This window comes from Elgaria multicarinata, chromosome 1 (assembly GCF_023053635.1).
Source record: "Elgaria multicarinata webbii isolate HBS135686 ecotype San Diego chromosome 1, rElgMul1.1.pri, whole genome shotgun sequence".
NCBI lineage: Eukaryota > Metazoa > Chordata > Lepidosauria > Squamata > Anguidae > Elgaria > Elgaria multicarinata.
In genome coordinates this window covers 216,004,639-216,147,611 of record NC_086171.1, presented here as the reverse complement: position 1 = coordinate 216,147,611, position 142,973 = coordinate 216,004,639, and the positions used below count along the sequence as shown (strand labels likewise).

General features: G+C 47.9%; 3 protein-coding genes across 3 annotated transcripts; 2 read left to right on the top strand and 1 right to left on the bottom strand.

The window, feature by feature from the left end:
* The first annotated feature begins 22,389 nt into the window (after positions 1-22,389).
* On the top strand, positions 22,390-35,933 carry PDRG1 (p53 and DNA damage regulated 1). The gene is made up of 5 exons (XM_063147465.1): positions 22,390-22,646; positions 27,428-27,503; positions 31,247-31,321; positions 32,920-33,000; positions 35,413-35,933. The coding sequence occupies exons 1-5, from the start codon at positions 22,560-22,562 to the stop codon at positions 35,493-35,495; spliced, it is 402 nt and encodes a 133-aa protein (XP_063003535.1). The 5' UTR covers positions 22,390-22,559; the 3' UTR covers positions 35,496-35,933.
* A 2,769-nt stretch (positions 35,934-38,702) lies between these two features.
* Positions 38,703-92,114, bottom strand: TTLL9 (tubulin tyrosine ligase like 9). Its single transcript, XM_063121303.1, has 14 exons — positions 92,030-92,114; positions 87,283-87,329; positions 80,661-80,753; positions 76,545-76,656; positions 73,948-74,133; positions 60,919-60,987; positions 59,257-59,347; positions 56,691-56,731; positions 56,507-56,594; positions 55,865-55,923; positions 51,246-51,442; positions 42,262-42,375; positions 39,970-40,091; positions 38,703-38,812 (listed from the first exon to the last, which is right to left on the bottom strand). The coding sequence occupies exons 1-14, from the start codon at positions 92,042-92,044 to the stop codon at positions 38,742-38,744; spliced, it is 1,305 nt and encodes a 434-aa protein (XP_062977373.1). The 5' UTR covers positions 92,045-92,114; the 3' UTR covers positions 38,703-38,741.
* Positions 92,115-97,173: 5,059 nt separating this feature from the next.
* On the top strand, positions 97,174-133,098 carry DUSP15 (dual specificity phosphatase 15). The gene is made up of 7 exons (XM_063144085.1): positions 97,174-97,194; positions 101,128-101,161; positions 110,449-110,531; positions 111,452-111,501; positions 121,110-121,184; positions 125,440-125,614; positions 132,816-133,098. Exons 1-7 carry the CDS (start codon positions 97,174-97,176, stop codon positions 133,029-133,031), a joined length of 654 nt encoding a protein of 217 aa, XP_063000155.1. The 3' UTR covers positions 133,032-133,098.
* Positions 133,099-142,973: the final 9,875 nt, after the last annotated feature.

Sequence of the window (142,973 nt, the reverse complement as noted above, 5' to 3'; positions counted from 1 at the left end):
TGCACTTTAAACAGCTCTCTGCACACACCGCTATTATTTAATGTCCAAATTAGCACTACTTGTGTCCAAGGTTCTGTACGGGACCCTTTGGACTGTACGAGCCCCACAGACCTTTGGGGTTTATGAGGGAGAAGTGAGCTCTGGAGCCTTCACGTCATCCCCTTGTGTGATGAAACACAACTCCGAAGTGAGAAATGGGCCCCTTTTTCACTCGTTTGGATTTGATCTTACTTATTATTTATTTATTTATTTATTTATTTATTTATTTATTTATTTATATAGCACCATCAATGTACATGGTGCTGTACAGAGTAAAACAATACAATAGCAAAACCCTGCCGCATAGGCTTACATTTTAATAGAATCATAATAAAACAATAAGGAGGGGAAGAGAATGCACCAAACAGGCACAGGGGAGAGTAAAACTAACAGTATAAAAGTCAGATCAAAATCCAGTTTTAAAAGCTTTAGAAAAAAAGAAAAGTTTTTAGCTGAGCTTTAAAAGCTGCGATTGAACTTGTAGTTCGCAAATGTTCTGGAAGAGCGTTCCAGGCGTAAGGGGCAGCAGAAGAAAATGGACGAAGCCGAGCAAGGGAAGTAGAGACCTACAAGCAGAGACCTACAAGACGACCTGTTTTGCTTCTATTTCCAGAGGGTCGCCCTGTTGCAGCAAAAAACATCTTGTGGCACCTTAAAGACTAACAACATATTCTGGCATTAGCTTTTGTGGATTATAGTACCACAAGACTCGCTGCTAGTTTTGCTATAGTACCACAAGACTCGCTGCTAGTGAGGTACTGGTTCCTCTCCCTTTTTCTACGCTAATCCTACCCCCAACATTGTCTACTCACAGGAGAGATGTTGTAGCCCTTTGACAATTTTGTTTGCCCTGTTGCTCTACAATATTCTTTTTCAGGCACAAAGCAGAACTGTTCAGTTTTCAAAGTGTGGTTGCACCATAGCTTTGCATAAAGGCAGTACAATACAGGTGGTTTTATATAGGCTGGAGTGCTGGGCTGAAAACAACAGAATGAAATTTAATAGGGATAAATGCCAAGTTCTACATTTAGGAAATAGAAACCAAATGCACAGTTACAAGATGGGGGATACTTGGCTCAGCAATGCTACAAGCGAGAAGGATCTTGGAATTGTTGTAGATCGCAAGCTGAATATGAGCCAACAGTGCGATATGGCTGCAAGAAAGGCAAATGCTATTTTGGGCTGCATTAATAGAAGTATAGCTTCCAAATCGCGTGAGGTACTGGTTCCTCTCTATTCAGCCCTGGTTAGGCCTCATCTAGAGTACTGCGTCCAGTTCTGGGCTCCACAATTCAAGAAGGACGCAGACAAGCTGGAGCGTGTTCAGAGGAGGGCAACCAGGATGATCAGGGTTCTGGAAACAAAGCCCTATGAAGAGAGACTGAAAGAACTGGGCAGGTTTAGCCTGGAGAAGAGAAGATTGAGGGGAGCACTCTTCAAATACTTGAAAGGTTGTCACACAGAGGAGGGCCAGGATCTCTTCTCGATCCTCCCAGAGTGCAGGACACAGAATAACGGGCTGAAGTTAAAGGAAGCCAGATTCCAACTGGACATCAGGAAAAACTTCCTGACTGTTAGAGCAGTACGACAGTGGAACCAGTGACCTAGGGAGGTTGTGGGCTCTCCCACACTAGAGGCCTTCAAGAGGCAGCTGGACAAGCATCTGTCAGGGATGCTTTAGGGTGGATTCCTGCATTGAGCAGGGGGTTGGACTCGATGGCCTTGTAGGCCCCTTCCGGCTCTGCTATTCTATGATTCTATGATTTCCGTTCCTTTCCTAATGACCCTATACTTGGGATTTGCAGCCGAACTGGGTTACCATTTCCACTGAGGATCCCTTTTCCTGGTCAGTCACCCCCAGCTCAAACCCCTGTAGTTTAGAGGTGGTTAGGATTTTTTTGGCCCCCGGCTACATCACTTAAATTTATTTGTTTTATTTTATTTATTGCATTTACAGTATATACCTCCCCATAGCCGAAGCTCTCTGGGCGGTTTACAAAAGTTACTTACATTACTTGCTTACATTGAACCACATTTGCCATTTTAATGTCCATTCGCCCTAGTTTAGAAAAATCCTTCTGCAGCTCTTCACTGTCCATTTTCATTTCAACCACCCTATAAATCTGGGGTTGTCAGCAGATGTGGCCGTCTCACCCCTAACTCCACATCGTTTATGAACCAGTGGGAGGGGAAAAGGAACAGGCTGTGCTCCAATGAAGACGTCTTGGGTCAGAGTATGAAATCTGATCTCATCAGCTATGCTGATCTCTCCAAGGCTCTCTCGATGACGTCTTGCTAAACCAAAACCCAAGGAAGCAGCCCTGTAATGATCCCATCTGTCTGACATTGGTGGGTTGCTAGAAAGAGCAAACATCGTGTGCGTTGCCCATGAGGTGCTGGTGAAGCAGTGGGAATTGCCTGGGACGATGCATACATTATTTACAGATGCGAAGATGCGTGGACCGGGAACCGGCTCTGTTCTATGGACCTGCAAAGGGGCAAGTCTCCAGTGGCAATTCCACGGACACTGAACTGGGAGTAAGCCCAAATGAACTGAGTGGGACTTACTTCTAAGTAGATGTGCACAGGATTGCATTGTCAAAGCATGTCATCCAAAGACCGTTTTATCGCATGCTCGTTACTGGCCATGCATGGTTTTTCGTGGGTCCTTTTGGCAACGCCGTCTGCCTCCCGTGCATCTCCCGCTCCTTCTGGTCTTTTTTCCAGGACAAAGTAAGCCCCGGGAAATCCATTTTTAAAAAAATTGAAGCGAAACTTACTGCCATTTCCTCCAGTGTGCAGGAGAAGCAGCGCAATAAAATTATTTATTTATTTATTTATTGCACTTATATACCACCCCCATAGCCAGAGCTCTCTGGGCGGTTTACAGAAATTCTAAAATTGAGATAAAAACAAGTACACAAAACTTAAAATTTTAAAACACAGAACATACACACATAAAGCATTAAAAACCATTTAAAAAATAAACATGTGGGTGATTAAGATGTGCTGCCATATGCTTGGGCAAAGAGGAAAGTCTTAACCTGGCGCCGGAAAGATAGCAGCATTGGCGCCAGGCGAGCCTCGTCCGGGAGATCGTTCCATAGTTTGGGGGCCATCACCGAAAAGGCCCTGTCCCTCGTTGCCACACTCCGACCCTCTCTCGGAGTAGGCACCAGGAGGAGGACCTTAGATGTTGAACGTAGTGACCGGGTATATTCACGTCAGGAGAGACGTTCCATCAGGTATTGTGGTCCCAAGCTGTCCCAATAAAAACCACCCACTGAACGGGCCACGTGGTCCTTGCTTCCTTCCTCTTTCTTCCCTGTGTGAAGAAAGAGGAAGCTGTTCGTTCCTATTGTGGGTCAGCAGCAGGAGGCAAAGTAATGGTAGAGAAATGCGGTCCCACCCACCCCTGTCTGATGATAATCCATGTTTGCCCTGGAATAATATTTCTCACGCAGCATGAATGATCTTGGGGGATCTGCTGCTGGAAGACGTGGTGATGGCCATTGGCTAAAATAGCTTAAAAGGGGATTAGATTAGATAAATCATGGAGGACAGATTCAACAGTAAGCAATGATAGATGGTCTCGATCATCTCTAGCTAGATCTTTAATCAATTCAACAGGGAACTTAGAATCCTAGAATCCTGGAGCTGGAAGGGTCATTTTGGCCATAGAGTCCAAGACACTGCTCAGGGCAGAAATCCAGTTTAAAGCATCACTGACAGAAGGCTGCCCAGTCCCTTCTTGAATGCCTCCAGAAACAGAGAGACCACTACCTCCCTAGGCAGTAGGTTCCATTGTCTGACAGTTAAGACAGTTCTTGACGTTCAGCCAAAATCTTTCTTCCTGTAACTTCAGCCCATTACTCTGTGTCCTACAGTCTTGGATGGTAGAGAGCAGACTGCAGCCCTCTTCTGTGTGACAACCCTTTAGGTACTTGTAAAATGCTATCATATCCCCCTCCCCATCTTCTCTTCCCAAGGCTAAGCTTACCCAGTTCCTCCAACTTTTCCTCCGAGGACTTAGTTTCTAGTCCCTTGATCATCTTTGTTGCCCTTCTCTGAATTTGTTCCAACGTATCTGAATCCTTCTTAAAAGCACGGTGTCCAGAACTGGACAGAGTATTCAAGGGTGGAACTATCGCATCCCATGATTTTGAAACTATGAGTTTCAGTTATTGAGGCCCTAGGATGTGGACAAGGTGCTTGGCCAAGTCCGGTTGACCACCTGTGTGCTTGTCCCTTGCCCCTCATGGCTCATTACATCAAATAAGGAGGGGATCGCCGGCTGGGTCCAGAGGCGGTAATTAGACCACTCCTGAAGAAGCCTAATCTGGACCCGGAGGATGTTAACAACTACAGACCGGTGGCTAACATCCCCTTCCTGGGCAAGGTGCTTGAGCGGGTGGTTGCAGGACAACTCCAGGCACTCTTGAATGAAATGGATTATCTAGATCCATTTCAATCGGGTTTCAGGCCTGGTTTTGGAACAGAAACTGCCTTGACCTCTGTCAGGAGAGAGACAGGGGGAGTGTGACCTTGTTGGTTCTCCTGGACCTCTCAGCGGCCTTTGATACCATCAACCATGGTATCCTTCTGGATAGGTTGTCTGAGCTGGGAGTTGGAGGTACTGCGTTGCAGTGGTTCCGCTCCTACTTGGATGGCCGATTCCAGAAGGTGGTGCTGGGGGATTATTGCTCTGTGCCGTGGCTCCTAAGCCATGAGGTTCCACAGGGCTCTATTTTATCCCCTATGCTGTTTAACATATACATGCAGCCGCTGGGGGAGGTTATCCGGAGATGTGGACTGAGGTGTCATCAATATGCGGATGATACCCAGCTCTACCTTTCCTTTTCATCAAACCCAGGCGAGGCAGTGGCTGTTCTGAACCAGTGCCTGGGCACGGTAATGGACTGGATGAGGGCTAACAAACTGAGACCCAATCCAGACAATATGGAGGTACTGTTAGCGGGTGGTTCATCTGTCCGGCGAGGTGATATTTGCCCTGTCCTGGATGGGGTTGCACTCCCCCTAAAGGATCGGGTCCGTAGTTTGGGGGATGCTCTTGGATCCAGAACTGTCACTTGAGGCACAGGTGAACTCAGTGGCAAAGAGCACCTTTTATCAGCTTATGTTGATATACCAACTACGCCCTTACCTGGACAGAGATAGCCTAGCTACAGTGATCCATGCTCTGATAACCTCTCGTTTGGATTACTGCAATGCGTTATACGTGGGGCTGCCTTTGAAAACGGTCCGGAAGTTTCAGCTGGTACAAAACAGGGCAGCCCGTTTACTAACAGGGACTGGCTGGCAAGATCACATTACGCCAGTCCTTTTACAACTTCATTGGCTGCCAGTCCAGGTCCGGGCCTGATTCAAAGTGCTGGTATTGACATTTAAAGCCCTAAACAGTTTGGGGCCAGGTTATTTGAAGGAACGCCTCCTCCCATATGTACCTGCCCGAACCTTAAGATCATCCACAGGGGCCCTTCTCCATGAGCCCCTGCCAAAGGAAGTGAGGCAGGTGGCTACTAGGAGGAGGGCTTTCTCCGCTGTGGCACCCCGGTTGTGGAATGAGCTCCCCAGAGAGGTCCGCCTGGTGCCTACACTGTACTCCTTTGGTCGCCAGCTGAAGACCTTTTTATTCTCTTAGTATTTTAACACTTAATTTTAACTTAAATTTAAATTTTACTGTTTTAACTCTGTATTTTAATCTTATATCAATTTTGCTGCGTGGTTTTATCCTGGCTGTGCTCTTGATACTGTATTTTGTATTTGTGCTTTTAACCTGTTGGTCGTTTTATGATGGTTTTAATTTTTGTGAACCGCCCAGAGAGCTTCAGCTATTGGGCGGTATAAAAATGTAATAAATAAATAAATAAATAAATAAATAAATAAATAAATAAATATACTTCTATTGATGCAACCTAAAACTGCATTAGCCTTTTTTGCTGCCACATCACACAGCTGACTCATATTCAGCTTGACTAGAACCCGAAGATCCTTAGGCAACCGGAAGATAAAGCTTGATTCAACAGCCTGGAATAACCGTAGGGTTATGGAAGGCGCAACTCAGAGCATAGCAGGTTAGCGCTTGGGCCGATCAGTTCATCTTACCTATTTTCTTTCTTCTGTTTGGGGTCCTCTTCAGTAAATGGAAATCAACAAGTTAGATGGAACTACCCATAAGGCAAGCCTGCAGTTGGTCGGAGAGCTGTACCCAAAGAATAGAGGTGAATGGATCTTTGTCAGATGAGAGGCAGTCTTTACATCTTATATCTGACAAGTAGAGTTCCGTGACAGTAAATTCTGAGTTCAGTACCATCCATCATCCTCGATGGAAGTATAAAGAGTATGCTCACTGAACCTGCAGATGATGCTATAAAAATGGGAAGAATTGCATCACCCACAGAGGGACAGCAGTAAGATTCAATATTAAGAATATAAGAACATCAGAAGATCCCTGCTGGATCAGACCGAGGGTCCATCTAGTCCAGCACTCTGTTCACACAGGGGCCAACCAGTCATCGGCCAGGGATGAACAAGCAGGACATGGTGCAACAGCACCATCCCACCCATGTTCCCCAGCAGCTAGTGCACACAGGCTTCCTGCCTCGGATACTGGAGGTAGCACATAACCATCGGGGCTAGTAGCCACTGATGGCCTCCACCTCCAGGAATTGATCCAACCCCCTTTTAAAGCCATCCAGATTGGTGGCCATCACTTCATCTTGTGGTAGTGAGTTCCATAATTTAACTCTGCGCTGTGTGAAGGACTTCCTTTTTTCTGTCCTGAATCTCCCACCAATCAGCTTCATGGGATGACCCTTTTGGGTTCTAGTATTTTGAGAGAGGGAGAAAAATGTCTCCCTGTCCTATCCACATTCTCCACCCCATGCATCATTTTGTGCCCTTCTATCCTGTCTCCCCTCAGCCTCCTTTTTTCCAAGCTGAACAATCCCGGCTGTTTATTTATTTATTTATTTATTTATTTATTTATTACATTTTTATACCGCCCAATAGCCGAAGCTCTCTGGGCGGTTCACAAAAATTAAAACCACAAAAAACATCCAACAGGTTAAAAACACAATTACGAAATACAGTATAAAAAGCGCAACCAGGATAAAACCACGCAGCAAAGTTGATTATAAGATTAAAATACAGAGTTAAAACAGTAAAATTTAAATTTAAGTTAAAATTAAGTGTTAAAATACTGAGTGAATAAAAAGGTCTTGAGCTGGCGACGAAAGCAGTACAGTGTAGGCGCCAGGCGGACCTCTCTGGGGAGCTCGTTCCACAGCCGGGGTGCCACAGCGGAGAAAGCCCTCCTCCTAGTAGCCACCTGCCTCACTTCCTTTGGCAGGGGCTCACAGAGAAGGGCCCCTGAGGATGACCTTAGGGTCCAGGCAGGTACATATGGGGAGGAGGCGTTCCTTCAGATAGCCTGGCCCCAAACAGTTTAGGGCTTTAAATGTCAATACCAGCACTTTGAATCGGGCCGGACCTGGACTGGCAGCCAATGAAGCTGGAAAAGGACTGGCGTGATGTGGTTTCGTCGGCCAGTCCCTGTTAATAAACGGGCTGCCCTGTTTTGTACCAGCTGAAGCTTCCGGACCGTTTTCAAAGGCAGCCCCACGTATAACGCATACCAGCACTTTGAATCGGGCCCAGACTTGGACTGGCAGCCAATGAAGCTGGAAAAGGACTGGCGTGATGTGATCTCTGTTGTAACCTTCCCTCCTAGGGGAGATGCTCCAGCCCCTGGATCATTTCAGTTGCCTCTTTCTGCACTTTTCCAGCTCTATAATATCCTTTTTTAGGGGTGGTGACAGGGGACAGTTGCTGTTGCTCAGAGGCGTTTAAATATCTTGAGCACTGTCCCTAAGCCCCATCTCCAATAATTTGCTTCTTCTCAGACTTTCCTTCTGCATTTCCCCCCCTTTAAAATGCCAGTAGAGATCAGCTCCTGCTAGAAGCCCCTGTGTCTGTAGCACCCGTTCCCCTTTAATGGGAGAAACCCCCTGACGCCCGACGATGCCCCCTTTCCAGACTCGGCAGCGGCTCTGCTGTTCTCCATCCTGATTACTCTCCAGGCTTCTGTGTTCATCTTCCCAGGCCCTTTCCTTCTCCTGATGTATTTATTGAGCTGGATGGTGCATGTGGAAACCCGAGGGGATACAGCCGTCTATTTTCAGTCTCTTTCCATTTCCTCACAGCGCTCTTTCCCTCTGTCATTTTTCTTCTCAATTTCACTCAAGCCATCTTGCCATTACAGCTCTCAAAAATCCAGTTCCTTTATTTTGGGTCTGCATCACTCAAGGGCAGGCGTTTCTCAATCCAGAGTAACACATTGGGGGGGGGGGGGCGCACCAGGTTCAGGGTGGCTGGTCTAGGGGGTGGCAGCCTATTAAGTCCCAGTACTGGGGGAAAGATGGGATGATGATGATGATAATAATAATAATAATAATAATAATAATAATAATAAAAATAATAATAATAGTAATAATAATAATAATTGTCTGTCTCTTCTGCCAAGACTCTTGTTCAGGCATTGGTTATTTCTCGGTTGGACTACTGCAACCTTCTTCTCACTGGCCTTCCTTCTTCTCACATCAGTTCCTTGGTTTCTGTTCACCACTCTGCTGCTAAGATCATCTTCTTGGCTCGCCGCTCTGACCATGTTACTCCACTTCTGAAATCTCTTCATTGGCTTCCAATTCACTTCAGAATCCAATATAAACTTCTCCTGTTGACCTACAAAGCTTTTCACAGCCTAGCTCCTTCCTCTTTCCTCTCTCATCTCACACTATTGCCCCGCTCGTGCTCTTCGCTCCTCAGATGCCATGTTTCTCACCTGCCTAAGGGTCTCCCCTTCCCTTGCTCGGCTTCATCCATTTTCTTCCGCTGCCCCTTACGCCTGGAACGCTCTTCCAGGACATTTGCGAACTACAAGTTCAATCGCAATTTTTAAAGCTAAGCTAAAAACTTTTCTGTTTTCTAAAGCTTTTAGAACTTGATTTTGATCTGACTTTTATACTGTTAGTTTTACTCTCCCCTGTACCTGTTTGGTGCATTCTCTTCCCCTTCTTATTGTTTTATTATGATTCTATTAGAATGTAAGCCTAGGCGGCAGGGTTTTGCTATTTTATTGTTTTACTCTGTACACTGAGGGTGCTATATAAATAAATAAATAAATAATAATAACAATAATAATAATTCATTGCAAGGCTACTGCACCAGCATCCAGATATAGTTGTCCACGGTGCTCTGCCATGTGGTGAAGTGAATCTTACCATTCCATCACAAAATAGATTTGAAATGAGACTTTTTAAGCAAGGGTGCAATTTCTGATTTCAGCAATGGGGTGGGGGTGGGGAGAGATTTAAATGGGAATGGATAAATTGTTCAGCAAGGGTTAAATTGTTCAGCAAGGGTAACTTCCAAATTAGATTACTGCAATGCCCTCTACATGGGGCAGCCTTTGAACACGGTCCGGAAGCTGCAGCTTGTGCAAAATGGGGCGGCCAGATTGATAGCTGGAACAGGGAGGTTTGAGCATATAACACCGATTCTGCCCCGCTTGCATTGGCTGCCTATATGTTTCTGAGCCCAATTCAAGATGCTGGTTTTGACCTATAAAGCCCTACATGGCTTGGGACCGCAATACCTGATGGAACGCCTCTCCCGACATGAACCTACCCGTACACTGAGCTCAACATCTAAGGCTCTCCTCCAAGTGCCTACTCTGAGGGAAGCTTGGAGGATGGCAACAAGGGAGAGGGCCTTTTCAGTGGTGGCTCCCCAATTTTGGAATGATCTCCCCGATGAGGCTCGCCTGGCGCCAACATTGTTATCTTTTCAGCGCCAGGTCAAGACTTTTCTCTTCTCCCAGGCATTTTAACAGCATTTAACAACGTTAAGTTTGTTTTTAATGGACCCCAGAATTGTGTTTTTTTTAAATGGATACTGTTGTTTTTATACTGCTGTTTTTATGTTTTTGGTGGTTTTTAAATTTTGTATGCTTCTTAATATTTACCATTTTTAACTGTTGTAAACTGCCCAGAGAGCTTCGGCTGTGGGGCGGTATATAAATGTAATAAATAAATAAATAAATGAATAAAAATGAATAAATAATTAAATAGAGGCCTGCTCTTGGTTATACTCGGGCTTTTTCTCATTGTTCAAGAGTTTTAGGGATTTATATCCCACCCTTCAATATAATTCTCAGAGCAGCTTACAAAATTTGAAACACAATAGCGGTGCAACCCTGTGCACATCTGCTCAGAAGTAAGCCCCCACTGCGGTTTTGGTATTGTAGCCTAAAGCAAATTAATTAGGGTGACCATATGAAAAGGAGGACAGGGCTCTTGTACCTTTAACCGTCGTACTGAAAAGGGAATTTCAGCAGGTGTCATTTGTATATATGGAGAACCTGGGGAAATTTCCTGTTCATCACCACAGTAAAAGCTGCAGGTGCCCTGCCCTCTTTTAAATCTGGTCACTCTAGTATAGCTCCTGAAGCTTTAACTGTTGGGATGAAGAGGGAATTTCACCAGGTTCTCCATATATACAAATGACACCTGGTGAAATTCCCTTTTCTATGCAACTGTTAAAGATACAGGAGCCCTGTCCTCCTTTTCATATGATCATCCTAAAATTAATACCATACAAAATATATTTAAAGCAGTAACTTTGTTATGTCAAAGTGGTCAAAGAAACGGGTTTCTGCTATTGGCATGGATGGCTAATAAATAAGCTCATTTAATTGTTTCTTACAATTATCGCTATCGTCAATTGTCATTTGAGAGCTAATGTGGTCGACCATGCATTAGATGCAGATCAGAGAGACCTGTGTTCAAGGTCTAGTTCATTAAGCTCATAGGGTGGCCTTGGACCAATCACAATCCCATGGATGTTGAGTTTTACTTTGTTTTTACATTTCTATCTCATCTTTCCTCCAAAGAGCCCAAGGCAACTTACTGTGAATTCCTTCATTCATGGGGGGAGGGTCGGACTCTATGGCCTTATAGGCCCCTTCCAACTCCTCAATTCTATGATTCTAAGACATGATCCTCTTTCTTTCCATTTTATTCTCACAGCAAACCTGCGAAATAGGCTAATTTGAGAGTCAGGCCACAGCTAGACCTAAGGTTTATCCTGGGATCATCCAGGGTTCACTCCTGCCTGAGCACTGGATCCCTGTGTGTCACCTAGATGAACAGGTTTGACCCCTGGACGATCCAGGGATAAACTTTAGGTCTAGCTATGGCCTCAGTGACTGGCCTATAGTCACCCTGTGGGCTTCATAGCAAAGTGGGGACTAGAACCCGGATCTCCTGAGTCCCAGTCCAACACACTAACCACTACACTACACTGGCTCCCTGGATTTTGCCCCTTGGAGAAAGGGTGTGTCACCAAGGCTGGACTAAATAGGCCTTTGTTCTGATATAGCACAGTTCTTTTTTGTTGGTATTAGTTCAGAGGAGGGCAACCAGGATGATCAGGGGTCTGGAAACAAAGCCCAATGAAGAGAGACTGAAAGAACTGGGCCTGTTTAGCCTGAAGAAGAGAAGATGGAGGGGAGACATGAGAGCACTCTTCAAATACTTGAAAGGTTGTCACACAGGGGAGGGCCAGGATCTCTTCTCGATCCTCCCAGATTGCAGGACACGGAATAACGGGCTCAAGTTAAAGGAAGCCAGATTCCAGCTGGACATCAGGAAAAACTTCCTGACTGTTAGAGCAGTACGACAATGGAACCAGTTACCTAGGGAGGTTGTGGGCTCTCCCACACTAGAGGCCTTCAAGAGGCAGCTGGACCACCATCTGTCAGGGATGCTTTAGGGTGGATTCCTGCATTGAGCAGGGGGTTGGACTCGATGGCCTTGTAGGCCCCTTCCAACTCTGCTATTCTATGATTCTTTGATTCTCATTCGGAATTAGTTTAGCCACCAGTCGTATCCCCGGATGTAGCTCCAGCTTCTGCTTTGAGAATCATCATCAGCATTCTCTTAATAGCGACTGAGACCCCACCCCCTTCCACTTCTCTGAGGCAGCTTCATCTGTTGCTCCACAGAAAAAGTATTTCTAGTCTCCCATCTGGGTCCAAGCTACCAAGTGTGCAGAATGCTTTTTCACCTGGAGAACTCAGGCCGCAGCTAAAGTCTCCTTTTCAAGCCAAGAAGAGCCTGCAATTTGCTAATGAAAATTGGCTGGCTCTTTGGCAGGGACAAGTCTCTGAGAAGCCACAATTTCTCACTTTTATTGCTTTTGTGCATTTAGCAGATGCCGCTCATGAACCAAGGGCCCCTGTTTAATTACATTAACGTAATTTAGGACTTCATGCAGCAGAGTTGCCAGTTCATCAAAAGTTCTGCTGACTCGTTTCCACGGAAAGATCCATCCTCCCCCACCCACCACCCACTGGGGGCTGCCAAATATTCAGAGGCCGCTTCTGCGGCAAATAATCCATCACAGGGTGTTCTGGCACGAGAAGGCTGTCAGCGCAAGGCAATGGAGCAAACGCTGTGGATATGTGTCTGGTGCTGAAGAACCCAGATCCAGGAATGTTTTGTCTTTTTACATATCGATCTTAGTGGGGGGAAATATATAGGGTGGGGGAAATGAAGATGAAAATTATGAGCACTCACGCAAATACAAGAAAGTAAATAAGTTCTCCAGTGCATTCTTTGAGTACCTTCACCATGCAGTGAAGAAAAGCCTGGGGTTGGATGTCAGAAGTCCAGATTTTCATCCCTGCTCAACCATATTGGATAAATGAGAGAATATTTGCAAAGTACTTTTTACACCGAAGACTGCTATGGAGAGTAAAATTCACTGACTGTGGTTAGTGTGGGTGGTTGCTGAACTGTGGGTTAGTGCGTTGTCTGAACCCAGGATACTTTCAGCAGTGTGGCTTATTTATTTATTTTCAAATAAGCCACCTTGAGAACCCATGGTTTGTAGTTGGGTTGTCCAGGGCAGTGAACAAGCCAAGAGACACCTGTCAACAGGACTCTGGGAAATCATAGAATAGCAGAGTTGGAGGGGACCTACAAGGCCATCGCGTCCAACCCCCTGCTCAATGCAGGAATCCACCCTAAAGCATACCCAACAGATGGTTGTCCAGCTGCCTCTTGAAGGCCTCTAGGGTGGGAGAGCCCACAACCTCCCTAGGTAACTGGTTCCATTGTCGTACTGCTCTAACAGTCAGGAAGTTTTTCCTGATGTCCAGCCGGAATCTGTCTTCCTGTAACTTGAGCACATTAGCCCGTGTCCTGCACTCTGGGATGATAAGAGATCCTGGCCCTCCTCTGTGTTCTGCCACCTTCAAATGCTTGAGGATCTCCTACACAACTCTGGACATGCTTCCTTGCTGCCCTTTGCGCCTGGAATGGCGTCCGAGGTGCCAGTGGAAACTCCTTCCCACCCATTTCCCCATTTCCCTTCAGATCCCTGATCAAAAGCCACCCTTTTGGGCTTCATTGGCAATTGAAATTAAGCCTACATACAGATATTTGCTCCCACTCATATCTTATAATTGTTTGTGGTCTCCTGTATTGTCAGCATTTAAATTGTAAACCCATTGGGGGCAGAGACCTGCTATGATGATGATGATGATGCTCCGCAAAGTGTCATGTACATTAATGAGGCTGTATAAACCATGAAAATCCTTTTGGAGTGAGCTGGGGGCTGATGGACCAGCAACATTGCCTTCATCCATATACTGACTCCAACCAGCTGCTTTAAGCACTGGCCTTTTGGGCCCACTTCTCCCGAGCTGAGCAGCTGCAGCAGCAAAGCTGGCTTCGCACAAAACGTTAACCCACCACAGGTTATCATGTTGTCTGAACGCAGCACGTTTTCCGCAGGGTGGATTAACGTCTTGTCTGGATGCAGTGCGTTTTCTGCAGTGCGGCTTAGTTTTCTTGAACAAGCCACCATGTGAATTCATGGCTTGTTGTCGGGTTGCTCAGGATGGTTAACAAGCCACCCTGCTGAAAAAGTACTGCGTTCAGACCACACGACAACCCACAGTTCACCCACAACCCACGGTGGGTGGGTTAGCGTGTTGCGTGAACTCAGCTTTTACACATCTCAGCTCTGCGACATGGACAGCCCCCTCTCTCCGCCTATAAATGGCATCAGAGGCTCTGTTGGAGTTATGAAACTCTTCATCAGTATTGGCTCTTGTTTGAGAGTGAACATTTGTCGTGCAGAAGGGGAGAACTTATGTCCAAGTTTCCCATCCTCCAACATTTCACAGATGAAAATAACGACATGCTTCTGAGACTGGTCTTCTCATCTCGAGGATCACTACCCAAGCTCCGCTGTTACAACACTGTGCAGTTACATAGTGTTCTGTCTGTTGCATTGACAATGCCTTGGCTTCCAGGAACGATAAGAAGGTGTTTGTTCTTTTAGGTTAGATATGCTGGGGAAACAGAGTTGTTTTACAATCTGTTATCAATAGTTCAAAATGAATCTCCCGAAGCATATGGAATGGCAGACTGCCTACTGCATGACACTTCCAATGTTTGTGCATGTGTGTTTACAACGGCACAAGATGCACCCACCTCCATCCCAGCCTGGTATTTAGCTTCTAGTGACCCCAGGATGAGAGCTGAAACCTGAGGAATGAATGACTACACTAACGGCACATGCTAACGCAACATGGTTGGCTAGCAAATGCTGGGAGTTGTAGAACTTTCCTCTCTCTAAACGTGCATAGGATTGCACCCAAACGTTCCCGAAAGGCAAAAAACGGGGCTGGGATTTATCCTGAAGAGGGAGAGGAACAGTTAGAGTGCATAATCTTGAGCTCGCCCTCTAATAACAAGCGTTTGGTGGTGCGCAGGGGGCTAACAGAAAGGAAGCCAAAACTCACCCACTGAGAAACAAGGTGGCGATTTCAGCATGTTGCAGGCGGGATGGGGTGTGTGAGAGGTTTTCGGTAGGGTGACCATATTTTGGAAACCAAAAAAGGAGGACAACATGGTCGGCCCCCGAGGGGGCGTGCCCACCAGCCTTCAAGCTTGAAGGATATGGCTCCAGCGGTTTTTTAAAAATAATTTTAAAACCTCACCTATTGCAAGTCAGAATCTCCTCCAGGGAACATGAGCAGCTTTATACATTTGGTTTTGTTCTAACAAAGAAGTATATAGCAGACATTTAATGTGCGGACTTTATACTGTTAGTTTTACCCTACCCTGTGCCTGTTTGCATTCTCTTCCCCTCCTTATTGTTTTACTATGATTTTATTAGATTGTAAGCCTATGCGGCAGGGTCTTGCTATTTACTGTTTTACTCTGTACAGCACCATGTACATTGATGGTGCTATATAAATTAATAATAATAATAATAATAATAATAATAAAAAAAAAAATTCCTAAAAAAATCAACAGATGAATGGACGTGCTTTAAACTTGGCTTGGCTAAAGCCTTCCTTAAGAGCTATCATGGTGCCAAGTTTCATCTCTTTACCTTTAAATATGACAGTTTTTTTAAAAAAATAATTATTTTAAGACCTCAAACTTAACAAAAACCCCATAAAAATCAACAGATGAACTAATCTGATTCAAACTTGGCATGGCTAAAGCACTAGCTAAGAGCTATCATGGTGCCAAGTTTCATCTCTTTATCTTTAAAAATGGTGGAGCTGTAAGCATTTTCATTAATTCCCATTAAAGTAGAGCTGCCCTTTGGGTGGGGAGGATGGCAAAATCCGGATTTTTCTTCAAATTTCATGATTCCTCCACCTTCCCAGATTTGTTACCCAAAATCCTGAGAGGTCATATGGTCACCTCAGAAGTACAAGAGATCTTTTAAAAACACAACTAAGGGAGCAAGTCCTCCCCACACAGCTCACAGAGGAAGGCTAAAGTATGTGGGATGCTTTAGGGTGGATTCCTGCATTGAGCAGGGGGTTGGACTCGATGGCCTTGTAGGCCCCTTCCGGCTCTGCTATTCTATGATTCTATGATTCTATGAAATGTCCTGCTTGAGCTCCTTTCAGCTTATATAATGTCTTGGAGAGGTGCACAGCTGACTGGTACCCTGAATAGAAATACGCTGTCCTCCCACACCTTTGCCACCGTTCTGCCATGTTCACTGCCCACTCATACAATTGCTGCTATTTAGCAATGGCAGCAGCACCTGCATGCATCTTACGAGCAGAGTGGTGGGTGGGCAATGCCTGCTGTGGTGCGTGGCCTGGCCACCTCTCTGCCTGATCGGGTGGGGTGGGCGAGCCTCAGGGGAAACATTTATTTATTTATTCATTTATTACATTTTTATACCGCCCAATAGCCGAAGCTCTCTGGGCGGTTCACAAAAATTAAAACTATGAAAAGCATAACAAAACAACCCACAGTCTAAAAACACAAATACAAAATACAATATAAAAAGCACAACCAGGATGAAACCACACAGCGGGAATTGATATAGGTTAAAATACGGAATAAAAACAGCAACATTTAAATTTAAGTTAAATTAGGTGTTAAAATACTGTTAAAATGGTCATCAGCTGGCGACGAAAGGAGTACAGTGTAGGTGCCAGGTGAACCTCTCTGGGGAGCTCATTCCACAGCCGGGGTGCCACAGCGGAGAAGGCCCTCCTCCTAGTAGCCACCTGCCTCACTTCCTTTGGCAGGGGCTCACGGAAAAGGACCCCTGTGGATGATCTTGAGGTCTGGGCAGGTACATATGGGAGGAGGTGTTCCTTCAAATAAGTATCACGAGTATTTAGGCCTCACTGTCCTATCTGTTATAGAAGTATCTATTTTGACACCACCACCCCGTCCCTCTCAGTCAATACGTGAACAATGGCGCTCAGCCCCCTTTTACAGACGTTAATGCAAATTGGCGAGATGATGTACAATTGCCAACATTTTTCCTACTCCTGCTCCTGCGCCTTTAACAGCATCTTGACATACAGAAATGTGACAAAAAGGTGTTTTCTGTTTTTTGTTCTGGCATGGAGATAATTGGCAGGAAAGGCTTTCAGCTGCTGGATTTCTGGCAGCTGTTCAAGGCACAAAAGCAGGGAACGTTTAAAGAGGGGGGAAATGCAGCCATCATCATAGGAAGGAAAACAGAACTGGAGTAGTCCTTCCTGCAATGTGCAGGTGGAGAAAACAGCTGCCTTCATGCTCCTCCCTTCCCATTGAGGGCTAAGGGGGAGTGATATCCTACCTAATACCTTCCAAGGCTTGCTAGGTGAAAACAGGCATACTTTTGTGAACTTGCAACCTAGCTTCAGTTGTCCATGCTCTGGTAACCTCCAAATTAGATTATTGCAATGTGCTCTACGCGGGGCTGCCTTTGAAGACGGTTCGGAAGCTGCAGCTTGTGCAAAATGCAGCGGCCAATTGATAACTGGAACCAGAAGATTCGAACATACAAGACCGATTCTGGCCCACTTGCATTGGCTGCCTATACGTTTCTGAGCCCAATTCAAGGTGGGAAGCTCGAAGGATGGCAACAAGGCAGAGGGCCTTTTCAGTGGTGGCCCCTCGACCGTGGAATGATCTCCCGGATGAGGCTTGCCTGGCGCCGATATTGTCATCTTTTCGGCGCCAGGTTAAGACTTTTCCCTTCTCTCAGGCAGTTAACAACATATGCTGAATTTTTAATTGACCCCAGATTAGTTGTTTTTAAATAGATATTGTTTTTATGCTTTTAAATTTTTGTATATGTTTTTAACGTTCATTGTTTTTAACTTTTGTAAACTGCCCAGAGAGCTTCAGCTATGGGGCGGTATATAAATGTAATAAAATAAATAAATAAACAAGGGTGACCATGTGACCAGATTTGCCCGGATTTGTCCGGGTTTTTGATGGCAAATCCGGGAGGGGAAATCCGGGTATTTTTCAAAGAGCAGCTCTAATGGGAATTAACAAAAATGCTTATAACTCCATCATTTTTAAAGATAAAGGCATGAAACTTGGCACAATGGTAGCTCTTAGGAAGGGCTTTAGTAATACAAAATTTGAAACAGATCCACTCATCCATTGATTTTTTAGGAATTTTTTTAAAATTGAGGTTTTAAAATTATTATTTTTTAAATCGTCATTTTTAAAGATAAAGAGATGAAACTTTGCACCATGAAAGGATTTAGGTAGAGCTTTAGGCACACCAAATTTGAAACAGATCCGTTCATCCATTGATGTTTTAGGAATTTTTTAAAAATTGAGGTTTTAAAATTATTATTTTTAAATCGTCATTTTTAAAGATAAAGAGATGAAACTTTGTACTATGATAGGATTTAGGTAGAGCTTTAGGCACACCAAATTTGAAACAGATCCGTTCATCCATTGATGTTTTAGGAATTTTTTAAAAATTGAGGTTTTAAAATTATTATTTTTTAAATCGTCATTTTTAAAGTTAAAGAGATGAAACTTTGTACTATGATAGGATTTAGGTAGAGCTTTAGCCACACCAAATTTGAAACAGATCCATTCATCCATTGATGTTTTAGGAATTTTTTAAAAAATGAGGTTTTAAATTATTATTTTTAAAATCGTCATTTTTAAAGTTAAAGAGATGAAACTTTGTACTATGATAGGATTTAGGTAGAGCTTTAACCACACCAAATTTGAAACAGATCCATTCATCCATTGATTTTTTAGGAATTTTTTAAAAAATGAGGTTTTAAAATTATTATTTTTAAACTGCCATTTTTAAAGATAAAGAGCTGAAAGTTGGCACCATGATAGCTTTCAGGTAGAGCTCTAGCCATACCAAATTTGAAACAGATCTGGGGCCAGTAGCGAACCTTGTTAACAACAACAGCAGCTTGCAATGAGTGAAGATACAGTCAGAAAAGATATTTGAGGGAAGGGGAGAATGTAATACACAGAGTACAGCAAAAGCTTCAAAGTACAGCAAAACCTACAAAAGTAGGAGTGAGTGAAGTTAATTTCAGATACATTGAATCTCTCACTTGTTCTTTATTTCAATGATTTTAACATTAAGATGTTATGTGGAACAGATTTGTCTTAAATGCGTGCTGTAAAATCAGACATGTGACCATGGCTATGTTCGGGTGGGCACGCCCCCTTGGTACTGGACACGCCCCCTTGGGAGTCGACCATGTTGTCCTCCTTTTTGGTTTCCAAAATATGGTCACCCTAAACAAACACCCCCCCCCCCCCAATCCCCATTCAAGCCCCACTACCTGCGTGACACCTCCCCATCCAGGCTCTTATATTGCTGACATACTGTTCTGTGTCTTGCACTGATTTCTGGATCAGCCACGTATTTGCAAATTGGGCATTTCTCTTAAAAACAAACAAAACAGCCCAATCCTATACATGTTTGGACAGAATAAAAGCCCTACATTCCCCAGGCTGCCCCTCCTGTCTAAACATGCATTGGATTACACATTTAAAAACATTTACTGCAGCTTCTTATACAGGTACTAGGGTAGGGTGACCATATGAAAAGGAGGACAGGGCTCCTGTATCTTTAACAGTAATGTAGAAAAGGGAATTTCAGCAGGTGTCAATTGAAGAGGGTGAAATTCTCTCTTCATCAACACAGTTAAAGCTGCAGAAGCCCTGCCCAATTTTGTATCTGGCCACTCTACTATAGCTAGTGTAGCTTTAAGTGTTGTGATGAAGAGGGAAGTTCACCCTCTTCAATTGACACCTGCTGAAATTCCCTTTTCTACATTACTGTTAAAGATACAGGAGCCCTGTCCTCCTTTTCATAGGGACACCCTATACTAGGGCGCCACAATTATATGCATATTTAGACAGAAAAAAAGGCGCTACAACTCCCAGCATGGCTGGCCGGGAGTTGTACGCTTTCCTTTTCTTTCTTTCTTTCTTTCTTTCTTTTTGTCTCAACATGCGATTGCACTCTTAGGCTGAGTTCTGACAACACACTAATCAACGGTTTATTTATTTAAGCATTTTTATCCCGCCATTCAGCAAAAAAAAGGCTCTCATGGCGGCTTACAAAAATATTTCTTGACAGTCCCTGTGCACAGGCTTACAATCTAAAAGACATGGCACAAAAGGAAAGGGGATTGGGAGAGAGGTGGAGGAGGAGGAAAAGCAAAGCAAATTCAGGCACTTAAATTCAGCTTCTGACGAGATGCCAGCCGGTCCAACTTTGGCTGAGTTCAGAAGACACGCTAATCAATGGTTGTTTCCCATTTTGTTCCAATTAACCCCTCCTCCCTGGTTGATTAGCGTGTGGTCCGAACTCAGCCTTAGTCAGTCCTACTGTGTCCAAGGGGGTTACTCCCATGTAAAGACCTGCCCAAGGGTCTCTCCTTCCCTTGCTTGGCTTCGTCCATTTTCTTCCGTTGCCCCTTATGCCTGGAACGCTTTTGCAGAACATTTGCGAACTACAAGTTGAATGACAGCTTTTTAAAGCACAGCTAAAAAATTTTCTTTTTTCCTAAAGCTTTTAGAACTTGATTTTGATCTTACTTTTATACTGTTAGTTTTACTCTACCCTAGGGTGACCCTGTGAAGAGGAGGACAGGGCTCCTGTATCTTTAATAGTTGTATTGAAAAGGGAATTTCAGCAGGTGAAATTCACGCAGCACCTGGTGAAATCCCCTCTTCATCACAACCGTTAAAGCTGCAGGTGCCCTGCCCTCTTTTAAATCTGGTCACTCTAGTATAGCTCCTGCACTTTAATTGTTGTGATGAAGAGGGCATTTCACCAGGTGCGGCATGCATAACAATACCTGCTGAAATTCCCTTTTCTATGCAACTGTTAAAGATACAGGCACCCTGTCCTCCTTTTCATAGGGTCACCCTACTCTACCCTGTGCCTGTTTTGGTGCATTCTCTTCCCCTTCTTATTGTTTTATTATGATTCTATTAGAATCATAGAATAGCAGAGTTGGAAGGGGGCTACAAGGCCATCGAGTCCAACCCACTGCTCAATGCAGGAATCCACCCTAAAGCATCCCTGACAGAGGGTTGTCCAGCTGCCTCTTGAATGACTCTAGTGTGGGAGAGCCCACAACCTCCCTAGGTAACTGGTTCCATTGTCGCACTGCTCTAACAGTCAAGAAGTTTTTCCTGATGTCCAGCTGGAATCTGGCTTCCTTTAACTTGAGACCATTATTCTGTGTCCTGTACTCTGGGAGGATCGAGAAGAGATCCTGGCCCTCCTCTGTGTGACAAATACTCTTTAAGTATTTGAAGAATGCTATCATGTCTCCCCTCAGCCTTCTCTTCTCCAGGCTAAACATGCCCAGTTCTTTCAGTCTCTCTTCATAGGGCTTTGTTTCCAGACCCCTGATCATCCTGGTTGCCCTCCTCTGAAAACGCTCCAGCTTGTCTGCATCCTTCTTGAATTGTGGAGCCCAGAACTGGACACAATACTCAAGATGAGGCCTAACCAGAGCCAAATAGAGAGGAACCAGTACCTCACATGATTTTTATACTTCTATTAATGCAGCCCAAAATAGCATTTGCCTTTCTTGCAGCCGTATCGCACTGTTGGCTCCTATTCAGCTTGCGATCTACAACAATTCCAAGATGCTTCTCGTTTGTAGTATCGCTGAGCCAAGTATCCCCCATCTTGTAACTGTGCCTTTGGTTTCTATTTCCTAAACTTAGAACTTGGCATTTATCCCTATTAAATTTCATTCTGTGGTTTTCAGCCCAGCACTCCAGCCTATCAAGACCACTTTGGAGTTTGTTTCTGTCTTCCAGGGTATTCGCTTTCCCACCCAATTTTGTGTCTTCTGCAAATTTGATCAGCGTTCCCTGCACCTCCTCGATGCGGCAGGTTTTTGCTATTTTATTGTTTTACTCTGTACAGCACCATGTACACTGATGGTGCAAAATAAATAAATAATAATAATAATTTATTTATTATTATTTATTTTATTACATTTATATACCGCCCCACAGCCGAAGCTCTCTGGGCGGTTTACAACAACTTAATAATAATAATAATAATAATAATAATAATAATAATAATAATAATAATAATAATAATAATAATAATGCTGTTTAGGATTGCAGCCTGTGTCTAACAGGCTCTATGCGGCAGGGTCTTGCTATTTACTGTTTTACTCTGTACAGCACCATGTACATTGATGGTGCTATATAAATAAATAATAATAATAATAATAATAATAATAATAATAATAATAATAATAACAGTGGAGCTGGGCAGCTCCTCCCAGCCAGAGCAGCAGCAGCAGCCCATAGGAACTAATTTAGCACCGTGCTGCGTCTGGACAGGCAGTTATGGGAGGTGCACGAGAAGGCCCGCAAAAGAGGCCGAGTGCGTTGAGTGGGGCCCGGCCCAGGACTGGCTGGGGCGGAGAGAGACCGAAGCAGCCTCCTCTTTTTCCTCCACCCGATCCCGGGCGGCGAAGGCCTGAGGCCTAGCCGGTTGCCTTGGTTACCGCCCCCCTAAGGGAAGTGAGGCGCCTGCGTCGACTAGGCCTCGCCGCCTTCCATTTCTCTTTCTCTCTCTCTCGGCTCCCGCTTCGCTTCTGTTCGCGGCGGCGGCTCTTTTTCGCTGCCGCGATGGGTGAGCAGGACCCGGACTTTGTACTCCGGTACTTGGCCGAGGTGGAGGCGCTGGCTGAGGAAGTCATGGCCGGGAGGCAGCAGGTAGGCCGCGCCGCGCGGGAGTGGTGGTAGTGGGGTGGCGGTGGGGGTGGGGAGGTGGGGGGACGGCGGCGAGCGGCAAACCTCGATATCGTTCTTCACCCCACTTCCTGCACTCGGCCCCCTTCTTCATCCCTCTCCTTCGGTATCGAGTTGTTGATTCGCCTCCCCTCCCCTCCCCGCCATGCATAAACTCATGCGGGCCCCGCGCCCCAAATAATCGTAGTTTAGCATTTAGGCTGCTCAAGGAGCTTTCTATAAAGTCCTTGCAGCAGGTATGCAGGTGCGCAAGATGGATGGATGGTGCTGTGAGAAGAATCATAGAATCATAGAATCGCAGAGTTGGAAGGGGTCTGCAAGGCCATCGAGTCCAACCCCCCCTTTTCTATGCAACTGTTAAAAGATGCAGAGAAAGGGATCGGCCTGGTTCATGGCATTGGTGGGATTTGAACTGGGGGCTTCTTGATGGCTGGGCTCGGTCTCTTGCAGCAGCAAGATGAGGTGGGGAGGGGAAACAGCCCGAGTTGCATCCCTTCAGACTGCAGGAGGGGGCTTACTTGATGGGATACTGGGATATCCCGTCAAGTAAGGGAGGGGATATCCCATCAGGTAAGGGAAGGGATATTCCATCAGGTAAGGGAGGGGATACTCCATCAGGTAAGGGAGGGGATATCCCGTCAGGTAAGGGAAGGGATATCCCATCAGGTAAGGGAGGGGATACTCCATCAGGTAAGGGAGGGGATACCCTATCAGTTAAGGGAGGGGATATCCCGTCAGGTAAGGAAGGGGATATCCGATCAGGTAAGGGAAGGGATATCCCGTCAGGTAAGGGAGGGGATACTCCATCAGGTAAAGGAGGGGATATCCTATCAGGTAAGGGAGGGGATATCCCGTCAGGTAAGGGAGGGGATATCCCGTCAGGTAAGGGAGGGGATATCCCGTCAGGTAAGGGAGGGGATACTCCATCAGGTAAGGGAGGGGATATCCCGTCAGGTAAGGGAGGGGATACTCCATCAGGTAAGGGAGGGGATACTCCATCAGGTAAGGGAGGGGATATCCCGTCAGGTAAGGGAGGGGATATCCCGTCAGGTAAGGGAGGGGATACTCCATCAGGTAAGGGAGGGGATACTCCATCAGGTAAGGGAGGGGATACTCCATCAGGTAAGGGAGGGGATATCCCATCAAGTAAGGGAGGGGATACTCCATCAGGTAAGGGAGGGGATATCCCGTCAGGTAAGGGAGGGGATATCCCGTCAGGTAAGGGAGGGGATACTCCATCAGGTAAGGGAGGGGATATCCCGTCAGGTAAGGGAGGGGATACTCCATCAGGTAAGGGAGGGGATACTCCATCAGGTAAGGGAGGGGATATCCCGTCAGGTAAGGGAGGGGATATCCCATCAGGTAAGGGAGGGGATACTCCATCAGGTAAGGGAGGGGATATCCCATCAGGTAAGGGAGGGGATATCCCATCAAGTAAGGGAGGGGATACCCCATCAAGTAAGGCAGAGCTTTCCAAACTTTTCATGTCGGTGACACACTTGTTAGACATGCATCATTTTTGCGACACAGTAATTCAGTTTTACTAGCAAACTAGAGGTTAAACTAACCCCTTATAAGAGATACGGATACGTACATAAATTGTAATACGTTCACGCGACACACCTGCACACTGCAGCCGACGCACTAATGTGTCGCGACACACAGTTTGGAAAGCTCTGAAGTAAGGGCCCGCTTAGCGAATTTGCAGATGACACAAAATTGGGTGGGATAGCGAATACCCTGGGAGACAGAAACAAACTTCAAAGAGATATTGATAGGCTTGAGCGCTGGGCTGAAAACCACAGAATGAAATTTAATAGGGATAAATTTAATAGGAATAAATTTAATAGGGATAAAGTTCTACATCTAGGAAAAACCAAATGCAGAGTTACAAGATGGGGGATACTTGGCTCAGCAATACTACAAATGAGAAGGATCTTGGAATTGTTGTAGATCACAAACTGAATATGAGCCAACAGTGCGATATGGCTGCAAGAAAGGCAAATGCTATTTTGGGCTGCATTAATAGAAGTATAGCTTCCAAATCACGTGAGGTACTGGTTCCTCTCTATTCGGCCCTGGTTAGGCCTCATCTAGAGTATTGCGTCCAGTTCTGGGCTCCACAATTCAAGAAGGACGCAGACAAGCTGGAGCGTTTTCAGAGGAGGGCAACCAGGATCATCAGGGGTCTGGAAACAAAGAAGAGACTGAAAGAACTGGGCATGTTTAGCCTGGAGAAGAGAAGACGGAGGGGAGACATGAGAGCACTCTTCAAATACTTCAAAGGTTGTCACACAGAGGAGGGCCAGGATCTCTTCTCGATCCTCCCAGAGTGCAGGATGTGGAATCATGGTCTCAAGTTAAAGGAAGCCAGATTCCAGCTGAACATCAGGAAAAACTTCCTGACTGTTAGATCAGTGCGACAATGGAATCAGTTCCCTAGGGAGGTTGTGGGCTCTCCCACACTAGAGCCCTTCAAGAGGCAGCTGGACAACCATCTGTCAGGGATGCTTTAGGGTGGATTCCTGCATTGAGCAGAAGTTGGACTCGATGGCCTTGTAGGCCCCTTCTAACTCTGCTATTCGAGGATTCTATGATTCTATGTTAAGAATGAAATGAAATAGAACTCCGCACCTAGAAAACTAGTCCTACAGGGAGAAACCTAGGATAGACCCCTGATATGCTAGCTTTCTATGTGTAGGGATGGAGGGAGAGGGGGAGGAAGGGAGGCAGTTTCAATCTTGCAAGAGCTGTTACATTTACACTTGCTCTCTGCCATGCTACAGTCTTTCGGCTTCCTCTGACTCCCCCTTCCCCAGGCAGGATTCCCAGTTTCCAGCCTCACCTTCGTTTTTTTCTGTCTTTGCTACTTCCATGCAAGGAACCTAAAACTGCCTGTCAGCTCCCCCACTCAGAAGGGAAGAGCACTGGTCCAGTGGATTCCCAAGCTCCCTTTTTAAGTAGTACCTTTCCACAAATTGTGCATCATTTAGCACCACCTGTTATTAAGTACACCTCTTAATCCTCCTGTTCTATTATTACGTTCCTACCAAAACAGCACCTTCTGTCATGTCCGTGAGCTCCTGATAGTAAGTTTGCAGGGTCTTGCTACTCCTTCATTTCCTCTCCCCCAGTTCAAGATGGTAGAAGTACTGTTGGGCTCTAGATGCACCGTGTTTGGGAGATAGAAAAGTTGAATTGTTCACTATGAGCAGGCATGTGCAGAATTGTATTTGTTGCAAATGATTCAGATGACCTGTTCTCCACAAGAATAACGTATGCATAATCTGGAAAAAAATATTTATTTTTTTATCACACCAACCACATGATTTTTATTTTTTATTATTTATTGGGGCACCCTCAGAAGTGTTCTCACTGGTGATCACAGAGATTGGGCAGAGACATGATACTATTGTGTATGGTGCTTTTATAAAGTGCTTTGGGAATTATTGTTTAATAATAATGAACACAAAGGGAAAGAATACTCTCAGGATTCTGTGAACAATTTTATTGATGAAAAGGCTTCTCATCAATAGTTTCCGGGTGAAGTATAAAGTGTTGGTTATCGCCTTTAAAGCCCTACAGGGTCCAGGTTACCTGCGGGATCCCGTACACTCAGGTCCTCTGGGAAGAGTTTACTCCAGTCAGCCCAAACTAGGCTGGCAACCATTACCCAGAGGACCTTCTCTTCTGCTGCTCCCAGGCTGTGGAATGGCTTGCTGGGCAAGATGAGCAGGGGGTTGGACTCGATGGCCTTTCCAACTCTGCTATTCTGTGATTCTATGATCCACCAACTTAACAGTCTTTCTGAATGTAAAAAAGCTATAAAGGCTGATCTCTTTCAGCAGGCCTACCCCATCGAATTTTAAAATGTCTGGCTGTTATTTTAATAATGTATTAGTTTTTATATGTTTTTAATCAGTTTTATATATTTTATAGTATTTTTTATATTTGATGTTGTTTCCCGCCTCGATCCAGAAGGATGATACAGCATCCTGGTGTAGTGATAGCACTCTTCAAATACTTAAAAGGTTGTCACACAGAGGAGGGCCAGGATCTCTTCTCGATCCTCCCAGAGTGCAGGACACGGAATAACGGGCTCAAGTTAAAGGAAGCCAGATTCCAGCTGGACATCAGGAAAAACTTCCTGACTGTTAGAGCAGTATGACAATGGAACCAGTGACCTAGGGAGGTTGTGGGCTCTCCCACACGAGAGGCCTTCAAGAGGCAGCTGGACAATCATCTGTCAGGGATGCTTTAGGGTGGATTCCTGCATTGAGCAAGGGGTTGGACTGGATGGCCTTGTAGGCCCCTTCCAACTCTGCTATTCTATGATTCTCTCAATTTGTGTTCACCTTGGATGCTCAGCTGTTTTGCATCATAATAACAACAATAGCAACAACTTACTGTATTTATAATCTACCCAATAATAATAATAATAATAATAATAATAATAATAATAATAATAATAATAATAAAAATTTATTTCTTACCCGCCTCTCCATCCTGATCGAGGCAGGGAACATCAATAAGTATAAAATACATAAAATATTGATTAAAAACATAGTATGCATTGTTTAAACTTCCTAAAAAAAACATACTAAAAGCATCCTAAAATTCCACTGGATAGGCCTGCCGGAAGAGATCAGTCTTTATAGCTTTCTTAAACATTCAAAATGCTTGTGAACTGGCCTTCGATGTCATCTTGTTAGCACAAGCTGAAGGTTTAACCATTTCTCCTTTAGATTGTGGATCTGGATCAGAAACGGAATCAGAACCGCGAAGCGCTGAGGGCTCTGAATAAGGAAACAGACGCTTCAGGTGAGGGTCCTTTTGAAGTTGTGAAGTTGTTGTTGTTTTTAATAATATTCTTGTTCACGGCTTCCTACGCAGCAGGTGGAAGAAGGCCCTGGACTTAATCCGGACTGTCAGGGAAGAAATGGTAGGTGAAGTGAAAGTGACAGGAACCTTGTAGGAAAGTGATCATGACGGCCTTGGAATTTAACATAAAGAGGAAGTTGGCTAGGGAATGCTGGGAGTCGTAGTCCATCACATCTGGAGGGCAATAGATTAGGAAAGACCGCTCTAGTCAATGCAACGTAGAGACCTGTGCACTTAGGTTTGAAATTCACGGCCCTCTTATTTTCTGTGTGCTATGCTTATTATGCCTCTGAAAGGAGTCTTCTAATGTGGCTGCTGTTATCTCTACCTTCTACTCTTACCTTATTGTTTACTGCTGGAACTACAGTTATAGATTTCTACTGTAGCCCCAGTCCAGAGTTAAATCTAGGTTAGCTGCTACCGGCTAGCCCAGCAGTGATTTGAAGCATATGAGAGAAATAAGTCTTCAGCTGATGGCAAAGACAAGTTTATAATAGGGAATAACTTCCTCCTTGGATAGATGACTAGAGCAAGCTAATTAAACCCAGTCGCCTCTGTATCCCCTCATACACAGCAGGAGAGTCTAAGATAGCCAATCCTAGCCTGAAATGAGAAACAAGCTCAAAATTATAAAAACAACAACAACTAATTGTTGCAGATGTTAACTGCAGAAGTTGAATGCAACATGATTATGCCAGGAAAGACAGATCTGTAAATCGTCAAGGCTGCTTGTATTCCTTGTAAAAAGTATCCCCATGTCTGCATTTAGAAAACCTAAAGGTTCCATACTCTGAATAAATCGTGCCAATTAACGTGCACATTTTTATTCCTCTTTGAACGTTCTAGACGTCATGATTGCAGGGTTGAATTTGCAATTTTTTTAATCAATCAAGTGGAAGCAAAACACAACATACTGCTTCACCAAGTTCTAGTTCTATGTGGTAGCCTACATGCCTGGAGCCACAGAATTATTTATTTATTTATTTTATTTTATTTTATTGTTGCATTTATAACCTGCTTTTTTTCCTCCAAGGTACCCAAGGCGGCATACACAATCCTCCGCCGCTCTGTTTTATCCTCACAACAACAACCCTGTGAGGTAGGTTGGGCTGAGAGTCTGTGACTGGCCCAAAGTCACCCAGTGGATTTCCATGGCCAAGTGGGGGACTAGAACCCTGATCTCCCGACTCCCAGTCCAACACTCTGACCACTACACAGCACTGGCTCTCAGACTGGCCCTGCCAGTAGCCTAGCTATGCTTTGGCACCCATCAGGTTCAAACATAGGAAACATCCTGGTTGGTCACGCAATCCGCTGTCTCCTTCCCTCTGACTTGTGTCTCCCATTTGTGGCTGTGAGTGCTCTTTGGAGTTTACCATCTGCCTCTCCCTCCTTAAGTAGGAAGGGTATGAAGTAGGGGTGTGCACGGACCCCCTGATCCGCCCCGCGGGCCGATCCGAAAATTTCGGATCAGGCCCGCTCCGCCCTGCACCGCTCTGCCCATAGTCCGCTCCTCTTCGCCGCGGAGCTCCGGCTCCGAATCGGAGCTCCGCAGTGGAGGGGAGTGGCGTCAGGTAAGGCCCCTCTCCCTCCTCTTCCTTACCTGCAGAGCCCGGTAAGGGACCAAGGGGGAGGGGGGCCTTACCTGCGTCCGTCCGCGGTCCCTCGGCTTCTTCAATTGAGCCCGTGGCTCAACCAGGAAGTCTGGGCCGCAAGTGCGGCCTAGACTTCCTGATTGAGCTGCGGGCTCAATTGAAGAAGCCGAGGGACCGCGGATGGACGCAGGTAAGGGAGAGGAGGGAGGGGGGTTTACCAGGCCCCGCCGCTGTCGCCTCATGGGAGACAGCGACAGCGGCAGGGCCCGGCAAACCCCACTTACCTTTCTTGTGGAGCTCCGGATCGAGGCGAAGGATCCGCCTTCACCTTGATCCTCTTCGCAACGCTCCGCCTGCCCCCCAATCCTCTTCGCCTCCGCTTTAAAGGAAGGCGAAGCACCCCGCTCCGCATCTAATTCGCAAGTCCGATTAGAAGTGGAGCACATCCCTAGTATGAAGGTCTCAGTAGCTGCTCCTCAGCTTGCTTCTCACAGAGATGTATCACAACTTCTGGAAATCTTACTGAGTTGAAAGGGTAGGTTTTCCCATATTCATTAGGTTTTGTTTAATGGACTGTGTTTTTGTTTGTGCTATTGTTACTTTAAAATGGGGTGAACTGAGGGAGGAAAAGTCACCTGAACACCTAGAAATTTGAGGCTGAGTCCCAGGAAATTTTGAAAAAATTGTTTACCTCCGTGCTGGGCTATTTCCTAATAATATGAAATATTCCCCCCCCCCCCAGACCTGTTTAAATAAATCACTTATATAGGGTAACCATATGAAGAGGAGGACAGGGCTCCTGTATCTTTAACAGTTGTATTGAAAAGGACATTTCAGCAGCTGTCATTTGTATATATGGGGAACCTGGTGAAATTCCCTCTTCATCACAACAGTTAAAGCTGCCCTCTTTTAAATCTGGTCACTCTAGTATAGCTCCTGCACCTTTAACTGTTGTGATGAAGAGGGCATTTCACCAGGTCCCCCATATATACAAAGGACACCTGCTGAAATTCCCTTTTCTATGCAACTGTTAAAGATACAGGAGCCCTGTCCTCCTTTTCATATGGTCACCCTAACTTATAAAGACAGAAAATTGGAAATGATCGTCTGTTTTCAGTATCAACTGGAGAGCAGGCAACAGAGATCTTCTTGAACAACCCTGGCTGATTGCAATAATGGGAACTAGCCTGGGAACCAAGATTCCTGTGTTGAATCTTGAGTCATGAGTTCTTGCAGTGCTGCTGGTAACTATGCTCAGCACTTCCTGAAAGCTGTAAACGGAGAGGATTAGTACAGGAAATGATGCGGGGATTGTAGCATTCTGTGATAACTTACAGTTATTGTTACTCTTTAAAAAATGCTGGTCCCCCCCCCCTCTCTTTTGCATGCCCGTCATATCTGAATGCTTTCTGATAGCACGTTAAGTCGGGTGACTAATGTCTGCCGCAAATGGCAGCAATGACTCCTCTCTGGGGGAAGATGGTGCACGGCAAAAATTGTCTGGCTTCCCTTGCACATTCAGGCTTTTGCATTAACGAGGGGGAAATGCGGAATACATGTGCTCAGCCTGCGATGGTGCTTCATTTTTTGTAAGTCTTGGGCCAAGCCTTTGTGAAGGGTCTTTATCGAACAGGAGAGTTACACTGTCATAGAATCATAGAATAGCAGAGTTGGAAGGGGCCTACAAGGCCATCGAGTCCAACCCCCTGCTCAATGCAGGAATCTACCCTACAGCATCCCTGACAGATGCTTGTCCAGCTGCCTCTTGAAGGCCTCTAGTGTGGGAGAGCCCACAACCTCCCTAGGGAACTGATTCCATTGTCGTACTGCTCTAACAGTCAGGAAGTTTTTCCTGATGTGCAGCCGGAATCTGTCTCCTTTACCGCTTTTGCACCAGTGACAGGGAGTTCTGGATTGCTTCTCATTCCAAGGCAGCTGTTGATTCCTCTCCACCCCTACAATGTGTAACCGAGTTCCATTTTGTGACGTAGCGGTGGGACAAGTATGTGAATATGCCATTATAATGTAGGGGCTTGGACTTAATTGTCTTGTTGATGCTTTAAATTAGCTTTGTTTCCTTGCTTTCAGATAAAGTCATGGTTTGCTTTGGGAATATGTTTGTGCAGCTTCCAAAAACAAAGACCCAGGACATGTTGCAGAGAGGTGAGATTCCAGTGACGCTGCTGTAAAGTGTTTGCTGATTCTTAACAATTCAAGGGCTGAGTCTCGCAACCGGACTGGACTACTGAGGGTTTTGGCTGAATATGATTTGCTTGGTGTTTAAGCCGCGTGAGTCCAACTGACAGTTCAACACTGTCTTTTCCTTGCTAATTTTTGGCAGTTTTGTGGTGGGTGAGGTGGTAAACGTTGGACGAGTTGCAGGTTTTGAATGTGCTGAAATCCCATTGGCTTCTGTGATTTTGTCAGATGCTGCCCCTGCATTTCCAATTCCACCCCACCCCCCTTTGTAATTATAAGAACTATCAACCAGCTTAGCCTCATATAAAATGAAAGCTGAGATTTTCAGAAAGCCTGCTTAGTGGATAATTGTCCCTGGGGGCTGAGAGAGGAAGAACGGGGACAATTGGCTGCCAAAGAGAAGCGAAACGAAACAGAAGATAGACCAAATGAGCCAACAACTCTTCATTCACCTCCAGCATTCTCTGCCTGTCTCTGGGGGAGTGTCAGAATTCTCAACAGCCAGAGCGTGGCTTAGATGTGGCTCCTTCTTCTGTGATACATATAACATCTAGCCAGTCTATTAGAAAGCAGCACCTGTCCAAAAAGAGCCAGTACCTGCATATGTGTTCGCTCTGCAGTTTTCATAGAATCATAGAATAGCAGAGTTGGCAGAGGCCTACAAGGCCATCGAGTCCAACCCCCTGCTCAATGCAGGAATCCACCCTAAAGCATCCCTGACACATGGTTGTCCAGCTGCCTCTTGAAGGCCTCGAGTGTGGGAGAGCCCACAACCTCCCTAGGTCACTGGATCCATTGTCGTACTGGTCTAACAGTCAGGAAGTTTTTCCTGATGTCCAGCTGGAATCTGGCTTCCTTTAACTTGATCCCGTTATTCCGTGTCCTGCACTCTGGGAGGATCGAGAAGAGATCCTGGCCCTCCTCTGTGTGACAACCTTTTAAGTATTTGAAGAGTGCTCTCATGTCTCCCCTCAGCCTTCTCTTCTCCAGGCTAAACATGCCCAGTTCTTTCAGTCTCTCTTCATAGGGCTTTGTTTCCAGACCCCTGATCATCCTGGTTGCCCTCCTCTGAACATGCTCCAGCTTGTCTGCGTCCTTCTTGAATTGTGGAGAGGGAATGCCTGGTTTTAAAAAAAAATGCATTCCTGAGCATCTTTGCTTTCAGAGACCTGTTTTTCCTGGCCATGATATGCAAAGTGTGCGCAATGAAGTGTTTGCTGAGCAGATAATGTCTGAGGCCTGAAATGGCTGAAGCAAATCAGCCAAGCTGTACATTGCCCAGAGCCTCCGGGCTGTTACCCAGCTTGCCCGGCGGGAAAACTCCATCCTACCCTGAAATATGTTCATGTGTGAATGGAGTAGAGGAGTTGAATGGGAGATGGTATGTTAATACAACACAACTAACGAATTCTGGGGAAATGGGAAAGAGCCCTTTTACAGCCATGGTTGCCACTGAAAGACAAAGCGAGAAAGAATATGAACGAATTCAGGTAAGCAAGTCTGAGTTGGGCAGTTTTTAAAATCTTCCGGGTGACTTGTCCCGCTTTCCACTTTTTCTCCAGATCGAGATCTCCTAGATGAGGAGATAGCCAAATTGCGGAAAGAGCTAAAAGTCAAGGTTAATCGTCTCCTAGAAGCTCAAGGTATTTGCTAAACAGGTTGAAATAATCTGGTTCTGTTCTGGAGTTGATGTGGAACCTGAGCTCCTTGCAGTGGGCTGGGTCCAGATCATGTGCTTAAAGGCCTTCCTCTTGTCGCTCCCGCTCTTCATGCCGTCTCAATTCGTGAGGCAAGATCTGAGAATTGAGGCATAGTGCTTTGGGTCGAGCGGAATTGTAAGTATTGTTTCCCAGTGTGGAATCTTTGGGAATCAGCTGGCTTCACGGCCCAGATACTCTCTACCTTCTGGGGTGTGCTCCTCCGCAGGCAGAAGAAGGGGAGCACAAAGTAAGTAGAAGGCTGAGGTGGGGAAGGGTTGGACAGACCATGCAAGGTACTCATCAGATCTTGCAGCTTCCATGTTATTGGGGAGAGTTGCAGAGGAACTGACTTTGTCAGGTGCCAAACGATGGAAATGACCCTTTATTTATTTAAGCATTTTTATGCCGCCATTCAGCCCAAAAAGGCTCTCACGGTGGCTTACAAAAGTATTCCTTGACAGTCCCTGCCCACAGGCTTACAATCTAAAAGACATGGCACAAAAGGAAAGGGGATTGGGAGGGAGGAGGAGGGGGAGAAGGAAAGCCAATTCAGGCACTACAATCTTAGTCACAAAGTTCAGCAGTGACAGTTGGCAGCAGGAGGGAGGGGGCTCTCAGCTGGAGCTGGACCCAGGCACGATGGAGAGGTGCCTGGCTGCTGCTTCCTCCCTCGTTGGTGGCCTCTGCAGTGACAGTTGGTAGCAAGAGGGAGGGGGCTGGCAGCTGGAGCTGGACCCAGGCACGATGGAGAGGTGCCTGGCTGCTGCTTCCTCCCTCGTTGGTGGCCTCTGCAGTGACAGTTGGTAGCAGGAGGGAGGGGGCTCTCAGCTGGAGCTGAACCCAGGCACGATGTAGAGGTAATTGTAGAATGCTTCTTCTGAACACAATTACAGAATTAGTAAAAAGGGCCAAACTAAATTAGATGCATGAATGGCTTCTAAAACGGAGATAGGTGTGGGGAGGGGGGCTCTATCAGGACCCTGGTGTGAGGTCTAGGGGACTTTAACCCTTTGCCCCGTTCAGGGGTCCAGATGAGATGCCATTTAGAATTAGCTATCAGGAGCCTGAGACCTGTTGCTCTTTGCTGCAGCCCCAATCCAGATCTGGGCCCAGGTGCTATTTGCATCAAAAGAAAAAGGAAGCTTCCGCTGGTGCAAATGGGCGCTTTTCTGCCAATGCAAATAGCAAGCTCAGTGGGCCCAATCTGGATTCAGACTGCAGCAAGGGACAACCGGTCTCAGTGTCCTGATAGCAAACTCTTAAATGGCATCTCATCTATTTTGGCTCTCGGTGTGATTCCCATTTGAACATTTAGTGACACAACCCTGGCAGATGACCTCCTATTACTAGTGTCTAAGCAAGGTTTCTTTACTAAGCAAGGCTTTAGTTGTGATGCTACCCCAAGTAGCCTTTAGCTTAAACTTCTGGTCCTCGTGCCCAAACGAAACCATCCGAGTGTGTGTCGCTGCGTTGGTTCATGTTCTTCTCGTGTTTCCCTTGCCTCTCCCTCCCAAGTGTCAGCTCCTTGGGCGAAGAGCCTGTGCTTTGCTTCTGCCAGTTTCTGAAGTGCCCTGCACGCCGATGGAACGTCTAGTTCAGAGCTTTCCAAACTGCGTGTCACGACACGTTAGTGTGTCCGCTGCAGTGTGTAGGTGCGTCACGCAAACGTAACGAGAAACCTCCATGCGAAATAAGCAAGACCAACTTGCATGCATTTTTACGCAGCCAAGGTGCCGATTAGGATGGTGCACTGGTATATTCCCCTTCCGTCGTATCCGTGTAGGCACACCACGGTCGAGGGATCATACAGGTACTGCGCATGCGCAGTATGCATAATCGGGTCAAAACAGTTGATTCCGCCTCACTTCCAGTGATGCGGCTGCACCCGAAGTGACGCATTTGAGAAATTCCATGGGTCCAGTTTTTTGATAGAACACCGTCTCAACCGCCGCTCGACAAAATTGGTTCAATGTGAAAAGTCTTGGAAATGTATGTGATTATCTTGCAAATCATATATTTTTAAAAATATAAATGAAAGGTTTTCATGAGATATGTTGTGTCCCCCATACATTTCGTTATTATGATTTATGTATGTGTCCGTATCTCTTATAAAGGGTTAGTTTAACGTCCGGTTTGCTAGTAAAACTGAATTACTGTGTCGCGAAATGATGCATGTCTAAAAAGTGTGTCACCAACATGAAAAGTTTGGAAAGCTCTGGTCTAGTTCCCGATGATCCATGCAAGGGAGCCAAGCCACATGCTGCAAAGGAAAAGCACAATTTCTCTAGCGGTCTGGCTAGTCCTTCCACAAGAGATTCTTCAGGACAATTTAATATCTCCTTACTCTTTCCTAAGGTAAGCCGGAGCTGAAAGGCTACAACCTGAAACCCTTGAACGCTGAAGAGATGTGGTTCATGAGAAAGGTGGTGGATGGCTGAAGCAGTCTTTTGAAGTGAGCTTAGCAGCGGCCTCTTGCACAGAAAACGTGGGAGAGGGTTGTTACCTGAGCAAACATCAAGTTCACTTGCAGACACGTGCTCCTGAAGGAGAGTGTTTCCTGAGCTGTTGAGCACCTGATGACTGGCATCTTCTGTGGAAGAGGCTCAGGCAGCTGGAAAGGTTACTGCAAATTTGGACGGAGAAACACGCTCAAGCTTTTTCTGCATGTTTGACAACCTGTCTGGAGTGCAAGTATTAAAACCCGAGGAGCAGGGCAGCTGAAATGGGTGATGGTTTTGTCAATGTAAGATTGGCTGTTGAATTCAGACCGCTGGAAATGAAGTGGTAGGAACAGAATTGTAATTTCCACTCTTCCAGGACACGCAGCTAAAATGTGTGTGGCTTTGTGATAATAAATAGTACACTCCAATCCAAAATGTGCGTTGGTGATGGAACGCGTTCTCTCGTTCAGCTTGCTTGCGTTACAATTCTTTTCCTGAAGTCAGCAATTCTCATCTGTTAAAACTCGGCACCGAGCCCGGATTGCCTTAACTGCCCTTTTGCCCAGCGAGTCTGTCTTCCAGCGCTGCGTGAAGAGAGTTGCAGGCCAGGTGGGTAAAAACACCAAACAGCACAGCTGGGAATGTTTGCCTCATCCCTCGGCTGCAGCCAAACATCTGCTGGGGCTTCTTTGGGCTTCAGAGTGGGCGCGCCCTCTGGGGCTGTGGATGCTGGTAATTGATTTACGTTGAGATAATCAACGTTCCTGTTTGCATTAATTACTGGGAGCGGGGAGAAAGGGAGAAACCCCACAATAGCACCTTACCAATTAGAAGGTGTGAGCTCTGCTTATCCCAGTTGACCTGAACTTTTTTGTTCCCCACATGGCCCTTAATTCCACCAGTAGATGGCGCTCTTCCCCACTCCCAGCTTCTCCCTGTAACCGCATAAACCAGTTGCACCCAATCTTTACAGGGGTGTGGGGGTCCCTATGGGGACTTAGGCTTAACGAGGGATTCCAGAAGAGGTCACTTGAAACCAGACACGTTCTCAACAACACGCTTCCTTAAACCCTGCCTTCGTCCTGCCTCTCCGCTCGGTCCATTCCGACCCACGTCTCTTATTTCATGTACTGGCGCACTCTCTAGGCATGGTCTCTGCTTTTCTGATGACGAAATCGTACGAGTTGTTTAGAACAGATGCTGTTACACATGCCCTTGCCCCCCCCCCAACATCTGGGTCAACAGGAGCCAAATCTCTCAACCTCCTCAGAAACGCACCAGCTCCTTGGGGCAAAGCAGAAATGGCTGTAGTAACTTGTGCTGACATTGGGGGGCGGGGGGCACTGCTATAGGTGTGGTTGGCTGAGATCACAGGGAACTAGTGCAGCCCTATGACCTGTATGGGCAGACTCCGGTAGCCCCTTTGGCCTGGAGAAGCCCAATGATATCTTGCGTAGTGGCGGCTCTGTGCTGAACCTTACAAAATGCCCATTGAGCCAGAGCGTGGAGCTACTCCGACCCGAAAGTGGCAGTCTATGATGTGAAAACCCTGTTACCAGGGTAAGCTGGTTTTAACCTATAAAGTCTTACACACCTTGGGACCACAATACCTGACAGAACGCCTTTCCCGACATGAACCTACCTGAACACTAAGTTCAACATCTAAGGTCCTCCTCCGGGTGCCTACTCCAAGGGAAGCTCGGAGGGTGGCAACCAGAGAGAGGGCCTTCTCAGTGGTGGCCCCCCGACTGTGGAACAATCTCCCTGACGAGGCCCGCCTGGTGCCAGGTCAAGACCTTTCTCTTCTCCCAGGCATTTAGCAATATGTAATGAGCCTGGGTCTGTTTTTGGCTCATTGTTCGTCAAATTGTTATAGTGGTTTTAAATGTATGTGCATTTTGCACGTTTTTGTGGTTATTAATTGTTTTTAAGTGTTTTTATCTTATGTGAGCTGCCCAGAGAGCTTCAGCTATGGAGCAGTATACAAATGAAATAAATAAGGCATGGAGAGGGGTGGGGGATGCAGACAGCCCATCCTACTAGAAGGGCCTCCACCCAGTTCCACCTGCCAGCTCCCAGTAGTATTATTGGTTCCAGTATCCTTGTACTGAGCCTGCCACAAAGCATAAAACTACTTACTGGTTCAGCTTCTTTGTTCAGAATGGTGGGAAATTCACCTGACATGTTCAAGCTTATCTGTTCAACCTTTAAATTGGTATCTTGAATAGAGCCATCCACTGAAGCCTTGTGCTTTCTTAAAAGATAGTTAGCCCCAAGTAGTGAAATCCATTAAGCTTTAGCTTACTATAAAATAGAGGTCTTGCCCTGGATGTGTACATTTAACACACTTTGTTTCAACATCATTCCTAACATTACAGCCATGAGCGTGCACATTTCTTTAAGACCGGCAGGCACTCTGTCTCTCCCCACCCTGATCCCCTGACATCATTCTCTAATCATAGAATCACAGAATAGCAGAGTTGGAAGGGGCCTACAAGGCCATCGAGTCCAACCCCCTGCTCAATGCAGGAATCCACCTTAAAGCACCCCTGTCAGATGGCTGTCCAGCTGCCTCTTGAAGGCCTCTAGTGTGGGAGAGCCCACAACCTCCCTAGGTAACTGGTTCCATTGTCGTACTGCTCTAACAGTCAGGAAGTTTTTCCTGATGTCCAGCTGGAATCTGAACCAAAATCATGAACCAAAGGAGCAGTTTTCTGGATTCATAGCAGTACTAAAGCATTCACTTTTATTCATGCTTCTTGCAATGCATATGAGTAAGGTGGCCGGCAGGGATGTCTTCAGGCAGGCTGCATCACTGTCCAGTCTTCAGTGTGGATGATGGCAGCTGCTTTGCTGTCTTCAGTCGATGGAGCAAAAATTGCATTCCCGTCGCCTCACCCGCCCACCAAGCCTCTCTTCCAGTGCAGTCAGCGTTAAGTACTGCTTGAACCAGTCCTGGTGAGCCGCAGATCAGCTCTTGCCAGAGCACGGGCTTTGTGCAACAGACGCAACCTTGCAACACGTCCAGGTTAAAAACTGTTCTGGGCCTACCTTTGGCTTGCCTGTTGGAACAGGGATACTTTCCCCAAGGATGATTCCAAAGTATGGGAAATCCCAGCAGCCACCTGCTGAGACAGCCAAGCTAGCAAGAGGCTCAGAGTTCAGCTGTGCAAGGGAAAGGAGGAGGCTGCAATGCCCCCCTGACATTTGACCGCTTCTCTCCTGCGACGCTGTGGCTGCATGTTAAACTTTCTGCAGTGTCTGAAAAGGCTTGAAAAGCTGCTTCAGCTGTTTCCTCCTGTCATTGTTGTAGCCTGGAATGAAAGCGATAACAAGGCGTTACGTGTGACTGGCCCCTTCCGCGGAGTAAGAAGATAATCAGCTGCTCTGACTGAGCTGTGCTTCAGTCGGTTTGAAAGTGCGTCTGGAGGAAATGCTGCAGGCGCCTCTCGCCCCTTAGTGCAACCTGACAGTCTGCGATTGGCACGGGGCTTGATGGACGCAAAGGTGGGAAGAGAGAGCCAGGTCTCCTCCATTCAGCATCAAGCTGACAACGGACCACAAAACTCTGATCTCTTTATTACATGCCTTTTAGGTGTGTTCCAAGTGAATGAATGGAGAGGTTGAGGGGTGTGTGGCGGTTTAAAAGAGCTATACAAAAGCAGTGTAGAGCATCTTGTGTTCATTAGATCACTCTCCTCTTTCAGCAATACTGACTGAATCAAGAGCACTCAGGACAGCGAAGGTGGATTCAAAAACAAGTCCCCTGAATGGCTTGTCAACATCTCTGCCCGCCCACTATCTGGTAGGGAGTTTGCATGCCTCATTTGGGATCATAGAATCAGAGAATAGCAGAGTTGGAAGAGGCCTACAAGGCCACTGAATCCACACTAACGCATCCCTGACAGATGGTTGTCCAGCTGCCTCTTGAAGGCCTCTAGTGTGGGAGAGCCCACAACCTCCCTAGATAACTGATTCCACTATCATACTGCTCTAACAGGCAGGAAGTTTTTCCTGATGTCCAGCCGGAATCTGGCTTCATAGAATCATAGAATAGCAGAGTTGGAAGGGGCCTACAAGGCCATCGAGTCCAACCCCCTGCTCAATGCAGGAATCCACCCTACAGCATCCCTGACAGAGGGTTGTCCAGCTGCCTCTTGAAGGCCTCTAGTGTGGGAGAGCCCACCACCTCCCTAGGGAACTGATTCCACTATCATACTGCTCTAACAGTCAGGAATTTTTTCCTGATGTCCAGCTGGAATCTGGCTTCATTTAACTTGAGCCCGTTATTCCGTGTCCTGCACTCTGGGAGGATCGAGAAGAGATCCTGGCCCTCCTCTGTGTGGCAACCTTTTAAGTCTATGTCTAGGGGTGGGAGCGGGGAGAGCAAACCTGAACCTCTAGCATGTTACGGCACCCCATCCCGACGAGCGTCCTGTTGATCCCTCCCAACGGCCACCCATCTGAATACCTAGATGTGTGTTTGCCACAAAGCCGTTCATTGGCGTATCCAGATTCCCGTCTCCTCTGCTGACAGGACCATCGTTCCATATGAGGTCAAAGCCCCCAACGCGCTTCTCTTTCCCCGTCAATCTGCAGGAACAAAGACAGCACTTGTTGGCTCCATTATGGGTAGGTTGTATCATGTCCTGAGTAGAGATTCGTTTGCTCGAGAGGGCAAATTCTGCAGCTGAACTGAAAACTGAAAACTCTCTGTAGGTGTTTCATGTGTGATGCTGAGGCCTTTGGCCTTAGCAGCTAAGAGGGCTCCAAAGCTAAGCCCTGCTCTGCCTTTCTGGGCCTTGTGCAGTAAAAGGCGCAAACGCCTCCCCTCTTGGCCTATGGGATTGATTTCCTCCCTGTCTGATCCATGACCGTTCATGGGCATGTCAAGGTGTTTGGTTGGGAGGGCAGACATGGATTTAGTGCTTATATCCATCTCCTATGGCTGAATGCACTGGCAACTCCACCCTGCTTCCCATAGAATCATAGAATAGCAGAGTTGGAAGGGGCCTACAAGGCCATCGAGTCCAACCCCCTGCTCAATGCAGGAATCCACCCTAAAGCATCCCTGACAGATGCTTGTCCAGCTGCCTCTTGAAGGCCTCTAGTGTGGGAGAGCCCACAACCTCCCTAGGTCACTGGTTCCATTGTCATACTGCTCTAACAGTCAGGACGTTTTTCCTGATGTCCAGCTGGAATCTGGCTTCCTTTAACTTGAGCCCCTTATTCCGTGTCCTGCACTCTGGGAGGATCGAGAAGAGATCCTGGCCCTCTGCTGTGTGACAACCTTTCAAGTATTTGAAGAGTGCTCTCATGTCTCCCCTCCCATCCATGTTGGGGAACACAGGAATCAGAATGGGGTGCACTATTGTGGTATGTATCATTTTTGTTGACATCCTACATCTTCTGTTCACTGCACAACGCTAAATTGAGAATGCAAAAAAAACCCTACTTTGCAGAGAGGATCACTGTAGAACAGATTGGTCCATCTGGTGTATTGACCCCAGCACTTGCCTGACAAGATTTGTTTGCATATTTTGCCTTCCTAGTTTGTTACTAGCTGTGAGCCCTTTGGAAGGTGTAGTTTAGGAACATAAATAAATTTAGCCTTCAGGAGAAGGCCAGGTGTACTCCCGAACAGGAGGGGGAGGAGTGCTGCAGAGGGGCAAGGCCCTGGGGAGGATTGGATGGTTGTCTCCTGTGAGAGAAGAGCATAGTCACCAGGGGAGCAGAATGGTGTAAAGCAAGTCTTGAGCTCTGGGCTGAATTTTTGGTACATGGGCAGGGCTTGGAGCTCACAAGACAAGAGGAAAAGCGAAGCCGGTTGCCCTAAACAGTAGGGCTGTGCTCCGCTTCGGAGCGTAGAAACAATAGCGAGGCGGCCTGATTCGCCTCCGACAAAGGCGGAGACGAAGCGGGTCGGGGGGGGGGGGCTGCGGATCGAGGCGAAGAGGACTGAGACCAAGCAGATCCTTCGCCTCGATCCGGAGTGCTGAAAAAAGGTAAGTGGGGGCTTACCTGGCGCTGCCGCAGTCCTTGTGGCGATGACGGCAGAGCCAGGTAAGCGGGCAGAAGGGAGGGGGGCTTACCTGCCTCTGTCACGGTCTGTTGGCGGCTTCAACTGAGGTTGAGGCTTCAACTGAAAGACCAGGCCGCAACCGTGGCCTGCCCTTCCACTTTGAGCCTCGGCCTCAGGTGAAGCTGCTGCCAGAATGCGACGGATGCAGGTAAGGGGGGGAGGAAGGAGGGGGGCCTTACCTGGTGCTGCCGGGACAGGGGGGAAGGGTCTTACTTGAGTCCGTCGCGTTCCGGCAGCGGCTTCAACTGAGCCCGAGGACTCAAACTGGAAGACCAGGCCGTGGCTGCGGCCTGGTCTTCCAGTTTGAGTCCTTGGGCTCAGTTGAAGCAGCCGCTGGACCGCGACGGACACAGGTAAGGGGGGAGGGAGCTCAGATCAGGAGCTCCACAGCGTAGCGTAACAGACCATAGGCGGATCAATGTGAGGCGGAGCGGACCTGATCCGGAATTTGTGGATTGGGTGCAGAGCAGATCGGGGGGGGGGGTCCATGCACTGCCCTGCTTAACAGGCCTCGCATACATGCCTTGCGCATGCTGCCTGCTTATTTTCGCCAGGCGGAGACTCCTGTTGCAGCCTCATGGAATGACAGACAGGCAGATGGAAAATGTTAATAGGTCTAAGTAAAATGGAAAGGCGGAATTACGCCCACCCCCGAACGGCTGCCCATTGCGCTCTGCTCACCTGCCCTCCATGTCTACTATGTTCAGTGTGTCCTCAAGAAGCCGGGTCTTGAGGTCGTAGTCTTCCTGGCTGCTGGCGGTGAGGGAGGGGGAAGCGTTCACCTCTAGCAGCCACCTGCCAAGGGGAACAGAACAGAGCATCAGAGGGGGGACCTATCCTGTCCCTCTGCTTAAAAAGTCAATTGTTAAGGAGAAGGCGGGCTGGAAGAGCCCTGAAGGGTCCATCTAGTCTAGCGTTCTGTTCACACAGTGGCCAACCAGCTGCCTGTGGGACTTGGTGTTGGTCTTTGCAAGAACGGATCCATGCAGAGTTGGACTAGCGTGAGACAGGCAGGCTGCTGAACTCCCCAACCCAACACAGTTGTCCACAGCAGACTGAGTCATAGAATCATAGAATAGCAGAGTTGGAAGGGGCCTACAAGGCCATCGAGTCCAACCCCCTGCTCAATGCAGGAATCCACCTTAAAGCATCCCTGACAGATGGTTGTCCAGCTGCCTCTTGAAGGCCTCTAGGGTGGGAGAGCCCACAACCTCCCTAGGTAACTGGTTCCATGGTCGTACTGCTCTAACAGTCAGGAAGTTTTTCCTGATGTCCAGCTGGAATCTGGCTTCCTTTAACTTGAGCCCGTTATTCCGTGTCCTGCACTCTGGGAGGATCGAGAAGAGATCCTGGCCCTCCTCTTAAAATACCTTTTAAGTATTTGAAGAGTGCTCTCATGTCTCCCCTCAGTCTCCTCTTCTCCAGGCTAAACATGCCCAGTTCTTTCAGTCTCTCTTCATAGGTTTTTGTTTCCAGACCTCTGATCATCCTGGTTGCCCTCCTCTGAACAACACGCTCATGCATGTGGCGAAGCCCTCTTCACCCTGGGCCAGACCCTCTTCAAAAAGGTGTCCTCAAGTGTACCTCTTTTCACTATGGGAGTGAATGGTATCCACTCATTTAGAGAGGAGGAAACAAAGGGACCCAATTCAGGGACCCAATTGGTTTGTGCCCCAGTGCTATCAGTTCCTTGGTAGCAGCAGGTTTTTGACATCTCCCATCCACTATCCCATATGTGACCACTAAGAATGCAGCCCATTTAATCTTCATCCTCCTCCCCTGGGTTCTCTTTCTTGCTCACACTACAGTGTGATACACACACTAAAGGCCTGTTGAGTTTGATAGGCAAAAGAAAGGACCGGAACTTTTGCTCCGTCACCATTCTGAACTTGTCCGGCGTTTATTCCCACATCCCTCCTTCTGTTCTTGAAATCAGGGGTTAAGCAGAGGAATTAAAATGGGCATTAAAATGGCAAACCCGGTTCAATGTAAGCAACTGTAAAATGATGCACATTGGAGCATAACATCCTAACTATGCTGATGGGGTCCAACCTTTCGGTGGCTGACCAATTTTGGGGTTGTGGTGGATAGTTCAACGAAAATATCGCCCTAGTGAAAAAGGGAAATTCCATTTGGGGGATCACTGGGAATAGAACTGAAAATAAAACTGCCAATGTTGTAAGGTCCTGATACAAATATATGGTGTGCCCACAGCTGGAATACTCTGCACAGTTCTGTTCACTGCATCTTAACAGAATATTGCAGAGCTGGAAAAGGTGCAGAAAAGGCAAGCAGAATGACCAGGGGTCTGGAGCAACTCCTCTACGAGGAAAGGTTACATCTGGGTCTTTTTAGTTTAGAAAAAGGGGGGACATAATATTTATTTATACTGCTCCACATTCAAAATTTCAGCATGGTGTACAACGTAAGATACAATAAAAACAATAAAACACTTTAAAATAGGTTTTTAAAAGAAGCAAAATGAAAAGTGAACTGTGAACCGTGGCTGGTCAATAAGGAAAGGCTTCCTGGAATAATGACGTTTTCCGGAGGCGCCGAAAGGAATACAAAGTTGGCGCCTGCCTGACCTCCAGAGGCAGGGAGTTCCATGGGAGGGGGGCCACCACACTGAAGGCTCTACTCCTGGTGGACTCCAATCAGAGGATGGGTCTTTGTGGAACCACCAGGAGCAGGCCCTCGGATGATAGCACTGAACACAATTATGTACGGTTTGGAGAAAGTGGATAGAGACAGGTTTTCCCCCTCTCTCATAATGCGGTTATCAAAGAAACCTGACTGGTGGGAGATTAAAGGAAGCCCTTCTTCAAACAGCACATAGTTAAACTGTAGAATTCAGTACCACAAGTTTTAGTGATGGCTACCAACCTGGATGGTTTTAAAAGGGGGCTAGACAAATTCCTGGAGGAGAAAGTTATCAAAGGCTACTTGCAGCTGGATAGGCATCTGTCAGGGATGCTTTAGGATGAATTCCTGCATTGAGCAGGGGGTTGGACTCGATGGCCTTATAGGCCCCTTCCAACTCTACTATTCTATGATTCTATGATATGATGGTTCATAGAATCATAGAATAGCAGAGTTGGAAGGGGCCTACAAGGCCATCGAGTCCAACCCCCTGCTCAATGCAGGAATCCACCCTAAAGCTTCCCTGACAGATGGTTGTCCAGCTGCTTCTTGAAGGCCTCCAGTGTGGGAGAGCCCACAACCTCCCCAGGCAACTGATTCCATTGTCGCACTGCTCTAACAGTCAACTTGAGCCCGTTATTCCGTGTCCTGCACTCTGGGAGGATCGAGAAGAGATCTTGGCCCTCCTCTATGTGACAACCTTTCAAGTATTTGAAGAATGTGATCATGTCTCCCCTCCATCTTCTCTTCTCCAGGCTAAACATGCTCAGTTCTTTCAGTCTCTCTTCCTAGGGCTTTGTTTCCAGACCCCTGATCATCCTGGTTGCCCTCCTCTGAACACGCTCCAGCTTGTCTGCGTCCTTCTTGAATTGTGGAGCCCAGAACTGGACGCAATACTCTAGATGAGGCCTAACCAGGGCCGAATAGAGAGGAACCAGGACCTCACGTGATTTGGGAGCTATACTTCTATTAATGCAGCCCAAAATAGCATTGGCCTTTCTTGCAGCCATATCGCACTGTTGGCTCCTATTCAGCTTGCGATCTACAACAATTCCAAGATCCTTCTCGTTTGTAGTATTGCTGAGCCAAGTATCCCCCATCTTGTAACTGTGCATTTGGTTTCTATTTCCTAAATGTAGAACTTGGCCCCTGATCATCCTGGTTGCCCTCCTCTGAACAGTTCTTTCTATATGACTCCCAGAATCAGAGGCAGTTTGCCCAGGTACACCAGTTTCCGCCACCAATTGAAGGAGGGTGCTGTTGCATTCTTCTCCTGCTTGTGGGCTTCCAAGAGGCGTCCGGTTGGCCACTGTAGGAGCACATTGGTGGACCAGATAGGGCTTTGTTCTGTTCTAGCATTGCTCTTCTTTTTTGTTCGTACAGTATTACGAATGCCGTAACTCATGTAACTCAGCGAGCAGCGATGAGATCCAAGCCATGAGCTGCCTCAATAGCTGTGCCCTGGGTACTGCTTCCCAGTCACGCAGAGGGTGACGGAATATTAGGAACTGTCTGGGATGTGTATAGACACAGATTTCTGCCCAGAGGTACTCTAAGAACCAATAAATAAGCCAAGCAGCTGGATAACAGTTACAGGACAAGGTGCCTGGATTTGTGACTCAGACCCCGTGAGCTGTCTCGGCCTGCTCCGCATAGCTCTGAGCACAGCAGACAAGAATGCATTGCTAGGGCTTGGCTGCTCCAGACCTCGGCTGCTTGGCGTCTGGCTTACTGGCTCCTTTTAAATAAAGCTGTCCCCGGAGTGGCGGTGGAAGCAGAAGAGCGATGCTGACAAGCCACTAAGGGTGCTAATTGAGCCACAACGTCATGGCCGACGGGGGTGGGGGCATTGAAGAGAGGGGGGAGAAAAGTGTGCGAAAGAACAAGTGAGACCAAAAGGGCAATGCTCAGAGGAGCCTGGCAGGTTTCAATTTGATCGTACCAGACGTCCCTGTCAAGGAAAACAAAATGTGGCTGGCATGTAAGGAGGCATGATAAGGAACATTTCTAAATTGCTGATCGTTTCTCCCCTTGTCTTCCAGTTTCACTCGCTCCGGGTAACTCAATTCATTGGCAAGAAGCACATAAAATTCAGCTGTCCCTCTAACCTACATTTAGCCCTACAAACGCAAATAAGGTTTCGGAGAGTTTAATTGCCGTAGCACGTCCCCAAGGGCCGCTGGTGAGAAGAGTTCTGGGAGTTGGAAGGGGCCTACAAGGCCATCGAGTCCAACCCCCTGCTCAAGGCAGGAATCCACCCTAAAGCATCCCTGGCAGATGGTTGTCCAGCTGCCTCTTGAAGGCCTCTAGTGCGGGAGAGCCCACAACCTCCCAAGGTAACTGATTCCATTGTCGTACTGCTCTAACAGTCAGGAAGTTTTTCCTGATGTCCAGCTGGAATCCGGCTTCCTTTAACTTGAGCCCGTTGTTCCGTGTCCTGCACTCTGGAAGAGATCCTGGCCCTCCTATGTGTGACAACCTTTCAAGTCTTTGAAGAGTGCTCTCATGTCTCCCCTCAATCTTTTCTCCAGGCTAAACATGCCCAGTTCTTTCAGTCTCTCCTCACAGGGCTTTGTTTCCAGAAGACATCTACCTTCCCACAACTGGATGAAAACCTTGGAGATTGCAGCATTCCCTGTGCCAGAGGGTATGTACATGTAGCAGTTTTAAGAGCAGTCAGAACTTCCTCTGGTGTGTAGGGAGACGCTGCACCTTGATGGCAAAGTACCAGCATTGCATGCAGAAGGTCCCCAGGTTCCGTCCCTGGTATCTCCAGGTAAGGATCGCAGTCAGCAGGGCTAGAAAAGAACCTCGCTCGAGCACTTGGGGAGCAACTGCCGATCAAAGAGGATTATAGTGTGCTAGGCAAGATTACTGGCCTGGCTCAGCGTAAGGAAAGACTGCGTCTACAACTGTAGTCAATAACTTTAGCTCATAGAATAGAATCATAGAATAGCAGAGTTGGAAGGGGCCTACAAGGCCATCGAGTCCAACCCCCTGCTCAAGGCAGGAATCCACCCTAAAGCATCCCTGACAGAGGGTTGTCGAATGTTGATCGAATGCCTATCTCTGCCCATCAACATAACAACAGCTGTAACAAACCCAAGGCCCACACCCTTGTTTCTGTCCTACATTCTCTCATGCTTGCCCAAAGCCTGCCATGTCTCCAATCTCAAAGGCAAGCCAACATGTAGACTGCAATTTGAATCTCTCCAGCTGAAGATCTCTCTCCTTTAGGTGATCCAGTCTCCCAGGAAAGCCAAAGGAGATTGTTCCCATGTACAGCTACCAGGAGGAGGGCCTTCTCTGCGGTGGCACCCCGGCTGTGGAATGAGCTCCCTAAGGAGGTTCGCTTGGCACCTACATTATATGCTTTTAGACGCCAGGTGAAGACCTTTTTAATCTCCCAGCATTTTAACAGTCTATAAATAAATTTTAACTTGGTGCTTTAAATTTGTAATTTTGCATTGCTGCTGTTTTGATCTGGTTGAGCTTTTATATTGTATTTTATAGTATGGTTTTATACTGTTCTTTTATACTTTGAATGTTTTTAATTTTTGTGAACCGCCCAGAGCGCTCCGGCTATTGGGCGGTATAGAAATGTAATAAATAAATAAATAAATCTCTGGGCCCACCTTGCCGGGTCTGTACAATCAGTTCCTCTGCCTAAGTGAGGGCTACATGCATCCCAAGGAAGGTTTATTCTCCACCTGATGTGCTGGGTCTCCCCTTCCTCCCCGAGCCCCCTTCTGAATCTTCGTCGATCAAAAGAATCAAGTTTTCGCAACGCCTGTTGTATCTCCTACTTCAATGCCTTCCATAAATTGCCACGGGGATGACCCCTGTTGTTTGCACGTGAGCTGAAGAGAGATGCCGCGCTTTCATATGTGAATTACTGCAGCTACGTTTGGGCAATATTGAGTGTTAGGAGTAGTTAGAAAATCGGTTTTTTAATTGTTTCTTTGACGAAATTTCATATTTCTTTCACACGCTTACTTGGAAGTTAAATAAATCCATATCTTTGAACCTCTGGAGTTGATTACATCTCCTTGCCTAGCTACGGATTTGGCCTTACCCGCACAGCATTAGCCATTTCGCTCACATCCTACAGCTTGTAAGGGATGTTTAAAGCAGGGCTGAGGAACATGGGCTGATGGCAGTCGCTGGCCAAAACATAGAATCATAGAATAGCAGAGTTGGAAGGGGCCTACAAGGCCATCAAGTCCAACCCCCTGCTCAATGCAGGAATCCACCCTAAAGCATCCCTGACAGATGGCTGTCCAGCTGCCTCTTGAAGGCCTCTAGGGTGGGAGAGCCCACAACCTCACCAGGCAACTGATTCCATTGTCGTACTGCTCTAACAGTCAGGATGTTTTTCCTGATGTCCAGCTGGAATCTGGCTTCCTTTATCTTGAGCCCGTTATTCCGTGTCCTGCACTCTGGGAGGATCGAGAAGAGATCCTGGCCCTCCTCTGTGTGACAACCTTTTAAGTATTTGAAGAGTGCTATCATGTCACCCCTCCATCTTCTCTTCTCCAGGCTAAACATGCCCAGTTCTTTCAGTCTGTCTTCATAGGGCTTTGTTTCCAGACCCCTGATCATCCTGGTTGCCCTCCTCTGAACACGCTCCAGCTTGTCTGCATCCTTCTTGAATTGTGGAGCCCAGAACTGGATGCAATACTCTAGATGAGGCCTAACTTCATCTAGAGAGAAACCAGTACCTCACGTGATTTGGAAGCTATACTTCTATAAATGCAGCCCAAAATAGCATTTGCCTTTCTTGCAGCCATATCGCACTGTTGGCTCCTATTCAGCTTGCGATTTACAACAATTCCAAGATCCTTCTCGTTTGTAGTATTGCTGAGCCAAGTATCCCCCGTCTTGTAACTGTGCATTTGGTTTCTATTTCGTAAATGTAGAACATCTGGAGGGCTACAGGTTGCCCACCCCTGTAAAGGAAGCCGGTACAAAGGACGAGCTTTTCCTGTAAGGGCATACCGCAAGTATGAACTGTCCACGTGTTCAGACTAAGGTATTAAGATGTGGATGATGGCAGTGCTACTCAGGAGTAAATAACACCCAAAGTGTCTTGCAGCCTGTCCTATTCAAGGGAGGGTGGAAGTGTGCGCACTCATAATCACAGCAAGGGTATTTATAACTCGTGTGGTGCTGGGAGCAACCATCTCAGTCCATCCTGGGGATTGACGACAGGTGTCTGTGAACACCAATACCCACCTTTCTGTCCCTTAGGTATGTCTAGGTTTGTATGTCCAGGATACCTGAGGGAGCGCCACCTCCCCTGTCACTGAGGTCATCCGAGGGCCTGCTCCTGGTGGTTCCACCTAGATCCATCCTCCAATTGGAGTCCACCAGGGGAAGAGCCTTCAGCGTGGTGGCCCCCTCCTGTGGAATTCCCTGCCTCTGGAGGTCAGGCAGGCTCCAACCTTGTACTCCTTTTGGCGCCTCCTGAAAACATCTTTATTCCAAGAAGCCTTTCCTTAATATGCAGCCTTGAATCTGTTTTTGCTTCTTTTAAATATTGTTTTAATTGTTTTATTCTGTTTTTATTTTCATTTCATCTTGTATGCCGCTCTGAAATTTTTCAATGGGGAGCGGAATATAAATATTCTAAATAAATAAATGTCTAGTGAGTGTGGAATGTTTGAGTGGGTGTGGCTAGTGATGCGGTGAGAGAGGCGTATAAATAGGTTGGCTGAGGGGATTGTGAGTGTTGTTTGAGGTTTGGTTTTAGTCTGGGAGTTTTAGGCTGGCTTGTGCTTCGTGAGAGCGTTTGGTGTGTGAGGAGTGAGAAGAGATAGAATTTTAAGGGACTTGGGATTGTTGTTTTGAATATAAAAACATGCAGGTTTGACCTAAATTGAAATGCTAAATATTTGTTGAATTTCAATAAACTTTACTTTGTGTTCTATTCCCACAAACTACGCGTTAGCTCGGATTTATTACCTGCTATATTACGCAGTGTAAAAACATCTAACAATACACTTGCAGTTCAGTACCTTAGTAATAGAACCTGTTTCCCAGAACCCTTTACCTCGTTCCGTCACATATAGGGGAGCGGTTGTGTTGTTTTTACCCTTTCCTCGGGCTTTTCAAGAGGTGGCGCTTGGCTTGAGAAGGGTGTCCCAGGCAAGGCCTTCTGTGTGGGGTCGGTGCTGTCGCAAGCTCCTATGCCCATAAAGTTGCACGCCTTCCCCCCAGGGCCGCTGCCAGACTATTTTGTGCCCTAGGCAGGTGAGCTGCTTTCATCCACCCACCTCCACTCCAGCGTACCTGGGCACAGGGCACCATCTCACCCGCCCAGCCGAAGCGAAGCCAGGATGCTGGGGCGGCTTCGGAACGGCGCGCCCGGCCGGAAACAGCTCTGGGAGAGTGACTTCCAGGTGCGCTGTTCCGAAGCTGCCCACCCCCCCCCACCCCAGTGTTCTGGATTCACTTCTGCTGGGCGCCCGCCCAGCCGAAGCGAAGCCAGGACACTGGAGTGGGTGGGTGGGCGTAGCTTCGCTTCGGCTGGGGGGGCACCCAGCCGAAGCGAAGCCAGGATGCTGGAGTGGGGGGGGGGCGTGGGTGTTCCGAAGCTGCCCGCCCACCCCAGCATCCTGGCTTCGCTTCGGCTGGGCCCACCCAGCCAAAGCGAAGCCAGGACGCTGGAGTGGGTGGGTAGGCGTGGCTTCGCTTCGGCTGGATGGGCACCCAGCCGAAGTGAAGCCAGGATGCTGGGGCAGGCGGGCAGCTTCAGAACGGCGCACCCGGAAGGCGCCCTCTCAGAGCCGCTGTGGGAGAGCAGCTTCCGGGTGCGGCAGGCAGCGCCCCCTTACCTTGGCGCTCTAGGCGGCCGCCTGAGTCGCCTCTATGGTAGCGCCGGCCCTGCTTCCCCCTCCTTGCCCCAAATTGTATGCTCCCTCTCTCCCAATTCCTGCCAAACCACCCTGCCCATAAGGTAATTTTGGGACTTCCTGGACTGCAGAATTCACAGCGTCTCCCGCTGCCCACCCCCTCCTTACGGTTTGAGGTCCTGGTCGATCAAGATATCGTAACCGTAGAGCTCAAAGCAGTGCTTGTCACTGATGATCACTTTCTGGACGCTCTGCAGGCTCTTGATGAAAATGTTGTCCATCTCGGAGAAGAGGGTCTCCACATCTTCCGCCCCATGCTTGGCGGTCAGGTACAGGCGGAACTGCTGGATCATCCACTTGCAGCCCTGCCCGCAAAGAGAGCAAGAATACGTATTTATTTATTTATATAAAACATTTGTAGCCCACCCTATATCATTAAGATCCCAGGGCGGCGTACAGATAAAAGTATAAAACAATAAATATACGCGGCTAAAAACAAATTAAACCATGAACCAAGTTAAAACAACATATAATTTAAAAGCAGTAAAAACAAAAGTTAAAATAATGTGCCATCTTAGTGAATTTAACCATAGAAGGCTTTGTTAAAAAGCCATGTTTCTACTTGGCGTCGAAATGCATACTATAGTGATGAGTGTTGGGCTTGGAGTGAGGAGACCCGGGCTAAAATCCCCACTCAGCCAAGCAGCTCCCCAAACTATGGGGTCTCCGTCTAATCTACCTCCCACGGTTACTATGAGACTAAAATGGAATAGAATCATAGAATCGCAGAGTTGGAAGGGGCCTACAAGGCCATCGAGTCCAACCCCCTGCTCAATGCAGGAATCCACCCTAAAGCATCCCTGACAGGTGGTTGTCCAGCTGCCTCTTGAAGGCCTCTAGTGTGGGAGAGCCCACCACCTCCCTAGGTAACTGATTCCATTGTCATACTGCTCTAACAGTCAGGAGGTTTTTCCTGACGTCCAGCTGGAATCTGGCTTCCTGTCACTTGAGCCCGTTATTCCATGTCCTGCACTCTGGGAGGATTGAGAAGAGATCCTGGCCCTCCTCTGTGTGACAACCTTTTAAGTACTTTTAAGTACTTGAAGAGTGCTCTCATGTCTCCCCTCAATCTTCTCTTCTCCAGGTTAAACATGCCCAGTTCTTTCAGTCTCTCTTCCTAGGGCTTTGTTTCCAAACCCCTGATCATCCTGGTTGCCCTCCTCTGAACACGCTCTGCATCCTTCTTGAATTGTGGAGCCCAGAACTGGACGCAATACTCTAGATGAGGCCTAACCAGGGCCGAATAGAGAGGAACCAGTACCTCACATGATTTGGAAGCTATGCTTCTATTAATGCAGCCCCAAATAGCATTTGCTTTTTTTTACAGCCACATCGCACTGTTGGCTCATATTCAGCTTGCAATCTACAACAATTCCAAGATCCTTCTTGTTTGTAGTATTGCTGAGCCAAGTATCCCCCATCTTGTAATTGTGCATTTGGTTTCTATTTCCTAAATGTAGAACTTGGCATTTATCCCTATTAAATTTCATTCTGTTGTTTTCAGCCCAGCACTCCAGCCTATCAAGATCACTTTGAAGTTTGTTTCTGTCTTCCAGGGTATTAGCTATCCCACCCAATTTTGTGTCATCTGCAAATTTGCTAAGCGTTCCCTGCACCTCCTTGTCCAAATCATTAATAAAAATGCTGAAGAGCACTGGGCCCATGAGTGAGCTCTGCGGTACCCCACTCGTTACCTCCCCCCAGTTTGAGAAGGTACTGTTGATAAGCACTCTTTCTGTAGCCAACTGTGGATCTACCTAATAGTTGTTCCATCTAGCCCACTTTTACCTAGTTTGCTAATCAGACATGTACATCTTCAAGCCTGATCTCCGAGGCTTAAAGATGCAACAAGGGAGAGGGCCTTTTCGGTGGTGGCCCCCCGACTGTGGAATGATCTCCCCCATGAGGCTCGCCTGGCGCCAAGATTGTTATCTTTCAGGCACCAGGTCAAGACTTTCCTCTTCTCCCAGGCATTTAATGGCATTGATTAACACTAATTTTGTTTTTAATGGACCCAAGAACTGTTGTTTTAAATGGATGCTGCTGTTTTTATACTGTTGTTTTTACGTTTTTGATGCTTTAAAATTTTGTATACTTTTAGTGTTTACTGTTTTTAGCTTTTGTGAACCGCCCAGAGAGCTTCGGCTGTGGGGCGGTATATAAATGTAATAAAATAAATAAATAAATAATAAATAAATACAAATGAGATCGACAGAACAGGCCCAAACAACCAGGAACTGATGCTGATGCTGCAAATATAGGCCAGGCTGGCAATCTCAGTTTTTGCAGAGTTGGAACTGAATTTGCATCACAAGGCTGTTTCTGCATTGGTGATGGGCCAGCAGCTGGTAGCATTGCTATAACGTCAAGCGTGTTAGGCATTGTATAGAGCAAAGCACTGATGCAATCCCTGCTCTCAAAGTATAACAAGGAAGATTAGACTGACAAGACACAGATGCAGGTCAGGTGAAGACGGGAGGGTTCAAAGATGTTCTCTTGCAAGAGAGGTACATGGCGTCACAAATGAAAAGGAAGAGTCTTCCCAACCTCCTGAGAAGCGTGACAAAGGGCGCAGAGGTGGGAGAAGGCACAGAAAAAACAGGGGGGGAGGGGTGATGGCTGTTAAGCTTGTGTGGAGGAGAGAGACTGAGGACCAATTCTCGTGGGAGACGCAGGGGTGCTGCCAAGCCAGTGGTTCCATCCATGCTCTCCCAGGAGTATAGGGATGCAGGTGCCACGTGTACGCAGCAGGGTCCAGCGAGGAACACATCGATGTCGCCACTCCCCTAATGTAAGAATATGTATGCAGATCATAGAATCCTAGAATAGCAGAGTTGGAAGGGGCCTACAAGGCCATCGAGTCCAACACCCTGCTTAATGCAGGAATCCACCCTAAAGCATCTCTGACAGATGGTTGTCCAGCTGCCTCTTGAAGGCCTCTAGTGTGGGAGAGCCCACAACCTCCCTGGGTCATTGATTCCACCATCGCACTGCTCTAACAGTCAGGAAGTTTTTCCTGATGTCCAGCCGGAATCTGGCTTCCTTTAACTTGAGCCCATTATTCCGTGTCCTGCACTCTGGGAGGATCGGGAAGAGATCCTGGCCCGCCTGTGTGACAACCTTTTAAGTATTTGAAGAGTGCTCTCATGTCTCCCCTCAATCTTCTCTTCTCCAGGCTAAACCTGCCCAGTTCTTTCAGTCTCTCTTCATAGGGCTTTATTTCCAGACCCCTGATCATCCTGGTTGCCCTCCTCTGAACACGCTCCAGCTTGTCTGCGTACTTCTTGAATTGTGGAGCCCAGAACTGGACGCAATACTCTAGATGAGGCCTAACTAGGGCCGAATAGAGAGGAACCAGTACCTCCCGTGATTTGGAAGCCATACTTCTATTAATGCAGCCCAAAATAGCATTTGCCTTTCTTGCAGCCATATCGCACTGTTGGCTCATATTCAGCTTGTGATCTACAACAATTCCAACATCCTTCTCGTTTGTAGTATTGCTGAGCCAAGTATCCCCCATCTTGTAACTATGCATTTGGTTTCTATTTCCTAGATGTAGTGGCATTTATCCCTATTAAATTTCATTCTGTTATTTTCAGCCCAGTGCAAAGAGGAAATGGAAGAGATAAAAAGCCAGAAGAGAGATGAAGGGCTGTAAAAATACTGAGTTGAAAATAGACGCAGAGAATTCCAGGAAGCCAGTGCAGAGAAAAAAAGAGAGAGAAGGTGTAATCACAGCCACAGCAGAGGTGTTCTGAAGAAGGAAGGTGTAGCAGGAGTTACACAAAAGCTCGGAGGTTTCCTAGGCTGGTGGACTTGAATCTCCGGGTGAGCACCTCATGTTCTTCCAGCTGTAGATGAGCATCTGGAGGTAGAGGTGAGGGGCAGTTTGGAAGCGCTCTCACCATGTGCAATTCAAATCTACCTTTATCTCTCCTGATGCACACTCTTACAAAGACAAAACATTCTGCAGCTTTGTCAGTTTGAATGGGGGGAAACCTGGCTGTGAATGTTACAAGTTAGCTTACCCACAAACCTGCTGCCTGCTAGGCATGTTGGACTACAACTCCCATAATTCCCAGCCAGCATGGCCATTAGGCATGAGTTAATCAACTCATGGGCCATCAACCTATGATATCCTGAATGTACTTTCTTCCCACTCTCAATCCCGGAAGGGTGTTGCAATTGTTTTAAAATGTCTGCAGCATCTTAAAAAAAAGAAAGAAAGTGGAAGATAAATATGAATGTGCCAATTAAAAGCAAAGATGGATAACCCACCTGACATTGGGAGGAGGAGGAAGACTGGAGGCTAAACTAGCATTTGACACACTACTACATACGTGTGCAAGGCAAGTTGTGAAGTCAGGTTGAAGCTGGACTCCCAGGTGTAGAACCGGCTGTGACTCCAGTTCAAATGTCACATGTATCTTTTATCTTGAGCCACTACGTCTTCCTGCTGTCGCTAAGAGCAAGGATTAGAACGGCGGTCTTTCACATCCAAACCACCCCTGCTCTGATACGGGGAAAGTCTGGGCTGTGACCCTCCGGAGTCACCCCTCAGCCTTGAAATCAGTAGCTTATTTCTGGGATTGCTGGAAGTTTGGGTTTTGTTGCAGTATTCACACTGCTTTGATTTTGTGTATTTCTTTTGTTTACTGTAAGCCGCCCACATATGTTACGGAGCAGCACGCAAACGTGGTAAAGGAAGCAAATGAAACACCACTCACCTTCTCGGGATCATAGTCAGGGGCCGTCTTCTGAACAGCTACGTTCGTTAGGTGAACATCTGGCATGAAGTGGGAGGTAAGGATTGTATACGTGGAAAGGGAGGCTCTCAGCATAGAATCATAGAATAGCAGAGTTGGAAGGGGCCTACAAGGCCACCGAATCCAACCCCCTGCTCAAGGCAGGAATCCACCCTAAAGCATCCCTGACAGAGGGTTGTCCAGCTGCCTCTTGAAGGCCTCTAGCGTGGGAGAGCCCACCACCTCCCTAAGTGGTTCCATTGTTGTACTGCTCTGACAGTCAGGAAGTTTTTCCTGATGTCCAGCCGGAATCCGGCTTCCTTTAACTTGAGCCCGTTATTCCGTGTCCTGCACTCTGGGAGGATCGAGAAGAGATCCTGGCCCTCCTCTGTGTGACAACCTTTCAAGTATTTGAAGAGTGCTCTCATGGCACATGCACCGTCATCATTGCCTCACTCCAGAGAAAAAAGTCAGGGTAAGTCCACGACTTTTTTATTTCGGCGCTTTAGGAGAAAGCCCCGGAATGGCTCCACAGTGGCTTCTGTGTCGTATGAACAACACAACGCCACTACGGAGCCACCCTGGGGCTTTCCCTACATATAGACATCCCCTAGGTTAGGATACAATGGTCATCAATGGTATTCAGAGTGAAGCGCGTGTTGGAGAAGCGGGCAAAGCCGTCTCGGTACAGCCAGGCCTTGAGTGGGATATACTGGGAGAAAGAGAAACTGTGATGAGAGGCAGGACCCTCCCAGTTAGCCATCGTGGCAAAGGTGGCGAAGGGGGTGGTGCAAGCTTGCTCACTCACCGACATTACTAGGACGTACACCCTCAAGTCAAACTTCCGACCTGTGAACCAAAGAGAAATAGCTTCATAGCACACGGCCTTTGCTGTGGTTCCCATGCCTCAGGAACATGGGAGTGGCCTGATATTTGGGGCACGGGCTTAAGTAAAGCAGCAGCAGCATGATACAAGGAAAAAAAGTATTGAAACAGGGAAATCCCAAACCCTGCTTGGAAATACCCAGGAAGTTATAACAGGAAAAATAAATCAGCTGCGGCATCCATTTATTTCTATGCCACTTTCCCACAAGATTGTGCCCAGTGTGGTGTAGTGGCTAAAACGCTGGACTGGGAGTCTAGAGATCCGGGTTCTAGTCCCCACTCACTCGGCCATGGAAACCCACTGGGTGACTTTGAGCCAGTCATAGACTCTCAGCCCAACCTACCTCACAGGGTTGTTGTTGTGAGGATAAAATGGAGAGGAAGAGGATTATGTATGCCGCCTTGGGTTACCTTAGAGCAGCCTTCCTCAACCTGGGGTACTCCAGATGTGTTGGACTGCATCTCCCAGAATGCCCCAGCCAGGTCCCAATCCCCTTTCCTTTTGTGCCATGTCTTTTAGATTGTAAGCCTGTGGCAGGGACTGTCAAGAAATACTTTTGTAAGCTGCTGTGAGAGCCTTTTTCGGCTGAATGGCAGCATAAAAATGCTTAAATAAATAAAAAAATAAAAATAAAGAAACATTAACAATCTCAGATATGCAGATGACACCACTTTGATGGCTGAAAGCGAGGAGGAGCTGAGGAGCCTTATGACGAAGGTGAAAGAAGAAAGCGCAAAAGCCGGGTTGCAGTGAAACCTCAAAAAAACCAAGATTATGGCAACCAGCTTGATTGATAACTGGCAAATAGAGGGAGAAAACGTGGAGGCAGTGACAGACTTTGTATTTCTGGGCGCAAAGATTACTGCAGACGCTGACTGCAGCCAGGAAATCAGAAGACGTTGACTTCTTGGGAGGAGAGCAATGGCAACTCTTGATAAAATAGTTAAGAGCAGAGACACCACACTGACAACAAAGGTCCGCAGAGTTAAAGCAATGGTATTCCCCGTAGTAACCTATGGCTGCGAGAGCTGGACCATAAGGAAGGCTGAGCGAAGGAAGATAGATGCTTTTGAACTGAGGTGTTGGAGGAAAATTCTGAGAGTGCCTTGGACTGGAAGAAGATCAAACCAGTCCATACTCCAGGAAATAAAGCCAGGCTCCGGAACTTTCTCCTGATGTTCACGATCGTATCTCGGCATGTCTCTCAGATATCTCAGCCTGGCTGCTTCATCGTCGTTTGAAACTTAACATGGCAAAGACTGAATTGCTTGTTTTTCCTCCTAAACCTTCTCCTCACCTCTCATTCTCTCTTACTGTCAACGATGTCACGCTTACTCTGGTCACGGAAGCTCGTAGTCTTGGCTTTATATTTGACTCCTCGCTCTCCTTTACTCCTCACATCGAGGCAGTAGCTAAATCCTGTCGTTTCTTCCTGTATAATATTGCCAGGATTCGACCATTTTTGTCTGTCTCTTCTGCCAAGACTCTCGTTCACGCACTGGTTATCTCTCGGCTGGACTACTGCAACCTTCTTCTCTCTGGCCTTCCTTCGTCTCACATCAGTCTGCTGGTCTCTGTCCACCACTCTGCCGCTAAGATCATCTTCTTGGCCCGCCGCTCTGACCATGTCACTCCACTTCTGAAATCTCTTCATTGGCTTCCAACTCACTCCAGAATCCATTATAAACTTCTCCTGCTGACCTTCAAAGCTCTTCATGGTCTAGCTCCTGCCTATCTCTCCTCTCTCATCTTACACTATCGCCCCGCTCGTGCTCTCCGCTCCTCTGATGCCATGCTTCTCGCCTGCCCAAGGACCTCCACTTCCCTTACTCGGCTTCGTCCTTTTTCTTCTGCTGCCCCTTACGCCTGGAACGCTCTTCCAGAACACTTGAGAACTACAAACTCAATCACTGCTTTTAAAACTCAGCTAAAAACTTTTCTTTTCCCTATAGCCTTCAAATATTGAGTTTGTTCTGACTCTATACTGTTAGCTTCACCCTACCCGGTGCCTGTTTACACTTCCCTGTGCCTGTTCGCATTCTCCTTCCCTCTTTATTGTTTACTACAACTTATTAGATTGTAAGCCTACGCGGCAGGGTCTTGCTATTATCTGTACAGCACCATGTACATTGATGGTGCTATATAAATAAACAATAATAATAATAATAATTAAAGGCAAAACTGAAGTACTTTGGCCCCATAATGAGAAGACAGGACACCCTGGAGAAGGTGCTGATGCTAGGGAAAGTGGAAGGCAAAAGGAAGAGGGGCCGACCAAGGGCAAGATGGATGGAGGATATTCTGGAGGTGACAGACTTGACCTTGGGGGAGCTGGGGGTGGCAACGGCTGACAAAAAGCTCTGGCGTGGGCTGGTCCATGAAGAGTCAGAAGCGACTGAACGAATAAACAACAAAAAAGTAATGAAGACATTGTTAGCAGAGCAAGCATATTTTGGGCTGGTCCAGAGACCATGGGCGAGCAACTTACCACCTATTAAATATGGGTTCTCGATATATCGCTGAGCTACGTAATTCTCTACTGGAATTTCATCTTTCTGGTCATCGAGGCGAGCACCATCCTGCGAAAGGAATTAGGTGACTTGCTTAGATCAGGTAGGACAGAAGAAACATCTCAGGAAGGTTCTCCTGGACTTTGTTCTTGCTAACCGTCAGGATCAGCTGGATTGTTAGATTTGGTGCCCGGGAGGGAAAGTGTTCGCTCTGCTGAGGGTTTTGCCTTTCCACAGCATCTGCTGCTTGTTTGTGGCAAGCAAACAGAGAAAGACAGGATCACAGGAGGGACCGAAAGGCCATCTAGTCCAAATTGGAGGAGTGCCACGCATGCGGTGACCCAAGCATTTAGACCACAATGCACCAGAAACAGGGAACTGGTACCTCACTGAATAGTTTTGGTGGCAGTCTGCAAGCAAACTGTGGAAGGCAAACATAGCCCACCTAACCACAACTCAAGGTCATTATTTTTTTCCATACTGGAATAAAAATTCTTTACAAGCCCCAATTATGGAGATCAATCATGCCCTGAACATGAAAAACGCAAACCTTCAAGGATTGACTGACCTCACAAGGGTGACTCAAAAGGAACAGTCCCATTATGAGGCTCCTCCAATATGATGATTGGAAGATTTTTCCTGTCTGGTGGGATTTAAACTGAACTAAGATCCCGGGTGGGTGTGATGTCCACAGCAAGTAGCATTATGCTCAGCACCATCTCCAGACTAAAATACCCCTGGCAAGAGAAGCCATGGCACTGTACAGAAAAGGGCTGGGGAACCTTCAGCATACAGGACCGATGGAGAACACCCTTGGGGTGTTCTCCATCAGGCCCACAAGAGTCTTTCGCTGTCATCTCTGATCTACACTATAGAATTTCACAGGACTATACTGTCCAGTGGAAGCCAAGACTATGGCCTCGTTTGCACATAATGCTAACCCGTGGTATGGGTTGTTGAATTCTGTGTTATCATATGTGAACACGGTTGCACTAACAAACCATGTTTTGTTAATCACACACACACACACAAAAAAAACAACCCTGAAAAAAAACCCACAGCTTGTTGTTGGGTTGGGAACTTGGTTGTTTAAACCATGACTTGTTGTTACATATGAACACAGAACTGTGGGTTGTTTATGGGTTGTTTTGCCAGGCTACAGAGGCGGAGAAAAAGAGTGGTAATAAAAACCACAGTTGCTCCACATGTCAGTACTGTGGTGTCCCAAAGGCTTTTGGCATAAATGAAGGAACCGGACAGAGGAGGGAAATAAATAACATAGGAATTGAGAAAACAAACCACTGTTTGTTTGATTGTCTGCTAGTCAAATCCTGGGAACGCCAACAAGCCATGAGTTAAATAAACCATGGTGTAGCGTTATGTGTGAACCAGGGAGTCAAATCTCATGGGATTGGAAGAGACTAAAAATGCTCCCAGGTCCACTACCTCACCCACGGTGAGATGACCCACACATTTGCCCAATATACCGAACTAACCGATAAGCAAAGAGCAGGAGAAAAAAAGGGGGTTCCTGGCCTCTAGCAGCCTAATGCGAAGGTGCTGCTCACCGAGCAAAACTTTAAGGTGGGCTGTTCCCACCTAATCCCTTCCTGAGAGGTGAGAAGAAGGAGGCATCTCACCTTCCTCCAGTCAATCACATCCTTGAGTTTCCGGAAGAGAAAAATGCCTCTCCCTTGAGACCGGGCAACCTGCAGGAGAGGGAGAAAACCGTTACTCCCCTTTCATCCGACCGGCTCTTGCTTGTTGGCCTAAAATGAGGTGCTGTCTGCTCGCGTACGTGACCCACATACTTTCGCAGGCATAAAGGCTGGAAGCTTCTCCCCCCCACCCCCAAAAAAATCCATAGGAAGCTGAATGCTACAGCCAATACCGTTTTCTGGCACATTTCTCCAGCGTTGCCCATGATGGCTAATTAGAGACCCAGGCATTTGACTTCCCTATAGCAGCACGGGCCGTGGCTTCATTGGTCTGGCTACTGGTGCATTAGCAAAAAACAAACGAAGCTGCCTTATGCCAGGCCATACTCCCACCCAACCAGCCACCCGCCATCTAAGCCTAGGATCGTCTACTGACTGAAGAGATTCAAGCAGGAAAATAATAATATTTAAAATCTTTTTATTCTGCTCTTCATTTTACTTAGGATTTCAGAGCAATCTACAACCAAATTAAATCATAGAATCATAGAATAGCAGAGTTGGAAGGGGCCTACAAGGCCATCGAGTCCAACCCCCCTGCTCAAGGCAAGAATCCACCCTAAAGCATCCCTGACAGATGGCTGTCCAGCTGCCTCTTGAATGACTCCAGTGTGGGAGAGCCCACAACCTCCCTAGGTAACTGATTCCATTGCCGTACTGAGTGCAGGACACGGAATAACAGGCTCAAGTTAAAGGAAGCCAGATTCCAGCTGGACATCAGGAAAAACTTCCTGACTGTTAGAGCAGTACGAGGTTGTGGGCCCTCCCACACTAGAGGCCTTCAAGAGGCAGCAGGACAACCACCTGTCAGGGATGCTTTAGGGTGGATTCCTGCATTGAGCAGGGGGTTGGACTCAATGGCCTTGGAGGCCCCTTCCAACTCTGCTATTCTATGATTCTATGATCATTCTGTTGTTTTCAGCCCAGCACTCCAGCCTATCAAGATTACTTTGAAGTTTGTTACTGTCTTCCAGGGTATTAGGTATCCCACCCAATTTTGTGTCATCTGCGAATTTGATAAGCGTTCCCTGCACCTCCTCATCCAAATCATTAATAAAAATGTTGAAGAGCCCTGGGCCCAGGACTGAGCCCTGCGGTACCCCACTTGTTGTCTCTCCCCAGTTTGAGAAGGTTCCATTGAAAATTACTCTTTAAGTCCGATTCTGTAGCCAACTGTGAATCCACCTAACAACCAAATTAAATTACAACGTAGATACAATAATGGAACAATCCAAAATCCTTAACAATTAAAATTGCAAGTAATTGAGATACCTTGGTTAATAGATACATGGGGGAAAGTTCTTTTCACCTGAGCTTTAAAAAAAACCACACACCTCTTAACTGGAGATGCCGGGTATCGACTCTGGGACTTCATGCATGCAAAGCATGTATGTGTTCTACCACTGAGCTTCAACCTTACCATCTGTAACCTTCTACCAGTGAGCTCCGTTCCTTCCTTTATTCAGAAAAAATATCCTTTATTCACAGTGTGTCATTTTCTGTGCAGGCATGGAATCTCCTTACTGAAAGTACATCTGCAGCTCAGAGTACCCTATGAGCCTTTTCCACTTAACAGGTGCTTTCTGTGGCCCTCCATAAATGAAGAAAACAAAAAAAGCAAACCAAAAACCTTGAGCTCTTATTTGTCTCAAAACCAGACATCCAACAAACTTTCCAGCTGCAGCTCAGTGGAATGCCGACGCTGATCGCCTCCTCCCTGCTGTGTTTCTAAAGCTGACGATGCCATTTTATTTAGCAATATAAAAGGGAATGCTTGATGGTGTGCCATGATATAACGGTTTTACGGGCACAGATTTGGGATGGTGGCATTACTCATGAGTGGCGGTGCCACGGGTGAGTTATGCCGGCCATCCCCAAGGAGAGCCGGTAAAATCTTTACAGCACCACATGTTACTATACAGCCTGGCTCTTCTACATTTCAGGCAAAAGCTTCTGTTGCTCTTGCAACTATTTGGGAAAGGTTTTACTGGGACTGCATGTTTTTTCCACAGCCATTTTCTTGTAAACCAAGAGCTGCTGGTGTTACGTTTGAAGTATTTGCAGACCAGAAAATGATCCACAACGGAATGGAGTTCTTATCAATCCATCAGCTGCTTTTTGACCATTGTAAGAACACAGGAAAATACCTGCTGGTTCAAGCCAAAAGGCCATCTAGCTTAGCATTCTGCTTCCTACATTCTATTTCCTACGGCCAGGCAGATGCCTCTGCGAAGTCCACAAGCCAGAGGATGAAGGCAGCATGTTGTTCGTCCTACAACCTGGGGAATCTGGACATGAAAAATCCCATTTCGCTATCTAGCCGCCGACAGACTTATTTCCTGCCAGGAATTTATTTAATCCCCCTTTAAAGTTATCTAAGTTATTGGACATCACATCTTATTATTATTTATTTATTTATTTATTTATTTATTTATTTATTTATTTATTTATATAGCACCATCAATGTACATGGTGCTGTACAGATTACACAGTAAATAGCAAGACCCTGCCGCATAGGCTTACAATCTAATAAAGTTGTAGTAAACAATAAGGAGGGAAAGAGAATGCAAACAGGCACAGGGAAGTGTAAACAGGCACCGGGAAGGGTGAAGCTAACAGTATAGAGTCAGAACAAACTCAAAGTTTAAAAGCTATAGGGAAAAGAAAAGTTTTTAGCTGAGTTTTAAAAGCTATAATTGAGTTGGTAGTTGTGACAGTGTGACAGTGAGTTTGATAAATGCAAATAGAAACCAAAGGCACAGTTGCAAGATGGGGGATACTTGGCTCAGCAATACTACAAACGAGAAGGATCTTGGAATTGTTGTAGATCGCAAGCTGAATAGGAGCCAACAGTGCGATATGGCTGCAAGAAAGGCAAATGCTCTTTTGGGTTGCATTAATAGAAGTAGAGCTCCCAAATCACGTGAGGTACTGGTTCCTCTCTATTCGGCCCTGATTAGGCCTCATTTAGAGTATTGCATCCAGTTCTGGGCTCCACAATTCAAGAAGGACGCAGACAAGCTGGAGCGTGTTCAGAGGAGGGCAACCAGGATGATCAGGGGTCTGGAAACAAAGCCCTATGAAGAGAGACTGAAAGAACTGGGCAGGTTTAGCCTGGAGAAGAGAAGATTGAGGGGAGACATGAGAGCACTCTTCAAATACTTGAAAGGTTGTCACACAGAGGAGGGCCAGGAACTCTTCTCGATCATCACAGAGTGCAGGACATGGAATAAAGGGCTTAAGATACAGGAAGCCAGATTCCGGCTGGACAGCAGGAAAAACTTCCTCACTGTCAGAGCAGTACGACAATGGAACCAGTTACCTAGGGAGGTGGTGGGCTCTCCCACACTAGAGGCCTTCAAGAGGCAGCTGGGCAACCATCTGTCAGGGATGTTTTAGGGTGGATTCCTGCATTGAGCAGGGGGTTGGACTCAATGGCCTTATAGGCCCCTTCCTACTCTACTATTCTATGATTCTATGAATGCATCAGAAAGGCAGGTTAGGGTTGAGAAAGGCTGAAGATCTCCTGCTTTGACTGCCCTGAAACTCCCACCAATCAGCTTCTTTAGATGATGTCATTGGGTTCTGATTTTGACCTGGTTCGTGTGACATGCCAGGATTTAACCCACAATGAGCTGCACCATGCACGGTTGCCATTATGAATATGCAAGCCCTAATGGGGTTGTGTTATATCATCTGAGCTTGGCCAATATTGATTACTTGAGAGCCAGTGTGGCATAGTGCCTAAGGTGTTGGACTGGGAGTCGGGAGATCGGGGTTCTAGTCCCCACTCGGCCGTGAAAACCCACTGGGTGACTTTGGGCCAGTCACAGACTCTCAGCCCAACCTACCTCACAGGGTTGTTGGAGGGTTATGTACACCACCTTGGGTTCCTTGGAGGAAAAAAGTCAGGATATAAATGTAACAAATAAATAAATAAAATGAACAATCCTTGCAGAACCCTCAGTTTGTAGTAGTTTTATGTAAGGATTGTTTAACCCTAGAATAATTCATAGTGGTTAGGTTTGGGCAACAAATCACAACCCTGTCGGGGGTTGCATATTCATAATGGAAGCTGCCTGCACCCGGCATGTGCCATGGCTCATTGTGGGTTAAATAATCCATGGTCAGCCTGGTGTATTGTGCCAACTGGCCCAGTGAGAGGGAGAAAATGTCTCCGTCTCCACTTTGCCCACACCATAATTTTATACTCCTCTATCATGTCCTCCCACAAGTCACATTTTTTTCTCAGCTTAAAAATTCCAGGCACATTCCTCAGAGGACAAGTGAAGGAAACGTAGGGTGCAGGAGGTACAGCAGAAAGAGGCAGGGATCCCCAGGGATGGAGGGAGAGAGAGAGGAAGAAACAGGTCCATGGACAATAATCACACTTAGCAGGTATTTGGCACGTTTCAGTGTTCAAAGCGCTTCGAGTACATTCTGCCACTGATCCTCACAACCACCATATAGAGAAGGCCAGTACTGTATTGCCAACCCCTTATTGCAGACACAGAGGCTGAGGCAGTGGCTTGCATAAAGCCACCTGTATGTGTTCACAGCAGAAGTGAGGTTTGAACCAGGGAGTTTAAAGTTGTAGTTCTAGGTGTAACAAGACAAGGACAGGATCCAAGACTGGGTCTTCTGTGTGCTTTTTATTTTTAAAAAGGTGAAGACAGTTCTAAGGGTGGGGGTGATTTAGATCGGCCCATGGGGTGTGTGTGTGTGTCAAGGGGGGAGGGTTAACTCTCCCCTCTTGTGCTGTTTTCCCAGTTGAAACCATCACCTAAGACTACCTGGGGCAAACAGCTGCTTTGGGAGGATGATTTCAACTGGGAAAGAGTTAAATCTACTTCAGTCAAAGTTAGGCTGACAACCATTACCCGGAGGACCTTCTTCTTGATCCTCCCAGAGTGCAGGACACGGAATAACGGGCTCAAGTTAAAGGAAGCCAGATTCCAGCTGGACATCAGGAAAAACTTCCTGACTGTTAGAGCAGTACGACAATGGAATCAGTTACCTAGGGAGGTTGTGGGCTCTCCCACACTAGAGGCATTCAAGAGGCAGCTGGACAACCCTCTGTCAGGGATGCTTTAGGGTGGATTCCTCCATTGAGCAGGGGGTTGGACTCGATGGCCTTGTAGGCCCCTTCCAACTCTGCTATTCTATGATTCTATGATTCTCTTCTGCTGCTCCCAGACTGTGGAATGGCCTGCCGGAGAAGACTCGTCAGCTTGACAATCTTTTAGCATTCAAGAAAGCTATAAAGACTGATCTCTTCTGGCAGGCCTATCCACGGGAATTTTAGGATGATTTTAGAATGTTTTTAGGATGTTTTAAGAATGTATATTATGTTTTAATTCAGTTTTATGTATTTTATATTTACTGTTGTTTCCTGCCTCAATCAAAATGGAGAGGCATTTAAATAATAATAATAATAACAACAACAACAATAATAATAATAATAATAATAATAATAATAATAATAATCTGCTCCCCCATGCCACGGCCCCATCTGAATCCTCTCCTGGCTCTGCAGCTGTATTGGCCATGGGAGATGCTTGGCCAGCTTGGCCCTCAGTCTTAGGGGAAAAAGAGAAGCGAGGCAAAGCCAGTATGGGATTGGCGTGCTTCTCCCACCCCACCCTCTCCCCCTAAAAGTCCCCATTTCCACGCATATTCCCACCATGTGACGAGCATTTCTTAAGTATAAAAAAGCCAGCCGCATGATAAAAGCTACGGTACCACATTGGTATTACCTGTGGCTCTCAGGCTCCACTCCTTGCTAGAAGCCCACCGTGCACCTGGGCACAGCCTGGTCCGAGACGGATTCACTATCCGTGTCTCCGGCACTGTACAGGTCTGTCTGTCAAAACCTGCGTGCAGCCCTCTGCGTTTCTGCAGCCTTCTTCGAAACCGACACAGAAATCCCGGAATCCTAGTTCCCGCGGGTGGTAAAGCAACCTTTCCAAGCCTCGCAGGAAGTGAGATATTGGGCCGTTAAAATGTCCCCGGCTCAGGGTTGTATATTACCGTCCCAGTTTTAAGACCAGTGCTTCCACCCACCCACCCACCCACCCACCCAGCAGAACATTTTGTAAGGCAAAGAAATTTTTATTATTATTATTGCAGGCTCTTTCATGAGATATCCCCCTCCTGCCATTTAAGCTGTAGCTGTTTGAAAGCAGCACAGAGCTCAGCATTGCAAGGAGACACCAGAGCCAAGGGGGGTTGTCTGCCTGCCTGCCTGCCTGCCTGCCTGCCTGCCTGAAGCGGGGGCAGGGAGAGGATTGGCAGATCCTAGCCCACAAAGGAGAATGGGGCATATGGCCTCCAAGCTAGGCCTACACTGCAGCAGGTTACTGTGATATTAGTTAGCACAGCTTAACAGCATTTATATCTGCTCAACCACTTATCCTGTATAACTAGGGATAAGCAGACCACTGCATTGGCAACCAGATTGCCTAGTGAACTGATTAAGAACATCAGAAGAGCCCTGATGCTGGATCAGACCAAGGGTCCATCTCGTCCAGCACTGTTCACACAGTGGCCAACCAGCCGTTGACCAGGAACCCATGATTCTCAGGATCTGGTGTGCATAGGCTGACAGCCTGTGATAACGGAGGTAGCACACAGCCATCAGATGTGGACTGAGGTGTCATCAATATGTGGATGATACCCAGCTCTACCTTTCCTTTTCATCAAACCCAGGTGAGGCAGTGACTGTTCTGAACCAGTGCCTGGGCATGGTAATGGACTGGATGAGGGCTAACAAACTGAGACTCAATCCAGACAGGACGGAGGTACTGTTAGCGGGTGGTTCATCTGTCCGGCGAGGTGATGTTTGCCCTGTCCTGGACGGGGTTGCACTCCCCCTAAAGGATCGGGTCCGTAGTTTGGGGGTGCTCTTGGATCCAGAACTGTCACTTGAGGCACAGGTGAACTCAGTGGCAAAGAGCACCTTTTATCAGCTTAGGTTGGTATACCAACTACGCCCTTATCTGGACAGAGATAGCCTAGCTACAGTGATCCATGCTCTGATCACCTCTCGTTTGGATTACTGCAATGCGTTATACGTGGGTCTGCCTTTGAAAACGGTCCGGAAACTTCAACTGGTACAAAACAGGGCAGCACGGTTACTAACAGGGACTGGCCGGCGAGATCACATTACGCCAGTCCTTTTCCAGCTTTGATCTGTCCTGAATCTCCCACCAATCAGCTTCATGTGATGATGACACCGCCCCCTGGGGTTCTGGTATTACGGGACAGGGGGAGGAAAATGTCTTCCTATCCACATTCTCCACACCAGGCATCAATAAAGGCAAAGCTTGTAGGAGCAAGAGACCACCTTCTTCTCACTTGCCCCTTACGTCTTGGGGTAGGGATGGAGGGTTACCGGTAGAGCTGGAAAAGCCATGGCAGAAAATATGTAGGCCATTCAGCCCCAGTATTTTCTGACCAGCAGAGAAGGTGCAAGCTAGGCAAAAGGGATACGTTTAATTACTGGGATAAAGTATAAAAAGGGATACGTTTAATTAAACACATTAAATGTTTAAGGCTATTTTAGGTGGAGTTACACGATCAGAGCAATTTAGGGTGCAATCCTATGCATATGTAGACAGATAAAAGCCCTGAGCATGCACCTAAAGTTGTATGTCTTTTTTTCCGCTTAAACATGTACATCAGCCTTCCTCAACCTGGGGCGCTCCAGATGTGTTGGACTGCATCTCCCAGAATGCCCCAGCCAGCTGGCTGGGGCATTCTGGGAGATGCAGTCCAACACATCTGGAGCGCCCCAGGTTGAGGAAGGCTGATGTATAGGATTGTGTTTTTAAGACGTGTAGGCTGGGTCCCCAGACAGAGAGAGGATTATTTGTCTTACAACTAACCAGCCCTGTTCTCAGTCTGTCTCTGAGATGTCACTTTCCTTCCTGCCTGACAAAGACCTCTGTGCAAGTTACAAGCCTGCACCACCCTACAGCCAGACACAGTGGCCTAGTTGGGTTTTTTTTTAAAGGCAGACAGCCAAAGACTCAGCTGGCTATTTCAGCTCAGATACGTTTCCAACTTCAGCCTCTGCAGACTGCGGCCTTGCACCGCTCCTCCGTGGCCAGAGGGCCCAATTGCACGTGACGCTAACCACGTTGCGTTGGATCCAGACTGAGCCATATTTAGAGTAGACCTACTGAAATCAAGGGGACGTACATGGCTAACTTGTGTTGCATTGATTTCAGTGGGTCTGCTCTAGGTATGACTCAATCTGGATCCATCCCATAATTAGAAACCATGCTAAGTTGTCAAATTGATTTAGTACATGCAGAAGAAAGGGTAGTTTTCCACCAGGACCGCTTCCCTTTCCCAGCTGTGATGCTGACAAAAAGGAAAAAAAAACCCACCCTGGGCGGATATTAGCCTTAGAAAACGGATCCCATTAGCACCAAGTTTTCCGTCCCAGTTTTTCTTCCCCTCTTGGGCCCTTTCTACCCCTAAGGGTTATCTCAGGAAAATGGAGGAATACCGTCTCTGCCTTCTCCCAGGATCCCGTGTGGCATTTGGATGCACAGGAACAATCATAGAATCATAGAATAGCAGAGTTGGAAGGGGCCTACAAGGCCATGGAGTCCAACCCCCTGCTCAATGCAGGAATCCACCCTAAAGCATCCCTGACAGAGGGTTGTCCAGCTGCCTCTTGAAGGCCTCTAGTGTGGGAGAGCCCACAACCTCCCTAGGTCACTGGTTCCATTGTCATACTGCTCTAACTGTCAGGAAGTTTTTCCTGGGGTCCAGCTGGAATCTGGCTTCCTTTAACTTGAGCCCGTTATTCCGTGTCCTGCACTCTGGGAGGATCGAGAAGAGATCCTGGCCCTCCTCTGTGTGACAACCTTTGAAGTATTTGAAGAGTGCTCTCATGTCTCCCCTCAATCCCAGGATATAGGGCTGGTATAGACATGCCCTTGGTCGTCTCCTCCTCCTCCTCCTCCTTTTCCTCTCATTGTTTCCTACTAACTCCTCTTCCAACCCTCCTTTCCCAGTCCTTAGCCTAACCAAGCAGGAAATTGCACTGTGGTGTTAAAAGTGGTAAATAGAAGGCAGGAGCCACACTGAGCAGGATACGGCGGTATGAAAGCAGTATACAGTCTGTGCCAATGGGCCCCCGCAGTTGTCAGTGCGCTTCAATACTGCTGTAAAGCAGTCGTGTGGCTCCTGCTGTTATATACTGCTTTCCAAGTGCAATATCCTGCTTGGTGTAGATTAGTCCTTAGTCCTGGGGTTCATCTACACCACTATGTAGATGGTGTAGATGAGCCACAGGACTAAGGCAGGATATTCCACTATGAAAGTGGTATGAAAGTGGTCTATAAAAGGCAGGAGCCACACTCCTGCTTTATAGCAGTATTGAAGCGCACTGACAACTGTTGGGGCCCATGACACATTTACACCAAGCAGGATTTAGGAAATAGAAACCAAATGCACAGTTACAAGATAGGGGATACTTGGCTCAGCAATGCTACAAACGAGAAGGATCTTGGAATTGTTGAAGATCACAAGCTGAATATGAGCCAACAGTGTGATATGGCTGCAAGAAAGGCAAATGCTATTTTGGGCTGCATTAATAGAAGTATAGCTTCCAAATCACGTGAGGTCCTGGTTCCTCTCTATTCGGCCCTGGTTAGGCCTCATCTAGAGTATCGCATCCAGTTCTGGGGTCCACAATTCAAGAAGGACGCAGACAAGCTGGAGTGTGTTCAGAGGAGGGCAACCAGGATGATCAGGGGTCTGGAAACAAAGCCCTATGAGGAGAGACTGAAAGAACTGGGCATGTTTAGCCTGGAGAAGAGAAGATGGAGGGGAGACATGATAGCACTCTTCAAATACTTCAAAGGTTGTCACATAGAGGAGGGCCAGGATCTCTTCTCGATCCTCCCAGAGCGCAGGACACGGAATAACAGGCTCAAGTTAAAGGAAGCCAGATTCCAGCTGGACATCAGGAAAAACTTCCTGACTGTTAGAGCAGTACGACAATGGAATCAGTTACCTAGGGAGGTTGTGGGCTCTCCCACACTAGAGGCCTTCAAGAGGCAGCTGGACAACCCTCTGTCAGGGATGCTTTAGGGTGGATTCCTGCATTGAGCAGGGGGTTGGACTCGATGGCCTTGTAGGCCCCTTCCAACTCTGCTATTCTATGATTCTATGATTCTAGGATATACCGGTATGAAAGTGGTATACTGTATGTGTCAATGGGCCCCAACAGTTGTCACTGCAGTTCAATACTGCTATAAAGCAGGAGTGCACTTTATAGTGCAATATCCAGCTTGGTGTAGATTAATCCTTAGTCCTGGGGCTCATCTACACCAATGAAAGCGGTATGAAAGTGGTATATAAAAAGCTGGAGCCACATTACTGCTTTATAGTGGTACTGAAGTGCACTGCAGGATCTTGGTGTGCTGCCTATTCATAGAATCATAGAATAGTAGAGTTGGAAGGGGCCTGTAAGGCCATCAAGTCCAACCCGCTGCTCAGTGCAGGAATGCTTTAGGTCCCTGCTAGGTTGACCCCTCTCCCTTTCTTAGGATCTTCTACCTGCCTTGCCCTGCCCTGCCCCTCTGAGCAACTGAGCCAATGGCAGCCAGAGGCCCTTCTGATTGTGTGACCTCTCTGAGACAGGCAGGCAGCTGAGTCAATCACTGCCAAAGGGGGCCCCACTGCTGCCAATACCAAAAGAAATCCCTTCCTGCGTTACCATACAGATAGGATGAATCTCATCCTCTCGAGCTGAATGTATTGCGGACATTGATGATGTACATTGATGGTGCTATATAAATAAATAAATAAATAAATAAATAATAACATAAAACGTGGCTTTTCAGCATGCAGAACCTGCAGTGCAGAATTTACAGCTCCTTGCCATTAAATTCAACCTAATCCCGACTGCAGCAAGGGAACCCTGAAAAGGTAGCAACTTTATCTGTTACCACAAGGCCTTCCTAGGATATGCAGCGGGAAAACGTCATTTAACCAAATATTTTAGATTCGTTTTAACTTAGCGTTATTTACCCCTTCCTAAGCCTCAAAGAAGGGGTGGGCTATAAATGCAAGTACATTAACCAAAACACGAGGCAAGTTCAATTCCCATCACCCCCTCCGGAGCCTTCTGCCGCCCTGCGCCCTTCCACTTGTCAGCACAACGTTGATAATAGTAACCTTTTTAATACAGTCTCATTTAGCGTATCCTGGTTTTCTCCCCAATGTTAATTGAGGATGCGGGGCCCAAATCGGCTTAATGTAAGGTTTCTCGCTGGCAATTAACGCAAATTATCATTTGTAGACTTAGATAATCGCTGGCTGTTATCCTCCTGGCAGTAATTCACAGGCTCGTTTGCATAATTACCTCCCATTCCCCCGCACTCGGAAGCCCGCCCCGTATTTGCGGGGGGGGGGGGGGGGAGGCAGAGCGGCTGGTGCCAGCTTTTATCTGCCCGGCCAACGACCTGCCCTGCTGTGAGCCTCACAGATGGGTGTGGAGGTAATTATGCGCTGTGGCGCCCGTATTCATGATGCAAAATGTCTCTCATCATCTGGCAACCGGCAAAGCCTGTCCTTGGCTTGGCTCAGCTTCTTGCCAGCCTCCGAAAGAGGCAGCCTTTTCTCCCGCTCCCATAGGGAGGCGAGTGAGCGGAATCAATTATAACATTCAGGAAAATCCGGTTTCTCTCAAGGCCTCGTAAAGGGGCAATCGAAGCTCCAGGGGATGGAAGAAGCCAGCAGCCGATGACAGAGAAGTGCCAGTGTCGGTTTGTGGCTTCCATACCCTGTTCTTCTGGCAAGGGGTGAGTTCAAAGCCGCATTGGTTGGGTACCCAGGTAGTCTCCTATTCAGGCACTGTTCGGGTTCAGAGTCAGACCCCGTTAGTTTGATTAATGGAACTGCCAGTGTGGGTCTTCACACCATTCTCTGAGCTCCAGTCCAGTCTAGCAGGTCGGATTTGGGAAACTTGGTTCCTCATAAGAACAGCCCTGCTGCATCAGACCTAACACCTATCTAGTCAATCATAGAATCATAAACTGTTTGGGGCCAGGTTATTTGAAGGAACGCCTCCTTCCATATGTACCTACCCGGACCTTAAGATCATCTACAGGGGCCCTTCTCCGTGAGCCCCTGCCAAAGGAAGTGAGGCAGGTGGCTACTAGGAGGAGGGCCTTCTCCGCTGTGGCACCCCGGTTGTGGAACGAGCTCCCCAGAGAGGTCCACCTGGCGCCTACACTGTACTCCTTTCGTCGCCAGCTGAAGACCTTTTTATTCACTCAGTATTTTAACACTTAATTTTAACTTAAATTTAAATTATACTGTTCTAACTCTGTATTTTAACCTTATATCAATTTTGCTGCATGGTTTTATCCTGGTTGTGCTTTTTATACTGCATTTTGTATTTGTGCTTTTAACATGTTGGTTGTTTTATGATGGTTTTAATTTTTGTGAACCGCCCAGAGAGCTTCGGCTATTGGGCGGTATAAAAATGTAATAAATAAATAAAATAAATAAATAAAATCATAGAACAGTAGAGTTGGAAGGGGCCTACAAGGCCATCGAATCCAGCCCCCCCTGAGCATCTGATTGGCCACCCGCTTTGAACAAAAAAGAAAACCAGAGCAAGTCTCTAGCTTTGATGATTGGGGAAAGCAATGCCTGGGCCAGGATGGAGTGTAGAGCGTGTCAGCCACGTGGGGGCCTAGCTCTATTATGGGGTGGGTGGTGGTGGGCAGCTTAAGTACTGGAACTGCAATGGCTGCAGGCAGAGATTTAGTCCCCGTCCCTCTACTTGAGATCCTTGCGCGAAACCTGCCTTCCCTGGCTTCTGTCAGCCAGGATGGTGCCCTCCGTCATTAATGTCCTTCAGTTTAGCCAGGGAGATTACTGGGTTGTCTCTTTCCGCTTTCCTTCAGTCAGCGGTTCTCTTACCGGTTTCATAATCCAGGTGATGCCAGGGTTCTTGCGAAACTCTTCTACAAACAGGTGGTACTCTGAGGGCATCTCAAAGGTCTTGGGGAAAAAGTCACACTTCATGGCTTCCAGCTTCCCGGCTTCTCGCTCCAGCTGCTTCCGAAACCGCTTCAGGTTCTTCACAATGTAGTTCTTCCGAGTCAGCTGAAGATGCACGCAAGATCGTAAGGGCGGCCTCAATAAATGCTAATATAAAACTACATCAGCACTGGAAGGTGCCTGATACCCCGGCAGACTATTAGTCTATAGCAGTGGTTCCCAAACTTTTTCAGGTAACCGCCCCCTTGGTTCCACAAACTCATGCCCAGTGCCTCCTGGGCATTATTCAGAATAGCGGGAAGCACCCGCCGCAGGCTTGCTGAGGGAGGGAGGGAAAAGAGAGTGAACGCCTCTGTTTTGCAGCCGGCATGGCGGGGCACACCAAGCAGGGTATGTCTCTTCATTAGCATTTTGGTGCTTTTGAAACATTTCAATTCACCATTAAAAGGACTCTTCCCCTATATGGCTTGGGACCAAACTACCTTCTCCCATAAAAATGTCCTTGGGTTTTAAGACCTTCTGGAGAGGCGCTTCTCGGAAAAGACCACCTCGAGCGCCCCCCCCTGCCTCCCCCTTGCCTCTTAACACCCCCCTATGCAATCCCACTGCCCCCAAGGGGGCAGTGCCGCCCACTATGGGAACCACTGGTCTATAGCAATTTCGGCATATCTACAACCTTACTGGGCACAGGTCTCCAGGTCTCAGGCAGAAAGGGGTCTTTCACAGCTAATACACAACCTGATCCTTTTAGCTGGAGATACCAGGACCTGAACCCAGAACCTTTTGAATGCAAAGCAGCTGCTCTGCCAGATCTGGGCTGTATCCCCTTGCGTTGTTTTCCTACCAGCCAGCTAGCATCATACAAGGCCTAAGGACATAGGTTCAATTCTTGCTTCAGCCATGAATTTTTTAAGTAATCTTAAACCAGCCACCATCTCTTGGCCTCGGTCCCAACTCTTGTCACAGATCTTTAATACGGGGATAAAGATACTGCCTCGCTGTATAGTATCATTATTTATTGACATCACTTTTAACTCCCTCTTTCTGCCCGCAAAGTGATGTACAAACAGTGAAATCACAATCTATATTAGAAAACAACAACAACAATAATTAGATCGATAAAATATATTAAACATGAGCAACGCCGCCGGGGGAATAAGTAGCCAGTTCACTGGAACAAAATGGGCTTAATCTGTTTTCGGAGGACCATCGACAATAATTGTATCTGAAATGTCTTGAAGACTCTAGCAATGCTGTATCAATGCAATGTGTTATTAATTTGCACAATTCAAAGCCAATATATTAGACTGCCTGTGTATAATGTGTAATTTGCGCTATAGACTTCGGGTGAAATCCAATGCGTTTTGTCTGCTGATGGAGCGGCTTCCATTAGTGGCACCGGCATGAAGGAGTTTCCCCCTTCCCCCTTGCAGCCTTCTGTCTGCCCTCAAAATCTGCTCCGAAAGGTTAGGGACCCTCTGGAGCAGATCTGGGGGGTGGGCGGGTGCTGCACTGGGGAGAAGGAGACTCATGCAACAGGCCTTCCTCCCACTGACCAGATTTCCACAACCATAAAGGCAAGAAACATGGTTTTTTGAATGAAAGTCTGAGGGCTTTGCTAGACCTGGTGGGAAATCCAGGGGCGAGGAGGGGAGACCTCGCGTTAGGAATAACGCGAGATCTTGCCCTTATTCACACGCGAGCTGCGACGAGCTCTGGAGGAGAGCTGTTGCGGCCGCCATTTTTTAAATTTTTAAAGCGGCAGCAGCAGCGCAGGAGCCAGGAAAGGTAAGTAGTTTTTTTTTAAAAAAAATCTCCTTTCCCCCCCCACATCCGCGATCTCCCCCCCCAGCCCCATTCTCCTTACCCCCTGCCCGTGATGTCTGATCCCCCACCCACCTGCCCCGCCCGCGATGTCCAATCCCCCGCCCGATGTCCCCCACCCGCAATCCCCCCCCCCTGATGTCCCCTGGGCTGCGATTCCCCCCCTCCAATCTCCCCGGCCTCCGTTTCCCGCTCCCTCCATGTCCCCACCATAGCCCTGATGGCCACAGCGCTCCTATGGAGCCTTGCGGCCCGTCCGCCACTTTCCCCAGCTACTCGGGAGTAAATCCGGTAGCCAGGAAAAGCGGCAGACCTGGCTACATGCCCGTGGTCTCAGGCTCAGCCTGAGACCGCAGGAAAAACCGGGCCTCAAGCAGTGCCGGTTACCCCGGGCCCAGGGAGGGTTCACCCCTGCCTGAGCCCGGGATACCCTGAGCGTCATCTGGATGCACAGGGGTAAGCCCGGGGCTTGCACTAGGCTAAAGCCCTGAATCTCAGAATAATGGAGGGGTGTCATTCAAGAGACTGTGTACAAATCCCCAAACATGGTGATTTCATGGGGAACAATATTACACAAGTTGCTTTCAATGAAAAACAAAAATACGCCTTGTGGAACGTTACTGACAGTCTCAGCCATCGCGTGGCCTGGCCTCCTCCAAAGCCCCTTGCCCTTTCCCCATGTTCTCTCTAACCTCGTAGTGATTCCGGAAGTGGCTGATGCGCACATGCTCATCCATGTAGGTGTGGTCAAAGTTCTCCTGGAGCCAGCGGACGTCGCACCAGTAGAAGTCCCACTCGCCTTCCCTGTCGAGAAAGGACGGGCAACATCCAGTTGAGCACAAGCACAGCACACGTCGAGCTCCCTTTTATGATTTGGCTGCACTGTTTTTATGGATGTGTCAATTAACTGGCTTAAAATGTCATAAAATTCTCGGGCCTTTAATTTTAAGAGCACACGTTGCTCCCAGGCCTGCTTTAATCTGAAAATACCAATTTTCCGTAACTGTGAAAAACCGTAATTCTACGACATGCTTATTGGAAACGATTAAATGAGTGTATCAAATGCCCTTTGAATAAAATCGTAGAATCGTAGAAGAGTAAGAGTTATTAGAGGCCTATAAGGCCATCGAGTCCAACTCCCTGCTCAATGCAGGAATCCACGTTAAATAGGGTGACCATATGAAAAGAAGGACAGGGCTCCTGTATCTTTAACAGTTTTATTGAAAAGGGGACTTCAGCAGGTGTCATTTGTATGCATGCAGCAACTGGTGGAATTCCCTCTTCATCACACCAGTTAAAGCTGCAGGAACCCTGCCCTCTTTTAAATCTGGCCACTCTAGTATAGCTCCCGCAGCTTTAACTGTTGGGATGAAGAGGGAATTTCACCAGGTTCTCCATATATACAAATGACACCTGCTGAAATTCCCTTTTCTATGCAACTGTTAAAGATACAGGAGCCCTGTCCTCCTTTTCATATGGTCACCCTAACGTTAAAACATCCCTAACGGATGGTTGTCCAGCTGCCTCTTGAAGGCCTCTAGTGTGGGAGAGCCCACCACCTCCCTAGGTAACTGGTTCCATTGTCGTACTGCTCTAACAGTCAGGAAGTTTTTCCTGATGTCCAGCCGGAATCTGGCTTCTTGCAACATAATTCCATGTCCTGCACTCTGGGAGGATCGAGAAGAGATCCTGGCCCTCCTCTACGTGACAACCTTTCAAGTACTTGAAGAGTGCTATCATGTCTCCCCTCAGCCTTCTCTTCTCCAGGCTAAACAGGCCCAGTTCTTTCAGTCTCTCTTCATAGGGCTTTGTTTCCAGACCCCTGATCATCCCGGTTGCCCTCCTCTGAACACGCTCCAGCTTGTCTGCGTCCTTCTTGAATCGTGGAGCCCAGAACTGGACGCAATACTCTAGATGAGGCCTAACCAGGGCCGAATAGAAAGGAACCAGGACCTCACTTCAAGGAGGAACCAGTACCTCACATGATCCTCAGGTACAGCACGGGGCTTTCTACAGGTCAGAACCTCTTTCTTAGGCCTTTAAAAGGATTTGGTATTCTTTGCAAAGGGAACTGATTCCATTATCCAGCGTGATGCCTAATATCCACTTATTTATCTGAATTTATTTCATAGCAACCATTGCTCTTTGAGCCATTAAAATCCAAAATTAAGGTATTAATATTTAATCATTTCATTTTTGTGTTTTATTGAACTCTGGAAATAATTTCTGTTTTAACAATGGAAATGTTCTATTTCTCTTCTTCTGGGGAAACATTGGCCTGTCCGTGCCCTAGTGAGACCTGGGCCAGATCTACACGTCGTAGCGAAGGCGCTTCCGTGCGCCTTTTTTTAAAGACGTACCTAAAAGAAGCGCCTCTTTCTTTACTGTGTGTACTGTGAGCTAGGCAGCGCCGCCTGTGGAAGAATCTCTACCCCATTCAAAGACGCTGCTCTGCTCGGGCCGCTTCCCCTTCGCGCGTTCTTCCATTCGAATAATCCCCCCCCTCCCACCTGGCGGCTCTTCTGGCGCGTCCCGGCGGCGGCGGCTCCTCCTGCAAAACACTTTTCTCCCTTGGTGTGTTTGTATTTGCGGTTGTGTGCGCGTGTGCAAGTCCTGGAGAGTCCCAGGGAGATGACACCGCGGGGGAGAGCGAGAGGCAGAAGCTGAACTCGTCCGCTGCGCGCACGCAAACGCAAATACAAACACACCGAGGGAGAAAAATGTTTTGCAGGAGAAGCCGCCGCTGCCGGGACGCGCCAGAAGAGCCGCCGGGTGGGAGGGGGGATTATTCGAATGGAAGAACGCGCGAGGGGGAAGCGGCCCGAGCAGAGCAGCGTCTTTGAATGGGGTAGAGATTCTTCCGCAGGTGGCGCTGCCTAGCTCACAGTACACACAGTAAAGAAAGAGGCGCTTCTTTTAGGTTACGTCTTTAAAAAAGGCGCACGGAAGCGCCTTCGCAACAACGTGTAGATCTGGCCCTGCAGCGTTTCCACTAGTTTCCAGGGTTGCTTTAAGAGGTGCTAGTTCCTGTTGCCCTTGCAGTAGATCCCAAGAGCACAACACAGCTAGTGGAAGTGCAGCAGCAGCATCGGATACTGCCCCTGAAGTCCAGAGCTGTTTTGACAGCTATATAATTTGCTCTCAAAATTCTTAGTAAATGTGTGTCTATGGGCAAAATATCTGGGTTGTTCATTTCTTTGGAGAGGACCTAGATAGGAATGGAAGGTTGTTTTCACCACAGGTTGCTCACCAGCAATATGGGGTAACCTGGAACAATTTGAAAGTCACTAAGAAAAAAGGAAGAGTTTTATGTAGACATGGATGGTCTGAAACAGGCTAACAGCTTTACAGTGAATACTGCATACTTCATTATTCACTTCAAGGAATCAGCCTTCCTGGAATAAACGAAGAGATCTGGAGATCTCGAAAGCTTGCACATTTTTTGATGTTTTGGATGGCCTAATAATGGTATTTCACAAATATGGCCTTTGGGGGCGGGGGGAATATGCTTCTTTTACTGGAAATAATCTAAGAAAATTCCAGCTCTAAGTCACTTTCCTTCCCTTCAGCTAGCAGCAATGTGGTGGTACATTATTTAATGGCACTTTGAAGATTGTTCTTAAGGGACTTCACGCTGGCCGTAACAATTTGTGTTAGCAAAAGCTTGACAAGTCCAATTTCATTTTCAGACAGAATATGCAAGGTGGGATTAACATGGAGAGTAGCACTAGGGGTATGTCCAGAATGAACTCATGTTGAAATCAATGGGAGGATTCCAATGTGGTTTGAAGACTGCAGCCTTAGGCCCTGGACCGCTCTTGTCTTGTCTCAGTTGCCTGAGAAACAGGCAGCAGTCCCCTGCAGAAACAGAAACTCCACCCCAGAGCAGCTGGAGATGGAAGAAAGGGGAGACATGAGAGCACTCCTCAAATACTTGAAAGGTTGTCACACAGAGGAGGGCCAGGATCCCTTCTCGATCCTCCCAGAGTGCAGGACACGGAATAACGGGCTGAAGTTACAGGAAGCCAGATTCTGGCTGGACATCAGGAAAAACTTCCTGACTGTTAGAGCAGTACGACAATGGAACCAGTTACCTAGGGAGGTTGTGGGCTCTCCCACACTAGAGGCCTTCAAGAGGCAGCTGGACAACCCTCTGTCAGGGATGCTTTAGGGTGGATTCCTGCATTGAGCATTGAGCAGGGGGTTGGACTCGATGGCCTTGTAGGCCCCTTCCAACTCTACTATTCTATGTTTCTATGATTCCATAGTTGCAACATCACCCTGTGCAGCGTCTAGAAGGTAGGGAAAGGGTGAAGCATCTCCTTTTTGTACTGCTGCTCTATCCACCTTCCCCCAGCTGCAATTGTTATTCTTTTTTAGCGTTATTGCTGCTGTTAAACAACTGGGAGTCAGAAATCCTTGGGGATCTACTACAAACCAACCAGAGATCTACTAGTAGTTCCCGATCTACCATCTGCCCGCCCCATGGGCCAGTCTCCTTCTTGGAAGCTAGCCCTGGTTTAGTTTCTGGGTAGCTTTCTCTGCATATGTGCAGTATTAAGGAGCCCTTTTGCAATAAACAAAACGAGGAAGGAAAGTACCTTGCAATGTCAGCTCCATTACACAGGGGTTCAGTTAACGCTTTGTTTTGAGACAGGAGACTCTATTGATACAAGAACCTTGGGGTGTTGACTTCTTGCACCAGGAACTAAACTCTGTGTTTCTGCCACTGTTCAGTTTATGAGAGGAATGCCTCCCAAATATGTGATCCTGCCATCCCCCCGCAATAAGAAGAACACAAGCCTTACTCTTTCACTTCAACCCATCCTGGCCGTTGTCGGAGCACATCTGAAATGGTGTTTGTGAGGGCACATTTAAATCGGATGCAAGCTCGGGGTTCTCTGTAACAAAAAGTAACATTCATCCCATTGCACACAGGGCTACGAATGTGCTGTGGATGTTTTGCAAACAACCCACTTCATCTTTTCCATAGTAAACTTACTAATTAACTTGTTTATTATTTTTTAAAAATTTTTTTTGCATTTCGGCCTGACAACAGGCTTGACAGTAGTTGATAAAAGAGAATATACATATTAAAAATAAATAAATTTAAGGGTGGTGGTGACAGATGATGGCTCTAAATGGATGAATGTGCAAAATAATGTCTGCTCTCCAGTCCTGCACATTCATCCATTTAGAGCCATCATGTGTCACCATCAACCTTAAATTTATTTATTTTTAATATGTATATTCTCTTTTATCGTCAATGCAGCTGAAACTCTCCCCACAGCCTGAGTTCGATCCCAGCGGAAGCTGGTTTCAGGCAGCCGGCTCGGGTCGACTCAGCCTTCCATCCTCCCGAGGTCGGTAAAACGAGTACCCAGTTAGCTGGGGGAAAGGGAATAACGGCCAGGGAAGGCAACGGCAAACCACCCCGCTCTAAGGCCTGCCAAGAAAACGTCAGCAAAAGCTGGCGTCCCTCCAAGAGTCAGGAATGACTCAGTGCTTGCACAAGAGGTTCCTTTCCTTTAGGGATGTGCTTCGCTTCTAATCAGACCGGCGAATTAGAAGCGGAGCGGGGGGCTTCGCCTGCTCTTAAGGTGGAGGCGAAGAGGATTGGGGGGCCGGCGGAGTGTGGCGAAGAGGATCGAGGTGAAGGCGGATCCTTCGCCTCGATCCGGAGCTCCGCTGGAAAGGTAAGTGGGGTTTACCGGGCCCTGCCGCTGTCGCTGTCGCCCATGCGGCGACAGCGGCAGGGCCCGGTAAACCACCACCCCCGCCCTCCTCTCCCTTACCTGCCTCCTTCCGCAGTCCGTCAGCGTCTTCAATTGAACCGCGGGCTCAATTGAAGATGCCGACGGACCGCGGACGAAGGCAGGTAAGGCCCCCCTCTCCCTTGGTCCCTTACCGGGCTCTGCCGCTGTCGCCGCACGGTAAACCTCCCGCCCTCCTCTCCCAGCCTTACCTGGCGCCACTCCCCTTCACTGCGGAGCTCCGATTCGGAGCCGGAGCTCCGCAGCGAAGAGGAGCGGAGTATGGGCGGAGCGGCGTGGAGTGGAGTGGGCCGATCCGAAATTTTCGGATCGGCCCGAGGGGCGGAGCAGGGGGTCCGTGCACACCCCTACTTTCCTTCCTCCTCCAGTCCTTAGAGGGTGCTGCAGCTACTGTGGCTGTTCCAGCCGGTGCTCTTCATGGTTCCAAGAGCTCCAGAAGAAGAGCACGTGCAAAGTCATATCTGCGCTATCAACTTACAGCAGCTTTACAGCAGTTTAACTGTCATGGCTTCCTCCAAGGAATTCTGGGCTTCCTACCAAAGCCTGCTATAGATCATTGATGCTGCGCTTTTCATTTGCAAAACTCTTTATCATCTTTTTGAAAGCAGGTTTCTCAAAAAACAAAACAAAACTTCTTGGTTCACTTGGCTGCTCCAACCCCTCCCTGGTCAGCCATTTGTAAGAAGAAAGTGCAAAAGCTGGGTTGCAGTTAAACCTCCAAAAAAAAAAAAACCCCACCAAGATTATGGCAACCAGCTTGATTGATAACTGGCAAATAGAGGGAGAAAACGTGGAGGCAGTGACAGACTTTGTATTTCTGGGCGCAAAGATTACTGCAGACGCGGACTGCAGCCAGGAAGTCAGAAGACGTTTACTTCTTGGGAGGAGAGCAATGGCAAATCTTGATAAAACAGTTAAGAGCAGAGACACCACACTGACAACAAAGGTCCGCAGAGTTAAAGCAATGGTATTCCCCGTAGTAACCTATGGCTGCGAGAGCTGGACCATAAGGAAGGCTGAGCGAAGGAAGAGAGATGCTTTTGAACTGTGGTGTTGGAGGAAAATGCTGAGAGTGCCTTGGACTGCAAGAAGATCAAACCAGTCCATACGCCAGGAAATAAAGCCAGACTGCTCACTTGAGGGAATAATACTAAAGGCAAAACTGAAGTACTCTGGCCACATAATGAGAAGACGGGATACCCTGGAGACGAGGCTGATGCTAGGGAAAGTGGAAGGCAAAAGGAAGAGGGGCCGACCAAGGGCAAGATGGAGGGATGATATTCTGGAGGTGACGGACTCGCCCTTGGGGGAGCTAGGGGTGGCAACGGCCGACAGAAAGCTCTGGCGTGGGCTGGTCCATGAAGTCACGAAGAGTCGGAAGCGACTGAACGAATCAACAACAAAATCATCATCATCATCATCATCATATATTTATTTCTTATCCGCCTCTCCCTTTGGATCGAGGTGGGGAACAACATTAGAACAGGAATCAATACATCTTAAAAATTCATGATTTTACATTGATCTGGACAGGCCTGCCGGAAAAGGCTAGTCTTTAAAGCTGCCTTAAAATCACACAGAGAGTTAATTTTACGAATCTCCTCCGGCAGGCCGTTCCACAATCTGGGGGCGACAGAAGAAAAGGTCCTCTGGGAAACTGATGTCAGCCTAGTTTTAGCTGACTGAACTAAGTTCACCCCAGAGGACCTGAGTGTGTGGGGTGGACTATATGGGAGAAGGCGATCCCGCAGGTAACCGGGACCCAAACCATTTAGGGCTTTAAAGGTAATGACCAACATGATACCGAAAAAGAAACCAGGAGGAGAAGGAACAGGTCTTCCACTCCAGCTGCCGTAAAAAGGCCTTGACCTGGCCCGAGAGCTCTGCACAGTTTTTAAAGTCCAGCCGAGACGTTATCTTATGTGTTTTATTGTTTTGACCAATTACCCGGCCATAAATCTCTGCCCAAGAATGCAGGAGAAAACTGCTGCTGTTGCAAAGTTCAGCTGAGCGAAACACAGTCCTTTAAGTGGAATCCAGAAGTTCCGTCCAACAACCGGGGTGACCAGTACTGAAGCACAGTCCTACCGGTCCGGGCCGAGAGGCCAAGCAAGGGGTGCCGATGTCACGGAGCCAAGAGCAAAACGGGAGTCAAAGTCCAGTCCACGTCAAAAGCCGAATCAGTCGTCCAGAATGCAAGGGCCAAGCGTCCAAGCGGAGTACATCAAGCCGGTCCTGGTCAAGAATCCAGGGTCACGGTCAGGAGGCAAGGCGAGGAAACACACTGGCTACCAGGGGAGCAAAAGATGTTCACCAGGCCAAGCCAGCGTTCGGCTTTCTCCTTACCAAGCCCTGTCAGCGTGACCCCACCCAGATCCCAGCTGTGCCTCATTCCTCCACCCTTTGACCCAGCGCCTTATTTAAGCTCGGCATTTTCTCCATGCCGGTTCTGCAGGCACAGTCGTCGTCTGACCAGCTGCGCCTGTTCTGCCCTTTTCCTACTCCTCCTTTCGCAGGGGCTGGGTGGTCGAACGGCCTCCATGTCTAGCTCTGCCTCAGGAGAAACCGGCAGAGGAAGAGTCTGACTGGCCCACGGCTCCACCGAGGGACCCGCGTCCTCTTCCTTTGCACAGCTTTCCTCCATCTGTGCACCGGTCTCCGACCTGGCTGTAGGGGAGGAAACACCGTCTACCTCTGGTAAGTTTGCCACCTCCTCATCTTAGGAGACTTCCTTGGGTGAAACCCTAGCAACAGTATGCCCAGAATTCAAAGCACTTCAGATGGTATTCCCAAGGGGGGGGGGGTGAGCAGTGTACTTCTCAGTTTCAAAAGAGGTGTGCCACGCAGCACCAGGGGTAACGGTTGAGCAACACAAATCTGAAATGCCCTTCGGTGCGTATGGAAGTAGCTGCACGGTTCTTTGTATCCAAGCAATGTCTCCTAATTGCTTAACTATCCTTTCCTTCTTGGCAGGAGAGACTTTCACAATCGTTTTTGAAATAATGTGGATTGATGGAGCCTCCTCATAGGAGGAAGGGTTGGAGGGTTCACAGCTCAAGCTATACGCTGGAATGCATTTCAATGCAGGTTGAAGCTGCTCAGGTTTGGGGGCAGGGATTGTTCTGCAGTCCTCCTAATCTAGGCCGGACGTGGGGTCACCCAGTGAATGCATGGTAGAACAGGAATGGCCTCTATGGAGTATTCCATTGAGTGGGGCTAGACTTCAGGACTGAGTTATGTCTTTCATTTTCTTCAACTCTGGTCCACCTTCTGTGTTCCTTTCTTCGTCTATTTGCCTAATCTTCCTATTTCTTCAGTCCTGAAACCACCCGAAAGAAAGCAGAGGCGGCAGCAGAACAAAACAAAAACAAGGCAAAGCCTTGGGCTGATGCTCAAACTCACAAAGTGTATCATGGTTGTACGCTCAGTGCGTTTTGCCTTGTAAGTCTTCCCCAGGGGCAAGAAAATCTTATCCTATCACGTTCCATTGTCTTATTGCAGCAGTTCATTTAAGAGCGTATTATAGCACAATAAGCTGTCTTTTTCCACCCTGTGACCAACCCTGGAGACTGGAGAGGCTACAAAGCCCTATTATTTAATAAGCAAAGCTTCACAGTTCCAAATGCAGGCTTCTTTGATTTCACTGCCTGGCCCACCCTTGTAAGCAACTCCATATTTACTACTATTATAGAATCATAGAATCATAGAATAGCAGAGTTGGAAGGGGCCTACAAGGCCATCGAGTCCAACCCCCTGCTCAGTGCAGGAACCCACCCTAAAGCATCCCTGACAGAGGGTTGTCCAGCTGCCTCTTGAAGGCCTCTAGTGTGGGAGAGCCCACCACCTCCCTAGGTCACTGGTTCCATTATCGTCCTGCTCTAACAGTCAGGAAGATTTTCCTGATGTCCAGCTGGAATCTGGCTTCCTTTAACTTGAGCCCGTTATTCCGTGTCCTGCACTCTGGGAGGATTGAGAAGAGATCCTGGCCCTCCTCTGTGTGACAACCTTTCAAGTCTTTGAAGAGTGCTCTCATGTCTCCCCTCAATCTTCTCTCCTCCAGGCTAAACTTGCCCAGTTCTTTCAGTCTCTCTTCACAGGGCTTTGTTTCCAGACCGCTGATCATCCTGGTTGCCCTCCTCTGAACATGCTCCAGCTTGTCCGCATCCTTCTTGAATTGTGGAGCCAAGAAATGGACCCAATACTCTAGATGAGGCCTAATCAGGGCCAAATAGACAGGAACCAGTACCTCACGTGATTTGGAAGCTATACTTCTATTAACGCAGCCCAAATTAGCATTTGCCTTTCTTGCAGCCATATTGCACTGTTGGCTCATATTCAGCTTGCAATCTACAATTCCAAGAGCCTTCTCATTTGTAGTATTGCTGAGCCAAGTATCCCCCATTTTGTAACTGTGCCTTTGGTTTCTATTTCCTAAATGTAGAACTTGGCATTTATCCCTATTAAATTTCATCCTGTTGTTTTCAGCCCAGCACTCCAGCCTATCAAGATCTCTTTGAAGTTTGTTTCTGTCTTCCAGGGTATTAGCTATCCTACACAATTTTGTGTCATCTGCAAATTTGATAAGCGTTCCCTGCATCTCCTCGTCCAAATCTTTAATAAAAATGTTGAAGAGCCCTGGGCCCAGGACTGAGCCCTGCGGCACCCCACTCGTTGCCTCTCCCCAGTTTGAGAAGGTTCCATTGATAAGTACTCTTTGAGACCGATTCTGTAGCCGTGAATCCATCTAATAGTGGGATTTGTTTAGCATTAACAGCACAATTTAGCGCAGAACAGAAGTAATGTGGTTGCTATACTGGGGAGGGTTACATTAGCTAGACAAGACAGGGAGAGGTCATGTAGCAGCAGAGGTAAGGTTAACGAAAGACGAATGTGATTCAGGGACAATTTTGCCAAAGGAGGGGATGTTCAGGAAACCCTCTTTCAGTAAGTGGGAATCTCTCATTATAGGTGCATTCATACATCATATGTCTTCTTTATGTTCTCATTAGTCCCATGGCAAGGAAGGGCCACAGCTCAGTAGTAGAGCAGGTATTTTGCAGGTCCCGGGTGCAATCTCTGGCATTTCCAGGCAGGACTGGAAAAGATTCCTCTCCGAAACTCTGGAGAGCTACTGCCAGTCAGTGTAGACGTTACCAAGCTAGATGGAGCGATAGCCTGACCTCGTGTAACTGTTGTCCTTCCATAGCATTTATAGGGACAATTCAATAGACAATGCAGTTGTCCTTACTTTTACTCCAAGGCTTGTAGTTAAATATGCACTTGGTCACGTACGGTGAGTAAAAACTGTCCCCAGGTGACTAGATAAAACGGGTTTGGGGAAAAAGGCCAGTTATATATACGTAATAATTTTTGTGGGATTTATTGTGGAACCTGTTCACTCCTGGACCTATCTGAAGCTTCTGCACATTGCTTATACCAGATGGGTTTTTTCTACTCTTTATGCCCCAAACGTTACATTTCAGTTTTTAAAAGCTACAAGAGAATCTTCGCTCTTCTTGCCTGCAGTACTTCTCCCAGGAACACGCATTCCTGCAGGTGGTCAATAAAATTACCTCCGTGCTCTTCCATTCACGTAGAAACAGCAGGTAGAGATTTTCAGATTATTTTATGAGGGGGAAGGGGAAATACCACTCACCGTTCTTTCAGTTTTTGGTAACCATAAGGCCCTTTATAGTTTACGTTCTGCAATGAGATAATTGGAAAAACAAGTAAAATAGGAATGCGAAATAAAAAATACACCCCAAAACATGTCCACTTCTGTCAAATACCCAGATGCCCTAAAACATAATTTTATTTATTTATTTATTACATTTTTATACCGCCCTGAGCACTCGACTTTCTCCTGTGTCTCACCATTGGCAGACTCGCTCTCAGGAGCAGATTGGAATGTGCGGGGGCCAGGGCTTTTTCAGTGGCTGGCCCCTGGTTATGGAACAATGTGCCCCTGGAGATTAGACAGGCTCCCACTCTCAATTGCTTCTAACGCCTTTGGAAGGCGTTTTTGTTTTCACAAGAGTCTGGGGAGGGGGTGGTTTAAATTGGGGGTCGAAGGCTTTTAATGGTTTGAGGGTGAGGGTTTTAATGGAATTGCCTTAACGTGGGTTGAGGGTTTTAATGGAATAGTTTTATATGTTATTGTAAAGCGCCTTGATGCCAGAAATGGTGAGGCGGCGCTATAAAAATGCTTTAAATAAAATAAATAAATAAATACAATAGCTGAAGATCTCTGGGAGGTTCACAAAACTAAAACCATAATAAAACAACCCTGCAAGGCACAAGGCATCAGAAATATTTTTCCATGTGGGACTGGTGACTAAGGCCATAGCTGGACGGGGCGATATCCCGGGGTGATCCCTGGGATTGTCCCTGTGCGTCCACATGACGCACAGGGGATCCCGGGAGCAGGAAGGGATGATCCGTCCCTTTCCCCAGGATCTCGCCCTACCCTTTCAGCCCACTTTTTCCGTGGTCTCGGGCTGATCTCGAGACCGCAGAACGTGGGGGGTGGGGCATCGCGGTTTGTCCCGGCTCCTCGCAGTTCCTCGCAAGGAGCCAGAACCCACGCACAGGCCGCAGAGGAGCTTAGGAGCTCTGCACCCATCGGGGATGGGGTGAGTGGGAAAAATTATTTAAAATTTTAAAAATCTTGCCTTTTGCGCACGAGCGTTCGTGCGCTCTGCTCCTTTAACAAAAAACCACAAAATGGCGGGTGTGACGTCCTCTCCCTCCGAGGTCGTCAAGCGCCGCGTGTAAACAGAGGGGGAGATCTCGAGATAAAAATACCGCGAGATCCTCACCCCTCCGTTGTGTTAGACCCAGTAGGTCTAGCTGAGGCCTGAGAATGTGATCCTAGCTCCTAAAAACTTGATAGTGTTGTTCAGAAATTTGAAATATTCTACTTGGCTCTGCCTCTTAAAGCACACCGCTGAAGAGGTAATCTTTGGATACAAGGGCTGAGTTCGGACGACAAGTTAATCAACTGGGGTGGGTGTAATAGGAACAGAGTGGGAAAGAACCGTTGATTAGTGTGTTGTCCGAACTCAGCCAAGTTCTCTCTGTGTTCAGACAACACTTTAGTCAATGGTGGGTTAATAGTCAATGCACAGTTGGTTATTTTGTGGGTACTCCCTACACAACATGTGGAGTGGTTGGGGCTGGCGCTGAGTGACACAGCCCCTGCCCTTCTCCACACCCTCAGTCCTCCCAAGGCTATCCCAGCAGCCTCTGAAGGTTGTGCCGGCTGGTGCGGTTTTGGCCACTCTTCCCTGGGAATTCTGTAGCTAGCCAAAACAGACCATTCAACCTTGCAAAATAGTCCACTGAGCCGGACAGACAACACGCTAACCAACACTTGTGCAGACAGTCAACTCTGGTTATCTCATTGGTTACTTTGGGGAAATAGTTAACCGTGGGGTGTTTTTTACCTGACAGACAACACAATAACCAACCGTGATGGTTGACGACTTAAAACACTGTTGTTTAGCATGTTTGCTTCCCTGCCCTCTTTTGTATCTGGTCACTCTAGTAATGCTCCTGCAGTGTTAACTGTTGTGATGGAGAGGGGATTTCACCAGGTGCTGCCTGCATACAAATGACACCTGCTGAAATTCCCCTTTCAATACAACTCTTAAAGATACAGGAGCTCTGTCCTCCTTTCCATAGGGTCACCCTATTATGGAAGGCTTAGGGATGCCCTGACAAATGTTGCTTGTGTAAGTATTGCCATTTTCAGGGCCCAGCTCTCAACCCAAGAAATTTGATAGCACTCTTCAAAGACTTCAAAGGTTGTCACACAGAGGAGGGTCAGGATCTCTTCTCGATCCTCCCAGAGTGCAGGACACGGAATAACGGGCTCAAGTTAAAGGAAGCCAGATTCCAGCTGGACATCAGGAAAAACTTCCTGACTGTTAGAGCAGTACGACAATGGAATCAGTGACCTAGGGAGGTTGTGGGCTCTCCCACACTAAAGGCCTTCAAGAGGCAGCTGGACAAGCATCTGTCAGGGATGCTTTAGGGTGGATTCCTGCATTGAGCAGGGGGTTGGACTCGATGGCCTTATAGGCCCCTTCCAACTCTACTAATCTATGATTCTATGAATCTAGAATAATGTTAAATCACAGAGTGGACGTGTCTTCTCTCTAGTGCACAGGGAGGTATATGCATACATACGAACATTTAAGGGCCATAACAGACATAGGAAATCTTTGATCCAGATCTCCAGTTAATTATTTTTTTAAAAAAATTAATAGCAGCCATGGGGGTCATATCTATCAGAGCTACGGCACTGGAAATAATTTAACCCTTCTCTGCTACACCATTTTCTTGATAGGAATTGCCCTCCCCTTAAGATTATCTGCCCTGCGGGGGGAAATTTATAGGAATAGATATTCCCACACCCTTGGCAAGGCAAATAGCAGTTCAGGAGAATGCAATTTAAGTTGAGAAAACAGAATAGGGGGGTTAACATTTCTCTTCCCCAGTAATGCGGCCCTGATCTTGCCTGTGGCTATCAATATTTTTTAAGGAGAAACTGCATCGATCCGGACCAAAGATCTCTGGCCTGTCTCTAGTTTGATGCTACCATTTTGGCCACTGGAGGTTCTGAGACATGTTTTGAACTGTTCAGAACATATTGTTATGGAATATTGTAGGGCACTTATGGTTTTTCCCCAGTATATCTTTAACTAAAAGAACAAACGCTCTTGCAGCTTTTAAATCACTGGAGGACAGGATATGCTCAATAAAAGACTACAGCAGAGAAGAGAAAAGCCTTCAGCAATGTGGCAACACAATGGATGAGGTGAGCCTCCTGAGATGTGTAGAGACTACAATTCATGTCCTCATTTCCATCTGTGCAATGCTGCAGGGCATGCCTCTAAATGCATAAATAAATGTACTTTCTTGGGCATGCTATGATATCATATGGACAGACCTCACTTGTTTGGCTTGATCACTACCATACCACAAACCCGTTTGACATTTAAAAGAAAAGGAATGAACCTTCGAATGTTGGCAGATACATGACAACTAGAGGCAGGGTGAGGGTGGCGTTCACGTCCACTTTGCACTGCTCTTTGTAAAGCGTTTTTTGGACAGGTGGGGTTTTTGTTGTTCTTGTCTATGCCCATAACAAAAGCTGCCTTTTTTACTGCTGTTTTTGGGTACATAGGTGGGGAATAAATCAAATAAATAAATACATTCTCCAGTGGGTATGGGTTACATATATTTCCCATTCAGTACAATATTTGTTAACTCATACCCACTACTCTTTCATGATTGAGAGAGAGAGAGGAAACTAAAGTTTATAAGGCAGGTGGCTGGATAGGTTTGGGCACAGTGTCCTCCTGATCCTGTTTTAATCCAGGGCGCTCTCTGACTGAGTTCCTATAAACCACCCTTCCCTAACCTGCTGCCCTCTAGATGTGTTGGACTATAACTCCCATCATCCCCACAGTATGGCTCAAGTCCCCCCTAGCTATGTTGCAGTGTAACTCCTATCATCCCCATCCAGCATGGCCAAACACAGTCCCCCCAGACGTTCTGCACTGCAACTCCCATAATCCCCGAGCCGACATGGCCATAGTCCCTCTATATGTTCTGGACTGCATCTCCCATCACCCCCAAGCCGACATGGCCATAGTCCCTCTAGATGTTCTTGACTGCAACTCCCATAATCCCCGAGCCGACATGGCCATAGTCCCTCTATATGTTCTGGACTGCATCTCCCATCACCCCCAAGCCGACATGGCCATAGTCCCTCTAGATGTTCTGGACTGCAACTCCCATAATCCCCGAGCCGACATGGCCATAGTCCCTCTATATGTTCTGGACTGCAACTCCCATCACCCCCAAGCCGACATGGCCATAGTCCCTCTAGATGTTCTGGACTGCAACTCCCATCACCCCCAGCCAGCATGGCCATAGTCCCTCTGGATGTTCTGGACTGCAACTCCCATAATCCCCAAGCCAACATAGCCATAGTCCCTCTGGATGTTCTGGACTGCAACTCCCATAATCCCCAAGAAGACATGGCCAAACACGGTGGCCTCCAGGTTTGTGGGGCTGCACTCCCGTTCGCCATGCTGGCTGGGGCTGATGGGAGTTGTAGTCCAACGCATCTGGAGGGCACCAGGTTGAGGAAGGCTGTAATAAACTATTCATGACCCCCTCCACGGTCTCTCCCCCCCCCCAATCGTCGCTCCTCTTTTTAAAATTGCATTTTGAGAAACGAAAGTGTCTCTTTGTGTGTGCGGGGAGGGGGGGCGTGTCTCCCCCCCCCGGGGAATCTCAGCCCCCCTCCCCCCATAACATCTTTAACGTGAGGAGGGGGCAAGGCCCGGCCATTTTCGCCCCCCCCCCGGCCTCGCGCCCCCCCCCCCCACCTTGTTCTTGGCCATGGCGCTCCCTCCCGCTCCGGCCGGGAACAGCCAAGCGCAGCCTCCTCGGCGACCACCGCCATCGGCGCGTCCCGTCTCCACGGCAACCGGAGCAGGCCCAAAGGGGTGGGTGGGCGGAGCCTCCGGAGGAGGGGCCTCGGGGAGTGGGCGGGGTCTGCGTGAGGTGGGGATAAAGGATTGCTAAGGAGGAGGGAAGTGGGGGGAGGAAGAAGGAGCAGGAGCAGGAGCAGGAGCAGGAGCAGGAGCAGGAGCAGGAGCAGTCTCCAATGTCCTTTAAAAGACAGAGGTTGGCTGTGGGGCCTGGAAGACAGAAACAAACTCCAAAGTGATCCTGATAGGCTGGAGTGCTGGGCTGAAAACAACAGGATGAAATTTAATAGGCATAAATGCCAAGTTCTACATCTAGGAAATAGAAACCAAAGGCACAGTTACAAGATGGGGGACACTTGGCTCAGCAATACTACAAACGAGAAGGATCTTGGAATTGTTGTAGATCGCAAGCTGAATAGGAGCCAACAGTGTGATGTGGCTGCAAGAAAGGGAAATGCTATTTTGGGCTGCATTAATAGAAGTATAGCTTCCAAATCACGTGAAGTACTGGTTCCTCTCTATTCGGCCCTGGTTAGGCCTCATCTAGAGTATTGCGTCCAGTTCTGGGCTCCACAGTTCAAGGACGCAGACAAGATGGAGCGTGTCCAGAGGAGGGCAACCAGGATGATCAGGGGTCTGGAAACAAAGCCCTATGAAGAGAGACTGGAAGAACTGGGCAGGTTTAGCCTGGAGAAGAGAAGATGGAGGGGAGACAGGATAGCAATCTTCAAAGAAAGGTTGTCACACAGAGGAGGGCCAGGATCTCTTCTCGATCCTCCCAGAGTGCAGGACACGGAATAACGGGCTCAAGTTAAAGAAAGCCAGATTCCAGCTGGACATCAGGAAAAACTTCCTGACTATTAGAGCAGTACGACAATGGAATCAGTTACCTAGGGAGGTGGTGGGATCTCCCACACTAGAGGCCTTCAAAAGGCAGCTGGACAACCACCTGTCCGGGATGCTTTAGGGTGGACTCCTGCATTGAGCAGGGGGTTGGACTCAATGGCCTTGTAGGCCCCTTCCAACTTTACTATTCTATGATTCTATGTACCACTATGGCAAGAGTGACTCTGAGGGTGTGTAGAGTGCTGCCCCTTTAATACTGCAGGGTTTCATTCCCAGACAGTGTGACTATTTGACAGCAAGTAAGAACTCAGCAGTTTCGACTGCAGCTGATGTGAGAAGCAGATGATCGAGAAGACATCCTGGCCCTCTTCTGTGTGGCAACCTTTCAAGCATTTGAAGAGAGCTATCATGCCTCCCCTCAGTCTTCTCAAGGCTAAGCATCACCAGTCCTTGCAGCCTGAAGCTCTTCCTGCCAGTAACAAAGCTTTAGGGAAAGTATTTGAACCTTTTAGAGTGAGAAAAAAACTGTGCAAAAGCCAGGTAGCCTCCAAACAAATCGGCGTTTGTGGGGGAGCATGGAAAAGGAGTCTGTAGCCACCTCAGGAAACTTGGAGGACCAGATTGAGACCGCAGATGGATTAAATTTGTTCCAAGGGCCTGAGGTTTCCCACCCCTGATTTACAAGGGTTAGACTAGATGATCGTTGTGGTCCATTCCAACTCCACAATTCGATGATTCTACATCTGAATGATTACACATCAGAGATTCTAACACAAAATCTGGAAAACAGGCCAGAAGTGTGGCACAGAGTCCTGGTCAAAACCAAAACAAATTAATACTCCTATTTTACAGGTGAGGGCTGAGCAATTAGGGCAAGATTAGTCATACCAGATTCTCTGCCCTCCTTCAAATTTACTTGTTAAATTATCGGGAGGCAGAAATCACCCAGAGATGACGACGTACTTTCGGCCTACCCAACCATTACACCAACACCAAAGATGATGACAGGGGAAACCTAGAACCCAAAAAATGGATGCAGGAGAGAGATGTACTACCTGCTGAGTAGTCCCAACCCTTTGAGCTGGAAAGACAGACAGGTTGGTCTAGACATCATCAGGTCAGGCAGCCAGAAAGCAGCAGGAAGGCTTGCATGGTGAGGCAATCACCAAGGGAGACACCCAGGAAAATGCCAGGTCAACAAAACCAATGTCGAGTGGTTAGAGCAATGAAGGAGCTGCACCCTGTCATCTTCGGTCACTCTAACTACTAGTTGTATTCAACTGAGGATGATGCATAGCCTGGTAAGAATGTGCACTCAGTTTCTAAAATGAGAGGTGTTTGAACTGCTGCTAAGTGTGATGGTCTCTGACCTGGAATCTTTTCACAGTTGGTCAAGGTTATGGAGAAGTGAGGAGGAGGCACCCGTAGGTGCCAAGAATTGTTTTCTGGCCCTGGTAACAGGAAGGGGACAACGTCCTCGTGACTTCAGAGGCTAACGTTTGCTCCTGGGTTCAAATATTCCAAATTGAATTGGTCTCTCCCCCCACCCCAGTAATCCCACACCCCAAAATGAACCCTGCTATGTGGTAAAACAAGGCAGCCCTTTCAGGTTTTGGGTCCCATCATGTTGGCAATTGCCAACTTATCAGAATAAACAAACAAGTAAACCAGCCTGGCCTGCTCTTCTGTACAGAAATCCACCAGTGGAGCTTGCTGTTTGTAGCATATATATATAATTTGCTAAAAAGCCATCAAGGCCATATGCATCAATTTAAACACAATAAAAAACCAGAACATTAAAAACAGTCAAACATTAAAACTACATAATTTAAAAGACAATATTAAAAAGCTTTTCAAAACATAGAGGTATTTACGCATGATCGCCTGCTAATTTCTGCAGATCAGTCTGCTGCTAAGGGCACAGGAACAGGGGCCCATTGAAAAATTGGCAACTTGAGTGATATTAAGAGGGCAGAGTAAAAGACTGGCAATTCCCACCATGGAGAACATCTCCCTGGAAAGTTTTCCTGTATAAGCCCCACTGAAATGATCAGGAGGTGTGCAAGAGACAGGTGGATTCCTGCACTGAGCAGGGGGTTGGACTCGATGGCCTTAGGGGCCCCTTCCAACTCTTACTATTCTATGATTCTATGCGAACCAGAGGAGCCCAATCAACATGGGAGTCTTCCTTCAAAGTTGATTGTCTAGTTTATCCTGCTACCTGATTCTTTTAGCTGAAGGTGCCAGGGATTGAATATGGAATCTTTTGAATGCAAAACACAGGTTCTGTGCCACTAAGCTGTTCCACCTGGTGCACCAAAATATCTTGGACAAACCCTGGACCTGATGAATCCACCACAGCAGTCTCTTGAGCAGTGCCCCTTGGGAATGAATGGGAGCTGGTGATATACCGGCAATCTGATATGCAGGCGATACGTATCTCTGCAGAATGAGATGAGGTGGGTAGCTATGAAGAAGAGGGCCTTTTCTGTAGTGGCACCTTGGTTGTTGACTTCCCCTCTCAGAAAGACTCACCTGTTGCTTGCTTTATGGTCTTGCCAGTGCCAGTGCCTTGGTAACAGGATGGGGGCAACGCCCTGGTGACTTCTGAGTCTAATTTTCGCTCCTGGGTACAAATATTCCAAATTAGCTTGGTTCCCTATCCCCTCAATAATTCCATACCCCAAAATGACCCCCCGCTATGAGGTAAGACAAGGCAGCCCCCTTTCCCCCACCCACCCCGGCTTTTTAGCCCTTCGGGTTTTTTTTAAAAAAAGCATTACTACGTTTTTAGATCTTTGCACTGCTACTGGTTTTTACCCTAGTTTTTAATTTATTTTTTTATTCTGTTTTAAACTTAAGGGTTTTACATTACATCTCCCCAAGTTCTTGTGTTTTATGCTTCTAATTTTGGTCCAGAGCTTCAGCTATTGGGCAGTATAGAAATATAATAAATGACTCCATCTGTCAGGGATGCTTTAGGGTGGATTCCTGCACTGAGCAGGGGGTTGGACTCGATGGCCTTGTAGGCCCCTTCCAACTCTGCTATTCTATGATTCTATGATTCTATGACTCGATCGATGGATCAATCGATAGATACATCTGACCTTTGGGTAGCAGCCTTCACGGCGCTGTTCTATTTACAATCAGTGAGTGAGTGGAAGAAAAGAGTGATCTTATGTATGCAGCTTGGAAGGCAGGGACAGTCACACACGACCCCATTACTTAGCTACTGTTACTCTTCCAGGCACGATGCGCTGACTGCTACCAAGTTGCCTGGCTCCCTGCCACCCAAGCTGGCCTTGCGCGCACGGAGTCTATTTTTGAAAAGTGACAACCAAGATGTAACCAGATCCAGACGGCCCGTACATTCCACTCTCTGGGTACATTGTATTCCGCAGGCCTCCCACTCTCGCCGGCTGCACACGCGCTGCCCTGAATCACAGGTTTCCAGCGCCTGACAGAGACGTCTCTCCCTGGCCTTCTGCCTGCACACATCGCGCCCAGGGCTTGCCATGTCCACCTGCCATCCGGTGGGGCGACATCTCCCCTGCCCCACCCCCCAGAGTCTGGAGACGTCCCAGGAATTGGCAGGGCCGCTGCACTGAGGAGTGGCAGGGTGGGTTGTGTTAAGGGAGGGAGGACGGGAGGCACAGCCAACTGCACGCCTTGACAGCCCTGGCTTGTCACAGAGCCAGGAAGACAAGCGAGGTTGTTCTCTGAACACTGGGGCTTTGTGGTGGAGTGGCAGCGTCAGTAGTAGCAGCAGCAGCAGCACCGCTGGGCCTTGGCACACCTCCACAGTTACGAAAGAGGTGGAGTTTCTCCCCGGCTGTCAGCGTGCCAGCCACGGAAAGCGACCAGGAAAAGGCATTTCTAGGAGCTGCTCTTTGCCATCTATGAGGACAGAACCTTTTCCCCGAGAAGGAGGAGAAAGTTTTGCAGAGGGGCAGAGATTTAGTCCTCCCCAAGAGACCTGCAGCTGCCACAAGGAGATTGCTTTCTGTGCCGCTCCAAAGAGGAGGTGAAAAGACAGGGCTGGGCCTAGACATATACACCTTGCCCGGGTGAGCGTACCCGACACCTGTTGCTGGACATTTGGATGAAGAGGGGAGAATTGCAGCCAAGGACACCTGCTGTCTTCCTCTTCGTCCTCCTCTTCCTCCAGCCTGCTGAGATTTCTTCGGATCAACATGGGCAATGGCATGAACAAGGTACGGTGGGTACTGGGGGGCATGGTGGAGAAAACAGCTGTAGCAGAAAATGCTGCTGTGAGTTTATATCGTTGCACTGTCAACGGCGTTTATTGAAAGGCCCTGAAAATGTTTCAGTGAAACTTTGGAAAGTTTTTAGGGTGCAAGGGCTCACCCATTAACACACCACCGCCTTCCTTTTGTGCTGATGATCGGGTTAGCAGAAGGGTGTCACACACACACACCCCTCCACATCATCAGTGTGTGCAGTGTTATTCTGAACCGTCTTTGTGGGTGCTCCCTGGGGACTAGGGACCGGTAGTTATTCCATATCCATGGCCAAGTGAACGCATTAGGAGTTTTTGGCTCAGTCCTTCCACAGTTCTTTTGCCAAAAGCACTGAACCATTTGCAATGGCAGTCCAAGTACCAAGCAGGTTTATTTATTTATTTATTTATTTATTATTTATTTATTACATTTCTATACCGCCCAATAGCCGGAGCTCTCTGGGCAGTTCACAAAAATATTTAAAGTATTTTTATTCTGCTGTGCAGTAAAAATAAATTTAAAAAAAGGTCTCCTGGAACGGTTTACAATCCATCAGCAAAAAAGACAGCCACTGCCCGTAAGCTTACAATCTAAAAAGTCATGACACACAAGGAAAAGGGGATGGGGAGGGAAGAGGGGAAAAAATCAAATGCATTACTGTAGTCCAAGCACAAAGTTATAATGCACAACTGCTAGCAGAGCAGTCTTGGTCAGAAAAGGAAGGTTACCACCACCGTTCCCTGGAAATCCAGTAGCAAGGAGGCCTCAAAGAGTGCCATATGCTTCAGCGCTGGTCCCTGTGGGGAAGTGTGACCCCCACCTAGAGCAGGCCGTGCCCCTCACCCCAGATCATTCAGCCTGCTAGCCACCTTCACCCCTGCCCTGTAGACTATTTATTTCTTGCATCTCTATAACACCCAATAGTTTACAAAAATTAAAACCATAGAAACCATTCAAATTATAAAACAAACAGTATAAAAGCATAGTATAAAATACAATATAAAACCACAACCAGGATAAAATCAAGCAGCAATGCAGAAATTAATACAAATTTATAATACAAATTTAAAACAGCAAAATTAACATTATTTTGATAGACTGTTAAAATGCTGAGAAAATAAAATAAAAAGTCTTCACTTGGCGTCTAAAAGAGTATAGTGTAGGTGCTGTGCGAACCTCTTTAGGGAGCTCATTCCACAGCTGGGGTGCCACAGCAGAGAAGGCCCTGCTCCTGGTAGCCACCTGCCTCATTTCCTTTGGCAGAGGCTCGCGGAAAACATACATATGGGAGGAGGCGTTCCTTCAGATAGCCTGGCCCCAAGCTGTTTAGGGCTTTGAATGTTAATACTAGCACTTTGAATTGGGCAGGGACCTGGACTGGCAGCCAATGAAGCTGGGAAAGGATTGGCGTGATGTGGTCTCATTGGCCAGTCCCTCTTAGTAAACGTGCCGCCCTGTTTGGTACCAGCTGGTTTCCAGAACGTTTTCAAACGCAGCCCCACATATAATGCATTGCAGTAATCCAGATGAGAGGTTATCTGAGCATGGATAACTATAGGGTGACCATATGAAAAGGAGGACAAGGCTCCTGTATCTTTAACAGTTGCATAAAAAAGGGAATTTCAGCAGGTGTCATTTGTATGTATGGGGAACCTGGAGAAATTCCCTCTTCATCACAACCATTAAAGCTGCAGGAGCTATACTAGAGTGACCAGATTTAAAAGAGGGCAGGGCACCTGCAGCTTTAACAGTTGTGATGAAGAGGGAATTTCACCAGGTTCTCCATATATACAAATGACACCTATCATAGAATTATAGAATAGCAGAGTTGGAAGGGGCCTATAAGGCCGTTGAGTCCAACCCCCTGCTCAATGCAGGAATCCACCCTAAAGCATCCCTGACAGATGATAGTCCAGCTGCCTCTTGAAGGCCTCTAGTGTGGGGGAGCCCACAACCTCCCTAGGCAACTGATTCCATCATCGTACTGCTCTAACATTCAGGAAGTTTTTCCTGACGTCCAGCTGGAATCTGGCTTCCTTTAACTTGAGTCCTGCTGAAATCCCCTTTTCTATGCAACTATTAAAGATACAGGAGCCCTGTCCTCCTTTTCATATGGTCACCCTAGATAACTAAATTCAGGGCATGTGTCCTCTACTGACGTAACTCTGCACAGGGAATTGGGGCCTTGAGGAGGCCAAAGGGGATTTCTGTCAGAGAATCATAGAATCATAGAATAGCAGAGTTGGAAGGGGCCTACAAGGCCATCGAGTCCAACCCCCTGCTCAAGGCAGGAATCCACCCTAAAGCATACCTGACAGATGGTTGTCCAGCTGCCTCTTGAATGCCTTTAGTGTGGGAGAGCCCACAACCTCCCTAGGTAGCTGATTCCACCGTCGCACTGCTCTAACAGTCAGGAAGTTTTTCCTGATGTCCAGCCGGAGAAGACGGTGCACCTTCTCTAAAGTGTACTTCCTTGGGAGTAAGCCTTTACTTTAAAGTGGCGTACAACTGATTTTGGTGTGTAGGGTAGATTTGCCCTCCTCTACCTCCACTTGTCACTGTGGCTATACACTCCTGACAGGGCCATGAACCAGTCTGTTTCCAAAGAGGTGCTTGAGCTGAAGGAATGGGGACGGGGTGGCATGTGGTGTTTGCAAACTAGTTTAAATGCTGTAACTAAACAATGAAACTGGCATCTGAAGGAAGTTGTAAAAGAATGTTCCCCCTCCCCGTCCTCCGCATCCCATGCGCTGGGCACTCGGCCAGCGCATGAGAACATTCTCTGGGGGTGGCAGGAATGGCGAGGAAAGCGGCTGTTAGCAGCTCCGAGGTTCCAAGGGAGAGGAGAACTGATCTCTCTCGGATGACGGTAAAGGCGGGTTTGGCTTGCTTGTGTGCAAATGCTTTTGCTGCAATCAAAACATTGCCCAGAATATTTATTATTTACTTATTTATTTATTACATTTTTATACCGCCCAATAGCCGGAGCTCTCTGGGCGGTTCACAAAAATTAAAAACATCCAAAGTATAAAATGGTGCTATATAAATAAATAAATAAATAAATAATAATACAACAGTATAAAACCATAATATAAAATACAATATAAAAGCTCAACCAGATAAAAACAGCAGCAATGCAAAATTATGAATTTAAAACAACCTGTTAAAATTTATTTATAGACTGTTAAAATGCTGGGAGAATAAAAAGGTCTTCACCTGGCGTCTAAAAGCATATAATGTAGGTGCCAAGCGAACCTCCTTAGGGAGCTCATTCCACAGCTGGGGTGCCACAGCAGAGAAGGCCCTGCTCCTGGTAGCCACCTGCCTCACTTCCTTTGGCAGGGGTTCGCGGAGAAGGACCCCTGAGGATGACCTTAGGGTCCGGGCAGGTTCTATGGGAGGAGGCGTTCCTTCAGATAACTTGGCCTCAAGAATATTACACTGGGAGGTATGAAAGGAGAAATTGCACACTTTTACACACGCACACACACACACACACACACACACACAAAGATGATCATGGTTATATCCCACCTTTTCTGTAATACTGGGACTCAAGGTGGATTTAAAACCTCTAGTACGTTATTGTGCTTTAAATGTAGTTAGCCAGTTTTCCATGGGGAAGGCACGATAAAAACCTAAATAAGTAAAAAGAAAAGAATTACCCCAGTTTTAGTAATGGCAGCAGCAGGGATAGTGAATTGGGAGCAGGGATGGTGACGGACCCCTGGCCTTGGCAGTCATGGTGATGAGGTGGGCATGGGGTAGGCAGGGGGCAGGGGTGGCACATAGCACCTGAGGGGTTGGAGGAGATTTAGATCTCCAGGTTTCCCTTGTGGGCTAGAACTATTCCTAAGACCCAGTGACTGCAGTTTACGGGACCATTTCTCTTCGTGTCTTTCACAGATCCTCCCAGGACTCTTCCTCGGGAACTTCATAGGTGAGTGAGCCACAGACGCCGGGCGGAGAAGTAGAGAACCTGTGTTGCGTCCCGGTTCTGCTGTAGGGTTGACACTTTTACTTGTGGCAGGGCTCCTGCGCTTTTAACTGATGCCTGGCAGGCAGAAATACTCCAGGTGCAGCTTTCCCCATTGCTGCCTTTCCCTTGCAGGGAAGACTTCACCTTTTATCATCCTGCCTGTAATGCAGATGTGAAAATCATGGGAGCCCTGCTGGGGCAGGGTGGGTGGATGGAGGAGCAGAAAGAGAGCAATCCTGGTGCCTTCTTTAGCGTGCCGGAGGATGGGCTGCTGCTAAATAAATGCTGCACAGCGCTAGAAGCCACCATTACTGTCTCCTGCTCAGCCTGCCGGCCTGTTTACAAGTTGCTAGCCTCAGCACTTGCTTTTAGAAGCGTGTCCGGTGCATATTGTTGCGGTGGAGAAAACAGACTTGGATCGTTGCCAGCTGCTTCTCCACCGCCTGGAAGAAGACCTGGGCTTTCATCCAGCTGGACTTCGAAGAACTGCTTAAGAAACGTTGTGTTTTCTGACTCCACCCTCGGAAGCAGCCAGGAAGGCAGGAACAGCCGGTCGTTGATCCCGGCTCTGGGTGATCTGCATGGGTGTGTTCCCCATGTACCCCATACCCATGTGCCACACAGGTCCCATGCGTGGCATAATGGACACTGCCAGTCCACACATCTGACGTGGCATCAGATGCTGTGCAGCACCAATGAGCAGCCCTGCAGGTCCCACAGCAATGTCCTTTCCTGGCGGTTTTCCAGACATATTTTGGGGACCTCTGGATCCTTAGGACGCATAGTTGGAGCCTTCTCAGCAGCTCGGAATTAACCTTTAAGCAATTTAAACATCTATTTATTTATTACATTTTTATACTGCCCAATAGCCGAAGCTCTCTGGGCGGTTCACAAAAATTAAAACCATAATAAAACAACCAACAGGTTAAAAGCACAAATACAAAATGCAGTATAAAAAACACAACCAGGATAAAACCACGCAGCAAAATTGATACAAGATTAAAATACAGAGTTAGAACAGTAAAATTTAAATTTAAGTTAAAATTAAGTGTTAAAATACTGAGAGAATAAAAAGGTCTTCAGCTGGCGACGAAAGGAGTACAGTGTAGGCACCAGGCGGACCTCTCTGGGGAGCTCATTCCACAACCGGGGTGCCACAGCGGAGAAGGCCCTCCTCCTAGGCAGGGGCTCACAGAGAAGGGCCCCTGTAGATGATCTTAAGGTCCAGGCAGGTACATATGGGAGGAGGCGTTCCTTCAAATAACCTGGCCCCAAACCGTTTAGGTTTTTGAATGTCAATACCAGCACTTTGAATCGGGCCTGGACCTGGACTGGCAGCCAATGAAGTTGTAAAAGGACTGGCGTAATGTGATCTCGCCGGCCAGTCCCTGTTAGTAACCGTGCTGCCCTGTTAAACATGTACTTTAAACACCAAGGGAAGGAGGGCACCACAGAGCACCAGTATCACAGCTGTAGCCATCTAATTTTAAGGAATTCCAGATTCATAGAAAGGGCCTAGTGGCATATTCTAAGAGCAGCAAATTTTTAATTATTTGTGCTTTATTTTATTACACCCAATCAACCAGCTTTAGGCTCTCTGTGTCCCAGGACGTCATCTGACATAACCTTTTGACAATCTTTGTCTCAACATAGACCCAGAGTTCAGTATGTTCGACTGTCTTACCGACGTTTTCTGCATGAATTTCAGTGTCTTTTTATAATCGTGGCGTGGGGGATGGCCTTGATAAAAACTGAGTTTTTAATGTCTTATTTCACCTTCAGCCCTTATTGAGTCTTCATGTCTTGCCGGCTAAGCCAGGGCCAAGGGGGCACCATTATGGGGCTGTCCTTAGGGCATCAGCTGGCCTTGATCCGGCCCTGCTCCTCCGTGAAAATATCAGTATTGGGGGATACTGTGCTGTGGCAGGGAGAGAACATAGATCAGCGTTGGAGCAGATGCTTTGCATGTGGAAGGTTCCCAGTTCCATACCTGGTGTGTCCAGATTTTAAAAGGAGGGGGGATCTACACTATTGCTTTTAAAGCGCTTTAAAGCACTTTGAAAATGTTTTGAAACCTGTATATGCAGTGTGTCCTGGGCCCCAACAGTTGTCAAAACTATTATAAAGCACTTTAAAGCGCTTTAAAGCAGTAGTGTAGATCCCCCCCAGGGTCAGGAAGCACGTGAGAAGAGCCAGGGCCGGTGCCAGACTATTTTGCGCCGTAGGCAAGGCCAGCTACTTGCACCACCACCACCCAAATTGCACGGAAGCCTGAACGTGTGCGCCGAGTGGAGAGCTGGGACTGGCTCACTTCGATTTGGGACTGAGCCATCTGGAATTCACCGGGACTTACTTCCGTGCGAAAGCGACCCGCTATGCAGCCTGGCGTCCCGATCCCCTCCGCACGTTTACTCGGGGGAATAAGGCTTCCGAGTAAGGAGGCATAGGCGGATCAGGCCGCACTAGTGCCTCCCAGTGCAACGCTTTCTCGGATGCAAGTCCCGTTGATCCACGCACGCAGGATTGGGAAGCAGGAGAGTTTGCCTTGCGAGGAGTCCACAAGTCCCTAGCTTTCCTGGGGGAAGGGAGAGGGAGTCCCGCTTGCCCGCCTGCCTGGACATCGTGGCCTGTTTGAGGAGAGAGCGAGGCGACCCGGTGCCCTTTCCTCGGGAGTAAGGCAGAGGCTGGCTTGGGCCAGGGTCGAGCTTGTCATGTGCTTTTTCCTGGCAGCAGCCTCCCAGCTCTGGGAGGGCGGAAGTCCAAACGTGGAGCCGCCCCACCCCACCCCAGCATCCCTGGCTTCGCTTCGGCTGGGCGGGCGCAGGGCGCCATCTCGTCCACCCAGGCCCAGCTGAATCCTTGGGCCGGGCCAGGCCGACTCACAGCTAACAACGCGAGTGAGTGCTGTGCGGCACCTGGCGCTCCTCTTAGCTTGGCGCTCTAGGCGGCCGGCTGAGTGGCCTCTATGGTAGCACCGGCCCTGAGAAGAGCCATTCCAGATTGAGACCCTGGAAAGCTGCTGCCGATTAGAGCAGAAAGCGGAGTCGCTGGGTGAACCAACGACTCCGTCTTCAGCAGCTACACCTGTCTGTGAGCTTCCTTGACAGGTAGCAAAGCCACCGCTACTGGTCCTCCCTTGTAACGGTTGGCCCCCAGGCATGCTAGCTGTGTTCCTGGGCATTCATGCAGGATGACGATGAGTAGGGTGACCCATATGGAAAGGAGGACCGGGCTCCTGTACCTTTAACAGTTGCCTAGAAAAGAGGTTTTCAGCAGGTGTCCTTTGTAGGCATGCAGCACCTGGTGAAATTCCCTCTCCATCACAACAGTGAAAGCTGCAGGAGCCCTGCCCTCTTTTGTAGCTGGTCATTCTAGTATAGCTCCTGCAGCTTTATGTGTTGTGATGGAGAGGGGATTTCACCAGGTGCTGCATGCATAGAAATGACAGCTGCTGAAATTCCCTTTTATACGCAACTATTAAAGATGCAGGAGCCCTGTCCTCCTTTCCATAGGGTCACCCTAGCGGTGAGGCTCAAGATGCCTGGCCACTGCACACTGAGCATGAACCCAAGAAAATGCCTTACAACAGGGATGGGGAACCTGCGGCCTACGGGCCAGAGGTGGCCCGCAGAGGATCGCTATCTGGCCTGCGGAGGCTTGAGCTCCCTCCAATAGCAAATTCCCTTCCCCTCCCCTCCCCAAAGCTTGCACCCTTGTCTTGGAGGCTACCAGGGGTTTGGGGAGAAGATGGGGAGAGGACCCACGCCCCTTGTTTTCTCTAATTCCCCAGCATGCCGTTTCCCCTACTATGCAACTTCTGCGGTGCACAGGACATCCTCCGCAGATCAGTGGACAAGGGGGCCCTGTGCCCCCTGCAATTGCCAGCCTGCCTCTTGTTCTTTCCCACCCCCCACCCTCATTTACCTGGTCCCTCTCCAGGCACGAGCATCCGGCAGTGGGAACAGCCAGCCGAGGGCAGGTTCCGTGGCGTGCCTTGTGAGAAGGAGCCGTGCGGCCTCACAGCCCTCCGTGACAGGACGCTGCTAGCTCTATGGTTGTTTCATTAAATATTGACGGAGTTCCATTAGCACATTGGGTGTCTTAGCATCGCGGCTCGTGCTTCCGAGGGCTTGGATGTTCACAATCCTCCCTGTCCCCCGCCAGCCGCCCAGGTCTGAGGCAGCAGCTCGCATTAGCACTCAGCCACCTGGTGCCTTCCGGAACACCAGTGGCTGAAATTGTCTGGGGAAAGAGGAGTTGAGATCTGGAGCACCATGGGTTTTAGGTGCGACTGAGCAGGATGTAGATCTGATGAATGGGACACAATCCGCTGGGAAGATCTCCTGCTCAAGATCTAAGTGTGTGAGATGAATGGGGACTGTGCGAGAGCATAGTCTTGATTCTGCTGTTAATGGTGCAGTTGTGCTGAATGCCAATCTCTTTTGGTTTGGAGGTCAAACCGAAAGAGGATCCCAAGGAGGCTGTGGCCGGATCTACACTACTGCTTTAAAGCTCGATAAAACTGTTATAAAGCTCACCAGCTGTGTCTGGGCTGGAGGCTAGGGTGACCCTATGGAAAGGAGGACAGGACTCCAGGAGCTATACTAGAGTGACCAGATAAACAAGAGAGCAGAGCTCCTGCAGCTATAATAGTTGTGATGAAGAAGGAATTCCTACAAAGGATCACAAGCTGAATATGAGCCAACAGTACAGTATGGCTGCAAGAAAGGCAAATGCTATTTTGGGCTGCATTAATAGAAGTATGGCTTCCAAATCACGTGAGGTAGTGGTTCCTCTCTATTCAGCCCTGGTTAGGCCTCATCTAGAGTATCGCGTCCAGTTCTGGGCTCCACAATTCAAGAAGGACGCAAACAAGCTCAAGCGTTCTCCACTGTGGCACCCCTGTTGTGGAACGAGCTCCCCAGAGAGGTCCGCCTGGCGCCTACACTGTACTGCTTTCGTCGCCAGCTGAAGACCTTTTTATTCACTCAGTATTTTAACACTTAATTTTAACTTAAATTTAAATTTTACTGTTTTAACTCTGTATTTTAATCTTATATCAACTTTGCTGTGTGGTTTTATCCTGGTTGCGCTTTTTATACTGTATTTCGTAATTGTGTTTTAAACTGTTGGGTGTTTTACTGTGGTTTTAATTTTTGTGAACCGCCCAGAGAGCTTCGGCTATTGGGCGGTATAGAAATGTAATAAATAAATAAATAATAAATAAAATAAGCGTGTTCAGAGGAGGGCAACCAGGATGATCAGGGGTCTGGAAACAAAGCCCAATGAAGAGAGACTGAAAGAACTGGGCATGTTTAGCCTGGAGAAGAGAAGATTGAGGGGAGACATGAGAGCACTCTTCAAATACTTAAAAGCTTGTCACACAGAGGAGGGCCAGGATCTCTTCTCGATCCTCCCAGAGTGCAGGACACGGAATAACGGGCTCAAGTTAAAGGAAGCCAGATTCCATCTGGACATCAGAAAAAACTTCCTGACTGTTAGAGCAGTACGACAATGGAACCAGTTACCTAGGGAGGTTGTGGGCTCTCCCACACTAGAGGCCTTCAAGAGGCAGCTGGACAACCCTCTGTCAGGGATGCTTTAGGGTGGATTCCTGCATTGAGCAGGGGGTTGGACTCGATGGCCTTGTAGGCCCCTTCCAACTCTGCGATTCTATGATTTATTTATTTATTTATTACATTTTTATACCGCCCAATAGCCGAAGCTCTCTGGGCGGTTCACAAAAATTAAAACCATAGTAAGACAACTAACAGGTTAAAAGCACAAATACAAAATACAGTATAAAAAGCACAACCAGGATAAAACCATGCAGCAAAATTGATATAAAATTAAAATACAGAGTTAAAACAGTAAAATTTAAATTTAAGTTAAAATTAAGTGTTAAAATATTGAGTGAATAAAAAGGTCTTCAACTGGCGACGAAAGGAGTACAGTGTAGGCGCCAGGCGGACCTCTCTGGGGACCTCATTCCACAACCGGGTGCCACAGCGGAGAAGGCCCTCCTCCTAGTAGCCACCTGTCTCACTTCCTTTGGGAGGGGCTCACGGAGAAGGTGAGATGATCTTAAGGTCCGGGCAGGTACATATGGGAGGAGGTGTTCCTTCAGATAACCTGGCCCCAAACCGTTTAGGGCTTTAAACGGCTGTGATTCTATGACACATGCTGAAATTCCCCTTTCAATAAAACTGCTAAAGATACAGGAGCTCTGTCCTCCTTTTCATATGGTCGCTCTAGTGTTGAACAGCGAATGGGATATGGCCACTGCCAGAAATACAAATAATACTATCATATTGTAGTTTAAAGTTCTTGCTACAGCTAACTGGGAGAGCGCCTTCTCCCCTACCAACCTGCCCAGTCACTGAGGTCATCCGAGGGCGTGCTCCTGGTGGTTCCACATAGATCCATCCTCCGATTGGAGTCCACCAAGGGAAGAGCCTTCTGCGTGGTGCCCCCCCCCCCATGGAACTCCCTGCTTCTGAAGGTCAGGCAGGCACCAACTTTGTACTCCTTTCGGCGCCTCCTGAAAACATCTTTATTCCAGGAAGCCTTTCCTTAATATCCAGTTTTGAGTCACTGTATTTGCTTTTTTTTAAAAATTGTTTTAAGTGTTTTATTCTGTTTTTATTTTCATTTTATCTTGTACACCGCTCCGAAATTTTCAATGGGGAGTGGTATATAAATACTATAAATAAATAAATAAATAAATAAGCCATGGGAGAGGCAAGCTGCAAGAGCTCTGCCCTCTTTTGTATCTGGTCACTAGGGCAGGGCTCCTGCAGCTTTAACGGTTGTGATGAAGAGGGGATTTCACCAGGAGCTGCATGCATACAAAGGACACCTGCTGAAATTCCCCTTTCAATACAACTGTTAAAGATACAGGAGTCCTGTCCTCCTTTCCATAGGGTCACCGTACTGCAGGCGGAACTTTCACGGGCTGGATTAGGCCAACAGACCGGAAGTTCCGTATTCCTGACCTAGAAACAAGGGAACATCATGAAATAAGTGCTTGAATGACCCATGCTTCTCATGTTAGGAGCTTAATAAGCTATGAAATTCAAGTCCTGAGTTCAGATCTCAACTCATTGAGTAGCCTTAGGCAAGTAACTCTTTCTCAACGCCTGTCTCCTTCCCCCCTCTCCACACACACAAATATGAGGTTAATAATGCTATCTTGCTTCACCCAGGATCCACAATAGAGCTGGCCACATGTGTGGGCGCAAAATAAGCAATCCAAGAATGGTTTGATGTAAGATGTTCACCGTGACATACTTGCTGCCCTTTGAGCAACAGTCAAAAACAGTGTCACAATGCCCCTTATGTAACAAACCCAAGTGAACTGATTTGCATTTATCCATCAGATAAATTTATCCATCATTTGCATTTATCCATCAGAGTCATTATCTGATGGCTATTAAAACAGCCATAACTTAAAATGGTCATAGTTCTTTGGGCTTCCTTGAGTGAGAACAACCTATCTTTTGCCACCAAAACACCACACAGTGAGCCTGTCTGCCCAAATCAATTTTGTAACTACTTGATCCGGAATAAGACCCTCTGGTAGCACTTATTTCTTGACGTTCCCTTGTTTCTAGGTCAGGAATACAGAACTTCTGGTCTGTCGGCCTAATCCAGCCCGTGAAAGTTCCGCCTCCAGTAGGGTGACCCTATGGAAAGGAGGACAGGGCTCCAGTATCTTTACCAGTTGTATTGAAAGGGGAATTTCAACAGGTGTCCTTTGTATGCATGCAGCACCTGGTGAAATGCCCTCTTCGGCTGTAGCTAGACCTAAGGTTTATCCCAGGATTGTCCTGGGGTCAGACCTGTTCATCTAAGTGCCATACAGGGCATCCAGCGCTCAGGCAGGGACGAACCCAGGATGATCCTGGGATAAACCTTAGGTCTAGCTATGGCCCCAATCACAAAGAGGGAACTATTGTGGAACCAGGACTAACTTTAAAGGGGTGTTGTGAGAAGGACGGAGATATGAGTTGTGACTGCAAAGTGTTTTGAACTTTCAAAGGATGGAGATAAATGTAATGGGCCTGTTCTGACAACACGCTAAGCCATGGTTAGGCCAAGTGGTTAATGAGTGTGTTTAAACCGCGGTTATGTAGCCACCACGGTTAGGAATGGTTCACACGACACACTAAGTCATGGTTCACACGACATGCTAATTTATTTATTTATTTATTTATTTATTACATTTTTATACCGCCCAATAGCCGAAGCTCTCTGGGCGGTTCACAAAAGTTAAAACCATAATAAAACAACCAACAGTTAAAAGCACAATTACAAAATACAGTATAAAAAGCACAACCAGGATAAAACCACGCAACAAAATTGATATAAGATTAAATACAGAGTTAGAACAGTAAGATTTAAATTTAAGTTAAAATTAAGTGTTAAAATACTGAGAGAATAAAAAGGTCTTCAGCTGGTGATGAAAGGAGTACAGTGTAGGCACCAGGCGGACCTCTCTGGGGAGCTCATTCCACAGCCGGGGTGCCACAGCGGAGAAGGCCCGCCTCCTAGTAGCCACCTGCCTCACTTCCTTTGGCAGGGGCTCAGACATTTTGTGAACCGCCCTGAGACCTCCGACTATTGGGCGGTATAGAAATGTAATTAATAAATAAATAATAAATAATCATGTTTAGCTCAAAATGCTTAACCATCATGGTTTAGCGTGTTGTCTGAACAGGGCCGATAGAAAAAAGAGCATTTGCTGTATGTCGAGAATTGCAGTCCAACACATCTGTAGGGCGCCAGGTTGGAGAACTCCAGTTTAGGGATTGCCATAGCCACTCTCTTTTTTCTCAGGACGTAACATCTCAGTAGAAGAAGACATTGTTCTAGTGGAGGCTGGTGGCTCCGATGTCAGCGGGGCAGGAAATCCACTCCGGGTTTCAGTCAGAACCACTCAGAACTTTAAAGGTGCTCTCCAAGGCGTGGAGCACCTTGGAAGCTTCCTTAATGTTCTGACTGAAACCCAGAGCGGATCCTCTGCCCCACTGACATGGGAGCCACCAGCCTGCACTTCATTGCCCCTTAAGCCCACATTTGTCGCTGAAGCCAGAACTTTATGAGCATGCCTCCACATTTTTTCAGCATGTGATTCTCCCTGCGCTGCGTCGTCAGCAAATCAGCTGGGTGCGCACACAATCCTTTGCGGACAATGAACAAGGATGACTGAAGCAATCACGCTGTTTTCCTCCCCCACTTCTTTCCAGATGCCAAGGACCTGGATCAGCTGAGCCGGAACAACATCACCCACATTGTTTCCATCCACGAATCCCCACAGCCATTTATTCCGGTACGCTTTGGCTTTCAATCGAAATTTGTCCCTTTTAAGCCTCCGTAGCGGTTTGCCACCTGAATTGGGCAGCAAACGGTTAATTTTCTGGACGCTGCCCCGCCACAGAATTTTGTGTGGCCGTGGGACGTTCGAAGAGGTGGGGGCTGCCAGGTGACAGTGTGAAGAGGTGGCCCGAATGGGAGGATTTGGGGGCAGCATTGGGTACAACAGAGTTCTTTTGCAGAAGCTTCACTGAAAACTTTACAAGTACTTTATAGTTGGGAAACAGGTGGTGGACTATGTATTAGGTAGTTCCATCAATGTGCCTGGCACTTCACAGAGTACAACAGTGCACTGAGTGCGCGTTCCTGCTCAGTGCAGGAATTCACATTAAAGCATCCCTGACAGAAGTAGAGTCAGGGGTAAACAGAGAAGCGATATGCGGTTGTTGTTGGCTCGTTATTTATTTATTTATTTATTTAAGGATTTTTATGCCGCCATTCAGCCAAAAAAGGCTCTCATGGCGGCTTACAAAAGTATTTCTTGACAGTCCCTGCCCACAGGCTTACAATCGTTAACTACTCCTGTGCACATGCCAGCTAATTTCCTTAATTAACCTCGCAGGGCACAGTTTGTAACATCTGAACCTGGTGAGGGTGGCTGGTGGGGTGGTTAACAAGCCAACCAGCCATTGTAGAACAGGCCATGGGCTCTGGATGGTTTGTTAACCACTCCAGTCACCCACCCTTGCGGGGTTCTGACAACATGGCAAGCCTAACTACCGTATTTCTTCGATTCTAAGATGCCATTGATTGCAAGACGCACACTAATTTCAGTACCACCAACAGGAAAAAAAGCTTTGATTTTGAGAAAAAATAATCGCACCCGCAATTGTAAGACGACGGGAGTCTCTTCTCACTGATCCTTTTGCTTTTCAGGGAATCACTTACCTTCGCATTGCTCTGCCAGACACTCCAGAAGCCAACATGTAAGTAAAAGAACGGCTGATGTTGTTCCTTTCCATCTCCGGGGGTGAAGAAGCATCGAATCATAGAATAGTAGAGTTGGAAGGGGCCTACACGGCCATCGAGTCCAACCCCCCCTGCTCAATGCAGGAATCCACCCTAAAGCATCCCTGACAAATGGTTATCCAGCTGCCTCTTAAAGGCCTCTAGCGTGGGAGAGCCCACAACCTCCCTAGGGAACTGATTCCATTGTCGTACTGCTCAAACAATCAGGAAGTTTTTCCTGATGTCCAGCCGGAATCTGGCTTCCTGTCACTTGAGCCCGTTATTCCGTATCACCCTTGCCCCTTTGGAAAATAAGTAAAAAAGGGGGGGTTCTTTCTTTGGTGTTTCTTTCTGTTGTTTTGTTTATATGAAGGCAGATGTACCTTTCTTAGAACATAAAGGCTACCATCTTGAAATTAGTCAAAAGTTATCAAAATCAAGTCAAGGGGGTTAATAGTGAATGGTTAAGTGAACAAATAATCCATAGATAAACTGAAACTTAATTCAGACCAGGTAGTAGTGCTGGTCAGAGATTTTGGTGATCTGAGAGAGGATATACAACCTGCTCCGGAGCAGGGGCTTGTTGAAACTTCTCCTGGCCCCAGTGCCTGGATGGGAATGGGGGTCAGGCGGGCTGGTTTTTTTACCAGTTGAGAAGGCAGACATGGCACTACATCATCCATGCATTAGCTCAGCCTTTCCAGACCTGGTGCCCTCCATATATGTTGGACTACAACTCCCATCGCAGAGCGGGTGAGAATGATGGGGGTTGCAGTCCAACACATCTGTTGAGCACCAGGCTGGAGAAGGCTGACTTAGCTACTTCCACATGAGGCTGCCTTTTAAAAGTTTGGCTCTGGGCTCCATGTAAAGGGCCATTGTTAGCTTCTAAAGTCTTCCATAGCCTAGGGGTGAATTATTGGCTTCTCCTATATGAACCAGTCCTGGCTTCAAGATCAGCTTCAAACACCCTCATCAGAGGTTAGACTAAGCGGTACAAGAGACAGGGCCTCTTTGGTGGCAGCACCAATTGTGTTCCATGGGGCTTACTGCTTAATAAGTGTGTTTCAGACTGTTTTGACCCCATTATTATTTCATAGAATCATAGAATAGCAGAGTTGGAAGGGTCCTACAAGGCCACCAAGTCCAACTCTTTAGGGTGGAGTCCTGCTCAAAGCAGGAATCTACCCTAAAGCATCCCTGACAGAGGGCTGTCCAGCTGCCTCTTGAAGGCCTCTAGTGTGGGAGGGCCCACAACTTCCCTGGGTAACTGGTTCCATTGTCATACTGCTCTAACAGTCAGGAAGTTTTTCCTGATGTCCAGCCGGAATCTGGCTTCCTGACACTTGAGCTCGTTATTCCGTGTCCTGCACTCTGGGAGGATCGAGAAGAGATCCTGGCCCTCCTCTGTGTGACAATCTTTTAAGTATTTGAAGAGTGCTCTCATGTCTCCCCTCAATCTCCTCTTCTCCAGGCTAAACCTGCCCAGTTCTTTCAGTCTCTCTTCACAGGGCTTTGTTTCCAGACCCCTGATCATCCTGGTTGCCCTCCTCTGAACCCCCTCCAGCTTGTCTGCGTCCTTTAGTTCTGCCTTGCAGTTTTGGTTGTCATTTTTCTGTAAGCCACTTCAGATGTCTTTTTTAAAAAGACAGCATGGTGGTAGTAATAGTATCTTCTTCTTCTTCTTCTTCTTCTTCTTCTTCTTCTTCTTCTTCTTCTTCTTCTTCTTCTTCTTCTTCTTCTCCTCCTCCTCCTCCTCCTCCTCCTCCTCCTCCTCCATCATCACCATTATCATCATCATCATCATCATCATCAATATTTCTTGGCTGCCTTTCAGGACAAAAGCTCTCTCAAAGCACTTTACAACAATAAAACTCACATAATAAAAATCGATTTGGTAGTAAAAATTGTAAAAACAACAGCAGCAACCATTTTAACAAAACAACAAACACGAACATAAAAACAAAATCTTTCAACCGGCAACTGCAGCTACAACCCATCCAATAAAACATAATTAAGCAAAGGCTGAAGTAAAATAGTAACTTTTCAGGGCCTTCCTAAATGCCTGCAATAATGGAGTCAGTTGCCCCCCCCCATTGCAACTTTTTCCAGAGGCGTGGGGCCACTGCGGAGAAGACCCTCACTTGTGTAGTCGCCCACCTAATTGCCCTCACAGGTGGGCAAATAAGAAAGGTCTCTCTTGCTGAGCTTAAAGTGTGGGCAGGCTGATATGGGTGAAAATGGTCTTTCGAGTAATTTGGTCCCAAACCATTTAAGGGTTTAAAGATCAACAGGCATTTTAAATTGGGCTCGGAAACACACCGGTAACCAGAGGAGCTGGTGTAATCTAACTGTTACATGATCTAACCGTCTCACCCCCTGCCAACGCTCCCCCAACGCTCATGCATTTAGCACTAGCTGAAGTTTCCAGGCAGCCTCATGTTCAGCGTGTTACAGTAGCCAGCCTTGAGGTCACTTTATTATTAACACGTCCTTTGACATTATCACGTGGGAACAACAATGTTAAAAGCGAGATGATCCGGCTGGAACCAGAGTGAGGTACCGCAGGGCTCAGTCCTGGGCCCAGGGCTCTTCAACATTTTTGTTAATGATTTGGACGAGGAGGTGCAGGGAACGCTGATAAAATTTGCAGATGACACCAAATTTGGTGGGATAGCTAATACCCCGGAAGACAGAAACAAATTTCAAAGTGATCTTGATAGGCTGGAGTGCTGGGCTGAAAACAACAGAATGAAATTTAATAGGGATAAATGTCAAGTTCTACATTTAGGAAATAGAAACCAACGGCACAGTTACAAGATGGGGGATACTTGGCCCAGCAATACTACAAACGAGAAGGATCATGGAATTGTTGTAGATCACAAGCTGAATATGAGCCAATAGTGTGATATGGCTGCAAGAAAGGCAAACGCTATTTGGGGCTGCATTAATAGAAGTATAGCTTCCAAATCACGGGAGGTCCTGGTTCCTCTCTATTTGGCCTGGGTTAGGCCTCATCTAGAGTATTGCGTCCAGTTCTGGGCTCCACAATTCAAGAAGGACGCAGACAAGCTGGACCGTGTTCAGAGGAGGGCAACCAGGATGATCAGGGGTCTGGAAACAAAGCCCTATGAAGAGAGACTGAAAGAACTGGGCATGTTTAGCCTGGAGAAGAGAAGATGGAGGGGAGACATGAAAGCACTCTTCAAATACTTGAAAGGTTGTCACACAGAGGAGGGCCAGGATCTCTTCTCGATCCTCCCAGAGTGCAGGACACGGAATAACGGGCTCAAGTTAAAGGAAGCCAGAATCCAGCTGGACATCAGAAAAAACTTCCTGACTGTTAGAGAAGTACGACAATGGAAGTACCGCTCTACTTCCATTGTCCAACCTAGGGAGGTGGTGGGATCTCCCACACTAGAGGCCTTCAAGAGGCAGCTGGACAACCATCTGTCAGGGATGCTTTAGGGTGGATTCCTGCATTGAGCAGGAGGTTGGACTCGATGGCCTTGTAGGCCCCTTCCAACTCTGCTATTCTATGATTCTATGATTCTATGAGGCTAAGGATCCCATGAAAACCCCATGGGCACCCTCTCCAAACATCTCTGACGGTCTAAAATTACCCAGGGCTGCGAATGCTTTGGGAAAGGCTGAGGAGAGGCAGCGCATGAAAGGCACTCCTCTTTGGACTACCCCCCCCCCCCATATCTCAGTAGGTTAGGGGAACGCTGTGCATAAAGGTAGTGTTTCCCTAAACAGCTTCCTAAACCCTCTCGTTAAAGTTCTGGCAATGTATAGGCAGGACGGGTCTATGCCACAGTTTTAGGGAACATGGTGAGATTGTTAAGTCTGCACGGCTTTGGGGCGGGAGAAGGGTAGGGTTACAAATTAACTGTGGGGCGGAGAAGGGCACCCCTGCTTGGTTACTCTTTAACAGCAATTTGATACACAGTTGTTGACAGGTGAAGCTTTTTATAGCAGCAAGGAGAGATTTTCACCTGTTACTGTCAGCATGTGAAGCTGGCCACCAGTTCAAGAGTCAGCCATTCTAAGGGGAGCAGCATGGGTGGGTGGGGCAGGAGGACACGACCCCTTGCCCCAGCTGCTCAGCTTCTTCTCCCCTTCTCGGAAGGCAGAGATAAGGAAAAGATGGGGGGGGGGGGGAAAGGAAGAGATCAATGATTTTGGAGCCCTCCATGAGTTGCAGAAATGCAGCGGTGCTGCTTTCCCTCAAAGACTGATAGAATAGCAGAGTTGGAAGGGGCCTACAAGGCCATCAAGTCCAACCCCCTGCTCAATGCAGGAATCCACCCTAAAGCATCCCTGACAGATGGTTGTCCAGCTGCCTCTTGAAGGCCTCTAGGGTGGGAGAGCCCACAACCTCCCTAGGTAATTGATTCCATTGTCGTACTGCTCGAACAGTCAGGAAGTTTTTCCTGCTGTCCAGCCAGAATCTGGCTTCCTGTAACTTAAATCCATTATTCCTGTGTCCTGCACTCTGGGAGGATCAAGAAGAGATCCTGGCCCTCCTCTGTGTGACAACCTTTCAAGTATTTGAAGAGTCCTATCATGTCTCCCCCTCCATCTTCTCTTCTCCAGGCTAAACATGCCCAGTTCTTCCAGTCTCTCTTCATAGGGCTTTGTTTCCAGACCCCTGATCATCCTGGTTGCCCTCCTCTGAACACGCTCCAGCTTGTCTGCGTCCTTCTTGAATTGTGGAGCCCAGAACTGGATGCAATACTCTAGATGAGGCCTAACCAGGGCCGAACAGAGAGGAATCTGTACGCTGGGGAAGCTGTATCTGTTTGATTTCTGCTGGTCGCGCAGCATTTCAAGAGTGGCGACTCTATGCTGGTGACTGCACACAGGTGGCGACTTCCTGCTGCCTTGTGGGTCCTGGAAAAGTGGCAGGAAATACATGTATCTCTTGTCACCGCTGTCTCTTTGGAGAGGGGCTGTTGGCTTGAAACCATATTTCAAAGCAGATTTTCAGTTGAAAACACTTTTGGAATGGGGGAAGGATGCTGACATTTTGTGGTGGGGCTCCTGCGCCTGTGCACCAGGCAGAAATTCAAATGGTGAAGGGCAACTTTATGTCCCAGATCTCTGCTAGAAAAAAGTGATAGCAAAGTTACATTCAAGTTTGTGGCACAAGACTGTTTATCACTGTTACTTTCCCCCCCAGTTATTCACCCCACCCTTTACATGCACACACTGCAAAATTGTAACAGGTGCACTAGGGAATACGTTCAAAGCTGTAAACCAATTGTTCAGCCGCAAGCCAAGTCTTGCTAAACAAGGTAACTTATATAATCCAGTTGCCAGGAGCAATTGACAGTTTTATTTTACTCCAGTTGTGCAACTTTGTTTTTTTGTCCAGGTCTCAGTGAAAGCAAGCAAAAGCAGGTCAAGGGAGTTTGATTCTGTTTTCAGTGGATATGTTCACTTCAACTGAAAACCCAAATTCCAAATCTTGATGGAAATGTTCAAAGCTTGTTTTTAAACTGGGGTTCTTGAACGACTGTGGACATTTGGTTCTTTTTGCAGAAATGGGTTGGTTAAGTCTTAGGTGGGGATTAATTTAAGAGAGAGGTGATACCAAAGTCCTCTTTATTTCTTACGTTTATATCAGGGGTTCTCAACCTTTTTTTCTCCATTCCCCCCTTTCACCATTGTTCAGAATATAATTCCCCCCCCTTCCCAAGATAGTCTAACTCAAAAGGTGCATTCCAAATAATATGCATATAATATTGAAAATCTTTTTATTTTTTCTATATTAGTCCAATAATAATAATAATAATAATAATAATAATAATAATAATAATATATTTATTTATTTATTTCTTACCCGCCTCTCCCTTTGGATCAAGGTGGGGAACAACATTAGAACAGGAATCAATACATCTTAAAAATTCATGATTTAACATTGATCTGGACAGGCCTGCCGGAAAAGGCTAGTCTTTAAAGCTGCCTTAAAATCACACAGAGAGTTAATTTTACGAATCTCCTCTGGCAGGGCATTCCACAATCTGGGGGCGACAGAAGAAAAGGTCCTCTGGGAAACTGATGTCAGCTTAGTTTTAGCTGACTGAAGTAAGTTCACCCCAGAGGACCTGAGTGTGTGGGGCGGACTGTATGGGAGGAGGCGATCCCACAGGTAACCTGGACCCAAACCATTTAGGGCTTTAAAGGTAATGACCAACACTTTGTACTTTGCCTGGAAACTAATTGGCAGCCAGCGGAGTGATTTTAATGTTGGGGTAATATGCTCACCCCTAGATGTACTGGTGACCAACCTGGCTGCCATATTTTGAACTAGTTGAAGTTTCTGAACTAGGCACAATGGGAGCCCTATGTAGAGCGTGTTGCAGAAGTCAAGCCTTGAGGTTACCAGCGCGTGCACAACCGTCTTTAGGTCTTCTGACTCTAAGAAGGGGCGCAGCTGGCGTATCAGCCGAAGCTGATAGTAGGCACTCCTGGCTGTCGCATCTATCTGGGCTGTCATTTGGAGCGACGGATCCAGGAGCACCCCCAAACTGCGAACACAGTCTTTCAGGGGGAGTGTAGCCCCATCCAGAACTGGCTGACACACCTCCAAACCTAGGTCAGAGCCCTTGACAGCAAGCACCTCTGTTTTGCCTGGATTCAGCTTCAGTTTGTTTTTCCTCCTCCAGCCCATTGCCGCCTCCAAGCATTCATTCAGAGGAGACACACTATCCTTAGCTGACGCTGTTATTGAAGGCGTAGAGAAATATACTTGGGTGTCATCAGCATACTGATAGCACCCCTCCCCATGCCTCTGGATGATCTCTCCCAGCGGTTTCATGTAGATGTTAAACAGCATTGGGGATAGGATGGCACCTTGTGGTATGCCATACAACAGCTCCTTTTTTGAGGAGCAGCTATCCCCAAGCATCACCATCTGGAATCTACCTGAGAGGTAGGACCGGAACCACTGCAGCACAGCGCCCCCGATTCCCAAACCCCTCAGGCGTTCCAGAAGGATACCATGGTCGATGGTATCGAAAGCCGCTGAAAGGTCCAAAAGTACCAGCAGGGACACACTCCCCCTGTCAATACTCATGCGGAGATCGTCCACTAAGGCGACCATAGCTGCCTCAACTCTGTATCCTGCCCTAAAGCCAGTAATGTAACCCCTTTTACATTCTCAGCTCCCATGCTTTGCGTTGCCCCTTTAAATGGGAAGCTTGAAACTTCTAGGATTGCGAGGGAGAGAGGGAGGGAGGGAAAAGAGAGCAAAGGCCTGGCGTTTGCAGACAATAGGACACTTTTCTGGGATGTTTTTAATAACGTGGAAGACATAATCTACAGGACATCATACTTTGCTGAATAGTGGTCCCAATTCCCCCCCCTGGAACCATAAAATTCCCCCCTGGGGGGGAATTCCCCCCTTGTTGAGAACCCATGGTTTATACCATGCCTTTCCATTAAAAAAATGCCCAAGGCAGCTAACAAGAATAATACCCACCATAAAAACGAATCCAGGGATGTTTCCAGACAGAAGCCTTTCCTGTAGGTGTCCATAGTATTTTTCAGTGTTTTTCAAAAATCTGGAATTACGATTGACCCTTCACGCTGAAGAAGGCATCATGGCTTGGTTTTGTTCGATGTTTTTGCACCATATCCTGCAATCTCCCATCCACACATCTGGGTGGAGCAAGATAGGATACAGAAATAGCTGCCTTTTTGTTTTTTCTCTCCCCATAACCTCTTTATTTCTTAGTAGGTATGCATGTAGGTGAGTTGATTCACCTGTGTGCACACCTTTTAAATACACACACACACACACACACACACACACACACCAGAAGTACACAACCACAGTGGATGGGTTGGTTGCTTTCCTCACCCCAAAATAAATCTGCATTTTGTATTCCTTTTCCTGAGGGTACTGTTTTTTTTATTATGCAACTCCACAGCCAGCCACAAAGAATTTCCCTTCACATTTCTAGGAGGAGAACAGAAGTGTTTTATTTGAAATAAATGCCCCAATTTACCGAAATCTGAAATGACAGAATGCTTATAGTTCACCCTCCAGGTATAACGGAGTTGGGCAAATACTTTGGTGTGAGGGTGCCTATTCATATGAATAGGCACCCTCACACCAAAGTTATAAATACAGCCAAACTAACAGATACCAAAACAGTTTTCTTCCATTTTGAGGGCCTCCCATGGTGGCTCCAATGCAATTCAGGGGCTGTTATCAGCCATTAAAGCTCTTGTGACATAAATTAATGAAATTTCTGAAAATTTGAAATGACAAAATGGTGGAATGTTTATATTTCACTATGCAGGTATATGACCCCCCCCCCATATATATATTTTAGAAAAGACAATCCCATGTAGAACTTTATATGTAGCCAAAGCAGGAGATACCAAATCGGTTTTCTTTAAATTTTGTGCCCCTGCCTGAGTCCTCGGCCATTATCACCCATTAGTACTCTTACAGCGTGGATACCAGGGGAGGGGGGATAGCATAGCTGTGGTCAGAGAAACACTCCTGCAATTGTGATCATGGAACAAACCTCTCAATAACATCACAGCACACACCATAGCCACACACACCCAGCAAAGGGCCAGAGGGTTGCAAGCTCAAATATCCACACCTGCTGATGTTTGTGCGATTCTTGCATGCCATGGAAAAGAGCGTGTTCAGAGGAGGGCAACCAGGATGATCAGGGGTCTGGGGGAAAAAAGCCCTATTTAGAGAAACTGAAACAACTGGGCATGTTTAGCCTGGAGAAGAGAAGATTGGGAGGAGACATGATAGCACTCTTCAAATACTTAAAAGGTTGTCATGCAGAGGAGGGCCAGGATCTCTTCTCGGTCCTCCCAGAGTGCAGGACATGGAATAACGGGCTCAGACGACAGGAAGCCAGATTCCGGCTGGACATCAGGAAAAACTTCCTGACTGTTCGAGCAGTACGACAATGGAATCAGTGACCTAGGGAGGTGGTGGGCTCTCCCACACTAGAGGCCTTCAAGAGGCAGCTGGACAAGCATCTGTCAGGGATGCTCTAGGGTGGATTCCTGCATTGAGCAGGGGGTTGGACTCGATGGCCTTGTAGGCCCCTTTCAACTCTACTATTCTATGATTCTATGACTATGATTCTTGTGAACCGCCCAGAGAGCTCCGGCTATTGGGCGGTATAGAAATGTAATAAATAAATAAATAAATAAAAATGATTCTATGAAAACTAATGGATTCCCTCCGTAATGAGAAAAGATGGGAGAATTGTGTTTGTGTGCGTGTGTGAAACACAGGAGGATTACCGGATGATGACAGGGTCGTGTAGCACCACCACCCCGCAAAATCTTGTGATCAAGGTGAGCTGATAGCCCTTTAAAAGCCTTGTCTGAAAGTGCCCAAAACTTCGAGTAGAACAATAGCACAACGAAATTGGACAGGAGCAAATAAAGCAAACGGCAGCCAGTCAAAAACTTAATTAATTTAATTAAAAATAAACTTAGGGGAGCAATCCAGTGACCCATCCAAGATGGTATGTCTTGAAATTTCTGGTTCTTAATTTGAATGTGTCACTTTGTTTTGTTTTCACCCCTCCAGCAAGAAGCACTTCAAAGAATGTATTAATTTTATCCACTCCTGCCGCCTGCGTGGGGGAAACTGCCTGGTCCATTGGTATGTTATTTATGCATTTATTTATTTATTGCATTTTTATACCACCCAATAGCTGAAGCTCTCTGGGCGGTTTACAAACTTGTTAACTTGTGACAGGAGCATGAGGGTGGGGTGGAGGGAGAGGGGAGCCAAAATGAAGCAGTAATATATGGAGGGCCTGTTCAGAAGACACGCTAAGCCATGGTCAGGCCGTCAACCCTTTTGCAGCAAATGTTTAAACCATGGTTATGTAGCCACCATGGTTAGGAATGGTTCACACGACACGCTATGCCGTTAACGTTTAGCTCAAACGGCTTAACCACTGTGGCTTAGCGTGTGTCGTCTGAACAGGGTCAGCGTGAGATGCCATGATTTCAGACAAAGGAAACTCTTCTACAGCCAGATCTGGTGACATCAGAGATTAAACCTGGAACGTAGTTCATGTAAAGCAACCGGCTTTCGCAGGGCTGGTGCTACCATAGAGGCCACTCAGGCAGCCGCCTAGAGCGGCAAGCTAAGAGGGGTGCCGGGCACCGTGCAGCACTCACACGCGTTGTTGGCTGTGAGCCGGCCCGGCCCGAGGATTCAGCTGGGCCTGGGCAGGTGAGATAGCGCCCTGCGCCCGCCCAGCCAAAGCGAAGCCAGGGACGCTGGAATGGGGCGGCGGCTCCACGTTCGGACTTCTGCCTGGAAGCCATCCTCCCAGAGCCGCTCTAGCTGCCCGGAAGCTGCTCTCCCAGAGCCGGGAGGCCGCCACCAGAAGAAGAAGAAAAAGCACGTGGCAAGCTTGACCCTGGCCCAAGCCAGCCTCTGCCTTACTCCCGAGGAAAGGGCACCGGGTCGCCTCGCCTCTCTCCTCAAACAGGCCGCGATGTCCAGGCAGGCGGGCAAGCAGGACTCCCTCTCCCTTCCCCCAGGAAAGCTAGGGACTTGTGGACTCCTCGCAAGGCAAACTCTCCTGCTTCTCAATCCTGCGCGCGTGGATCAACGGGACTTGCATCCGAGAAAGCGTTGCACCGGGAGACACCAGTGCGGCCCAATCCGCCTATGCCTCCTTACTCGGAAGCCTTATTCCTCCGAGTAAATGTGCGGAGGGGATCGGGACGCCAGGCTGCAAAGCGGGTTGCGTTTGCACAGAAGTAATTCCCGGTGAATTCCAGACGGCTCGGTCCCAAATCGAAGTGAGCCAGTCCCAGCTCTCCACTCGGCGCACACGTTCGGACTTCCGCGCAATTTGCGGGGTGTGTGTGCAAGTAGCTGGCCTTGCCTGGGGCGCAAAATAGCCTGGCACCGGCCCTGGGCTTTAGGAACATCGGGAGCTGCCTTATATGGAGTCAGAGCCTTGATCTGTCTAGCCCAGTATTGCCGACACTGACTGACAGCCATGGGTTTCCAGGGATTTTGCAGCCCTACCTGGAGAGGCCGGGAATAGAACCTGGGATCTTCTGGAGGCAATGCATGGGCCTCGCCCTGCATGCACGCTGGACCATTTAAAAGACCATTCAAAAGACATATTCAGCTTGCGATCTACAACAATTCCAAACGAGAAGGATCTTGGAATTGTAGATCGCAAGCTGAATATGAGCCAACAGTGCGATATGGCTGCAAGAAAGGCAAATGCTATTTTGGGCTGCATTAATAGAAGTATAGCTTCCAAATAACGGGAGGTCCTGGTTCCTCTCTATTCGGCCCTGGTTAGGCCTCATCTAGAGTATTGGGTCCAGTTCTGGGCTCCACAATTCAAGAAGGACGCAGACAAGCTGGAGCGTGTTCAGAAGAGGGAAACCCAATGATCAGGGGTCTGGAAACAAAGCCTTTTGAAGAGAGACTGAAAAAACTGGGCATGTTTAGCCTGGAGAAGAGAAGATGGAGGGGAGACATGAGAGCCCTCTTCAAATAATTGAAAGGCTGTCACACAGAGGAGGGCCAGGATCTCTTCTTGATCCTCCCAGAGTGCAGGATATGGAATAACGGGTTCAAGTTACAGGAAGCCAGATTCCAGCTGGACATCAGGAAAAACTTCCTGACTGTTAGAGCAGTACGACAATGGAACCAGTTGCCTGGTGAGGTTGCGGGCTCTCCCACACTAGAGGCCTTCAAGAGGCAGCTGGACAACCATCTGTCAGGGATGCTTTAGGGTGGATTCCTGCATTGAGCAGGGGGTCGGACTCGATGGCCTTGTAGGCCCCTTCCAACTCTGTGATTCTATAATTCTATGATTCTATGACACGAGACCACAAGAGAGCAATGCCAAAGAACTTTCTGGTGGGGAAATGCTGGATCCCAACCACATGCTTACCGTCCATGTGAGCCAAGGGAAGTGATGGGGGAGGGGTTAGGTGCAGTGGTGGGGCACGAGCATACCTGCCCATAATACAGCATGAGAACCCCCCCAAAAAATATGTTTGTGGACCGAATGCTGGACTAATGGACCCTGGTCTGATATAGCTCAACTCTTCTTATGGAGAAGTGCTGGATTTTTGTTCATGTAAACATAGACTAAGCCAGAAAAAAAAGCCTTGCTTGTTAAGAAATTAAGTTGAACAGGCCCATAAAAACCGAAATTCGGAATTGCACATTTTTATCCTGCCCTTTCTCCAAGAAGAGCCTTGTGTGGCGCAGAGCGGTAAAGCAGCAGTTTCTGCAGCCGAAATTCTCCCCACGGCCTGAGTTCGATCCCAGCGGAAGCTGGTTTCAGACAGCCGGCTCGGGTCGACTCAGCCTTCCATCCTCCCGAGGTCGGTAAAATGAGTACCCAGTTAGCTTGGGGAAAGGGAATAACAGCTGGGGAAGGCAACGGCAAACCACCCCGCTATAAGGCCTGCCAAGAAAATGTCAGCGAAAGCTGGCGTCCCTCCAAGAGTCAGTAATGACTCAGTGCTTGCACGAGAGGTTCCTTTCCTTCTTTTTCCTTTCTCCAAGAAGCTCAAGGCTGCGTAGCTGGGTCTTCCTCCTCTATTTTATCCTCACAACAGCCCTGTGAGGTAGATAAGACTGAGGGCATGTCTACACCTAGGAAGAGAGTGGGGAGATATGCTGATCGCGAGATCTTCCCCCTGGAGTCACATGCAGTGTGCAATGTCTGGAGAGGATGTTGCAGCCATCATTTTTTTGCGGGGGGGGGAGCAGCAGGGCTGGTCGTGCAAGAGCGAGGCCCTGCTCCAATGAAAAGTAAGATTTTTTAAAAAAGAAATTCCCCCCAAAATCGGGCCCCAACACCCTTCTCTGCCATCCCAGGGGTGGCGAAATTGCTGCCACCCCCTCCCTTGATGGGCACAGAGCCGCACTGTGCGGCTCCGTGCCCGTTTCTGGTGCCACGCTTACTCACAAGTAAGCAGGCATGAGGTAGGATGGGCGCCCACACCTCCCACGATTTCGGGATGGTCCTGGGACCACGGGGAAAATCGGGATAACTGGGGAACCATGTTATCCTGGGGAAATGAAGGGGTTGAGGCTGGTCGCCCCCAGGATCCCCTCTGCATCACAGGGACAACCTAGGGGCAACCCCAGAATAAAAGACCCATGTAGACGTGTCCCTGAATGACTGGCCCAAACTCACCCAGGGTGAGTGAAGCTAAGATCCCAGGTTTTCTCGGGCCTAGTCCAACACTCTTAACTGCTACACCACAGTGGCCTCTTGGTTGACCAACTGGCATTCTCTGGAGCCTTTTTTGCAAGCCCTGGATCAGCCATGCAATACGTGCCCCTGAGCATGTGCAGACTGATTTCTAATCACGCTGAGTTACCCAAGTCAACTCTCACTCCTCTGCAAGGAGGGCCCAGTTCACAGGGAGTGTCCCAGTTCTCGATCCTCCCAGAGTGCAGGACACGGAATAATGGGCTCAAGTGACAGGAAGCCAGATTCCAGCTGGACATCAGGAAAAACTTCCTGACTGTTAGAGCAGTACGACAATGGAACCAGTTCCCTAGGGAGGTGGTGGGCTCTCCCACACTAGAGGCCTTCAAGAGGCAGCTGGACAACCCTCTGTCAGGGATGCTTTAGGGTGGATTCCTGCATTGAGCAGGGGGTTGGACTCAATGGCCTTGAAGGCCCCTTCCAACTCTGCTATTCTATGATTCTATGATTCTTCCAGGCTATCTTGAGTTTTCTCTTAAGAAATGAAGTAGTGGTCATGCTCCTTAACAGTTCCGGCAGGAGCACCCATTGCTCTGCTTCTGATGTTCCTGGGATGGCAGGCAGTGTGAGAGGGGTCTTGCGTTAGCGGGCAGAGGAAGAGGGCAGGCGGTTCTGATTGCTATCCTGTTCTGCCTGCAGCCTTGCCGGGATCTCTCGGAGCACCACCATTGTCCTGGCCTACATCATGGCAGTGACGCAGCTCAGCTGGCGTGAAGCGCTGGAGGCCGTCAAGGCCGTGCGGCCTGTCGCAAATCCTAACCCGGGTTTCCGCCATCAGCTGGAGGAACACGGGTGCAGCCGCTCAGCGCAGAAGGTGAGAGCCAGAATGCAGAGTACATGTGTCTCAGTTAGGGATGCGTGGGTTTTGTTTAATCCGTTCCATCTGCGTTTCATGGATTTTCAGGTGTCTTTCATTCCATCATCCACTCATTGATAGAACAGGATTTTTTTAAAACCAGAATAAAAGGAGGCATGATAGAATCACAGAATAGCAGAGTTGGAAGGGGCCTACAAGGCCATCAAGTCCAACCCCCTGCTCAATGCAGGAAGGTGTACAAACTGATACGTGGTGTGAAGAAAGTGGATAAGAAGACATGTTTCATCTTTTTTCATGATAGTAGAATCCAATGGGGGTCATTGAAGCTGATTGGTGGGAGATTCAGGACAGATAAAAGGAAGGCCTTCTTCACACAGCATAGAGTTAAACTATGGAACTCACTACCACAGGATGTAGTGATGGCCACCCATTTGGATGGCTTTAAAAGGGGGTTGGATCAATTCCTGGAGGAGAAGGCTATCAATGGCTACTAGCCCTGATGGTTGTGTGAGGCCTCCAGTATTCGAGGCAGTAAGCCTGTGTGCACCAGTTGCTGGGGAACATGGGTGGGAGGGTGCTGTTGCACTTTCGTCCTGCTTGTGGGCTTCCCATAGGCAGCTGGTGGCCACTGTGTGGACAGAGTGCCAGACTAGGCGGACCCTCAGTCTGATCCAGGAGGGCTCTTTTTCTGTTCTTGTGTAAATTCTGAAGTGGAGGTGCTCCTCACGACAGCCCCCATAGCCCCTCCCTCAAAGAGAATCCAAAATCTCGACAGGGGGCAGGGCCACATGTAAACCGCCCAGAGAGCTTCGGCTATGGGGTGGTATATAAATGTAATAAATAAATAAATGAATAAATAATAAAATTGCAGCCAGCTGTGTTGATCCATATCCACAAAACAGATGTAGTGGTTGGTTTTCAACTCCACCAGAAGCAGGCCCTTTAACAAAGCCCTATGAAGAGAGCCTGAAGGAACTGGGCATGTTTAGCCTGGAGAAGAGAAGATAGAGGGGAGACATGAGAGCACTCTTCAAACACTTGGAAGGTTGTCACACAGAGGAGGACCAGGATCTCTTCTCGATCATCTCAGAGTGCAGGATACAGAATAACGGGCTCAAGTTAAAGGAAGCCAGATTCCATCTGGACATCAGGAAAAACTTCCTGACTGTTAGAGCAGTACGACAATGGAATCAGTTGCCTGGTGAGGCTGTGGGCTCTCCCACACTAGAGGCCTTCAAGAGGCAGCTGGAGAACCATCTGTCAGGGATGCTTTAGGGTGGATTCCTGCATTGAGCGGGGGGTTGGACTCGATGGCCTCGTAGGCCCCTTCCAACTCTGCTATTCTATTCTATTGATTCTATGGCTGGGGTATGCCGGCCCAGTTCCTGCTGAAGCATGCAGCTTGTCGCCCTCAGCCGCCTCTCCCATCCTCACGAGAGAGGTCCTGATGCTCCTCCTGTACCCGGACGTCTCCGCTGGCATCAGCACTTGTCCCAGACAGTGGGTCCATCCTCTCTCCGGTCCCCCCTCGCTCAGAGGTTCCAACTCTGCTATTCTATGATTCTGTGATTCTAAAGTGAATGGCCCAAATTGCCCATTCAAAAAAACAAAACCTAAAATACTTTGAGTTAAAACAGGGATAGGTTACAACTATATATTGTTGTGAGAAAATCCATTCCCCCCCAGCTACGGTGAGGATTGCTGTCGAGTTCAGAGGGAGAGAGAAATCTATGTGGCAGATGACGTGGGACTCCCTGATAATAAAAAAGGACCAGGTGCTTTGTCCCTGCAAGCCTTGGCTGCATGCTCAATTGAAGATCTAGGAAACTGCCTGGCAGAGAGTCAGACCCAGTGGAGGCTGGTGGCTCTGATGACAATGGGGCAGTGAATCCGCTCCGGGTTTTACTCAGAACTCTAAAGGAGCTATTCAAGATACTATGCTTTGCACTTTGGACACCTCCTCTAGAGTTCTGAGTGAAACCCGGAGTGGATTCGCCACCCTACTGACATCAGAGGCACCAGCCACCGCTGGTCAAACCATGGCATCATATAGCTCTGTATTACATTGCATGGAAGCATAATAATAATAATAATAATAATAATAATAATAATAATAATAATAATAATAATAATACCATAGTTCCTCTCTATTCGGCCCTGGTTCTGGGCTCCACAATTCAAGAAGGACGCAGACAAGCTGGAGCGTGTTCAGAAGAGGGCAACGAGGATGATCAGGGGTCTAGAAACAAAGCCCTATGAAGAGAGACTGAAAGAATTGGGCATGTTTAGCCTGGAGAAGAGAAGATTGAGGGGGGGGGGGACATGATGGCACTCTTCAAATACTTAAAAGGTTGTCTCACAAAGGAGGGCCAGGATCTCTTCTCGATCCTCCCAGAGTGCAGGACACAGAATAACGGGTTCAAGTTACAGGAAGCCAGATTCCAGCTGGACATCAGGAAAAACTTCCTGACTGTTAGAGCAGTACGACAATGGAATCAGTTGCCTGGTGAGGCTGTGGGCTCTCCCACACTAGAGGCCTTCAAGAGGCAGCTGGACAACCATCTGTCAGGGTTGCTTTAGGGTGGATTCCTGCACTGAGCAGGGGATTGGACTCGATGGCCTTAAAGGCCCCTTCCAGCTCAACTATTCTGTGATTCTCTGATTATTTATATCCCACCTTTTGTCCAATGCTGGGTCTCAAGGCAGCAAGGCTGCCCAGGGTTTCAGACAGGGGTGTTTCTCAGCCCTAATTGAAGATGGCCGCTGGGACTTTCTGCATCGAGAAAAGGGTTCTAACCACTCTGCTACGCCCCCTCCCACTGAATCCCAACAAGGGGCAGATTTGAAATGAAAACGTTCTGAGCTGAAAATGAATGTATGGGGGCTTTTACTCACCTCCTTTCTATTCATGGTGCTGGAGATTTAAAAAAGGAAGTCAGAAGATGAAGTACAAACAGCAGGCAAGGACCAGTCCACGCTTGTTCGCGTGATGTCGTGTCTCTTTTATTATCTATTTATTTATTTATTACACTTATATACCGCTCCCATAGCCGGGGCTCTCTGGGCGGTTTACAGAAATTCTAAAATTAAGATAAAAACGAGAATATAAAATTTAAAATTCTAAAACGCAGAACATACACACATAAAGCATTAAAAACCGTTAAAACCTAAACATGTGGGTGATTAAGATGTGCCGCTATATGCCTGGGCAAAGAGGAAAGTCTTAACCTGGCGCCAGAAAGATAGCAGCGTTGGCGCCAGGCGAGCCTCATCAGGGAGATCGTTCCACAGTCTGGGGGCCACCACCGAAAAGGCTCTGTTCCTCGTTGCCACACTCCGAGCCTCTCTCGGAGTAGGCACCCGGAGGAGGACCTTAGATGTTGAACGTAGTGACCGGGTATATTCACGTCGGGAGAGGCGTTCCATCAAGTATTGTGGTCCCAAGCCGTGTAAGGCTTTATAGGTCAAAACCAGCACCTTGAATTGGGCTCGGAAACATACAGGCAGCCAGTGCAAGCGGACCAGAGCAGGGGTTATACGGTCGAACCTTCTGGTTCCCGAAATCAATCTGGATGCTTCATTTTGCACGAGCTGCAGCTTCCAAACCGTCTTCAAAGGCAGCCCTACGTAGAGTGCATTGCAGTAATCTAACTTGGAGGTTACCAGAGCATGGACAATTGAAGCCAGGTTATCCCTGTCTAGATAGGGGCGTAGCTGGGCCACCAACGGGAGTTTGTAGAAGGCACTCCGTGCCACTGAGATCACTTGAGCTTCAAGTGACAATGATGAATCTAAAAGAACCCCCAAGCTATGAACCTGCTCCTTCAGGGTGAGTGCAATCCCATCCAGAACCGGTAGAACACCCCCCATCCTGTGAGCAGAGTCACCTACGAACAGCATCTCAGTCTTGTCTGAATTGTGTTTCAGTTTATTAGCCCTCATCCAGTCCATTGTCGCAGCCAGGCACCGATTCAACACATCCACAGCCTCTCCTGCTGAAGATGAAAAGGAGAAATAGAGCTGTGTGTTGTCAGCATACTGATGACAGCACACTCCAAAGCTCCGGATGACCGCACCCAGCGGTAGAGAGTGTCACAGTAGAGAGTAAGGGGGGAATTTTGAGGCAGGGTTGACATTGCCAGTGGCAGCCGCCTTGTTTATTTAGGACACCTCTGTACCCTTCCCCTGCACAACTCTCTGAACTGATGGCAGTAAAATACGAGAATGGCCATCCAGTGCCTCATCTCTCTGCCCCAACCTTGCCTCTGCCATATGGGGAGAATACTAAGGAGATGCAAAGCATGTCTGTCCTTGTCCCCATTCTGCTTTCACCAGGCAGGTGTGCAAGCCAGTGGGGGCTGGTGGCTCTGGTGTCTGTGGGGCGGTGAATCCGCTCCCCGTTTCAGTCGGGAGCAGGTTCACCATCCCACAGGCATCAGAGCCACCAGCCTCCACTGGTTCAAGGCTACTGGTTCAAGGGGGTAGCAACGTGGTGCCTCTTACAGGAAGCCAGATTCTGGCTGGACATCAGGAAAAACTTCATAGAATCATAGAATAGCAGAGTTGGAAGGGGCCTACAAGGCCATTGATTCCAACCCCCTGCTCAATGCAGGAATCCACCCTAAAGCATCCCTGACAGATGGTTGTCCAGCTGCCTCTTGAAGGCCTCTAGTGTGGGAGAGCCACTTCCTGACTGTTAGAGCAGTCCGACAATGAAACCAGTTCCCTAGGGAGGTGGTGGGCTCTCCCACACTAGAGGCCTTCAAGAGGCAGCTGGACAACCACCTGTCAGGGATGCTTTAGGGTGGATTCCTGCATTGAGCAGGGGGTTGGACTCGATGGCCTTAGAGGCCCTTTCCAACTCTATGATTCTATGGCCCCTTTCCTGGAGCCGGTGGTGTGGTGGAGCCAGGATTCTCAGCATCAAAGTGCCCGCACCTTTGAATTTAGCAGGGAGGAAGACCTTCCCATTCCCTCTGAACTTCTAAGCAATCCTCACCGTAGCTGGGAGGAAATGGGTTTTCCCGTTTTGAGCACTTTGGTTGTAATGTGAAGCCTTTCAGTGTGGCCTGCTCTTGACCGGACAGGTAAGACCCATTCGCTTTACCAAAGATCTGGTCCTGGTGCAGATGAAAATTGCTCCCATTGTCCATGCTGGCGTTCTTGTCTCGGTTTTATTGTTTTTAATTGCTATTTTATTGTTATTATGTTTTTATTGCTTTTAATAGTTTAACTGGTTTTTTATGTGTTTAATTGTTGTAAGCCGCCTTGGGAGGGCTTCTGCCCAGAAAGGCGGACAAGAAATGTTTTAAATAAATAAATAGGTGTGTGTGTGAGAGAGAGAGAGTGAGAGTGAGAGAGAGAGTGTGTCTATAGGTGATGAGCTGGGACGAGAAAGCATGTCTGCATGGTGATCCAGAGTAGGAGAGAAAAGGAGATAGGAAGTCTAACGGTGCTGAAAAGTGTGGGTTATTTGATATGTTGGGGCTCAGACCCCACGTCTGTCTTTTGGGCCCGTTCCTTGTCCTTCGTAACTAGGCACAGCATTTATGGCACCCATTTTGTGGTAGCGCCAGGACAGTTTCTCACATTGCCAAACGTGCATGTGGGCCAGAGAGGTTCCCTACCCCTGTCTTAAGGGCTAGGAACTTGTTTTATTTATTTATTTACTTATTTATTTATTTCACTTATATACCGCTCCCATAGCCGGGGCTCTCTGGGCGGTTTACAGAAATTCTAAAATTAAGATAAAAACGAGAATATAAAATTTAAAATTCTAAAACACAGAACATACACACATAAAGCATTAAAAACCGTTAAAAAAGCTAAACATGTGGGTGATTAAGATGTGCCGCCATATGCCTGGGCAAAGAGGAAAGTCTTAACCTGGCGCCGGAAAGATAGCAGCGTTGGCGCCAGGCGAGCCTCGTCAGGGAGATCGTTCCATAGTCTGGGGGCCACCACCGAAAAGGCCCTGTCCCTCGTTGCCACACTCCGAGCCTCTCTCAGAGTAGGCACCCGGAGGAGGACCTTAGATGTTGAACGTAGTGACCGGGTATATTCACGTCGGGAGAGGCGTTCCTTCAGGTATTGTGGTCCCAAGCCGGGTAAGGCTTTATAGGTCAAAACCAGCACCTTAAATTGGGCTCGGAAACATACAGGCAGCCAGTGCAAGCGGACCAGAGCAGGGGTTATATGGTCGAACCTTCTGGTTCCCGAAATCAATCTGGCCGTTGCATTTTGCACAAGCTGCAGCTTCCGAACCGTCTTCAAAGGCAGCCCTGTGTAGAGTGCTTTGCAGTAATCTAACTTGGAGGTTACCAGAGCATGGACAACTGAAGCCAGGTTATCCCTGTCTAGATAGGGGCATAGCTGGGCCACCAACCGGAGTTTGTAAAAGGCACTTCATGCCACTGAGGTCACCTGAGCCTCAAGTGACAATGATGGATCTAAAAGAACCCCCAAGCTATGAACCTTCTCCTTCAGGGTGAGTGCAATCCCATCCAGAACCAGTAGAACACCCCCCATCCTGTCGGCGGAATCACCTGCTAACAGCATCTCAGTCTTGTCTGGATTGAGTCTCAGGGCCCTTCCACATGCCGTACTGAAGGCGCATGCATGCGCCCCAAGTATGACCCCAAAACGATAGTGTGTACTACAGCCAGAAGAGACGGAGGAGGCGGCGGCTGGGGAATCCGGGCACGTCCTTGCTGCCACCGCTGCCGCCTCCCCGCCGGCCTCCTGCTGCCGGGGTAAGAGCGACCCGGGTTGGAGAGCTCGGCGGAGGCGGAAGCCGAGCTCTCTGACCCGGGTCGCTCTTACCCCGGCAGCAGGAGGCCGGCGGGGAGGCGGCGGTGGCGGCAAGGACGCGCCCGGATTCCCCAGCCTCCTCCTCCTCCGTCTCTTCTGGCTGTAGTACACACTATCGTTTTGGGGTCGTACTTGGGGCGCATGCATGCGCCTTCAGTCCGGCGTGTGGAAGGGCCCTCAGTTTATTAGCCCTCATCCAGTCCATTGTTGCAGCCCGGCACTGGTTCAACACATCCACAGCCTCTCCTGCTGAAGATGAAAAGGAGAAATAGAGCTTCGGTTTTGTGTATGTGTGCGCGCAGACGAAAGGGCCCGATTCTGAGCTTGCATTGTGTAAATGGAGGCGTTTCGCTGGCATGCTGACAACTGTCCCTTGTGTCATTGACAGGCCCAGCGGCGACTTGGGCGCAAATACGGAGCATCCCCTTTTAACGACGAGGAGGACCTTAGAGCCCTGCTCCCCTCTGGCAAAAGGTGCGATGCCTCCAGGGCTGCCGGGACTCCACAGACTCTGGTGCCAAAGAGCAGAAGTGCAAAGCAGACGGATCCGTTCCTGCTGCGCGTCAAGCAGACCTTCTCCTGCCTCCCTGGGTGCCTGAAATGAGACCTCCACTAAGAAAACGCACTGGACTAGCCGAGGCCAAAACCAGGCAAGGGATACTCCATCCACTGGCACCACGAGAGAGAGAGAGAGAGAGAGAGAGAGAGAGAGAAAGAAACAGGCCAGAACAGGAGCCGCTCTCCTGGCAGCTCTGCCAGATCATCTGACTTGTCTGCCTCCGTCCTTTCACCTGTGGAGACGGAGCTCCGTTACAGGAGTTGGCCCCAAGGAAGCCCATAGCAGAGGAATTCTAATGGCCTGTCGGGAGTGTTTCTGGACCAAACAGCCTCAAGGGCAGTGAATCGTGTCCAACCTTCAGCGCCAGCCCTTGGGCTGGGAGTCACCTGCCGCCCAAGGACTCCACCGAGGCTGATTCTCCGGCAGGAATTTGGCAGTGAAGCAGGAATCCTTCCGTAATGGCCGTTTAGGACCAAGAAATTTAAAAAAAAAACCAAGAGGATGCAAACAAGGAAAGTCTAATAGAGATGGTTCTCAGAAGGCACATGGCTTTCCTGACTTGATGGCCCAACAAGGGTGTGTGTGGGGGGGGGGGTGAGTGCGTAGGTGTGAGACAGAGAAGAGAAAATAGCAGGAGCAAGTGGAACAAAACGGTCATTAGCAAATCAATCCATGAGACCTGGTCTATGCACCAGTTTCGAACAGTTGTCAAGAATTTTGGCCAGTGTTGCTTTCCCAACTACAGCTGGATTATGATGAGAGAAGCTGCACCTGCCAAAATTCTCTTCGGTGCAGCTCTGGAAGATGTGTTTGACCTTTACTTTGAAGCAGAAGCATAAAGGGATGGTGGTTATTTATTTCTAAGCATCCCCTCTTCCTTTGCTAAAGGAAGATGCATTAGACTTGCAGCCTTCCTCAACCTGGGGCGCTCCAGATGTGTTGGACTGCATCTCCCAGAATGCCCCAGCCAGCAGCTGGCTGGGGCATTCTGGGAGTTGCAGTCCAACACATCTGGAGCGCCCCAGGTTGAGGAAGGCTGCATTCCAGCCACAAGGTGCTGTTGGACTTTTTCTCTTTGACCCATCCCTGCCCTCTGCTGCGCTCTTAAAACAAATGAGATCCCAGGCCGAGGAGGACAGCCTGAGCCTGGCGCTCGGCTCCCCAGACGAGGGAGGGAAAACAAGCCGACACGCTCTAATTCTTTCCTACGAAACGGATACAGGTGGCCATTGAGAAATGTGTGCTTCTCAAACGCCGCCTGGGGGTGGGTGGGTGTCTTTCCATTTTGCAGAAGGCAAAAGAGAGACGTAATTGTCCCTTCCCCTGCGGTACAAAAATGATGTATCTGCCAACTCCCTTTCCGAGCGACTCGGCAGCCCAAATTGCTCTTCTCAAGGGAGGGATCATGACGGATGTGTGGCGCTAACGATCAGCCAAAAAAATGGATGCTGCCGTGCGCTACGGGCGGTTGTGCAGGGACTGTTAAACCCCATCCTACTCGTGACTTCATGTTAGGGCCAGGCTTCCTGTGTGTACTTCTCCTTTCCAAGAAATTGGCAACAAGAGCAGCTGTCCTCAACCCCCTCCCACCTTGGACAGAATTGGGTTTCACCTCTTGCGTCAGGAGCCCAAAGGCCTGGTGGAATTCCCCTGGCATGCACGTGTGTCACTGGGGGCTTGTTCCACCCAAACAATTTGAAACCGAAAGGGAGCGGTGACTTAGCAGGTCAAAGCTGCGATGTTTTCCCCGCTGCATGCATGCGAGCGTGCGCCTTGCGTCCCCCGCACATCTCCCATGTGCCAGCACAAAGCCTGTGTTTGCCTCCTATGTGGAACATCAGCAGAGTCCAAGAGGGATGTTCTTCCTTGGCCTAAGTGGTCATTTCATAACCGCCTTATTTAAGAAAGGAAAGGAAAGGAACCTCTCGTGCAAGCACTGAGTCATTACTGACTCCTGGAGGGACGCCAGCTTTCGTTGACGTTTTCTTGGCAGGCCTTAGAGCGGGGTGGTTTGCTGTTGCCTTCCCCGGCCATCTGAAGGGCATTTCAGATTTGTGTTGCTCAACCGTTACCCCTGGTGCTGCGTGGCACACCTCTTTTGAAACTGAGAAGTACACTGCTCACCCCCCCTTGGGAATACCATCTGAAGTGCTTTGAATTCTGGACATGCTGTTGCTAGGGTTTCACCCAAGGAAGTCTCCTAAGATGAGGAGGCGGCAAACTTACCAGAGGTAGAGGGTGTTTCCTCCCCTACAGCCAGGTCGGAGACCGGTGCACAGATGGAGGAAAGCTGGTCCCTCGGAGGAGCCGTGGACCAGTCAGACTCTTCCTCTGCCGGTCTCTCCTGAGGCAGAGCTAGAGATGGAGGCCGTTCGACCACCCAGCCCCCGCGAAAGGAGGAGTAGGAAAAGGGCAGAACAGGCACAGCCGGTCAGACGACGACTGTGCCTGCAGAACCGGCACGGAGAAAACGCCGAGCTTAAATAAGGCGCTGGGTCAAAGGGTGGAGGAATGAGGCACAGCTGGGATCTGGGTGGGGTCACGCTGACAGGGCTTGGTAAGGAGAAAGCCGAACGCTGGCTTGGCCTGGCGAACATCTTTTGCTCCCCTGGTAGCCAGTGTGTTTCCTCGCCTTGCCTCCTGACCGTGACCCTGGATTCTTGACCCAGACCGGCTTGATGTACTCCGCTTGGACGCTTGGCCCTTGCATTCTGGATGACTGACTCGGCTTTTGACGTGGACTGGACTTTGACTCCCGTTTTGCTCTTGGCTCCGTGACATCGGCACCCCCTTGCTTGGCCTCTCGGCCCGGACCGGTAGGACTGCGCTTCAGTACTGGTCACCCTGGTTGTTGGACGGAACTTCTGGATTCCACTTAAAGGACTGTTTTTCACTCAGCTGAACTTTGCAACAGCAGCAGTTTTCTCCTGCATTCTTGGGCAGAGATTTATGGCCGGGTAATTGGTCAAAACAATAAAACACATAAGATAACGTCTCGGCTGGACTTTAAAAACTGTGCAGAACTCTCGGGCCAGGTCAAGGCCTTTTTACGGCAGCTGGAGTGGAAGACCTGTTCCTTCTCCTCCTGGTTTCTTTTTCGGTCTCATGTTGGTCATTACCTTTAAAGCCCTAAATGGTTTGGGTCCCGGTTACCTGCGGGATCGCCTTCTCCCATATAGTCCGCCCCGCTCACTCAGGTCCTCTGGGGTGAACTTACTTCAGTCAGCTAAAACTAGGCTGACATCAGTTTCCCAGAGGACCTTTTCTTCTGTCGCCCCCAGACTGTGAAATGGCCTTTCTGGAGGAGATTCATAAAATTAACTCTGTGTGATTTTAAGGCAGCTTTAAAGACTAGCCTTTTCCGGCAGGCCTGTCCAGATCAATGTTAAATCATGAATTTTTAAGCTGTATTGATTCCTGTTCTAATGTTGTTCCCCGCCTCGATCCAAAGGGAGAGGCGGGTAAGAAATAAATATATGATGATGATGATGATTTTATTGTTGATTCGTTCAGTCGCTTCCGACTCTTCGTGACTTCATGGACCAGCCCACGCCAGAGCTTTCTGTCGGCCGTTGCCACCCCCAGCTCCCCCAAGGTCAAGTCTGTCACCTCCAGAATATCATCCCTCCATCTTGCCCTTGGTCGGCCCCTCCTCCTTTTGCCTTCCGCTTTCCCTAGCATCAGCCTCTTCTCCAGGGTGTCCTGTCTTCTCATTATGGGGCCAAAGTACTTCAGTTTTGCCTTTAATACCATTCCCTCAGGTGAGCAGTCTGGCTTTATTTCCTGGAGTATGGACTGGTTTGATCTTCTTGCAGTCCAAGGCACTCTCAGAATTTCCCTCCAACACCACAGTTCAAAAGCATCTATCTACCTTCGCTCAGCCTTCCTTATGGTCCAGCTCTCGCAGCCATAGGTTACTACGGGGAATACCATTGCTTTAACTAGGCGGACCTTTGTTGTCAGTGTGGTGTCTCTGCTCTTAACTATTTTATCAAGATTTGTCATTGCTCTCCTCCCAAGAAGTAAATGTCTTCTGATTTCCTGGCTGCAGTCAGCATCTGCAGTAATCCTTGCGCCCAGAAATACAAAGTCTGTCACTGCCTCCACGTTTTCTCCCTCTATTTGCCAGTTATCAATCAAGCTGGTTGCCATCATCTTGGTTTTTTTGAGGTTTAACTGCAACCCAGCTTTTGCACTTTCTTCTTACAAATGGCTGACCAGGGAGGGGTTGGAGCAGCCAAGTGAACCAAGAAATTTTGTTTTGTTTTTTGAGAAACCTGCTTTCAAAAAGATGATAAAGAGTTTTGCAAATGAAAAGCGCAGCATCAATGATCTATAGCAGGCTTTGGTAGGAAGCCCAGAATTCCTTGGAGGAAGCCATGACAGTTAAACTGCTGTAAAGCTGCTGTAAGTTGATAGCGCAGATATGACTTTGCACGTGCTCTTCTTCTGGAGCTCTTGGAACCATGAAGAGCACCAGCTGGAACAGCCACAGTAGCTGCAGCACCCTCTAAGGACTGGAGGAGGAAGGAAAGTAGGGGTGTGCACGGACCCCCTGCTCCGCCCCTCGGGCCGATCCGAAAATTTTGGATCGGCCCACTCCACTCCACGCCGCTCCGCCCATACTCCGCTCCTCTTCGCTGCGGAGCTCTGGCTCCGAATCGGAGCTCCGCAGTGAAGGGGAGTGGCGCCAGGTAAGGCTGGGAGAGGAGGGCGGGAGGTTTACCGTGCGGCAATAGCGGCAGAGCCCGGTAAGGGACCAAGGGAGAGGGGGGCCTTACCTGCCTTCGTCCACGGTCCGTCGGCATCTTCAATTGAGCCCGCGGTTCAATTGAAGACGCTGACGGACCGCGGACGGAGGCAGGTAAGGGAGAGGAGGGCGGGGGTGGTGGTTTACCGGGCCCTGCCGCTGTCGCCGCATGGGCGACAGCGACAGCGGCAGGGCCCGGTAAACCCCACTTACCTTTCCAGCGGAGCTCCGGATCGAGGCAAAGGATCCGCCTTCACCTCGATCCTCTTCGCCACACTCCGCCGGCCCCCCAATCCTCTTCGCCTCCACCTTAAGAGCAGGCGAAGCCCCCCGCTCCGCTTCTAATTCGCCGGTCTGATTAGAAGCGAAGCACATCCCTAAAGGAAAGGAACCTCTTGTGCAAGCACTGAGTCATTCCTGACTCTTGGAGGGACGCCAGCTTTTGCTGACGTTTTCTTGGCAGGCCTTAGAGCGGGGTGGTTTGCCGTTGCCTTCCCTGGCCGTTATTCCCTTTCCCCCAGCTAACTGGGTACTCATTTTACCGACCTCGGGAGGATGGAAGGCTGAGTCGACCTGAGCTGGCTGCCTGAAACCAGCTTCTGCTGGGATCGAACTCAGGCCGTGGGGAGAGTTTTAGCTGCAGAAACTGCTGCTTTACCGCTCTGCCATCCCCAAATACCTGGTCAGTTGGTTAAACATTGGTCAAATCCTGTAATCAATAGCCGGAATTTCAAGCAACCCCGTTTATGAGAACTGTAATAAAGAGAAACTCTAAAATTCACTGGTGGGCAACAGCGTGGTTGCAAACAACCGAAATGTCACAGAAGTGGGAGGGCAGAGGTGCATTTGTTCACAGTCTTAAAAGGGAGCGTAGGATGGATCGCAGACTTTTAGTGCAAGCCTGCATCTGTTTACTTGAAAGTCAGCCCCACTGAGTTACAATGGGGCTTACTCCCAGGTAAGTGTGCATTAGGGAGGGAAGGGTTTTTGTTAAATCATTTTCTCCTGAGTTCCACAGATTGTCAGGTGTTCCATCATCTGCTCTTTAAGAACATCAGAAGTGCCATGCTGGATCAGACCAAGGTTTACACAGCGGCCAACCAGATGTCACCAGGGACCAACAAAGCAGGACATGGTGCAACAGCCCCATCCCACCCATGTTCCCCAGCAACTGGTGCACACGGGCTTACTGCTTCGGATACTGGAGGTAGCACATAACCATCAAGGCTAGTAGCCATTAATAGCCTTCTCCGCCAGGAATTTGTCTTGTCCCCTTTTAAAGCCATCCAAATTGGGGGCCGTCATAGAATCATAGAATAGCAGAGTTGGAAGGGGCCTACAAGGCCATCGAGTCCAACCTCCTGCTCAATGCAGGAATCCACCCTAAAGCCTCCCTGACAGAGGGTTGTCCAGCTGCCTCTTGGAGGCCTCTAGTGTGGGAGAGCCCACAACCTCCCTAGGGAACTGATTCCATTGTCGCACTGCTCTAACAGTCAGGAAATTTTTCCTGATGTCCAGCTGGAATCTGGCTTCCATCGCTACATCTTGTGGTAGCGAATTCTATAATTTAACTCTGCGCTGTGCGAAGAAGTCCTTCCTTTTTTCTGTCCTGAATCTCCCACCAATCAGCTTCATGAGATGATGACCCCTTTGGGTTCTAGCATTATGAAAGAGGGAGAAAAATGTCTCTCCGTCCACATTCTCCACACCATGAATCATTTTCTACACCTCTGTCATGTCTCCCCTTAGCCTCCTTTTTTCCAAGCTAAAAATCCCAGCTGTTGAAACCTTCCCTCATAGGGGAGATGCTCCAGCCCTTTAATCATTGACAGAATTGAATTTTTGGGGGGGTAATAATTAGCAAGGCTAAGAATGAAAAGTGATTATTCTGTGACTGTCATAGGGCTTAAATATGTATACAAAAAGGGATGTATGTTCAGGGACAATAATCCTAAGGGATGTAGGGAACCTGTGACGAATAATGTAAAACAGTCTGTGTGTCTAGATGTTTCTGTTGTGTCTTTGTTACTTTGTATTTCGAAAATGCCTTTCAAAAATAAATAAATAAATAAATAAATAAATGTGTATTTGCATTCCCCAAGCCCACATTTTCATGCTTTAGCCTATGGGATGAAAGACACATTTTCTGTCACCTTTTTAAAAGTGTATTTTTGAATGGCTAAATTTGCATACGATTCCAGAAAGTTTTTTTTTTTAAAAAAAACCTACCCTATTTCTTCGATTCTAAGATGCACTTTCCCCCCCATATAAACATCTCTAAAAACAGGGTGCGTCTTAGAATCGCGGGTGTGTCTTAGGGTTTTTTTTCCTGTTGGTGGTACTGAAATTAGTGTGCGTCTTACAATCGATGGCGTCTTACAATCGAAGAAATAACATCCTCCACAAGATGGAATCTGCGTGAATTGGAAATAGCCAATCCCCTATGGCAGAGCTTTCCAAATTGTGTGTCGCGACACATTAGTGTGTCAGCTGCAGTGTGTAGGTGCGTCACGCAAACGTAACGAGAAACCTCAGAGTCTATGCGAAATAAGCAATACCAGCTTGCATGCATTTTTACGCAGCAAAGGTGCGGATTAGGATGGTGCACTGGTATATTCCCCTTCCGTCGTATCCGTGTAGGCACACCACGGTAGAGGGATCATACAGGTACTGAGCATGTGCAGTATGCATAATCGGGTCGAAACAACTGATTCCGCGTCACTTCCGGTGACGCGGCTGCACCTGGAATGACGCATTCGAGAAATTCCATGGGTCCAGTTTTTTGATAGACCACCGTCTCAACCGCCGCTCAATCGCAGCTCGACAAAATTGGTTCAATGTGAAAAGTCTTGGAAATGTATGTTATTATCTTGCAAATCATATATTTTTAAAAATATAAATGAAAGGTTTTCATGAGATACGTTGTGTCCCCATGCATTTTGTTATTATAATTTATGTATGTGTCCGTATCTCTTATAAGAGGCTAGTTTAACCTCTGGTTTGCTAGTAAAACTGAATTACTGTGTTGCGAAATAATGCATGTCTAAAAAGTATGTCACCGATATGAAAAGTTTGGAAAGCCCTGCCCTACGGAATCTGTGGGTCAGAGTCCTAGAAACCTGAACTCATTTTAATCCATTGCAAATTTCTCTGCCACCTAGCGTGCATAGGGTTGCAGCCTTCCGGCCAACTCCCATCAGCCTACAACTCCCATCAGGCTTAGCCAACATAGCTGATGGAGAGAGATTATGGGAGTTGTAGGCCAAAACATCTGGAGAACCACCATCTGCCCGTTCCTGTTCTATTATATGCTAAGCAGGTTTCAGGCTAAATCTAGGAACGCTGGGAGAAAGGAACACATCATGGCTGATTCTCCCATTTTGAAGTTATAAAACTCAGATTGCTCAGACCTGTGGAACTCTGAGAGCTCAGATGAGCGTTTTATTGCATATTTGTTGCTGGGTACTCACAGATTTCCACGGGTCCCTCTGACGTCATCTGCCTCCCAGCCCCTTCTAGCCTTCTTCGCGTGACAAAAAAACACCCCGGTAAGTCCGACTTATTTTTAAAGATGGAAGTTGCCACTATCTCCTGCTGTGTGCCGGAGAAGCAGCGCAATCAAAATGGCCCACTGAATGGGCCAAGTGCAGGTTGTTTACTTCCTCTTTCCAAAGAGGAAGTAATGAGGGACAAACGCAGGGGCGGAGAAGCGACGGTAAGCAAACGCGACTTTCCCCTGTGTGATGACGTTCTCTAAGTCTCTAATTTCTCTAAAATATTATATTTTAAGACTGTGGACAAAATGCATTGCAAACAAAGTGGCTTCAACATCAACCCAGCATTTTTCTTTCCATACTTCGCCCACTTCCAATTTTTTTACCCCGATGAAGGGTCTTGAAGAACTCTCTCTGCACTTTGCAATATTTTGCTCCAGCTTAATAAATATGTTGCCCAACTGTGGGTTTTGGCATTTTTTTTCTTATAGACCAACATGGCTTTCCTTGTTCTGTGTGTAGTAACAAGATAGACTGATATTAATGACAGAAAAGCATGGACATTCCAGAAGTAGAATAGTTCTTCCTGGCTTTTTATCCCAGGGATAACCAAAACAATGGCACCTCTTTTAAAAATGCAGTTAAATAAAAACAAAGATGGGGAAATATTACAAAAGAGAATGGTCAGGTTTTAAATTATGTGCAGAAAGCCTGCTGACAAACGCCATGTCTCTGTGTGTGTATGCTGGGGACCTAGATGTCCTCATATAACATAATGATGCATTTATAAGGAGGCAGGGGAGAATCATAGAATTATAGAATAGCAGAGTTGGAAGAGGCCTACAAGGCCATCGAGTCCAACCCCCTGCTCAAGGCAGGAATCCACCCTAAAGCATCCCTGACAGATGGTTGTCCAGCTGCCTCTTGAAGGCCTCTAGTGTGGGAGAGCCCACAACCTCCCTAGGTCGCTGGTTCCATTGTTGTACTGCTCTAACAGTCAGGAAGTTTTTCCTGATGTCCAGCTGGAATCTGGCCTCCTTTAACTTGAGCCCATTATTCCATGTCCTGCACCCTCTGTGTGACAACCTTTTAAGTATATGTCTGGGGGGGAGGGGGGGAGCAAACCTGAACCGCTAGCAAGTTACGGCACCCCATCCTGAGGCCGCAGCTTATGCGTTGCCCACCTGATTTAGGGTGCAATCCTATGAATGTTTAGACGGAGAAAAGTGGAGCTGTAGGACTTTTCCCCGTCTAAATATGTATAGGACCGCACCTTAATATATCTGTATAAACTTGGAAGTTCAAAGCAACAGTAACAAACATACAATTAAAACCCAGCAATATAGTAACACAACTCTATTACTCTTTAACCCAACACGACGACCTAGAATATCTGGCGATGTTTCAAGAGGTAGCCAACCAAGCAAATCTGGGATCAAGAGGTAGCCAACCAACCAAATCAACTGAAAGTATTTGCTCCGTCAGCTGACATGTTCCGACTCAAGGTGTACAGGAAGCCTGTCCGAACTTTGCTTGCTGAGCCCAGGGATGCATGCAGGGCTGGTGCTACCATAGAGGCCACTCAGGCGGCCGCCTAGAAAGCCAAGCTAAGAGAGGCGCTGGGCACAGCGCAGCACTGATGCGCATTGGCTGTGAGTCGGCCTACCCCGAGGATTCAGCTGGGTCTGGGCAGGCGAGATGGCGCCCCGTGCCCGCCCAGCCGAAGCGAAGCCAGGGACGCTG

Bases quoted from the DNA above. Each gene is read 5' to 3' on its own strand.
- PDRG1 (XM_063147465.1), top strand. From the start codon at position 22,560: ATGGGTGAGCAGGACCCGGACTTTGTACTCCGGTACTTGGCCGAGGTG. The intron at 31,322-32,919 runs GTGAGATTCCAG...CTTTTTCTCCAG, and splicing joins CCAGGACATGTTGCAGAGAG to ATCGAGATCTCCTAGATGAG. The intron at 33,001-35,412 runs GTATTTGCTAAA...CTCTTTCCTAAG, and splicing joins TCGTCTCCTAGAAGCTCAAG to GTAAGCCGGAGCTGAAAGGC.
- TTLL9 (XM_063121303.1), bottom strand. The intron at 80,754-87,282 runs GTGAGTGGTATT...TTTTTGTTACAG, and splicing joins TACCAAAAACTGAAAGAACG to AGAACCCCGAGCTTGCATCC. The intron at 56,732-59,256 runs GTAAGTTGCTCG...TTTGGTTCACAG, and splicing joins GAACCCATATTTAATAGGTG to GTCGGAAGTTTGACTTGAGG.
- DUSP15 (XM_063144085.1), top strand. From the start codon at position 97,174: ATGGGCAATGGCATGAACAAG. The intron at 101,162-110,448 runs GTGAGTGAGCCA...ACTTCTTTCCAG, and splicing joins CTTCCTCGGGAACTTCATAG to ATGCCAAGGACCTGGATCAG. The intron at 110,532-111,451 runs GTACGCTTTGGC...TTTGCTTTTCAG, and splicing joins CCCCACAGCCATTTATTCCG to GGAATCACTTACCTTCGCAT.